The sequence below is a fragment of the Conger conger genome, chromosome 1, assembly GCF_963514075.1.
Source record: "Conger conger chromosome 1, fConCon1.1, whole genome shotgun sequence".
Lineage (NCBI taxonomy): Eukaryota > Metazoa > Chordata > Actinopteri > Anguilliformes > Congridae > Conger > Conger conger.
In genome coordinates, this window is record NC_083760.1 from 55770322 (window position 1) to 55914500 (window position 144179).

A 144179-nucleotide genomic window follows, 5' to 3' on the forward strand; every position below is an offset into this window, starting at 1 on the left:
CACTAATGTACAAGCATCACGGTCTTTCAGTGTGTGCTTTCGACCACAATTTCTGACCCTATTTACTGATGTTTTTCCACTACTAGACACTAGACAGCTGAGCAGTCTTTGTGACTCAAGCTCCTGCTGTCCATGCTCCAATAATGAACACGCTTTCAAAGTCACTCACTGTAGGTCTTTTCCTCTTGCCATCTTGATCCAAAATTGACTTAGCCTGCTCAACATTTTCATACATGCCACAGAGCATGAGTGGATGTTAATTACTTACTTGTGTCATGCAGTAAACCTGTATGGATGCATCTACATACATTTATTCAGGATTGTCCTTTAATTTGTCACCCGTCTGTCTGTAGTCATGGAAAAAAACGTTGTAGAACTTTTGGGCAATGCAAACTCATCCCACGTGTAAATGTTTTGCCTGTAAATTTGTTTTTGACCAGATAGCCTGAAACACCAAAACATGCCACTGAAAAAGACATACCATAAACATTGACTACAGACGTATTATGTTGATGACTAAACTGTAATGGCATTCAAATATACACTCACTGAGCACTTTATTAGGTATTTATTAGACTTATTATTTAGACTTATTAAGTCTTCTGCTGCTGTAGTTTATCCACTTAGAGATTTCACACGTTGTGTGTTCAGAGATGCTCTTCTGCATACCACTGCTGTAATACATGGTTATTTGCATTACTGTCACCTTCCTGTCAGTCCGGTCCTTCTCCTCTGACCTCTCTCATTAACAACACATTTCTGCCTCCAAAACTACTACTCACTGTTTTTAGTTTTTTTACACCATTCTCTGCAAACTCTAGAGACTGTTGTGCATGAAAATCCGAGATCAGCAGTTTCTGAGATACTCAAACCACTCTATCTGGCACTAACAACCATTCCATGGTCAAAGTCACTTAGACACTGGCAATGGGACAGTCAGGATTTGATATCAGACCTTGAGGCCCATCTATACACCACAACACTGCCTTAACCCATTATGGACTTAGGCGCCCTATAGAAAACTTATAGAAAGGCCTAGAAATCACAATGCATTTCAACAGTCATATGATGGAATACAACACTGGCATCGCATCCATCTGTTAAGGGGTTAAAGAGATACAGCATTAGAGTGGTTTTTAAATATTGTTTCAGCTTTAGTGTATGGTTTTGATAGGCTCAGACAGTTCCATGTATAATGAAAGGTATTTTACACGATTGCAGAAATTTCTGATGACCAGCTGCTTTTATAATGGTGGCTTTAGGGTATTGGTCTCAACCTGTAATCATTCATTTTCTTTGATTAATAAGCTTGCCAACAATCTAATCTGGCTTATCAATTTTCTCTTATTTCTCTGCGTCATAATGGCTTCACTAACTGTCATTTGCACAGCTCTGGTCCTCATGTTCACAAACACCAATAATAGGCTTTAAAGGCAATCAAAAGCCTAGAACCAAGAATAGATACTGGAAGATTTCTTATACCTGCATTAAGGAAGCAGTCGAATACATCTGATTAATCAGCTGAGAAGCCTACTGTCCAATTACTTTTGGTCCCTTAAAATGGGGGGGGAGAGAGTCTGTGTATAAAAAGGGATGTGATTCCTACACGGATCACCCAACACAGATATAAGTGCCCTCAAATTAAAGGTGACAGTCTGCACTTTAACCTCTTATTCATTGTTTGTACCACTGTCCAAATACTTATGTTAAATTTTCTAATGTTTTTAAAAGAACGTATGAATCAGATGTACATGACTGTAAATTAGATCCGTTGTTAAAATACATACAGTGAGCTCTAGAATTGGTGCCCCTGCACAAAAAATAAAAATGTGAAAAAACTTTACTTCATTAATGTGTCAATGGAACCAAACAAAATAAAACATAATAAAAAATACATTTTGCAATCAATAATCCATCATTATTGGCACCCCCGGTCTAGTACTTGGTGCATCCACCTTTGGCAAGGATAACAGCACAGAGTCTTCTCCTGTAATACTTTACATGGTTAAGAAGGGATTTTCTGCCCATTTCTCTATGCAGATCCTTGCAAGATCCGACATAAAAGCACTCTTAGGGACATGTTGCACGGAATAATAGGAATGGAGACCTTTGATACATGTGGGGATTTGTTGTTGTTTTACCTTGGGGGTACAGAATTAGATGTTTCCGGCAATAGAGCCAGCTGGGGCGTTTGTTGTTTGTGAAATAACACTCATCCCCTCCCTCAGGCTACTCACATCCTGTAGTTCTTTCACACCTTAGGATGAGCTCTTGGTGGATTTACTGTGGATATTACTGTAATGTATTCTTAGTATTTTCCGGTTCTAAGCATAAAACACAGTGCACATAAATATGTGTGACAAAGGCAGTTACAGTGCTGACTGCTACAGAGTTATGATGGAATTCTTGGGTTATCAACTGCCCTCTTCAGTTCAGCCCACAGGTTTTTGATTGGATTGAGGTCTGGTGCCTGACCAGTCAGGGGTGCCATTCTGGCCCACTGTACATGGCTAATGTGCACTTATTATTCTGTCACGAGTGGGGGATATATCGACACTGATACAGACCTGGACATAGTTACAGTTTTTAAAATGATCTAAATATTTATTGTCAAGAATATTATTATTATTATTATTATTATTATTATTATTATTATTTTGGCCCAGGTCCACCAGTTGAGTTACCTCTCTGTAAACTGTAGTCATGTACAGTGGTTTTCAAACTCGGCCCATGGGGGCCTCCTTTATATATTGGCTTTCATTCCTACCACTATTGTAATCTGAGATACATTTTTGCTCAAAACACAAAGTATAATAAAATAAGTTTGTAAAAATTCTGCGACTACAGTTCTGGTTGGAATAAAAGATAAACATATACCAGGGTCCCCTAGAACTGATTATGAAAACCACTGGTCCAGTGCACATACTGTGACTTACCATGAACACTTTACAGTGGTCCCTGGACTGAAGATGCACTCTGCTGTCGTTTTTCTTATCCACCTCTTTATGAATAGCAAAGTCCTGGTAAGCTTGTATGCTTTTGTGTGAAATTGATTTGTTTTCCCTTCACCTTGACTTATATGTCAACTGTAGTACGGTTTTGGAAGGGATAGACAGTCAAACACAATAGTTGGAGTTTCCATAATCACATCTGTTCAGTACCATCATAACTCTGCAGCAGCCAGCACTGTAACTGCCTTTGTCACACATATTTATGTGCACTTTTATGCTTAGAACTGGAAAATACTAAGAATACATTACTGTAATAGCCACAGTAAATCCACCAAGAGCTCATCCTAAGGTGTGAAGGAACTACAGGATGTGAGTAGCCTGAGGGAGGGGATGAGTGTTATTTCACAAACAACAAACGCCCCAGTTTGCTCTATTGCCGGAAACATCTAATTCTGTACCCCCAAGGTAAAACAACAACAAATCCCCACATGTATCAAAGGTCTCCATTCCTATTATACCGTGAAACACGTCCCTAAGAGTGCTTTTATGTCGGTGAAGGCTCTTGAAAGGCGCAGTGGATGACAGTGCTTCTTCTTGGTTTTGTCTTAATATGGCCATGTCTGCGGGACTTGCCTGCAAAATGGTTTCCTTGGCTGGCGCTGTAGTTTCCACACCTGTGCCTGCCAAGCTAAAGGCTGTCACTACTCCTGCTGACTCATACTCATTTTAACCTGCTCGCTCCTACACGTTTCAATCACTCTTCCATTGTGTTGAAAATAGATTCACGTCAAAACAGTACACTGCCATTGTCAGGGCCAGAATACCATGCATTTGAATATCTGTGATAAGATGGTAAATGGTTGGCATTTATATAGCGCCTTTATCCAAAGCGCTGTACAATTAATGCTTCTCATTCACCCATTCATACACACACTCACATACCAACGGTGATTGGCTGCCATGCAAGACGCCGACCAGCTCGTCAAGAGCATTTAGGGGTAAGGTGTCTTGCTCAGGGACACTTCGACACAGCCCAGGCGGGGGATCAAACTGGCAACCCTCCGACTGCCAGACAACTGCTCTTACTGCCTGAGCCATGTCGCCCCTATGTGTGTGATTGTGTTTCACGTGCTGAAATGAATTTTGTGATAGTCTTTCCAATTAATTTGATCATTTGTGTCCTATATATTTGCAAGGGTATTAAAAGCTGCCCAAGAGCACTCCTGAGCTGGAAGATTGCTGAGAGGTTGATGGAATGCAGAGGAGACTAAAATTGTTTAGGTGAACTATGTAATTTGCATGTATATAGAACCTCAGAGTGGTTTGCAAGTGTGCTATCTGCAGAATTCTGATGAGAGGTGGACATCACAGCAATGTGAAATTACTTTTTTTGCCTCAGTGAAATAAATGATACCATAATAAGGCGGAGCGACAAGCAAGATACATCCATTAAAATGACTGCATCAGTGTCATGAGAGACCAACAAAATTACAGAGAGCAGACTTGAAACCAACTTGGGAATTGGACAGTACATTATTGTTACATTGCTGGCTTGTTGCGATTAAGATGGTGACATTTAGCATTGCTGGAGAATAGGTATGAATACCTGCCACATAAAGGGATAATGGTATGGATAAATGGTTAATGGTCGTTCTTGACTAAAGAGAAAAGAACCCTCTAGATTTGAGGGGTCCATGCCTGTTGTCTGAGGAGTAAAACGACGGTATAACAATGTGAAACACCGCAGTTTTGCCATCTAGTGGCCACCTTTAGAAGATGCACACGGAATTACGCTGTGCCATTCAAGGTCGGCAGGCGTTATTCTCCAAAAACAAAAAAGAAGAAAAAAAGTACATCTACGTTTGTTGCCAAGATGGACACGTTTTATTGTGCATGGAAATACAAACTGGAACAGTTTTTTTTTATTTCAGTTTCATTATCTGTCAGTGATTAAGAGATACCAATATGACACTGTAGATGAAAATTACCAAAAGATGTGGACCAGAACATTCATTCATTCATTCATTCATTCATTCATTATCCTAACCTGCTTATCCTGAACAGGGTCACAGGGGGGGCTGGAGCCTATCCCAGCATACACTGGGCGAAAGGCAGGAATACACCCTGGACAGGTCGCCAGTCCATCGCTGGGCACACACACCATTCACTCACACACTCACACACTCATACCTACGGGCAATTTAGACTCTCCAATCAGCCTAACCTGCATGTCTTTGGACTGTGGGAGGAAACCGGAGTACCCGGAGGAAACCCACGCAAACACGGGGAGAACATGCAAACTCTGCACAGAGAGGCCCCGGTCGACCGGGATTCAATCCCAGGACCTCCTTGCTGTGAGGCGGCAGCGCTACCCACTGCACCATCCGTGCTGCCTGGACCAGAACAAAGGACACATAATGCCCACCTGTCATCAAGTTGTAATTAATGAGAGTACAATTTTTCAGCGCTAAAGTAAAGGTTTTGCTATTTCTGGTTATGCTGAAAGCTACCATTGTATTTAACGGGGTGGTATTTAGTATTTTTAGTTCTGACAATATGCGCAAATTCCATAACATAAATATGTGGCTGCCTCTTCTGAAATAAAATAGCCGTACCCGTACCAATGGCAGCAGGAGTAGACCTGCATTTATAGTTGGCATACTTTTGAATTTGAACCAAAAATGAGGGAGTTTAAATGTTCGTTGGAAAATATGTGACTAAAATTGGTGGGAGTCAATGATGGGGGCGGTTTAAAAGAAGGTGTGAGGTAGAGTTTTTACAATATGGGAGTCAACTGAATATTTTTGGGGGATAACACTAACACTGGCTGCTTTATGAAATGGAAGTGCTGTGCCATTGTAACTGAACCTAGGGAGGAAGAACCAGGCCTGCAGGTGAAGCCAGAACCTTTGCTCCATTTTTCAAATTGACCTTGTGCGTGAGGTTTCTTATTGTTTCAAAAACCATGATCTTTTTTCCTGTCTAATTCTACGGCTCTATGTAATGCAATTTGCTTGGCCCAGGGACGGCATTTTAGACATAACCATCAAATTAATTGGTGCCATTATTACCCACAAATGTAATGCCCAAAATATTTCTCACGCTTAGTAGCTGTCAAATAGATTTTTGGCCTCAGCAAGCCAAAGCTGATCTACCAGCTATTTTTATTCATGAGCAGTGGAGGAAATGATCGAACCTGGTTTTATTTCACAGACATATGTTTAAGCAACATGAATGAACATTTATTTTCTCTTACAGAGTAAATCACCCATCTGCACTGTCAACCTTGGCTCCTTGTTACAGGTCTGCATGATGTCAGCTATTGGCAGTTACTCAGAGCACAACATATGGCTCCGTTTTATTGACAACATTAATCACTCACCAAGCTGTTAACAGCCCAATTGCACAGCGTTCAATTCTTTCCCAGGATACGCCCCAGGTTAACCCACTACGCCAGGATGACCAGCTGATTTTCATTGCCACGGATGTTGCTGACCTTTTGCTGATTGATTACTCTCAAAGCAGAGAGAGAGAGAGAGAGAGAGAGAGAGAGAGAGAGAGAGAGAGAGAGAGAGAGAGAGAGAGAGAGAGAGAAGAGAGAGAGAGAGACATGGAGATATATAGAGAGAGAGAGAGGGTGAGAGAGGGAGAGAGAGTGAGAGAGATAGAGAGACAGGGAGAGACAGGGAGACATAGAGAGACATGGAGATATAGAGAGACAGGGAGAGAGAGCGAGAGAGAGAGACAGGGAGAGATAGAGAGAGAGGGAGAGAGAGGGAGAGAGAGAGACAGGTAGAGAGAGATAGAGAGACAGGGAGAGACAGGGAGAGACAGAGAGATGGGAGAGAGAGGGAGAGAGAGACAGGTAGAGAGAGGGAGAGAGAGACAAGGAGAGAGAGATAGAGATACAGGGAGAGACAGGGAGAAGGAGAGAGAGAGATAGAGGGAGAGAGGGAGAGCATTGGATAGAGAACAGGCTGTGCTAGTCTTCAGTCAGACTCCTACACATGCAGTAGACACCTTCTCATTGGACCTCAGGCAGTATGGCGGAGCAGTAGAGCGGCCTCCCCGATTGGCTGGTTGACATCACATCTTCGCTCCTTCTACAAGTCTTGAGCCTCTTAAAGGAGTAAAGATAAACTGGGAAGATTTCAAACTGAGTTAAGATCCATCTCATAGTGGACTGTGGTTATATATGCCACTACAGTTTTTTTAATACAGCATGTCACTCATACTTAAAGTACAAGGTTATCTGAGAAAAGTTACAATATCCTGTCAACATAGAACCAGCATAGAACACCATTCATTTGTCATAGTTTAAGGATGCTCCGAACATTATAGTTATTATCACATAGTTAGTCGGTGCCCTAATGTTATGAGTGCTCATTTTCTCATAACATATTTTCTTAGGTCAAGGTGAAGCCTTCACAGCTGAATGTACTATGCCAGATTACAGATCCAACACTAGTTTGAGGCAGAAACACGGAAAATCTTGCCAAGAAAACGTTGTATTCAAATGGCCTAGATTTTAAAAGCTGAGGTCCCACAACTGGAGTTCAGCAGCAGAATCTTCAACCACACTTCCTCTCTTTTTAGGTATGACAAGGGCTTGTTTTGGAACGCATATTCCATTCGGAATCGCCTGTCACCTTAATTATCCAAACACGGCATTGTTCCCCATTCATGTGTGGAGAAGCGCCTCAGATCCACTCTGAGCGCTGTTCCCTTCACCGTGCTACTCGAGCACAATAACTCTGTCATTCCAGCCGGAGCTGCTGAGATTGTCCCAGAATAGGCTGGATGATTGCCATCAAAGCAACAGCCAGCCTTTGAAATTCCAACCTGTCCCAGTTTACGGAATATTATTCACAGCGTTTCTGGCCTGGGGAAGTTTGAAAGGAAGCAAGCGGCTGTAATCTGAACTGGGGACAGGCGTGCAATTTCTAAAGAAACATTGATGAACATGTCTTGCTACAATACGGAATGCAATCAGTTTGAAATAAACTAAGCATGAACTAAGCATGCAATCAGTCAGCACTTGACTACATATTTTAATGGAATGGGAATGATAACACACAATCACATAAGTAGATACGTAAATCATTTTGTTTCAAGAAATGCCCTGATCAGAGTCTGACAATTACCCATAAAATGTGACCAGTTACAGATAATTATCTGGGAGAGACAATAACATTTCAATACAGATCACTGCTTGAAGTCATTTTTTACCTCTCTCACATATTGAGAGCCAACCGAACAGGTCCCTGCAACCAGAGAATGAAATACAGTGAGGTGCGTAAGTATTTGGACAATGGCACAATTCTACAGGGTCTGCAGATTTCCATTGTTACTTGCACTTAATCAATTTGAGCAGTTGATTACACAGTTAATCGGTTACCTGGGTCTCAACAGGGTGCTGATCTTAAGGTGAAAACAAAAACCAGCAGACCCAGTAGCTATCCGGAACCGGGTTTTAAATTAAACAATTAAAAATAGTGTCCCACTGTCCAAATACTTACAGACCTCACTGTAACTCCTTCCGGAAATGACTACAGACAACTTTCTCCATAGCCTTTCCCTAAGAGCACCTGAAGGGAGAAACACATCAGGGCTAAAGGGATTAAACCAAACCGTGTGTTTGTCTAAGTCCCTTTACAAAACCCTATGTTAATCTCAATTGAGCATGTATGCAATTCCTCAAGAGCAGTTTATTTGCACATGCTTTTGTGTTAACTCTCTTTCCCCGTTGTCAAGGTTACAATGAAGTTGCTTCAGAAGACTTGTGTTTGCGGAACCCTGACCTTGCCATGAGTTTTCTTTTACTCTGTGTTCAAGGGATGCAGCCGAGGACGCTCAATGGAACGCTATCTGTGTGAAGCATGTTAAAGCTGTTTACTTTATGTTCTGCCTCAAAGGTGGGAAACCTTGAAGCTGGGTGGTTAATATGAATGGCACCCAATCTGTGAACAACCTCTTTTGTACCTGTGGGAAATAAATTATTATTATTATTATTATTATTATTATTATTATTATTATTATTATTAATAATAATAATAATCATAATAATAATCATAATAATAATAATAATAATAATAATCATATAATAAGCTCAAAACCAACATAATTTATTTCCTCTTTTTTTTCTGCAATAGATGTGGTGCTCAACATTGAGTATGACTTTGGTTTTCGTAACTGCAGGGTTAAAAAAGACTTATACAATCTTTGCCAGCCTTTGTATTGCTGGTGTACCACTTTTATAAAAACATGAAAAAGGGCAATGTTAAACTTTCTGTAATTGCAGGGTCACTCCAGGGTTATGCTGAAAATTTTTAATTTTCAGTTTTTTTCACTGCTGTTAAACCTTTTTTTTAATTTTTTAACCAAGAGCAACACAAAGGGTAAGCACCAATCTGATATCTCTAAGCTGCTGTAGATTACCTTCTGTCTTCCAATTGGGGGCTATTAGTATGTACCAGGCCTTCTTGGAGTCATTGAATTGCAGGTGATAACATACCCTTGATCCCATGCTCTGTTGTGAATAACCATAATATATGTCAACAGCATCAGGGGTCCAACATTTCAAAAAATGAAACCTTCTACTGAGGCATATCAGTAACCACATAGGCATGGCCCCTTTAGTGTTACTGAAGCAAAAGGTATGGACAAAACACAACATTAATCAAAATATATATTAGAACAGTGTAAAACAATAAATTATTGCAGATTATTGTTTCAACCTCCCTGAAACCTGCTATGGCTTTGTACTCAGAGTGTACTTCATTGAGTTGTTGAGGAAGTGTTTTTTCGAGGAAGAAACTAAAATACTCTGAGGGGAGGGAGTGAGGGTGACAAACGTGTGTAAGACCAGTAGAAATAAGCGCTAGTCAGTGACATCACTCCTTTTGGATTTTGATGTTTGTGGTTGATCGCTTAGGAAAGCTAGCTGATGGCTAGCAGATAAAGCTAGTGATTATATGGTAAATGGATGACATTTATAGAGCACCTTTTTACCAAACGCTCAGGGACACTTTGATAAACCCAGGGCGGAATCAAACTGGCAACCCTCCAACTGCCAGACGACTGCTCTTACCACCTGAGCCAATGTCACCCCTAGAGAGCAACTTACTATCACAAAGAAAAAGACCAGTGGCCAGTGGCACTGAGCATGCATTAACAGAGGCAGTGGGGTTATCATAACCTTAGTCACCGGGGAGGTCTGTGTGGTACTGGCAGCCTGTGCAGGGTGTGTACTGTTGTTTGGCAGTATCGTTGTTCAGTGCATTGGTGGGTTGGATGATGAGTGTGTTGGCAGTGTATTGTTCTGGAGGTGGTTGGCAAGTAAGGTTATTTCGAAATCCACATGGGACTGGTGGCACTGAGAATGCATTGATGGTGCCAGTGGGCTTATCACAACATTAGTCACCAGGGAGGTCCATATGGTACCGTTGTTGTTCTGCGCATGAGGTGCACTAGTGGTAAGCCACAGGTACATGATGGGGGTATGGAGGGAGCCTTCACTGAGCCTTCTCAAGGTGTCGTGGGCCTAACTCAACGAAACAACGGTGAAGGAAGTTGCCCACTTGACAACCCCTGTGAAATGCTTGCATTAGCACCCTTTTGCCTGATGTATAATATTGTTGTTTGTTGCCTGGTTATTTGGTTGATAGGAACCATGCTAGTTTGGGCACATCTGAGCCTTAACGAATAGCCCCCTAATTATAAAGCACAAGGAAATTAACATAATATCCCGTGTAATGGAAGAAAAAAAAATTATCATGTGCAGTGTAATCTTGCAAGACCCTGGAAAGGATAACATCTCACAGTCGCAGTTCCTCATTATACGTAAAATTGTTACATCATTACGTTTCAGAAACTAAAGGACAGAAAATAATGGACATGAAACTGAAAAGATTTTAAATATTCGAATATTTTGTGAATTGCATTAATAGATATCACGTGAATAACAGAGTAATATAACAGGTGATATGGCTCAGGCAGTAAGAGCAGTCGTCTGGCAGTCGGAGGGTTGCCGGTTCGATCCCCCGCCCGGGCTGTGTCAAAGTGTCCCTAGGCAAGACACCTAACCCCCAAATGCTCCTGACGAGCTGGTCGGTGCCTTGCATGGCAGCCAATCGCCGTGAATGGGTGAATGAGAAGCATCAATTGTACAGTGCTTTGGATAAAGGCGCTATATAAATGCCAACCATTTACCATTTAAATATTAATAACGGAAGATACAGGTTAGTAGAATAATAATTTGTCATCAGAACGAGCACGTTTGTTTTCCGAATCCCATATATTACAATAATGATTACGCTACTTCAGGGAAATAAGTGTCTAGTACACCAAGTAAGACTAATCCCACTTAATTGGATAATTTAATGGTTTAATTAACCATTTATTGAGAGTTTAAATGCGTTGACTAATGTATAGGTTACTGTTCTCCACAGCTCGTTGATCCGCCCTGTGTCATTTAAAAAACTAACTGCATAGGAGAAAATAAGAAAATAAGTTAATCTGTCACAGTAGCATATAGGACGAATTCAAAGTCTCAATGTTCACAGAAAATAAACTTAGCCCCAAGTGTCACTAGCAGGCATTATTCGCATTAATAGATTTGAATGATTTTGTCATATCTCCTTTGCAACTGCATTCTCTGAAATGTTAAATAAGCTTCTTTGATGCATCATCTATTTATTTCGCATAAGGACGACAGAGGCTTGCCTTTGTCTGAGGAACTCGTTAAATTACAAGAATAAAAATAAAGTAAGAACAACATGGCTCATTTACGTTTATGTTGATTTATTGTTCGTGGGAACACGAACTATACATTTTAAAAAATATTTAAAAAAATATTTCCTTTAACCATAGTCATCTGTACTCTGTGTTAAAGGATGTTTACTCGTAACGCCTGAAGAAACGTTCGCGCTTTTCCTGTGCACTTATTATGGCATATGATATTACCGACTTTTGGCTGTCTCGGAGCTGTCCTTTCAGCACCAGGGAGGTGTTGAAATGATTTCGAAGGCAATATGTGTTGCTGCGCACCAATAGACTAAACCCCTTTTGGAGATACAAGGAACTCCCCTTGGAAGAAAGCATCGGGTGTGTGTTGCGCTGTTCAACTGTGTCTTTTTGATGGCGAACAGCATTTGATGACGTAAAATAGGAATAATCACTAGAGAATGGGGAAAAATATTCTGTCTGGAGAGAGGCATCGCACTGGCTGCCGGGAAACACCTTTATATGGACGGTAGCGCATCATCTTCACTCAAACCCGTACTGGAGTCACAGCAAGACACATCCACATATCCACAACTTTCACACCCTGTCCTTGTGGCTCAATGGAGTTGACAAGCTGGATACAGTACAAAAACGAGGACCGTGAAGAAAACGATTAATGCAGTAAGTGTCGATGTTTTCTCCTGAACTTGTTAATGGTACGTGAATAGATTTAGTGTGTGGTACATAGCCTACAGTATAGCTAAAGAGAAAGAACGGTTATATTAAATATTAAATAAACCGAATAACAATAAAGCCATTGCCTACAAATAACTTTGTCTTTGTTATTTCTCATCGATATCCCGAAGTCAGTGTTGCTGCCTACATGTTGCGAAATTGTGGACTTCGCAAAGTCTGTGTAGTTGATTTAAACTGAGGCTCAATTCTTTGTTGAAAGATTAAACAGGAATTCTTGGACAGGGAATTCCTGAACGGTCAAATTTGGCGAATCTATCATTCAAGTGGCGTTTAATTATAGGATTATAAGATTTATACTGGATTTATGATTCATATTCATGTATTATTCTGCTAAACTGATCAACACCACAATTAATCCTCTCCGGGGATAACAATGCGCTCATACTTTTCCTGATATAGGCTGAACGGTCAGTGTCTCAAAAGTGCTTCTGCCTTTCTTTCAGCAGGACCTGTTACCCGACGAGTCCGAATACCATACTCCAGACATGACAGGACAGAGTCTAGAGGAGCTGAACGGAGCTCATTTTGAAGACAATGCAATACGCATTAACGTCGGTGGTTTCAAGAAAAGACTTCTATCAGACATACTGTCTAGGTTCCCTGAAACCAGACTGGCTCGTTTACTACGCTGTCAGTCAAAGGAGTCCATCCTAGAATTGTGCGATGATTACGATGATAATGAAAAAGAGTTTTACTTCGACAGGAATCCTGCGCTGTTTCCCTACGTCTTAAATTTTTACAACACTGGCAGACTGCACGTCATGGCCGAACTGTGCATTTTCTCATTCAGCCAAGAGATAGAATACTGGGGCATCAATGAATTCTTCATTGACTCGTGCTGCAGCAACGCTTATCACTGCAGGAAAATGGAGCCCGACCGCGACGACTGGGACGATAAAAGCGAGGAGGGGAGCACCGCATCTTCATTCGATGAGCTTTTAGAGTTTTATAACGACGCGACAAAGTTCGACAAGCAGCCCCTGGGGAGTGTGAGGCGACGGGTCTGGCTAATGTTGGATAACCCTGGGTATTCCATTGCTAGTCGGATAATCAGTGTGCTTTCCATTCTGGTTGTGCTGGGTTCTATTGCCACAATGTGCATGAACAGTATGGTCGAGTTCACGTTGTATGACAGCGAGGGGCAGCCTCACGAGGATCCTCGCTTTGAAATTGTGGAGCACTTCGGAATCGGGTGGTTCACGTTTGAGCTGATCGCAAGGTTCTTGGTCGCTCCAGATCTCCTCCACTTCTTCGAACATCCTCTGAATGTCATTGACCTCGTGTCAATCTTGCCGTTCTACTTGACACTCATCATCAATCTGGTGGTGGAGAGCAGCCCAGCACTGGCCAATCTCGGGCGCGTGGCGCAGGTACTGAGGCTAATGAGGATCTTCCGCATCCTGAAACTAGCGCGCCACTCCACTGGACTCCGTTCCCTGGGTGCAACGCTGAAGAACAGTTACAAAGAGGTGGGCCTTTTGCTACTTTATCTGGCTGTGGGAGTCTCATTCTTCTCTGTGATGGCCTACACCATAGAGAAAGAGGAAAATGAATCATTGACTACCATCCCCGCGTGCTGGTGGTGGGCCACAGTCAGCATGACCACAGTTGGCTATGGGGACGTGGTGCCTGGATCTATAGCTGGGAAATTAACTGCGTCGGCGTGCATCCTTGCAGGAATTCTGGTGGTTGTGCTTCCTATCACGCTCATTTTCAACAAATTCTCCCTGTTCTACAAGAGACAGAAACAGCTGGAGATTGCAATGAGAAGCTGCGATTTTGACGAAGGCATAAAAGAGGTGCCATCAGTTAATTTGCGGAACTATTACGCACATAAGGTGAAATCACTGATGGCAAGCTTGTCTAATATGAGCCGGAGCTCACCAAGTGAACAGAGTCTAAATGAATCTATAAATTAGAGTATCTGACATGTATAACATGTGTTATAGAACAGGGTTATGGATTCACACCTTTTTGACAAAATAAATTAGCGACCAAATAATAAAACGGGTGTTCCTTAACTCTGTATGCCGTTTGAACCCTGCATGAAACTTTGTGTGGTGCTGGATCGGGAGCCACCAACTATCACAAGTTAGCTTTCACCATGGTGTAGCCATCTCCTGTTGCTTCTTCCGTAAGTGTTCGCTTACACATTTTGTGAGAAAATGTGGGTCAGTAACTTTCCACTCATTTTCTGTAGGACGAAATGTAATGTAATCAAAATACATTTGTACTGACATCAGAGGCCACGTATTTGGTCATGAAACCTTGACCTATTTTTTTAAACACAGGTGTTTTAACGCGGAAAACGGACAACATTAAAATAGACATTCGGCTACTATATAAGGCAAACAGATAATACTATTACAGAAATATACGCTCACTGAGCACTTTATTAGGAATACCTGGACACATACTTATTCATACGATTATCTAATCAGCCAATCGTGTGGGTGGATTGAGAATCTCAGAAACTGCTAATCTCCTGGGATTTTCTCTAAAGGTTGCAGAGAATGTTGCGAAAACAACAACAACAACAAAAAAAACACCCAGTGAGTAGAACTTCGGCGGGCAGAAACGCCTTGTTAATGAGAATATATATTTTTTTAAATAGTCGAATAAATACCTAATAAAGTGCTCACTGAGTGTATATTTGGATTTACCTGTAGTCTATTATTTTGTCAATATGATTTAGGCTAAGATAGAGTGCACTCCGCAAATTACACAAGAGTAAGCAACACATATTAGGTTTATAATAAAAAGTTCGAAATTATTCGAAAGTGTCAGTCTCATAGCAAAAAAAGTATAAATGTTGAAAAAAAGATGAGTACAAAACACAATCATCACTTTTCTTTTCAGTTCAGTTAAGATGACTTTTACATTAATTTAAATTAGTTTAGAACATCCTACAGGTTTTATATATTGTATTTTTATTATTTTTATGTAAACTGATAAAATAAGAAACAAAAAATGGGATAAGAGATATGTTCATGGCGTACATTTATGTGACCACGTCTAGTCAATCTCAAAATAAACATTTTAATGGATAATATCTGATGTGATTGTTCTTTAGATTATCATGAAAGAGTCATAAAACCAGGAATTAAGGGGCATTAATCCTATGTTTAATGAGCATATTAGTTGCAAAAACCGAGAGGTTTGCCATGGTTATGACAAAAGTAATGGTGAAAAAACAGTTGTTTTGACTATTCAGTATGATTTTGGGCGGGGTTAGCTGGCCACAGAATGGCGGTCAGCTAACCCTAAATAATTTGATGGTACCATGAATAATCTGGGCTCACATGAGGGCTTTCACACTAACAAGACGTTTGAGGATTTCAAATTCAGTGGACCTATATTGTAGATGAATAAATCTTTTTCTATTTATTGTGAAGACCAAAGGTTAGCAATGAGGAAATGCAAGGTGTTGGCTATCAATCGGACAAAGTTTCATAGGAAAATATAGCTCAGAAAATAGGTTTGAAGCTGCATACCTGTGGAACACTACAAATCAGAACATTCCAAAATCAAGCTTCAAATGAACCCATACTGTAGATAATATGTTGAACAAATCTGTTAAGAACAAAGACCATTGTTGTATGGTAAGTAACAACACTGCTCTCACATCTGCATGTACATGACCTTTTCAGAAAGCATACATTCTGCTCAATGGGAGACAGATGAAAGTGTTTGAGATGAGTAGTGTGCATGAATCTTCTGAAAAAAACCCCATCAAATTGCACAAATAAAACACACTCCGAGGTTGTTAAATAACCTACCCACAACCACAGAGAGCAAAGTGAGGACAGCACGAGACAACATGAAGCATAATGCGCTTTATAAATGACCCACAAAGCCTAAAGCTTTTCATTGAACATGATCCAGTTCTTCAATGGCAGCAGTGCCTCTTCATTTAGCCTGACATTTCCTTTTCTGTGGAAACTGGACTGTCACTGCTGAGCAGCGCCTATCAATTATGAAAAAGAATACTGCGTTTAAACATCGAGTAGACAGCAAAATTGGTTAGCAACAATGTAAAAAAAAAGAAGAGCTGATAAGCACTCCGTGACACAAACTGCTCTTCAACAAGATTCATGAAAGGACCGTGTGACAAGTGTCTCAAAAGAGAGGCTTTGTCATTACTTTTAATTGGAAGCTTTTCATTTAACATGCAGTTTGCTCTGCACTGTTTTACAGCGATCAACAGTAAAGCAATGTTGTCCTACGGCTCCCAGGAAACTGTGGGAAGGTACATCATACACTGCCTATGGATTCTGTTTATCAGACGCCCCCTCCCCACCCACGAACCTCCTGCCTGTTACACCATCTTCTCCACCAGCATATGTTAGCCCCTGCCATGCCTTCAATGTTTGAGAAATGAAGACAGTCATCGTAGCAGATCAATCACTGCAAGTGGTAGTACGTACATAACCTTTAACTAAAAGATGACAGTACCTGTAGTTAACATGGAGTATCGCTCTGGAGTACTCTTTTGTATGATGTGGCATGCTATCAAGTCAGAACACTACAATGGCTGTGTTCTGGATCACAAGCACAGTTCTCTCCAGACTATTTCAACATTCGGCAGGGGGGGCTTGTTGTCTGCCAGTTGTATTAACACAAGAGTAGGCCCAAGTATCTGCTGAAATAGACATTTTGATGAACATGTTCTCCTCTACGTATGTTTCGGACAATGTGTATCGTATTGTGTATTTAGTGTTACAACTGTACCAGTGGGAGATGGAGTCAGCCATCAGAGAAAGTCGGCCCGCCAGGCTTTTCTGCTCTTCATTCAGATGTTTAAAGAAGAAGCAGGCTGACACAAGCTCAAAACTGCCTTCACATAAAACACCTACACTAAAGAAATGAGTAATAATAAACAGACTCACACTCACAGAGATTCTCTTCTGCATACCACTGTATCTTGAGTTATTTGAGTTACTGTCGCCTTCCTGTCAGCTTGAACTGGTCATTCTCCTCTGACCTCACAAAATCTCACAGAAGACTATTTTGCATGAGCATCCCAGGAGATCAGCAGTTTCTGAGATCATGCCACAGTCAATGTGACTTTGATCACATTTCTTCACAGATGATTGGTCTGAACAACAACATCTTGACCATGTCTGCACGGTTTTCTGCATTGGGTTGTTGCCAAATGATTGGCTGATTAGATACTTGCATTAACAAGCTGGTGAACAGGTCTACCTAATAAATGATCATTGAGTAAAAGGCACTGAGATTTTACATATTTTTTCTTTAAGTCTGCATTCCAGTTTCATTGGACAAAACAAAAAACACAACAACTATATGAAATACAGAGCTTCTAAGTGTCAGCACTGTCGTGTAGCAACATGGGTACATGGCACCCACCCCCGGCCCAGTCTCATCTGCTACCAGCATGAAACATTTGACAATAGCGCCCATTAGCGAGTCTGAACTCCAGATACATATGAACATTTCACCACCAACAACATTTGTATTGGAAAGCTTTCACTCTGCAAGTTCTCTGTGCTACAAAGTACCAAATCTTTTGTTGCAAGGGGATTTCAACACTGAATTTCATTGTGAGTGGCATAAATTCTGACAAAGGATACCACAAAGGATTCTGGCTAACACTACCCTGGGTACGCGGAGAAAAATGTATATGCTTTATAATGGACAAAAAGCACTTCATTCATTTTCAAAGTGATTTTGGATAGGTGTTTGGACCCCCTAGATATTTCAAGACCCTATGCTGATGAGTTTGAGCCAAACAGGCGATCAGTAGTAAAATATATTATTATATTATGATTTACAGCAAGGGTGGCACAGATGGTGCAGTGGGTAGCACTGCCGCCTCACAGCAAGGAGGTCCTGGGTTTGAATCCCGGTCGGCCGGGACCTCTCTGTGCAGAGCTTGCATGTTCTCCCCGTGTTCGTGTGGGTTTCCTCCGGGTACTCCAGTTTCCTCCCACAGTCCAAAGACATGCAGGTTAGGCTGATTGAAGAGTCTAAATTGCCCATAGGTTTGAATGTATGAGTGGGTGAGTGTGTGAGTGAATGGTTTGTGGGCCCAGCGATGGACTGGCAACCTGTCCAGGGTGTATTGGACTGGCAACCTGTCCCCCCAATGTATGCTGGGATAGGCTTCAGCCCCCCTGCTACCCTGTTCAGGATAAGTGCGTTAGGATAATGAATGAACGAATGGAATGGCAATTTAGCCATTTTGGATAGATTTGGAGACAGTATGGGACATCATACACTGCTAAGATTTTGCCTCATTGAGCTTCATTAGTTGTACATATCACCCTCAGATTTTGCACACTTGTGGTTAAGGAGGTTATGATTCGGAAAATGTATACTTTATCTGTGACCTGTGTGTGACAAGCAAAGTAAAGGGGAACTTCATTTTTGCATTTTTGCCTACATTGTGTATTTGTAGTATACATAAATTATGAAAATAAATAAAGTTAAAGTATTTGTAAACTTAACTGTGTGTTTCAGTGCAAGCTAAAAAGGAAGTAAAATATCGAGGCAGAATGACATTTAAAGGAAACTATTTAGTATGGAAAACAAATGTTTGATGATTTATACGATACACTTAAATTTAAGGAGAAAAAGAAAACAGCGAAGCAGATATTTAATGTGATTTATGCAAACAGGCAATCAGGACATTTAAATGTTTCCTTCACATAACCCCAGAGTCCATTAAATCTGTATGTACAAGCCATGATTCACTGATGGGACCAATCCTAATATGTGGTGCAGTATATCCAAGATTTAATGTTGTCATAAATTCTACAATCATTTTGAGTATGTTTGTGCTAATAACAGTTCAATATCTTAACAACATATACAATTAAACAAAATTCATGAGCAGTGTCTCATATTCCACACAATTTTTTACAATCTTCAACTGCCAATTAAAAGGGAAGCACAAGTTATCTATAACACAGCAACCTTTTCAGCACTGTGAACATGACATCTCTAAATCATGATGAATGTCACAGTTAGATATTGCTCAGGGACTATTTGTGTTTTTTCTTCGGGTGACTTCAGTGGAAGGCTTGTGTGTTTGTTGGCTCAGATTGAGCCTCGAGAAAGCAGCTGTTTGTCAGTTCCTCCTGTTCTGGCAGCTCAGTATTACCCAGGCCATTTCAGTTATGTCCATTTTCCCTACTCATTTAAACATGCAGAAATATTAGCATTCACAGTAAGCATAAATTCCCATTAATGACATTTTCCATATCTAAAATTTATCCCAGAAACAGAAATATTATCAATGCTTATTACAATATACACTCAGTGAGCACTTTCTTAGGTAATTATTACTTATTTTTTAGACTTAAGTCTTCTGCTGCTGTAGCCTATCTACTTAAGAACTTACACTGAATTTAAAAGATGGAAAAAGCAGTTTAAAGTGTCTTACTGTACAGAAATCAGCTGTTAACTTAAAGTGGTTCTAAAGTATTCCAACTTCTTTCTGCCAAAATAATTGCATTTCCTGCCAAACCGCAGATTTTGTGTACTGTAGATCTGAGTCTGCCACACCACAAACCAATCATGCTCCCTTCCTGGGAGTATACTTTACAGCAGCCTACTGTGCTGGAACGACTTCAAACATAACCAAGGTAATACAAAATTAGAAATATGAGAAAATGACAGTGATGCTGAGTCAGAGAGGAGAGTTTTACAAAAATGCATTGCTGGTTATCAATAGCTGCACAAAAACAAACAAAAATGATCTTTAAAGAACAAACAAACCATAGAAGACATGCCTTTCTGCAAATGTAAATATGTTTATTTATAAACTCATATAAACAACCATGTATGGAATTTCCAGAAGTAGCACTTGAAACATCCTTGGTTGCCATTTTTCATTTTCCACTTGGTCCGCAAAGGGTACTCAGGAGTCAGAAATTAAATTATACCCCCCCCCCCCCCCCAACCCAAAACCTAAAATGTAACATTCCACATCCTAGAAGTTTCCTACATACACAGGGTTCTATCCCTTTAAATATCGTGAGTATAAAGCCAACATCTCCTGGACTTTAAACCTTTTTAAGGCACCCATATTCTTCCACTGCTGCTATAACAATAGGCTTCCCTCTCAAAGTTTCTTTGGTTTCAAACATTCTGGAGTCCTACACTTTCACACCTAATAAAAGTCAGTGAGGATTACACAGGATAAAAATTAAACAAAATAATAATGATAGGAAGATGAACAGCCAGGGCAAAATGATCCCCAAAACCCTTCATACTTTATATTCCTCTTTTAAATAATATTTAAGTATATTAGCATCATTATAACCAAGTATTTTTAAGTTTTAAGTTACTTTCTCCAAATTAGGACATACAGCAGACAATACAGAGGAGGGTGTAAGGGCAGGCTCATGGTGGACTCTTCCATGGGTGCGGCCAGGGTAGGGGTGGAAAGGAAAGAGTTTGGCCAACACTCTATAAGCTGCGTTCTGACAAATTCCCAACACCCCTTGCTGAATACCTGGGCCAATCAGAGTCAGATAAATTTGACAGAAAAAAGAGATGCCTCCAAAGTAGTAGCTGCTTTAGTGGGTGTAGTCTGGGAGGCAGTCTTCAGAGGGAGGGGGAGAAGGACAGGAACCCACTGAGAAAACAGGCACACCATTGGTGGATTTGGCCCGACGCTTACTGCTTACAAAACCTGGGCACGGGCAGCGGGGTTACACCCTCCAGAAAGGCGGAATGTGGTGAATGTAATCTGGAATGGGAAGGGGGAGAAGGGGGGATGGACCAACGGGCACCTCTGCGGTTGGGGGGGGTCGGGGCAGGCTCAGCCGGCGAGCGCACGGAGATTCGCTCAGCTCAGGTCGGGGGAGGGGGGGTCTTAAAGGGGCCCCTCCTCTCGCTGCGGCCAGGCCCCTGCAGTCTGCGGTCCCAGGGCGGGGGGGGGAAAGAGCCCCCTCCTCCCCCCTCAGAAGTTCTGCTGCCGGCGCTTCTTGGCGTCCATGGCGTCCAGGATGGGCTGGCGCTTGGCAGTGTAGCGCTGCCGCAGCTCCTCGATCTCGCGCTCCATCATGGGGTCCAGAGCGGTCAGCCGCATCTGGAGCTCCTCGAAGCTCAGGTTCTTCAGCTGCAGAGACAGAGACACGAGGGGAGGGGGTCAGTCAAACGCCCACCGTGCTGTATGTCACTCCGTACCGTCCTGCTGGATTTCACTCCAACCCTAACAAAACACACCCCATTCAACAGCTAGGGATCTCATTGAGCTGCTAATTAGCAGGTGTGCCAAATTAGGGTTGAAGGGAGAACCTCCAGGAATAGGGTTGGTGACCCCTGAGGGTAAAACCAGACATTGCTATAGTGGAGGAGAGCACAAGAGTAAAATTTGGTTAGGACGGCAGAGAATAGAAACGTGCGTTGATATGCACATCGACCGGCGTAGTTAGAGGTGAAGTAGAGCCTGCACACCAGAACTCAATATAAATCAACTCTAAAGTTGCCATATGGCAATCAATCAGCACACAATTGGGTGGTGCCAAGTTTCGGTTAGCAGGTACCTAACCAGCTAAATAAAGTTGTTTGAGCATGTTAGCCATCAAACAGTCCATGGGCATTTTTTTTTCAGCATTTAGTACTATGCTTTCATTACTATTTTAGAAATGTGAAATCGGCCTTCGTCTAATTAACTACATTAAAAAAGCGGATTAAATCTTCCTTGTCAACACTTAGCAACAGCAGTTATTAGCCATCAAGGTAATGAGCTCTACTTTTGGAAACCAGCAATATTATTTTATCTATTATAAGCCTATCACCTAGCAACATCACCATAGCAACATACACTCAGTGAGCACTTTATTAGGTATTTATCAGACTTATTTTTTAAACTTAAGTCTTCGGCTGCTGTAGCCTATCCACTTAGAGGTTTGATGCATCATGTATTCAGCGATGCTCTTCTGCATACCACTGTTGTAATGTGTGGTGATTTGTGTTACTGTCACCTTCCTGTCAGCTTTGACCAGGCTGGCCATTCTCCTCTGACCTCTCTCTTTAAGAACACATTTTTGCCCGCAGAACTACAGCTCACTGCATGCTTTTTGTTTTTTGCACAATTCTCTGCAAATTCTAGAGACTGTTGTGCATAAAAATCCCAGGAGATCAGCAGTTTCTGAGATACTCCAACCACCCTCTCTGGCACCAACAATCATCCCATGGTCAGTCACGTAGATCACATTTCTTCCCCATTCTGTTGGTTGATGTGAACATTAACTGAAGCTCCTGACCCGTATCTGCATGATTTTATGCATTGCACTGTTGCCACACGATTGTTTGATTAGATAATCGCATGCATAAGTACAGATGTTCCTAAAAAAGTGCTCAGCGTGTAACTGATTGGACATGGTTACTCTTCCTACTTCTGCTTGGACACATCTGTAGACACAAAGCAGTTCACAAAACAGGAACCATACACGGGCACACGCACAGACGCAGCAACTGGAAACGGTGCAAAAACTACAACCACCTTCCCTTTCCCTCCCCAAACTTTTAACTTTCAGTGTTCATGTTAGCATGGGCCCCACCAGGGTCCCACAGTGACAGCAGATGAAGAAGTCCCCCATTTACAGTACGTCAGTGTTCATAATGGCATCAGCTCCAGAGATAAATGAAAGCCAGTCCTCCCTCTGGCACATCGAGGCGTGGAGCAGATGGTTAGTGCCGTCATTGGCAGTGGCTAAAACAACATGTCTGTTGTCATTCAGAGCATTAACAAAACTTGTCGACATTGAATAAAGAAAAACAATCAGGGACACAGAGATGTATTAAACTTCTAGGTCGATAAAATCAGGACAAATTTTTCTTTTGGGTTTTTTTGTACAATGAAGTGCTTATCAAATCCCTTCGGCCTGGACAGAAAGTATAAGCGAAACACCCCGGAGGCTTTTGAGAAAATAAAAGTAAATTACACGAGGAAGAAAATCGTTCATCCATCCACACTCACAGCATCCTACCATCTCCAGGCTAATTTATGGTAACTGCACAAAGTCTGTTTCTAAGCAAGGAGTTCAGCATAATAGCGCATTACCATCTGTTACAATTTCCTTCTGAAATCAAGTGGGAAGAATTAATCTTCGTTTATGTCTTTTCTGCCTCCGCCCTCCCACGGTATTTGATCTGTGCAATTCCCACACGTCACCAGACCGTGTGGCGTAAACACAGTGTGATGGATTCAGGGGGAAAACGAAGTTAACCAACCTGGAGCCAATTACTTCCTGTTCCTCAAGTGTTAATGAGAGCCGTCCGTGCAAACGGAGAACGGGGCGGAATTCTGAGAGCCGTGAATGGATTAAAAACATACCTGGTCCAACTACAAATCCAATAAAACCCTTACTTTTTTTATACCGCATTTAGGTGTTATGCACGGTACACTATATCCATACGTGTCCATATGCTTAAACTGTACAACTGCTGTTCACACATTTAATTAGCATCACCGGTTTATTTATTTATTTTATTAACACAACATACTGAAAAACAGTGAAAAGATGCCAGTTCCCAGGTAAAATGTAAACCTCCACACAAACACAAGAGGGGCAGAATGAACCAAAGAATGGGTCAAATCAATTTTACTAACCGCAATTAGGCTCTATCAATTAAACTATTTGTTGTGCATCTCTGTGCTGGGATAGTGGAGGCAACGCACAGCAGTTACTCCTCTCATTAGAACAATAAACAGAAATTAAATCTACTGAATTTAAACATACTTTTTCATTGTTTTTTAAAGACAATCTTCTGCTCCTCATGGAGTCAAACCATCTTGTCAATTTTCCACATTAAGCCCACATGTGGGGAGCCTGAACAAGGCCTGCCAGTTCCAGTTCGTAAAGACATTCTGAAATTCTTCTGAGAGACTCGGAGTCTCAGAGCCAGACCTACATATGCTCATGGGTACAATACAGATCAAGAAGAGAGCTTGTTAAAATTACCTCACTGACGTTACAGCCCGCAGGTTTATGATTCAACACCACCAGTTAAGAACATAAAACATTTTATAATGAAGATAGTAAAAGCACTACTTGTTTTGTTACCATAGAGTTAATAGTATTACAGTATGTATAAGAACAGATAAATGCAAGTGTTTCATTTAATCTACACAAACAACAGTGAGATAAGACATTTTACCCTTATATAAAAATTTTTCCACTCCACTATACCCCTAAATCCCTTGTAATTTAGGACTTTTGAATTTGTATTTCTCGGTACTGGAATTTCTCAAATTGTAGTTGTCTTGGTATGGTAGTTACAGACTAAGGCCTATCTATCTTGTGTACTAGACATACTTACATAGCCTAATATGTCCTATATGAATTGTACCTTATCTGGCCAGTTTGGTTGTTTGTTGTATGACCTTGATATTCAAAATTGTGTACGTCACTTTGTACAAAAGCGTCAGCTAAATTAAATGTAATGTAATGTAATGAAATGATCAAAATCAACTTTTGGAAAAAAAAGAACCCTAACATTTTTTTGGAAATCACAACTAAGGACAATTAAATACTACGTTAACTGAATCCAGGTTCATATCTAAACTGACACTATAACAGCCCATGCCAATCTGGGTCCCATGTATAAGCACAGAGTGTGCTGTGAAAAAAGCTTTTTCCCCCTCCCTTATTTCATCCATTACTGCACATCTTTCACACTGAATGGTTTCAGACAACATGTAATATTAAGGGAAAATAAACGGAACCTGAGTAAACACAAAACACCTTTTTAAAACTCATATTTCATTGATTTAATTAAAAGAGTTATCGAACATTCTAATATTACATCTAATATTACAATTTCATAATATTAGAACGTCAAAAGATCTGAAACCATTCTGTGAGGAAAAAAAACAACAACTAAATAATGGAGGAAATCAGGAAATAATACTTTTTCCTGTCACTGCATTGAAAAGAATCAGAGTACAGGCACACAGTACAAAGCCACACGGCACATTGACTGAAAGAATGTCAGTTTTGTTATGTTAATGCAGTTGAAATTGTACTTCCCTCTAGGGTCTTTCAGCGAACTTATCCCTGGTTATGGGTATGCACTTTGTTGTACGTCGCTCTGGATATGAGCGTCTGCCAAATGCCAATAATGTAATGTAATGGCTTAAAATATCAGTAGTTCTAAAATTCGACAAAAATTTGTTAAACTACACATCAACAAAGGCACAACTGACAGAGAAAGGGCATTTTTGAACCTTTAAACTTCACTACATTTTCACAGACTGACGTGAGTGGTGCTTTGGGGCAGGCTCTTTGGACTGGAGCTAGGATTAAGGTTGTAGACAGGCAGCATAACAATGGTCTGAGCAGCTCTTTCAATGGGGATTCCTTGCTACAGAATCAGATACAACACTGCTTACCCTCCTTAATCCTCCAGGAGGTCCTAGATGGCCACTCAATTCACCTGCTTCTACATGTGCAGTCAAAAAAGAAACTGAAGATAATCCAAGATCTTCTGGAGTGCAGCACGAATATCTCTCAGCTGAAGAGAGAAAGAACCCACACACTTTCGTGCTCAGCACCACTCCTAAAAATAACCACAGGTCCTTTTCATTTTGGCATATGTTCCTGAAGTAAAATGGCAGCCCTTTTAAGATGCAGTGTTATGAGACGCCACCCACCACCAGAAGACCCTCTGCCAATACTTGGCACTCAGGCTTTTTCGAAGTAGAGTAAAAAAGGAAAGTGTCTACAGTCACTCTGTACATTTCTATTTCAAGCCATAAATGCTGGGGAAATGGTATACATTTGTATACATTTTCCCATTTCTTCATTGAATGGGAGGCAATATGGAAGGTTTGTGTGGGGGGGATAAAGCTGGATAGATTTGGAAAGCACAAGTACCACAGTACCTGGCCTAGTGGCTAAGGTGCTTGACTGGGACCTGGAAGGTTGGTGTGCTGACAGTAAGATCAGTGCAGCTGCTGGGCCCTTAACCCCACATTGGTCTGGGGGGGGTTAAATAAAAAAAACTATATCAAAGTCTGCTCACTCAATTCATTACTGCATTTTAGCAGTGTAGAATTCAAATGGGAATTCAGCTTTAGAAAGAATTGTAGTGGTAATAGTAATAAAATAGTAATAAAATGATATCACTAAATAGTAGAAATAAATGTTCTAAATGGTTAAATCTTTAAAAAAAGGAAATTTAATGAGGGTAATTGATGATGCATTTGTATTAAATGATGTGCCAACATGTTGCTTCATATCCATTCAGTCGAAACATCAAGTTTTGAAAAAATAAAAAATATATTTACCTGTATCCATTTTCAAAATAATACCCATAATGCAGAAATGTCAACTGCAAAGGGACAGATACAGACTAACTTTCAATTCAGATAAGAGAAGCAATTTCCAACAGTTATATGATAACAGAGCTAGTATGTATTCTTAGATGAGATCGGTTATGCCTTCTTCCACAAGCCTATAGCCCACTGAAAGCCCATGCCAAGGGGAGCATCAGGAGGAATTTAGCACATGTACTGTACATACAGCTAGCCTGTAAACAGCCAAAATATGAAAAATATCCATTCAAAATGAAGTAAATTTAACCTTAATTTTAAAGTGTTAGGTAAATTGGACAAATCTCTTCCTTCTAAGCCAAAAGGCTGTCTCGGAGTAGACAGAAACATCTTGGGCCATGGCGTAGTCTGGCATGCTGATCACAAGTGAGAGCACAGAACTGCAGCTCCAGGCTGAAGTGGAGTTAATTACACTACGGTGACAGCCAATGGCAGCCATCTGTCCTCGGATTCTCCCACAATAAATTTAAATATGGATTTGGAGTAATACGTGACCTGCGTCTCGTGCCTGACTCCACAAAATTAAAAAGTGCAAAAATGATTCAGTCAGCTGTCCTACGCAGCAAGAAATTTTAATTATATCCAACTACAGTCAGATCATGTCATCGATTCTGCTAATGTTCCGTTAATATTTAATATTCCCTAACTCTGAATGCAGGCATTACATATAACTAGCATGTAAATAGCCAAAAATTTTAATTCAGACAAAATGAAGTTAATTCAACATTCAATTAAAAGTGTTAGGTATACTGGCCGAATCCGAACCCAAAGGTAAGGCTGCCTCTGTGTAGACAGAAACATCTTTATATTTTGAGACTTTGGAGAAAACTCCACAGAGCTCCCCAGGACTGATGGGTTTTTTGTTTTGCATTCAGTCTCCAGGCTCTCCAACTCGATTAACTGCAGAAGTAGGCCTTGATACATGGTTCACCTTCCCACTGACACTGTGCTTGGCTCTCCGTGCTCCCACAGGTGGTGCAGACTGACTGATTGCCTCGGATCCTTCATTTCTCATACAGCGACAAAATCGGCGTCAAGGGGCGTTCAAAGTTTCGAGAGAGGAGCAGGAGGTTAACCATCCTTCCTCCACTGTCCTCCATTTTCGGAGAGGAGCGGGCGAGTTTTGGATGGCCCGGCCCTGCAACATGGTTGATTACAGCTCTTGAAAGTCAATTTCCCAGACCGCCGTATCAGGAGATCTTGCAGCCGGAGCGGCAGGCAGTGATTTGCCACCCGAGTAGCACGGCTGACTGCCAGCCTATTTTACCTCAAATGGGAATCCAGCAGAGCACGGCAATGATGGCATCCCTAATGCCACTCCTCATTATAAAGACCATCCTCACACATAACCTCTACGCACAACCTCTAAGTATTGTTCATGTATTCTTTATTTTCATTTATTTCTTTCAGGGGAAGGGGGCAGGTTGCACGTGTGACCAGCAGGTACTGTACCATTGATTATTTTCATCAAAAGATATGATGACAGATGTTACATTTAATAAACCAAGAGCTGTTGTGCTAATTGCAATATGGACCTTAAAGGCTTGATTAAGCCAGCCCATCTCCCACAGGGGTAACACTTCCCCCATAATCCACCTGGATATAAAGAGCTCACGAAAACCCAGTCCCTAATGCCTATCCTTCACCCCAAGCTGAAGCCCTGGGCTGATGCTTTGCTTGCTGGTCACTCGGGACCTGAGGTACCTTAATTTACATCATCTCCATGGCATGGAGTACTGCTAATCATTGGAGACACCGTTTCTAAAGGGATGAATGAACCTAACTTGAATTTCATCTCATTCAAATGTCTTTTTCCCTGGTGGATGCTTAGAATGATACCATACATACCACAAAATGGAACAGACATCTAGAAATGAAGCATCTTGAAGGAGGTGTACCTGTAAAATTAGCCAATCCTTCTAAAGATAGACACTTGCTGAAAGCCATGGCAAGAAAATGCTATTTAATGTGGAAATTATGAAAATGCTATAAAACGCTAAGTGGGGGAGTTCACATTATTCATTAAAGTCTTTATGTTGAGAACACAGAGTTCTCTCTATGACCTACATGAAATGAATCATTATTGCCGGCCTAAAATTATTTTGATACGCAGATACTAAATCTTTTCCAGTTTTATGATCATGGAAATAAAAACGGCCACTCTAGAGAGCCTTCATACCAGCTTCATGCCCAACCAGCTTAAGGCTACATTAGCATAACAAAACTGACATTCTTTCAGTCATGCCCAACTCCCAGAATGCAACAAGGTACAATGCTCTTTACAAAGAAAACTTTATAGGAACAGATTCAACCATCACCCATGATCTCTGGATGGTGCGAAGCAACCCTTTTTCCTTCCTGTGTGAATTCTACCCTGGGAATACTTAAACATCCTCTGCGACAGCACCCGCTGCAGTGGCTTAAACAGAATAAACAATAAGAAGAAACACATAAATGCCCTGGCCTGAGAGCTAGATGTTGACAGACAAACGCACGTATGGAAGCAGCGCTTTGAAAGCGCAACACTTTGAGCCGCTTTAGGTCTTTCTAGAAACCGGTGACCTGGAATGGCTCAAACTGCTGCACAATGGAAGTGCCGTTTTCTTAGAAGTGCTATTCAACTGCTCGATTCACACATCAGACAATTAATCTGCAGGTGTGACAGCTGGTGAGAAAAAGAAACAAGTCCTTGACACAGATGAAGGCTTTGAGATTGCACTCGGTTCCGCAAAGCCATGCAGTGAAAAGGGTGACTAAAGAGGAAACAAACCCTTACAAACAGGTGGCTCTGAAAGACAAGCTGAAATCAAAATCAACTTTTCCCTCAATTTGGTCTATTCTTCGTAACCATACAAACACGTCAATGTATATATCAAATTGGAATAGTTGTTTATTTTCACACCAAGGATTTTTTTTCCATCCACGTCCTGGAAAACAAGGTTTTTACGAGACTTGATATCATCTTGTACCAGTGGGCCTGCATGTCGAATTGTCAAATGTCTGTCATTTGCCATCTCCCACCTTCAAAAATTATTTTCAGAAACGTAATATCGCAGAAGCCAGTGCTGCTCTAAGTTCTGTTTCACCTTGTCTTTAAGGAAGTAACTAAAAAGGTCCACTAGCTCTACTGAAATGCTACTAGCCCTGTTTAAATCTCCATAACACATTTTATATTAATCCCTTCACATTCACAGCATGCATGGTACGGTGGAGTTCTACAAGCTGTTATCCATCAATAGTACTGTTCATAGAAAAAGATTTGTGCATTAAAATTAATGCACTGTATTTTCCCAGTCCTGCAATTTTGTCCTAAGAATGCCCTCTCAACATCGTATTCTAATTTCTGCATTTGGCATTTAGGAGAGGCAACAAAATACATTTTGATAGATCATTTACAACAGAGAAATTGCCAAACAGGAAGTGTCTGTATAGGTGTACCGATCTATCAAAATGAAGTTTGTTGCCTCTGCTGAATGCCAAATTAAAACCATTAAAAGAGGAGATTGAAAATGCATTCTAAATCGCAGTACTGGGAAACAACGATGCATGATGTGCTATTGTTCACTCTTCATAGCCTAACGGAGAGGATCTTGTACCTAAAGTTCAAGTTTATTTTGCTGTGAGAATGTGTTTATGTGGCTTCCGATGGGAGTTGCCATTCAAATATCTTTACCCTAACAAACAGGCAGGGGTTTGGGTTGACTGATCATCACTGATTACGATCTTCAGCCTTGTCACATTTTACACAATAAGCTCACCCGCCCAACTAGTGAACTTCAAATTGCACAAACTATTAAGTATTTAGCTCAAGTGGCAAGCTTGATTTCCAGCCCTGCTTGGAAATATGACTAGACGGCAGCATGGAACCAGTGAACTACTGAGAAGCAAATGACTAGTCTTTCTTATGAATGTAGAGCACAAAATAAAACAACAGGATGGCTTGAGACTGTTCCTGGTCTGCACTGTTCAGCAAGAAAAGAACAGGTGTGCAGCCTGTAGCCTAGTGGCTAAGGAGCATGACTGGGAGCCGGCAGGTTGGTGGTTCAAGCCCCAGTGTAGCCACAATAAGATCTGCTGTTGGCCCTTGAGCAAGGCCCTGAACCCTACATTGCTCCTGGGGGGGATTGTGCCCTGCTTAGGCTAATCAACTGTGAGTTTTTTTGGATAAAAGCGTCAGACAAAATAACTAATGTAAGTAAGAGGCAAGCTGCTTTCTGTCCAGATAAGCAGCCAATGCATTGAAAAGATGACTTTTCTTCAATGGTCTCTCACCCAGAAGCTAGGAGCTGATTAAAATATTAAATATTTAAATGCCAGCAGCTCAGGTGTGGAAGGTTCTAGTTTACGTTGAGACAGGCATTGCTGAGGAGAGCAGCTTACAGTGAAGACCCAGCTGAGATGGGCTTGTCAAAGCCACGCTGAAAAACATACTTCCACTGCTACGGACAGCCCAATTTCCCTCCAAAAAAAGGAATCCCGAGCAAATAAAGAAATCACAAGCCACATCTACATTTCCCTTCCCCAATCAGAGAGACTTGACTAAAAATAAGTCTTGCTGAGGCTGCCAAATATAATTGCATATACTTGGATCATAATTTTCTCTTTAGTCAAACATGTAATGTTCACATTTTCACCAACAATTACAGACCTACGGGTACGACTGGGCATTCAAAAAAGATTTAAAAAGATAAAATTTTTAGACCAAGTAGCCAACATCACAACAGAGCAGTGTTGGCTTTCCCTAGCACAGTAGGAGGCATCACGATAGCTCACATTTATACCTACATGCATAATTCATTGACAGTGCTTGATTTCTGCATAATTGAGGGTTATTGGAATGAATCATGCCCACAGCTATGCACTACTGAATACATTCCACCCGGAATGACAAGCCTCCTGTAGATGGGCTGTGTGGCCTCGTGGCCTCTGGCCTGAAATATCTCCACGATCTCCTCCATGAAAAACGCTGCTGTATCCAGCAACAGGATTTAAGAGGACTATAATGATGCGGTCTGCGGTAGCAATAAAAAAGGCAAAATCATCCAGCCGTCATGTCTTTAATGGGCAGGATAGCAACACACTTCTGTATTTAAAATGAGACAATTTTGTTTTATGAATATAGCTCAAATTCAGCAGACATGCAACTAATAAACGTAACTACCGACCGTAAAACCTTAAGTTTCAGCTCGTATAATTTACTTGACCCTGCCTTCGTTACCCATTCTGAAAACAAATCATCTCACTTCCTCCTACTCCACCACCTGCAGTGAACAGCGAATCAGGAGCAAGGGTTCTTCTAGCAGAACCATTTCTTCACTCCATACCCAGCTCATGCCAACCACAGCACATAGCCCAGGCAATAATTACCCACAATCCCTGAAGAGGTCACAGATGTGGCATTCTGTTTTCATTTGAATCATTTCGGCAGTCTTTTGTGGAAAATTGCTTTCTTGGCCACAACTTATGCCCGTCTTCCATAGGGATTCTGTGCAGCAACTACAGGAACTATGCAGGCAAGCCCCACCTCTTTTCACAATGGAGGAGCTCTTTCTAAAAAAATATCATAAATAGTACACCTGATGCAGGTCCTTGGGAGATGCCGCTTAAAGTGCACACCCAAAACAGAATAGCTCTAGACGGGAAATGTGCGACATTTTAGGAAGGTAGTCTGAAAAGTAGTCAATGCAATCATGTCATTCGGGGAAAACAAGACAAATGCCCCAACCCCCCATATGCAGTGGGAATTTATGGCAACTTAAGGAGGGACCAAATGAGACCATTACACTTACTTATAAAGGGAGCATACAAGTTATAAAACGATAGACCTATGCCATCACACTCTTATTTTAATAACTTCCAAATGACACAAGTTTGCCTCCATTTTACATTGCTTTCAGAATAAATGATACTGTGCTACACAGTACACTCTACAGATAAAATGTGAAAACTACTCCCACTGAGCAAATGCAGCAGAATCAAAGATCTCTGGTTACGGTGAGAACATTCAGCCTGAATTGGAGTTACTGAAATACGGAAATTGACATTTCCACACACATTCTTTCAGACTGCTTGTAACTCAAAAATTAACAGACAGGTTTTTGCAAAACTTGACACATAACATGAGCCCATCAGATAACAGAAATGATTCCAATATATAAACAGTCTGCAGCTGTTGACATCCTGCCTATACCTTTCTACACCCTATGGGGGGGTGACATGGCTCAGGCAGTAAGAGCAGTTGTCTGGCAGTCAGAGGGTTGCCGGTTCGATCCCCTGCCCAGGCTGTGTCGAAGTGTCCCTGAGCAAGACACCTAACCCCCAAATGCTCCTCACGAGCTGGAGCTGGCTCCTTGCATGGCAGCCAATCGCCGTTGGTGTGTGAGTGTGTGTATGAATGGGTGAATGTGAAGCATCAATTGTACAGCACTTTGGATAAAGGTGCTATATAAATGCCAACCATTTACCATTTCACGATTTTCTATTTAGAATTTACAGCTGCTTCTTGTCAAAAGCAGTACGAGTATGGAGGCAGCAGGTAAAAACCTATTTAGGGGGGCGAGTTGCCTGGAAAAAAAAAAGCTCATCCACTGTATATCACCAAACATATTCCAGATGGTCATTAAAGAAATCCCAGTGATTCAGCAACGCCGTGAAAAAGCACATGACAGATTTGTGGACAGGCATATCTGAACCTGCCCGGATATCCCAGTGGCCCCATGGGACCAGAAGGATCTGAAGGATTAGTCACACAAAAGACGCCTCTCCTTCAGTACAACATCGTTAGTAGCACTTCAAGAGCATGTGCCTGTGTGTGTGTGTGTGTGCGTGTGCGTGTGCGTGCAATTGTGAGTGTGCGTGCAATTGTGAGTGTGCGTGCAATTGTGAGTGTGCGTGCAATTGTGAGTGTGCGTGCAATTGTGAGTGTGTGTGCGAGTGTGAATGTGTGTGGGCATGTGTGGGCGTATGTATTTGTGGAGGGAGTTTGCCCATATCAGTACACAAGGATGCTTACAGGATTTCAAATATAGCGTCAGTGCCCAGAAATGTCAGTCAAGGTAAACAAACTGCGACAGAAGACCAAACAAACACTGCAGTGCCTGTTCTTCAATAATTGAATATTCACTGTAGTTCATTTAAACTACAGTTAAAATCAAAATAATTTTGTGGTCTTGGCTCTGTACTGTGTTACATTAGATTTGAAATAAAACAACAAATATAGGTTACAGTGCAGACTGTCCCCTTTAATTTGAGGGTATTGGTACATCCATATTAGGTGATACCTGTAGGAATTGTGAAGAAAATTCTCTCTCTGTTCCAATAATTTTGCGTTTAACTGTATCTGCAATGCAGAGGGCTTTATGTACACACACAAAAAATGTCTCCAGAGAAACTCCCAAATCGGCTTCTCGCTCTGAAAAACTGGCTAGTAAAACAGCAGAGCATTCCTCAGCTACGGCAACAGACAAGACAGTACATCAATAAATTATACTAAAATGTATTGGCTTATAAAAAGAAACGGTCGTCTTCGTATTTAAAAAAATAAACACAATGATCAATATCATAAATAATATTAAGAAGGTAGAGAAAGACCAAGCTAATCGATAAAAAATGATTTTGTTCGTGGCATTTACGTAGTTATTTTGACAGTGGAGGAAAATCAATTCGGCACAGATTGCCCGGATCCATACCTCTCTGAATACCACAAACAACAACTACCTGGCTCCCCTAGTTGGTGATGTGGAATCCCCTCAGACTAATCTAAACGCCATTCTCCTGAGTGGTGTCGCACTTCAGAGACCATGGTAGCAACACCACCAAACCAAACGACACTTGCGTCAGTCACTGCGAGACCGCTATCTGGGCCAAACGCTGGGAAGGATCCCACTCGGAGCCTGTTTACCATAATGTTTTCCCTCACACGGCCGAGATGGAGCTGAGAGCCGGCTCCAGGAGACAGATGGCGCGACAGCCTTGGAAAATGTCAGGCCGATAAGAGTGACATGGGCAGCTCTGCGAAAGAGCAGATTACTGCTATTCGCTAGGTATCACGTCGCAGATGTGTTTGTATTTCGCAGGGTCAAAACACGAGCAAATACTCTGTTCTATATTCATAAGTGGTACATTTTGTGGCTGAGCAAGCAAAGCTGGCAATTACCAAAACACCATACAGAAAACAGCCAAGCCAATGTAGTGAGTGAAGGGTTAAAGTGGAATTCATGTATAATTTGTGACTGATGTTGAAGAATTGTATAACTTGGATTGCTTTTGCTCAATACAAGAAGGAAAACTGATCATTGATATTTTGAGTTTGGCTCTTGGATCAGTTTTTCTTTTGGGTGGAAAACAGGAGCTTTGGATGGAGAATACGGCCTGCTGTCTTCCCACTGGACTCAATTTTCCCAGATGGACTATTCTTACAGTACCATATCTGGAGCTAACAGCAAAAAATGTTCAAATCAATTCTTCAAAGCTCTTGCTTCTCTGCTCCTTTTCAGAAAATATGAAATGACTCACTCTCATTCTAAGTGGTCTGCACCCAAATGCAGCGGGCATCATTTTGAGATGCGTCACAACAGGTCATTTCACGGTTTCACTGTTATCATGTAGTGACAGACCTGGTTTCTGCCTCCACCTGACTCTGATATGAGATCCACAAAGATTAAAGACCTCTCAAATTGCTGCAACAGTTACAATCCTTGCCCTGAACATGTTATTGTTGGGAAGTACCATTGAAATTGCTGTCGCAAGCAAGTACCAGAACTGTGGCAGACTTCCACTGGAACACATTTTAAAGCACATTTCCGAAAACACCAAGTAATATAACAAAGAAGAAACCTCTCAAAATTTGTGGGAAGTTATGAAGGTGACGCTAACAAAGATTCCTTCACCAAATGAATAAAATACAAGATACAAAATTCTCATTAAGCTTATCCTTATTCCACCACCCACCAAAGATTTTCAGCAGGCAATGAACATACAGGTCAGCCCTCTGGTTATCTTCAGATAGCAATTAGCATGAAAGCAAAACTAACAAATATGCAGCATTTTCTGTGATATTTGAGGTTAGCTGTAGCCCTGTGCTTAATTTCACTTTGCAGGGAGTGAACAACGACAAAATGCAAATTCACTAAGGCAGGAGATTTTTTCCATTTTCCTCCAACGTTCTGCTAAAATGTGTAGAATCGATGGCAAAAGGCCGCGGTGCCAGCTCCCTCTTCGGCAGATGGCGATGATCGAGAGCCGCCACTGTATCGACACAATCCGTCAACGTTATCTTGGGCCACGGACACCGCACCGCTCACGGCGGATGAATAATGATTCCCCGGGGAATACCGTCCGCCGCAGCCATGAGTGTCTGAGATTTCGCGCGGCTGCACGCATTCCTGGCCACTGCTCCCTGTCCGGCTATCGACACACTGCTCCGGCGCGAGAGGGATTGATGGAGCGCGGCACTCTAACAGGGCATGTGGGAACTGAGAAAGGCTCAACATCGATCTGCATGCACATGCCAGGTTCTTACTCGCGGCTTTGCCGATTCACCACGGGAGTAATCAATCAGTCCAAAACGTACAACACATTTGACAAGAAAACTCGCAGGAGATAAACGGCAGGATACTAATTTTGTACACTTTGTTATTCTTGAAGCTGTATGTTTAATACTTTTTTATTGCCGTGAAAACAACATACACTACCGTTCAAAAGTAAATTTGAATTTTCTGTTTTCACTGTCAATGTGTATGTTTTCAGAAGCTCTAGTGAAGCCATTTTGAATCTTGTTCCACTTGCATGTGGCTATTTACTCTTAGCTAAGGACAGCTGCGGTCAGCTTTACCTGTAAGGGAGCAGAACGTTAAATGCACCCAGAAGAGGAGCTCAGCAGAGGAAGTAAAATGCTGAAATACTAGGGCTAACCCACACAAAATGTAATAAAATAATAAAATGTAATAAATGGACCAAGGTGAACAGGACAGACATTGAGAATTCAGCACCCTTTGTGATACAGAAGCAACTGAGAATCATAGCGAGTACACTCACCAGGGACACCAAATGAGGTTTAGATGCAGAACACGACACGCTGTGATGTTTGGAAAATAAAAATACTCCGTGGCAACAAGGCTGGTATGAACTTCATGTTAAACTCAATGAAATGCAATGGGTGCCCGCAGGGCTTCTACATTATAAAATCTGAGGTTTAATATTGGAAAGCAAACCAAGTTTATACAGGTGCAAAGGGAATTTTCAGATAGCCAAAATATATGCCTAAATATGTCCATAAATTGTATCTTTTCAAAAATATATATTCTAGAGCATGTGTATAAGTACAGAGCTCGGATAACGAAAACGCAGTGGGAAAAACACTTCTGAAAGTATAAAATGAATGGAACCCCACAGAGGCTTGCACCTGTGTTTACAGAAAAAGGTCTTCTGATAAATGGCTTTGTCCCACTGCTCTTCGGATCCAGTCTGAGTGATGGGAGAAATTCAGCCCACTTGCCTGCACTCTACAAGTGCTCTGTGGGCACAGAGGCAGTGGTTCTCACGTACACCAGACTTCAGCTCTGTCTGAAGAGAAACGGCCAGAGCCAGCAGGCCTGATGGTCTGAGCAGTCTCAGCAAGGTGTGTGCAAAATATGCTAACTTCACTTAAACCGCTTTTCTTTGTTCTGACACACTTATCTTTTTGTTTGTATGAACAGATAAGTTAACGTGTGGTTCTGGGGAAGGTGGGAGGGTTGGTTAAATTATGAGGGGGAAGTATAAGTTGGGGACAGGGGGCTATGATATGAAATATATGCGGTGGTGCCGTGGGTAGCACGGTTGCCTCACACCAAGAAGGTCCTGGGTATGAGCCCCGCCCGGGGCTTTCTGTGTGCAGTTTGCATGTTCTTCCCGGGGTTTCCTCTGGGTACTCCGGTTTCCTCTCACAGTTCAAAAACATGCAGGTTCGGGACTACAGATTAAAATGGGCTCATTAGCTACTTCTGGCACAGTTACATTGTTGTAGAAACTCAAAATGTTGATGAATGTGAGTGTCCCTAGTAAAAGGAAAAAAAAAAATATATAGTATATATAGTCTGTACTTCATGTCGAAAGATTAGCCTCTAGATAAATGGACATATGGACATATATGCTGGGAGCAGCACCATACCCTTGGACTAACACAGATGCAACATACCATCTTACATGGATATCGCATGCAAGCAAAAGTGGCCTCCCGCAAGTGTGATCATAACCACGTACACATGCGTGCGCGCGCGCGCACACACACACACACACACACACACACACACACACATAATATTTGGCGTCTTTATTACACAAACATTCAACATGGGCTGCAATTCCAGAGCTAATTAGTACTGAGTGACTGGAGACTTGTGACAACATCACTGACAAGCTCTCAGAACACAGCACTCATTTCCACATCGACTCTAAACACCTTCACACTCAAAGGGACCCAGCATTACAGACACTACCCCCACCACATGCTGAAAATAAGAATTATCAAGTAAAATGATTATCCTTAACATCACTGCAAAGCATAGGAAACGCTTGAGGAAATGCAGAGAGAAAAGGATATTTTGCAGAACGTTAGCTACACTGATTTAAAATTCATGAGCACGAGATGAAATTCATGTACATTAAAACACAGGGGTGTAATGCAATTTGAGCGCTTGGATTTCATGCACTCTGGAAAGCCGGAGTGAAGGAGGATTGCTTTAATTACAGTGCGACTCTTTCTCCGGGACACATCTGAAGGGGCGACGGATTGAGAATCTCGTAGGTGCGGATTTCTTGGCGTTCGCGTGCCTGTGTGTAATTAGTCTACAATGTAACTTGAATTCCAAATGGGTATAGCTAATCAAACTGCGCGGGTTTTAATTACCGTAAAGTATTAAGCTTTGCTACAGACATGGCAGATGTGGGGAAAAAAGGTATCTGTTCACTCCCACCTGCACTATTATTGGGAAAGCTACCCCCACCTTCCACATCAAGCTGGACACCAACAGACCGAGGTGGCCTCTCTGCCAGCTTTGTTTATCTGTTCATTTCACAGCACTGACCTGCTAAGGGTCACACTGTAATATGACCCTGTGTACGCAAGAACACTATGCAGTTTGCTGTACAGGTATCATTTAACACCTGTATTGCAGCTGACAGAAGCTTTCTGGAGAGAAGAGAGAGCATTTTGCTCAGCATTATAACATGGATAAGATGATCAGTTTCTCAGTGTTTTATTTTCTCATGGAACAAACTCAAGTTGAATTTTAACGGTAAGGAATCTGTGCTACTGTCTTGTCTCCTTACATAGTGCCATATTTTTTTTCAAGACAAACCTGAAAATAAATGACATACCCAAAATGAAATGGTTACTGTTCTTGAACCCCCTTTGACTGGTATAATCCTGGCCTCTACTGAAAGCCATACGTTCTTATTGCAGTCGACATACTGTAAATGCTTGTGGCTGTGCCTAGACAGCATAGACACACATTGTAGCCACAGGCACAATGCTGAACAAATCCTAGTCCGAATTTGATAATAATACCACAAAAAATTTGTATTCTAAAATTCGTTTTTTCCAAGCTATGTTTGGTGGGTTTCCAAAAACACCATTTGGTGACTCCAAAAGGACACCCATTAACCAAACAACAGTATTCAGAGGAGTAAAATGCTACACTATATGCATGTGGACGTGGTGTGTGTGCTGAAATCTCCTTCTCTGAACAAGCCCTCTGCTGTGGTGTCAAAACCTCCACCAAAATCGCCATCATCCACAGAAATATTCGGGTGATTTCCCCAAGGACTCCAAAAGCAGAGTCTTCTGTTTGGACTTAGGCATTGCAAAACACGTTTATGTTTAACAACAACCTATACACCACTAGAAATGTAATTTTTCATTAGGTAAAATTCTTCTCAGTTCTCTCTATAATGGCTTGCCATTGGTTGGCCATGTACAGGGGAGAGGTTATGCAGCCAATGTTCACACAGCTCATTGGCTATTCAAAGGCACTGCTTTGCCAATACTGGTCAGAGAACCTTGTCATTTAATTCCAGAGTCTACCTAGATCGGTGATAGTAACATTTCCTAAGTACAGAGTATTCTAGCCGTGAATACAATGGCCAAACAGACAACAATGATAATTCATCCAGAGAATAGCCAAGTAACAATTGCATTGATGCATCTCCAAGTTACCATGTTTTAGGGACTAAAAACTACTATAGACTTGTGTGACTTAAGGGGTTAAAGGCTCCTTTTACACACTACTCTAATCAGCAGGCCAGACACAACGTGGACAAAAGGGACAGTAAAATGGGTTGAATTCTAAATCAGTTTTTCCAATTCGATTTTAATTTCAAAATAATGCTCAGGAAACAGCTTTAGAAGGTGCAAATGTGTAGGGATGCAATGTTTTATAATCTGATTTGGGCCATTTTTAAATAATTTATCTGAAAATATAGAGCACTGCTTTATACAGAGCTCCATTGTGGGTGTGTGGAACAAACGGAGAGCTTGGAGACCAGCTGAGTCATTTAGATCGCCCAACAAAGAAAAGAAAACAGGCACTAGAAACCCCGTTTGGTGAGGTTTGGGGTCAATACAGCAACTATTTTCATCCCATGTATCCAACAGAATTTCTGCCAGGTTAAGAACCCAAGTCTGCCCTTATCTGACAGGCAAGGCTGGTCAGCCTCTCTAGCCGTGTTTTGATCTAATGTCCCAGGCATTAGATTAGTTTCAGTATTATGGACAGGGTTGTCCGGACTGGAGTGAGTGATGTCAGATGAACAGGCATTCAGTGGACAGTTCTGTCGAGGCGAGTTGTGATTCATCTCACGCCTGCCATCACTGCTCTTCTGCATGTAGAGACTTGGTTAAACCGAACCCACACCGTTGCCACCAGTGGAATTATCTAGAAAAGTTAAAGCAGGGGTAAAGCACTCCGGGTGAAAGCCTCCCACCCATATACACACACACATACACACACAGACACAAACACCTTTCAAGAGAGGTCAGACGTGGAGCGGGCCAAACACACCGTATGAAAATGACATTTCAATCCCCGGGCCCTTGAAAACAAGCATATAAAAATCCTATCAAAAATTGTTGTGCTGTTCGAGATGCACTCCACAGATTCCGCCACACTACCCCGTGGGAAGGGAAGTCATTACGATATGCGCCGTTCCCTAGGTAACCAAGTTCCAATTCTGCTTCTCTGGGCTTTTTTTCCGCAGCTGGCTCTGCGTGCGGCACGAAATGAAGATGGGCTCACGCTTGTCACCCCTCATGTCACAAACTGCACACAGTTACGTGCTTCGGTATGCTGGAGTCAAACATTCACTGTATGCAATGCCCCTCTGGGACCGTGCAGCATGTAGCATAGCACGTCATAAAACCCTGAGCCCTGACCTACAACGGTGAATGGAGCACGCCACGGCTGAGCTGAGACATGAAAATATAATTATAAAATATAAGTAGTTGATTGTCTGATTAAGCATTGAAGGGCGGGCCTCGGTGTGCTTGTATGGGATTAGAGGGCCGTCTTTTTCGATAAACAAAGCACAAGGTAAAAGTTCCATTGTTCGCAATTTCAGCATGACCACTCTCCCAATTCTGATGTCAATTCAATCTGAATAGACGTGAAATGCTGATTGCAAAGGATTTATACACGGGTTAAATGTAAACAGCCAGACATGGAATTTGGCTTGAGAATGTGTCAAGAAATGTAAAAAGTTTAGATTTAGTTTGGAAAAAATCTTCCTTTTCTAGTCCCCCCCCCCCCATAAAAAAAGCAACAACAACAAAAAAAACTAGCATCACGCATATTCAACAATCATTGCCAGCTCAACATTAAATTTTTACTTCACTGTGTCACTGTTTTTCCCCTGAGTAGAAATCTGAGCTCTAAATTGCTGACATCCTGGTTTGAGACCATTTCAACACTTAACACATTTCTCCTTTGATTAGCTGAGCCCAGCCCATTCATGTTCTGAAAGACTCACAAAACCTACAAGACCTTGAGCATCAACCGAAACCACACAGTCCAATTCAAAGGCCAGCTTTTAAACAGGGCTATTACTCTCCAGCTCCAATTTACCACATCATCATTTTACACACCGCCACTCAAGAAAATTATGATCAGGTTAAATCTTAATCCAGTCTTAAAATGTGCAACATACACACACGGACACACACACGGACACCCACCCCCCCTGCTCCCCTCTTTCATACCTCAATAATATTTGGGCAGACAGGCCAGAAACAGAGGCACCTCTGATTGATTTCTTCCCAGTTAGCAGTAGAGTTCATGTCTCACATACACACAAAAAAACCACAAGTCCATAAATGATCAATAGCAGTGTTCCCAGCCGAAAAAGCTGTCGCTCGGTAAACAATCTTTCGCCAGGTGAGCACTTCTATTAGTCTGGTCTCGCATTAGCTCTCCCTGGTTACCATAAAACTATAATAATCAATACATCACACCGGGCAGAAGATGAGACATGGGGAAAAATCACTGTGGCTTAAATCGTCAGAGGGTCAGCTTTAATGCAGTACTGAATAACATAAAAACTTCTTATTCAGACCGTAACCTGGCAGTAAATGTTCTACTTTTCTTCTGTCCGAATCAGAATCGGGCATGAACGTGAAGACGCATGATAGGCGATAAATGGGCAAAACCAAAAATATCTTGAATACTCAGTTTAAATACCTAGCTCATAACTAAATGAAAAGGCCAGCAACACATCATCTCTAACCCTGCCCATGTTAGTTGCCACAATAGCATTGATTTTACGAGAGAAAAGAACATAGGTTCCCCTATATTTACCCCAACAGCTTGCTTGAACACAGGACTACAAAAGGCAGCACAGACCAAAGACTACATCCGGCGCATACTGGTTTAAATTCCCCTGAGCAAAGCACACAAGCTGCCGTCTGGGTTACCTTTTAGTAGCTATGGCAGCTGAAGCACTTTGCATTATGGCATCAAAAACCAAACAGAGATGAGTCTTGTGAACAAAGGGCACCTCTCGCTGTGGCTACATCACTGATGCATGGCTAATACTTTCTTAATCTAAGTTTTAACTTAAAGGGTTTGGACTCTGCTGAGTATGACCATGAATGTGTAACCCTTTGACCTTCATGGAGCAAATGGTGGGACAACTCCGTTTTGGCCCAACGTCTTAAATACACTAATTTCACACATGAACAGCTTTCTAAGCACTTAATAGGCTTAATGGGCCGATTTCATATTTTAAACTATTTTTCTGAGAAAAAGGATTTATTTCATGTCAAGTGCAGTGTTGGAGGCGGTCATCAGCATATCCCTCTCCCTCGTTCTCTCTCAGCAGAAATGATAAGGTTGATAATTAGGACATAAAGGAGCACAGGCAGATATGAGAGATGAGGGACACACTCAACAGTGGGATAATGAAGGGATCCCAGAAAGAGCACGCCAAACTGGTAGGGCGAGAATGTAAAAAATATGGGCTCACCAACAACTGACAAATCATTCAAAAGGAGGTGATTATATCTGGCCCACCAAGACAGGAGAGCAGTTCTCTCTTCCACCTGTTCAAACACCGGGCTTCCTCAGGTCCTGGAGTCACTCGCCAGCAAGAGGCCAGTGGTATGGGCAAATATGGGACAGGCAAGCTGCTTTCACATAATCAGCGTCAAACTCTCCAACGCCAAGCAAGGTGTTGGTTACACATGAGAAGAATCAAGTGCCGGCAATTGTTGAAACTTGTTCATCATTAAAGGCATTAGTTAGTTAAACTGTAACAAGCCACAACAATATGTGCTAGTACTAGGTTGTCTGCAGTTATATATGGATAAATTGTGTATTGCTTTATGAAAACATTGCAAAACATCAAGAAACAAACCGGGCTAACTTAGTTAGCCATGTAGCCTACGTGAAACAGCTCGGTCTGTGTTGCTAGGTAGCATATGCCTGCTTCATACAAAGCTGCTAGCTATGTGACTAGACATGCTAGGAAAGGTCAGCTTCAAACAAGGTCAAAGTTTGAACAGTTTGAACCCTGAGACGCTCAATTTGGCTCGATTTTGAACTGTGCGCTACGCCAGGCTTTGCGTTGCTTCAACATTCCCTAAGTAGGAATTGGCTGTGTCGAGCGTTCTGATGCTAATCATGTGAAAGCAGCTTAAGCCCCTGCATCTGTAAAAAACTAAAAGCATTCAGAACAAAATTATACATGAAGCTCTTGTCATTCTACTCTCTATAATTGTACTCTATTATGATATGAATACGGGTTTATCAATAATGGTCTGTAATCACCACTGGCAAAAGCAGTACTTTCTTCTTCACGACAGCAGTGGCTTCTGTCCATCCAACTGACACAACCTAGCAGAATTTCCAGCCACCGGCTAACCTAGGACCGAGACAAACTGATTGGCTAAATGAAGGGATTAACTAGCTTAATCAAGTGGTTAGGCAGGCAGAAGAAAAGGAAATGAAACCTTCCTGTGCTGACTTCTTGAGGAACGGGGTTGGACAGCCGCTCTCTGTAAAATCGAGCTGCCATCAGATGAATCAGAAACCGTTTCAGTCCGTTTCAGCAAAGAGCAACGCAGCAATCACAGCGCTCGAGACCTCCATTCACCCGCCGTGGCTCTGCTGATGCTTTTCACCGCGGTAATTACCACGGGACCTGGAGAAGCCCCGCTGGCCGCGGTGGTCTGAACCGTCACCGCCGTTTTGTGTGGAGACGGAGTCAGCTCGACGTGAGGCTTTAGCGGGGAGACGGGGACCTAGCCAGCGGGAACGAGCCAGGTGACGACGCAAATTACCGCTAATGCCAGCCAAGCTGACATGCTCGTTTGAGCACGCAGGCTAATGTGTTCAAAGTCTTTCTTAATTCATCATAATTAATATTTAATTACGTGAGCAGAATACGAAGGTTTAAAACTTACGACGAATCCAGAACACACACATAGGCCTAAAAACCCCATACAAGACAGGAAGCAGGAATCAACTTGCCAGAAGGTTTTTGTTGTAACCAGGAACTCACACACCTGATTTAATAACTGAAAGAATCAAACCACCAAAAGTGCCCTTGATTAGTTAAATCAGGTGTGTGAGTTCCTGGTAACAAAAACACCTTCTGGCAAGTTGGTCCCAAGGACAGGAGGTGAGAAACACTGAGAGGACATTTTCTGCCAACAGACAGAGAGACCTATGATCTAATAAAGCACGTTTTGGTCCTCTCCTCCAAATACAGTACACATAATTTTAATATATTGTCATATGTTATATAAACGTTTCTTCAATTGAAATTGAAGTATTGAAATAGCCACTCTCTACAATTAAAAAAAAAATCCAAAGTACACACTTTAAGGCCAGTAGCATGGCTCTGGGTGTTCCAACACCCAGCACGTCTACAATGGTTTCTGGTCCATCGTCACCAGTAGGATTTGAGCAGTATTGGTGAGAGAAGATTAAGAAACTGGCTCTTTCCTGACATTTAATAAAAGAGTTGGCTCCCTCTTCTCGAGGCTGCTGCAGGTGGGCCCGGATCAAACGCAGCCTCCGCTCCACGGAGGAAAAGCAAACAAACAGTAATTAATGAAGTGAAGAGGAAGGCAGGTGGGTCACACTCCCTCCCCAGCTCCAGACTCGGCTGATAAGATACAACAATATGCGCTTTGTGGTTCAGCCATCTAGGCCAACTCAATTCCATCCTGAGTAACTGAGCAAATACCGTATTATGCGATTCAGAAATTAAAAAATGCAAGCCAATATTGCCTTCCAAAAATAATGGGTCCACCCCCCCGGTTTTTCGGCCCAATTTATAATATCCTGCTGTGCATGCAGTTTTGGAGGAACTACAGAAATATACTGGTAACTGCAGCTGGGATCAATTACATTTCAAAGCAGTCAGTTAAGAGAATTCATTTGAAATCGATTCATTTATTGGAAAAATACTCATAGAAAATTACGGGTATTTTTAGAATCATGAATTGAATTCCAATTCATTTTTGAGACTGGCTGAACTGAAATGGAATTAACCCCAACTATGCTGGTAACTAAAGAAGCGTTGGTGAAAAGCCTGTGAACTACCCGTCAGTCAGCTAGCAACACACGCTAAGCTTGACTCTCAACCGCCACTGCCAAAGGGCCCAGTTTGCACGTGTGACAGGCATTTTCCCCATCTGAACCAATCTTTTCCACAAGCAAGAAGCCAGAGGGACTCGGCCGAAAGCACGGTGAGGGTTTACTCACAAAGTCGAAGTCCCCGTCCTGCGGAACCTTCCAGTTGTCAGGAAAGACGTTCTTGGCGATGAGGTAAGGCTCCTGCTTGTTCTGGTTGCAGTTGTCGTGGGCCTTGCTCTTGGAGTCCTGCTTGTCAAAGTAGTCCATGAAGGATGGGCGAGGAGGCTGCAGGGAGCTGGCGTTTCCTGAAGGACACAACGACAGAGCAGAAATAAGTATCAATATCCGCCAATATTCAATATTGCTGTAGCAAATGAGGACATACGGTCTTTACCATCTTGCGACAACTGAAATTTTTCAAGAATTTGTAACAGTTTGTAAGTGGTGGCTCTAGGGCCAGTGCAGTACCACCCTCGACCATGCAGGGGGCACTGCACTGTGCTCTCCTCTCCTGCAAGCCAGTGACTAGCTCCACACTGAACTTATTCTTTATAACAAAATGTGTTTATTTGTTATCAATTGTTATCATTGTCTTAGATAAAGTGGGGTCTTCTGAGATGCACATTAGTAATGATTTCCCATTTTATTTCAGGTATGAAAAGCACCATGTTGAAACAACAAAGCAAAAGAAGACACAAAATAACTGGACAAATGAGTCTACAACCAAAGTGATTGCGGGCAAGGTCTGGTTTTGATGCCTGCCACACACTAGTAATGCACCTCAACAGGATGGGCCAGCCAGATGAACGCCCCCAAAAATACTTTTGATGCTGGAACGAGTTACTCTGATGCAGCATAAAAGTCAAAGATGAAAGTTGGTAGAAAAACAGAATTTTTTCTGCATGAATAGAAGCAAGACAAGTGGTTTGGCAGTTTGGAAACCGGACTGCTATTTTCCCCTCAGTTCTATGTTGTGGGGAGGACTGCACTGTCAGTGTACTTTAGAGAGTCTGAAGATGCTATTCTGGATTTTCCACAATAAAAAACATTTGGAAATGATTAGCAGAACCATCTTCACGCAAGAACAATGCTGTAAATGAGGAAAGCGGGCCAACTACAGACTGCCCAACGAGCCAAATATACGCTTTTCATTATCACATATGTGTAATCCTGTCGGAGCTGCCTGCAGCTTCTGACACAGTAGACCACACACTGCTATTCTCCATCCTGAACACACCAGGGATGCCACTCAGACACAGCCCTGTTCATTTAGCAACTTTGGGGTGGCTGGCTATCCCCCTCCCTGCTTGGTCACTTCTCTCAGTCACAGTGCCTGTCTGTACTGACCCCCTGTGGTGGAATTAACTTCCCACATGGATCAGGACGGCAGAATCATCGGTCATCTTCTGATGCAGACCGAAACCCCACCTCTTCAGACTGCATCTCAACTCCTTCAAACCCCAGCCCTGAGCACTCCAATCTTTTGTTTAACTTGGGGTTATTTTAAGGCAGCCTGTAGCCTAGTGGCTAAAGTACATGACTGGAACCCGGAAGTTTGGTGGTTCAATCCTTGGTGTAGTCACGATAAAATCTGCACAGATTTTGAGCCCTTGAGCAAGGCACTTGGATTGTCCCCTGCTTAGTGTGATCAACTGTAAGTCGCTTTGGATAAAAGCATCAGCTAAATAACTCATTATTAGGATTATTATTTTATGGTGTCATGCTCTTCTATGTCCGGGGGCCTTGTTGTGGATGTGATCAGGATTGCATATAGGTATGCTTTCATGATTTTTATTTCTATTCTCAGTATGGTTCACTTGCTTCATCATTAATTATTAATTATTACTTGCTGCTTTGTGAAAGCCAGATCTGGCAGCGTTGCTCGGATGTGCCAGGTGAATGCACTAATTGTTTTTACAATATAACCTACCACGATTATAAGCATCAGCTAAATGAATGTAATGTAATTGAATGTTCTGCCAAGCGGTAAGATATTCTGAAACTGTGGTAATTGAACTAATGAAATGATGAAGTTGCGAATACTTCAATACTGATTGAATGATTCTGTATCATTCCTTCAGACTAAATGTGATCCCGGACATATTTTATTCCACAATGATTTTAGTCAATTCAATGTCACTTGGACTTTATTCAATCAAATGAACAGCTAATGGGACTTTCATTACAGGCTAGCAGCATAGTATTTAGTGTAAACAATACTGGTAAACAAAAAGCTGTATATCTGTAAGATTAGTCTTGTGTTCAGAATTCATCGAGATGACATATCGAAGAGAATGTCCAGTTGCACTTTTTGGTAACACTTTACTTGAACCCCTCGCCAGAAGGCTGGCATAACACTGTCATACACATGACATAACAGCTGTAACTAGACTGCATAATAGATGAGGTCACAGTAACAACCGCCATAACATTTACCAATAAAAGTATGACAGTTGTATATAATTTGACATCAACTGACATCAGCGATTATGCCTTGTGACAGTTGTTATGTCATGGGTATGTCAGTCTTATGTCAGCGAGGGGTTCAAGTAAAGTGTTGCCCACTTTTTTTTTTTTCTCTGTCCTGCCATTTTGCATTGTCAAATACTGTAGGTCTATAGGAGGTATTCAGGCATATCTCCTGTTTTCCCATGTTCAGGGCCTGAGATAGCTCTGTGCTGCTGCCCACACTCCACACCCACACAACTGTGCCCACTCGCCTTGCTGGAACAGGGTGGCCAAGGACAGCACAGAACATTCCCATCCCCAGTCTGTAGCCAAACTCCCGATTTGACCGCGTGGTGGTCGGCAAGTCAGTCTGCTAGTCGGTGACTGAACAAGGGGTGCCACGTCTGATTGGACGCTCAAATTATTCGGCATTCATTCTCCCTTCGGTCAGATGAACCAAACAGATTCTATAGGCCGACTGGGCACTCACCCTTGTGTCCGTAACCTTAAATGTTCGCCCTTCCTACTGCTTCAGCAAAAACACTCCAATTCGATTAGTCACTCGTCTTATGAATATTCATGAAGGAGCGTGACCCAGGACAATAGCGTTCAGTCCTAGGGAACACCTTTTCATGGAGCTTGCCATCTGCTGACCTAGGTGAAGATTTGTCACTCCAGCAGAATTTCGCAACGTACGACCGTAAGGGTCTGGCCAGGCTTCACTGTAGCTGTCCCAAAAGGAGATTCATATCTGCATGAGTACTAAAGAACTTTCAGCTCTACTTCATTTTTGTCTTCACACCTTCATGGCTCCTCATAGCACACTGTCCACATCGTGTGAATGGGTCGCAAGCCCCCACTACCTGTGTGACCTCATCCCCTGGGCTCAAGTATAATTGGTGCTGGAGCATCAGTGGCTTCCAAAGTCTTGTTACAGGAAACACCGCACTGCAAGGCACCCACTACCTCAACCCTCCACCCGTTGATTTAAAATGGCGCCCATCACGTTTTCCCCAGGTTCCAGAACAGACAATGTCCCGCCCCCACCACAAACCCTCCTCATATGGTCCTTCTTCCACTGGCTACTCATGTAAACGTCCTCCGTCCCAAACCGGAGTGCTTCTTCGTAACCAATCAACTTCCTCGCTTCTCATCTGGACCTCTCACACCTCCCAGCCTCGCGCACACACCCTCCCGGTCATTTCACCCCGACACCGCAAGCTTCGTGTGAACCCCTCTCCCCCCGACACAACTGGCAACTCAACATGACCTCACTCAAACGGCAGCAAGAAAGCAGTGCGGCGTTCTGGAAAAAAAAAAAAAAGACGGTTGGCCTTGGGCTCCGATTTAAAGCCTCTTTTATTGCTGCTTTTGCAGAATGAATTATCATCCCCCCTCTCCGCTTTCGTGCATTTAAAATGAAAATGCCAGACGATCCGAGCAGATAATGGCTTCTCCGATGCCCGCCTGGTGTTGGATTGGGAGTGTTGGGGGCTTGGCACAGCCATGGAGAGGGTGCTGCCAGGAAACACAACCTGGCACTGCAGGCATGGAGACTGGAGCCTCCTTGGTCCACAGCCAACACATAGAATTATAGTGGAAGTTAAAGGACTTCTGATTATTCTTTAATAGAGGAAGCCCTACTGCAGAAGAGCCAGTGGTGATATTTCAGGGCTCCTTCTGTCTGGGAAAAACTTCCCATTTCTGGCACACTTTGTAGTACTGACTCTCAGCACAGACTCTTCCACACTGATGCCACACTGACTCACAGCAGAGACTCTTCCACACCGACTTACAGTACAGACTCTTCCACACTGATACCTCACTGACTCACAGCAGACTCTTCCACACTGATACCACACTGACTGTACAAAACTGCTGAATACTTTTATAATTTTTCATATCCAATCTGGTCCTCTCCAAAACTTTTCTTATCTGGCTTGTTCAGAACTTTAAATTAAATTAACGAGCGTGAAAATGTTCCTTTCCTTAGAAATCAATAAGCCCTTGAAGATAAACCCAATTTAATATAAAAAATGCATAACGCCAAACTCGCTCACAGACCTTGAATGTCAAGGAAAAATTAAATAAAATGTAAAACTTAAAAATGCATACTAAATCCAATTAAAAACTTCCCAGGGTTTAATTTTCTTACAGAAACGGTCCATGTGCCTTAAGACCCAAAGCAAGGAGGAGAATGAGTGTAAAACTGTTCCTCACTTTGTGTGGGTAAAGGGCGGGGGGTAAGGGGATGCAGAACTGGCCAGAGAAGCCAAAACTAACAGGTCAGTACCATGCCCTGCCCTGGTCCCTGAGGTTAGCACGCTGACTCCCACCTTCCTCCAGAGTGTTATCTATTCCAATACTCTACACCTACAAACAAGTAATACAGCAAACTCAGCCATTCGTCAGCCTTACAAAAACAATATCATCATTCAAATATCAGCTTCTTTGAAAAACTGTATGTTTTGTGGGGGAAAATATGTGGGTGGCATTTTCTGGAAATTAAAAATAAAACTTATTTTCTTCAAGATAAGGGATTTTTTGTTGTTGTTATGTAATCCTTGTGGGTACATGCTAATTGCCAAACACTTTGAAGTACCATATTAATAGAGCTCTAAGCACAAGCAAAAAAAATACACCCACAGGCTGCATGGCAAACTGTACCACTTTATAGAAACAAAGAACAAAGGTGCTATGATTCCATCTGTCCGCTGTCTAAATGTTTTAAGTAACAGGCTTCTGCATCTGACATTTACAGGCTGCCACACCTGAATACTATAGTTAGACCAATTAAAGTCAATTCAGTTACAGATCAACTGAAGCCAGCCAAGATAACTGTGGATCCAGAGGGGAAACACTAGTGCAACACTCCCACCTAGTGGCGGACAAATTCATTACAGGGTAAAGGGAGTGAGTGCGCGCTGGATACAGACTGTCCCGGTTCTCTCAAACTGTTGCTGCTTTTAAGGCCTTTGCTCCGCCTTCAGCACCCTAGAACAGCTTCTTACTTCGGATGGTACAAATTCCCAGTTCAGTTATGCGTGGTTACTCCCTTTTATTGAAGGTCTGTGGCATCTGCATCATCTACAAAGACCACTAACCATCAGTCATAAAATTTCACCGACATTATAACTTCACAAACATATAAATTACAATAAAATTACATTTTACAATTTGTATTACATTTTAATGCTCTGCCATAAGCCCCTTTCTTGCATGGTACCATCAGTCCCTGTACTGTGATGCCGTCTAGATCCTGGTGCTACACCATATAATTTAAGTACTACCATTACCATATATGGCTTTTGATTGCCTTTGGAGTCATTAGCATTTGTCAGCATGAGGACCAGAGCTCTGCCAATGACAGTCAAATAAAATATTATGAGGCTGAGAATGAAGAAAAACAGAGACATACTGTAGGCCAAACAATACGCTTACCAAAATAAACTCTTTGGAACATTATTAAGAAGAAAGAGAGCACTGGGAGCTCAGGGGCTGGTAGGCCAAAGAAGACCTCTACAGTTGATGGCTGAAGAATTCTCACCATAATGAAGAAAAACCCCCAAACACTCGTCTGACAGATTAGAAACAGTCTTCAGGAGGCAGGCGTGGACGTGTCAGTGACTACTCTCCACAGAAGAGTTCACAAAATGCTCAATTGTTCTTTGTTTGTCTTTGTATATCTGCAGTAAGGAAGAAATTGAATACACCTACCTAATCAGAAACAGCTGAGAAGCCAACTGTCCAATACTTTCGGTCCCCTAAAATGGGGGGGCTATATATGAAAAGGGATGTGACTCCTATATGGGTCACCCAATATGGATGTAAATACACTCAAATTCAAGGTGATGGTCTGCAATCTAACCACATATTCATTGTTTTCACATCGAGTATGCTGGAGTACAGAACCAAAAGAACAGAAATTGTACCACTGTCCAAATATTTACGGACTGCACGGTAACTTCCCCATTACAAATCATTATTTGATGAATGATAGGGTAACAAATAATTATGTGACCACACAATCTGTAGATGCTAACAACCACAGTTCAGCAGTGCTGAATGAGCAGGTTCAGTGGTGCTGTGGTACAGTACTCACTCACAGTGCTGAATGAGCAGGTTCAGTGGTGCTGTGGTACTCACTCACAGTGCTGAATGAGCAGGTTCAGTGGTGCTGTGGTACTCACTCACAGTGCTGAATGAGCAGGTTCAGTGGTGCTGTGGTACAGTACTCACTCTTCATGGTGCCATCCTCCTCCTCTTCGTCGCTGTTGATGACCATGGTGCCCAGGTGGGACTCCAGCATGGTGCTGCCGTGCTCGATCATGGTCTGCGCCCCGTCGCTCATGGTGCCCGACGCCCGCATGGTGCCCGCACTCTCCGAGCTGCTCTTCACCATGGTGTGGGAGTCCACCTCCACTTCCTCTTCCTGTGGGGGGCGCAGGGTCAGAGAGGCAGCACATAAACACATACACACACATACACATACTAGCATGCATATGTTCACACATGCTCACTAACAGATACACACGCGTGAGCACACACAGAAACCCACTAATTTCACACGTGTACACACACACACGCACACACACCCATGAACAGATTGACACACACAAACACCCAATAACAGATACACATGCGTACATATGCACACATGTACACAAACTCACTAACAGATACACAATTGTGAGCGCACACACACATACCCACTAATATACTGTATACACACATATATATACACACACATAGCAGATGGACACACACCCACTGACGGATACACATATGTAGACACACACACACACACACACACACACGCACACACACACACACACGCACACACACGCGCGCGGACACACACACATACATCCACTAATAGACACAAATACATGTATACGTACACACGCGTGCACACACAGCCCACAACTACCAACATATGGACAGCAGACACATGCATATAATAGCATGTAATCAATGCGTTTCTTGTTCTTCCACTCTTGATCGCTCACACACAGTGCAATCAGAAACACACACTCCCTCTCACACCCGACCCAGTGCAGGAATCCCAGTCAACTGTGTAGTCAACTGTCATCTGTGAGAGCAGAGAAACTGAGCAACCTCAGGATGAAATGTTCCTCAAGAATCTTCAAGATTTTAGCGGTCAAACGTGCGCAAAAAAGACAGTACAGTACCCACTGAGCATGTGTGTGAAATTTACTGGCCATGTGTCGGAAAAAAACTGAAACACGGCATTAATGAAATTCATAAGGATATGAATAAGTAAAAAAACATTTTTTTAAAATATAATATCATTATACATACATATCATGCCGCCATGTTTCTAAAAGTGAATTAATAATCTACAGGGCATTTGCAGGAATCATTACATTAATGGCATTAGGCAGACGCTCTTATCCAGAGCGACGTACAGTTGATTAGACTAAGCAGGAGACAATCCTCCCTTGGAGCAATGCAGGGTTCAGGGCCAACGGCTGTGCAGATCTTATTGTGGCTACACCGGGGATCGAACCACCAACCTTGCGTGTCCCAGTCATGTACCTTAACCGTCCTATCTTATAATCAGTAATACTCTTGCAAACCAGCAATATAAATAATAAGCAATATCAATGTGGCAGTAACAAAATGCATTGTTTCACTGATAAGCTTGGAAGGATACTTTGATTGGTCATTGTCAAATAATGAAAAATGTAATCATATTTGCAGAGCCAAGGGATCCAAAAAATGGATATCTGCCATGAAGTAGACGACAATACAACACAGAAGGCACATTCTCCTGCACCTCTAGCGTCGCTCGGAGGACCTCAGGGCCAAAGAGAGTACAAGATACTAAACTTCCCCTCAGCTAGCACGCAGTTTGCATGTTAGCGGAGTGGAACTAGCATGTGAACTGCGTGCTGCGTGTTTTGTTTTCCAACCGCAATTAGCCACAGCCGAACCCGACACTCGGCGAAGCGTCGTTCAGCAACCGGGGAGGTTTTATTTAAGGGCTTTTGGGCCCGTCCTGACGAAGGCAGCCCTGAGCCCTGGCCCCGCCGGCCCCCACAGGGCTCTGCCCATTAAAGTCTATTTAATCCCGCTCTGCCGAGGCTTCTCGCCTTACGCCTCTTTCCACGCGCCGAGGAATTCGGGGCTCATTTCTCAAACGCGGCGCGCTGCCCGGGAGGTTAGCTTCCTGGGTAATAACGTGCGCAGTCCTCCCCCTCCCCCCACACCCCCCTTTCCCCCTAATTTGGAATGCGGAGCTCTCGTCCCGGTTCAACACTTGACTCAACTGTGCGGTGGCTCTGTGATTGATGACGCTCCCGCTCCCTGGCGATGGCGCTTTAATGTGCCGTGCCACTGGACGGGGCCCCTGGAGGGCCCATATGGAGAGGCCCCGTGGACTGCGCATCGAGCGCTCCTGTAGTCAGTTTGCGAATGTAGCGCTAATTTCTGCCCCCCTCAACGCACAGCAGAGCCTGCGGCCTAATCAAACGGTCTGGGCAGAGGACCCTGCAGATTAGTCTGTCCAATATGTGTAGCACGGCTGTTCGCGGTGGTTTGAGCAGCTTTGTCTGTTTAGGAAAAATGTTTTAAAGACATTAGGGGATCCGGATCAGGCTTCAAACGGAAAGTCAATTAAAGCAGGGAGAGCCCGGGTGAAAAACGAAACGCCCCGTGCGTTTTCTTGCGCCGATTTCTTGTTTGAAAACGAATGGCATGTCGAGCGTTCCAATCAGGCTAATGAACACAGATAATTTGCGGCAGCGGTTGGTGAGGTTAATATTGTCCACAAACAAAAGTCTCCAGACAAGCGCTCCTCCGACCTGACGTCATGGAACGTGAGGTTTGTGCCACCGTATTAAACGTGCTCGGGTTATGGGAAACCCGGCTATTTGTCAAATGTCTAACGTGTTCTTACTCATGGGGGTGCAGTAAAATCCCAAAGCCCTCAAAAAGGGGGATTTCTCTAAGGGCCAGCGATAGGGGTGAAAGGCTCCAGCCTCGGCTCATTTCCCCCCGCCCCCCCTGAGAGCGGATGGCTGCTGCGGGTCTCGCTCGCGTAACCGCGCAGGAAGATAGCAGCGGTGTGGGGAGGCGCGAGGCAACAGCGGCGTGCTGTGAGGTTTGTGCCGTAACAAACTTGAAACTCGACGCAGGGCCCAGCTCACGGCTGCTCGAGGTTCACCGGGCGTGAGCCCAGAGAGAGCCACACGTCCAGAAGTGGGCGGTGGACAAACAGACAAACTGTGGGGACAAACTGACCGTGCCTCATCCCAGAAGCTTCTGTCATTTCCCACCCTTGTAGCCATGGCTACAGCACCTTATCCCAGCCCATTCCGCAGTATTCCAGGAGCAACGATCTATAACAGCAGGCTAACACGTAGGAAAACCGACCGTCATTTTCCAGCGGTCTCGATTCAATTAGCGCTTAGCGGCACCGCGGTGATTACCTACACATCGTTTTCTTTTCTGTTACTATTTTCGGGGGGGCCGGGGAGGGGGGCAGAAAGAACGCCACTCCAAAACCACTTCCACGCATGTCACAGATCCAATCGCATTATAGCGCCGGGGCGCAAATTCGGCCTGGCACGGGGAGGAAACCAGGGCCACATTACCCCTAATTGGTCATTTCCAGAAAGAGGCTCGGTTTGCAAAAGAGCGAGGGGGCTCCTGGAAACAAGCGGACCTCAGATAGCGGACCCACATCTGGGGGGCAGGCGCTGATTGGCCGCCTCCACAGGCACGCACTGATTGCAGGAGGCCATGTGCCGGTTTGCACGGGCCGGGGTTGTGTTTGTTTCTGCTGGAGGGGGAGGGGAAGGGGGAAAGGGGGGGGGGGGGGGGAAGGTAAGAGCTTCAAAGCCGGCTCGCTGCGGGCCAATCCCCGTTCCGCAGCCGGCTTCCCCTGGACTGTGAAACCGCACGTCTCGCCCGTGCAGCCTGGAACGTCCTCCCCAGGATGGAGGCTCCGACCTTGGCCTCCTCTCCTCCTGCTCGGCTACGGGGGCCTCCCGAGGCCCCCTCCCACCTCTCGCCGTGCGGGGCCCAGATGCAGCTAATTGGGCGTCACCTGCTTGCCCTCTGTCTCGTTCGCCGGGTCTGTTTAAGTCATGAGCGTCAAAAAAAAAGAACTCTGGGATTCTACCTGACTGTGCGTTTGCCAGAGGCAATAACTCGTAGAGCTCTGGCCTTCACCCCAGCTGTGTAGAAAGACCGCTCTCGCCATCGCCTGATTTTTCAGAGAAAACGGCCGAGGCAAATATGCGCAAAATGACTTGCCTACGTCAATTTCTCCACAACACGATGACATCGCTGGGTGCTAGGGGACCGAATGATCCAAAACCAGCCGTACCGTTCTGGGTTTTAGTCACGATGAGCGGAAAACGGAGAGGGGATCAAACGCCACACGCACAGGACACGCACCGTACTCCAGAGACCCTCCGAGAGATTGAGTCACAGGGGCCCGGCGTTTCCACTCTAGATTATGTATAATTACGATGTACAATTTAATTCCAAAATCAAAGAAAGTGGAAACATGTGAAACGCGTGATTATAAACGCTACCTCTGCACACGCCCTGGAGCTGAACCCACTCCGTGTCATCAGCGAGGTTCTGGCAACCTCTCTCTGTCATCAGCGAGCGGCTCTGGCAACCTCTCTCCTCACGCACCTGCTGCTTTCACACCTCTCGCCCTCTCAGAAGGCTCTGCCGGGAGGCCCGGGACCGGCTGCCTGCTGCGGCCAGATTACGATCGCATCGGAGGTCGTCCGCTTTCCAGCTGCAGGTTCCGTGTGAGGCGCTCCTGCAGGTCTAATTTACGGCTTCTCAAACAGCCCCATAAAACAGGCCCGGCTGTGGACCAACCTCACTGAAACGTTTAACTGCAGAAAACCTTTAATCGAGCACCCAATACAGACTGCAACGTAGTGGTGCATGGAAGAATGTCTGAAACGGGATATTTTTATGAAATGTACATCGTATGACACAAATACGTAATACATCATAATGATCGCAATTAGGGCTACATGTAGGGGTTTGTCATAGGTGTCGGGGATTGTGTCTGGGGATTTTTTGGATTCCCGTTCTTGTCAGTTGTTGCAATTACAGTTGCGGTCAAAAGTTTACATACACTTGTAAAGAACAGGTATGTCATGGCAGTCTGGAGTGTCTAATAATTATTTTTATTTTTCTGTGATGGAATGATTGGAGCACTTACTGCAGCATAATACTCCCACCACCATGCATGACGGTAGGTATGGTATTCCTGGGGTTAAAGGCCTCACCTTGTCTCCTCCAAACATATTTCTGGTCATTGTGGCTAAATAGCTACATTTTCGTTTCATCTGACCACAGAACTTTCCTCCAGAAGGCCTTTTCTTTGTCCATGTGATCATCAGCAAACTTCAGTCAAGCTGTAAGCTGCAGTAAGGGCTTTCTTCTTGCATGGCAGCCCCTCAGCCCATGGCGATGTGAAACACGCTTGACTGTGGACACTGACCCCTGTGTTCCATCAGCTTCTAATTCAGCAGACCTGCTTTTTGGTGGTTCTTGGGTCAACTCTTGACCATCCTGACCAATTTTCTATCAGCAGCAGGAGATATCTTGCATTTTCTTCTTGATCATGGCAGTGACAACTATGCCATGTACTTTATACTTACAAACAATTGTTTGCACAGTTGACCTTGGGACCTGTAGCTGCTTTGAAATGGCTTCAAGTGACTTTCCTGACTTTTTCAGATCTCTGCTGAGCTCCACAGACTTTCCGATTGTTGCGTTTGTGGTGAGTCTAATGAGTGTATCAAAAGAGAAGTCACCTGCCGTAGTCACTTATAATCACTCTCAAGAAGTTAAGAGGCCATGCTACAAAGCAAATTTGATTGACACAACTTACTACATCACCAACATCGATAATTCAAGTTGCTGTATGTACATTTTTGACCCAGCAGATTCTGTCAAATTCCCAGAAGACTTATAAATAAATGTATAAAAACTTGGGTTTCTAAGTGTTCTGTTAAATCAAAGGCAAAAAAAATAAATACTCTTTCTTTCTTTCTGTGATGGAACCAGCCTATCGATGCATTTTACTCCTATTTGTTCCTAGTGGCGAACACTAGTCCAAGCACTCATTTCTGTTGCTACAGTTGCGCATGCCATTTCAATTGATTCCCGCTGCTGCGCATGAGACCGATTAATTTAATACATTTATGTTTTTCAAGATTTCTGCTGCTTTTTCCACTTCTCTGCAATTCTTCAACAAATTTGCTGTGACTGCTTTGTGACTTCAGCCAATATTTTCTGTGACAAACACCCATATATTTCCAATATTTCCGATGTGTAAACCAGACTTTATGTTATTTATTCATGGCTTATGTTGTTTAAAAGTGTAAGTGTGACTTCTGATATATGGAAATGCAAACAAAGAAAATATTTTCCCCTCATTTTCTTTGCAAAAGACCCCCTGGGGATACCCAAACGCCAGCTAAGCAACCGCTGATGCTAATTTGACTGTATACAGTAAGAGGAGAACAATCATACAAGATCATCAATCACTGGACCTGGACTAAGGGCTCATCCACATAAAGTATACTACAACTTCTATGGCTGAGAGTAACTGGGGGAAATGGGAGCAACAAATATACATCCCACTAATCACCTTTAGAAAGGCACATTCCTGTGTCCAAGAGCGCTATTGTAGCCCTTCACTGAGAATACTGGGGACCAACACAGGCATCAAACTCCAGTCCTGGTGGGCCGCAGTGTCTGCTAGTTTTCAGGGTTGTTATCAACACCATTTAAGTCAATGTTTGAATCCACATGCATTGTTCTCAAGGCCTTAATTGGCAGCTGATTGAAATGAAACCAGAAAAAACCTCCAGACACTGCGGCCCGTTGGGAATTTAGTTTAACACCATTGCTCTAGAAAGTACTAGTAAGTGGGTGGGGTCAAAGAAAAGCCTGCGCTGGGAAATGACGAGACCCTGAGGAAAGTGAGAAGGGTCGACGGGGAAGGTCAGGGGAGCCAGGAACAGCCTCTCGTCTTAATCAGAGTCTGCCTGGAAGTGGCACAGCGAAAACACCAGCAGGTGGCCGTTCGCCCCCGCCAATGGAAAGCAGGTGTCTGACCCCTGTCTGGGGACAGAATTAAATTAATGTGTGAAAACAAATGACCCCATCAGCATGTCTGGACAGTGACAAGCAGAGGTCTGGCGTTGGGCCGCGTCACCCGACACTGGCAGCAAACATGGCCGCACTTTACCCGGGAAGCAGAAGGAAACGGAGCCAGGCCAGGGGTCACATCAAAAACAGACTATTTCTGCACGGGGGTCACATCGAAAACAGAGCATTTCTGCAGCAACGCAGATCTAATTAAGCTGCGATTTCAAGCTCGACGTGATGAACCGAGACGGTTCAAGCGGGTTCAGTTTTAGAGTCGCGGGACGTGGTGGAAACGTTGCGTCAAAACGGAGACGACTGTTGTCAATACATATACAGGGTCTGCCCAGGCGAGCCAACTGCCGATTTTAGGATTACTCTGATAATAACAGAGACGTGTCCAAAATCCACAGTGCTTTGGCATCGAAGCCCAGGCTCGGCATGGCGAATGTCTAAAACCATTACCGTAAGGCTTAAAATAGAGTCTTTTGGCCGCAGAGCTGAGGACGACAGTCAGAGCGGGCTGTAAAAACGACAAAGTCAATATGTCAGAGGACTGTAATTACGCCATGGGGCTCAGACAGCAGCAGAGCGGTCTGTTGGTCTGTCCGTCCGTCTGCATGGACAGAGGGGAAGGGCCACAAGAATGCCACGCGGGACAGTACCTCCCGTCGAACCTCCCACGAATGAAAATAAAGGCAGGGGGAGAAGGGTGCGTGGGGGGTAATGAGACTTGACAGTTGCAGGAGGACAGAGCTCCACCCGCCCGACGCCCCCGGGGAAGGCATACTCATCACATGCCCGCTTCACCTCTCTCCCACTTCCCGGCACGTTACCGGGCGAAAATCTTTACAGAATGCCGTTTACATAAATAGCCGGCCGCCCGACTGCGAGAGGAGGTATGCCGAGCGGCTATATTTACAAATGTTTCTTGCGCGTTCCCCGGCAACAGAGGGCTTCCCCTCCACCTGCCCCTGGCCGACGTGGTCTCGCCCCCGCAGCAGCTGCTCAGCCCTGCAATCGACTCCCCGGCACACTCCGCATGCCGCCGGGCGGCCGGGGGCGGGCGGCCGTGTTCCGTAATGCCTAAACCAATAGCGACGCTTTGATATCCAGATTAACCTCCCCTTCAGCCGCGCGGACGGCAATTTCTCCGTTAATTCGAAAAATGTGAGGAATGGCCCGAGCAGCTATGCAAACAGCAGGATTCGGATCGGGGAAGCGGTGCGGTTGGCATCCGGGTAGAGGAGCCAGGGAGGGGAAAGGCAGCGACCCCTAACTCGCCCGCTGAATAGCCGATACCATCCGCCGATAGCACTATCTCCAAGCAAATAGGGAATGCGCTGGGTTGCAACATGCAGGGTTGAATTATAGCGGTGTGGCAGCACCTGTAATCTGTATTAGTGCACTGTGGGGTCCATGACCCTACTGTGTTGAATTTGTAATCCACGGTAACCAGTGCACTAGGCACGAGGTTACCACTCCCACTCTTATGGGAAAGCTGCCAGGACTGTACATCATATATGTCAGAACTCGTAAAGATATAAAATTAACTGACCTCAAAGTACACTCGCCCTCACCGCTCACTTCAAGTCAAGTGGGAGCTAATTGGGGTGGAAGTGTACGTAAATGACGGGAGCTTGGGTGTTAGGCGGCTGTGTGTGTGAGCACGTGTGTGGGGGGTGGCTGGCTGAATCCATTGTAGCTGGCCCAGCTTTGTATAAAATGGCCGCCTTCTCTGCCTCAGCCTCACATGCATTTAACAGACACAAATGGACTGGTGAATGAAAGCTTGCCCGTGTTGGGAGAGCTCATCCACTATCGCAGTTCCTGGGGTGTGGAACTGACCAATGTAAAAAATAAATACATCTGGTGTCTCAAAGGGCTCCTGATGCACCCCTGATGCACCCGTGATGCACCCCTGAAACGGTGCCATCAGGACAAAGTAGCCGCACGCACCGAGTTCTCGTCCTCCTCCTCCAGCTCCCTCTGCTGCTCCTGGTGCCGCTTGGCTTTGATTTCCATGGCCTCCGTGATCAGGTCCCGCAGGATGGACACAGGCTTGGCATTCTTGATGAAGGAATGCTGAAGAGGAAGGTGAGTGGGGAAGTGGAGAGAGACACACACAAACAAACACAGAGGGTCAGGTTTTCCAGTATGGTAAATGCACAGTGAAGCATGAACCGGGGCCAACAGTGTTGATTACAAGAACAGAGGTAGCAAAGTGGCTGGAAGGCCAGTGGTGCAGATAGAAGACATCAGCAGGGAAGCTACATCAAAGGCATTAAACTGTGACTGACTGAGCACAGCTTCTGGCCCTGTAGCCACTGTGCTGATTGAGCATGGCCTCATTACATTAGCACTGGTATCAAGCACAGTAGTGTGGGCTATGAGTGTTGACCCCAATAGCCTGCGGTGTCCTCAAACCCGAAGCATGCTCTTCAGAACAGAACCACACCCAATATACAGTGCAGTCCGTAAGTATTTGGACAGTGGTACAAAATCTTTTTTTTCTTTCTTTTTTGCCTCTGTACTCAGTACTCTGTACTGTTCTTTTTTGCCTCTGTACTGTACTCTGACATTGGATTTGAAATTAATCAATGAATATGAGGCTAAAATGCAGATGGTATTTGGGGTTTTTCCTTCATTATGGCCCTTGAGCAAGGCCATTAACCCTGCATTGCTTTAGGGGAGGATTGTCTCCTGCTTAGTCTAATCAACTGTACGTCGCTCTGGATAAGAGCGTCTGCCAAATGCCAATAATGTAATGTAATATTATGGTGAGAATTCTACAGTAGTCAACTGAGGTCTTCTTTGGCCTACGAGCCCCTTTGCATTTACTGAGCTCACCAGTCCTCTCTTTATTCTTAATTATGTTCCTCATGTTTGTTTCAGTAAGCCTTGTGTTTGGCCTAGGTCTCTGACAGACATTGGTACAACTCTGGTCTGTTGACAAATGACAATAACAGACTCAAAAAGGTAATCCAAAGCCTAGAATTAATACTTGATACTGAAAACTGTCCCAAGTAGGTTTTGTCCCCTGAATTGGAGGACTACACAGATCAGCATTATGACCACTCACAAATTAAGTGAATAACGTTGATTATCTCATAACAATGGTAGATGTCAAGGTCTGGGATATATTAGACAGTAAGTGAACAGTTTGCTCTAATAGACAATGTGTTGGATGTGGGAGAAATGGCCAGCCATAAAGACCCAAGTGACTTTGACAAGAGCCAAATGGCCAGACGACTGAGTCAGAGCATCTCTGAAATGGCAAGGCTTGTAGGGTGCTCCCAGCCACCAGTGGTGAGTATCTACCGACAGTGGTCCGAGGAGGGACAAACCACAAACCAGCGACAGGGTGTTGGGTACCCCAGGCCCATCGATGTGCGAGGGCAATGAAGGTTATCCTGTCTAAACTGACAGAAGGGCTACTACATCATTACAAGTCACAGAAAGTTGTAATGATGTTACGGGAGGAATGTGTCACAATCACACCCGACTGCGTATGGTGCTGTGTAGCTGCAGACCGGTCAGAGTGCTCATGCTGACCCCTGTCCACCATCAAAAGCACGCAAGCATCAGAACTGAACTTTGGAGCAATGGAAGAAGGATGCCTGGTCCAATGAGTCCCATTTTGTTTTACAGCATGTGGATGGCCGGGTATGTGTTCACTGTTTACCTGGGGAAGAGATGGCACCAGGATGCACTGTGGGAAGAAAACAAGCTGGTGGAGGGAGTGTGATGGGCAATGTTCTGCTGGGAAACCCTGGGTCCGGGTATTCATGTGGACATCAATTTGAAACGTACCACCTACCTAAACATAGTTCAAGACCAGGTACATACCTTCACGGCAAAGCTATCTCCCAGTGGCAATGGCCTCTTTCAGCAGGATAATGCACCCTGCCACCCTGCACTGCAATTGTTCAGGAATGGTTTGTGGAACATGACGAAGAGTTCAAGTTCGAGTTGCTCTGGCCTCCAAATCCGAACAAGCATCCGTGGGACGTGCTGGAACAACAGACCTGATCCATGGCGGCTTCACCTTGCAACTTACAGGACTTATAGGATCTGCTGCTAACGGCTTGGTGCCAGACACCACAGGGCACCTTCAGAGGTCCATGTCCATGCCTTGATGGGTCAGAGCTGTTTTGGCGGCACGCTGAGGACCATCAACATATCTGGCATATGTTTTGGCTCATCGTGTATCTATACTAAGGGATGTAATTCCTACAACGATCACCTGATGGATGTAAAAACACATCAATTAAAGGTGACAGTCGGCACTTTAACCTCATATATTTTTTTTATTTCAAATCCAATGTGCTGAAGTACAGAACCAAAAGAACAGAAATTGTACCACTAAAAATTGTCTAAATACTTACAGCCTGCACTGTATACAGTATCACATGATCTCAAACACAGGTGTCTGGAGTGTGAGCAAAAGCACTACTGACTCCAAGGACAGTGGAAGAAATGGCTGCACTCTAAGAACAGAAAAGGGCTTCATATCTGAACTGAGAAACTTCACTTCACCTCTGCCGAGGTGGAATTACTCCGTGTGGAGCACTGCGCCAAACCGGCCTGGCAAACACATTTTTTCCCTGTGTCCTTGGATGAGGAATTGGAGGGGATTTTTTTCGTTCATGTTTTATGGACCTTTAATGTCGAGCAACGAGGACCTCCTGATGAGACTGACTGAAATGTGAGGAAAACCTTCCATCGGAGAATGAGAGAAAATGCCTTCCATCTGAGAGGGAGCGAGTTTACAGTATCACCAGAGAAACGCATCGTTAAAAAGGCCGTTGCTGGGCCACCAAGGCCTACCTTTCGCAAAAATAAAAATCAACACCGCAAAACGACTTCCACACCAGGAGGGGGGGGGGGGGAGGGAGAGAAAGTCACCTTTATAAAGAAGTTCAGTCACCTCCCCATCCAGTTTTTAATCGGCATGTTTCATCAAAACGCTATATTAGCTTCAACTAACTAGGCAAAACAGAACAGGAATGCACACTCCAGATATGGATAGGGCCCAGACATGAAGAGCACAACGTACCAAGTGTCGAATTGAATCAGTTTTCTGGCACAAACTCAACCGCGATCATTTCACTTCGCACGAGTATCATAGAACAGCCCCCACTCGCTTGCACAAAGGCTAATTAATTTATTCAGGTAATCAGAACTATCAACAAACATTTCAAGCATTCTTTTGTAGCTATTCTTACACTAAAAACAATACCATCAGGTGGGAGACGGAGAAGATTATCATTTCCACCGTGACTTGCAACAGCATTTCTGCCTCATTTGCCCTTTGGCGAAAAATTTGCATCTGCTTTTCAGTCTTTTCTGAAACAGTGGCCAAATGCAACATTTAGTTTCATTTCACCCACTGAACAGAGTATGAGCATCGAGGCTGCTGGCCTGTATGTGCATGCGATTCAGATTTCAAACCAAACCCCTGGGCACCACAGTACTGCTGTAACTCAACAACTTATAAACTGGGAAAACATGTTAAAGACTCAAATGAACTTTTTCCATTATTATTATTCTAAACAGTAAAATTATACATGCGTTTATGATGCATGCTGTTAATCAATTTTCTCTATTCTGACAAGCAGTTTTTTTTGGCACTTCAGGGCAACACCGGCTAGTGTACCATGTGCTCTGAACTATATGCAGCCAGCCACCATTTTCTCAACCTCGCCCATACAAACACACACATACAGGCAGTTACATACTGTACATAAAGGCACACATACACGGATAGAAGCACATTCATTGCAGTCCATAAGTATTTGGACAGTGACACGTTATTTTTGCTCTGCAAACAAACAATTGAAATAAAACAATTTAAACACTATGTGTTGAACTACAGACATTCAGATTTCATTTGAGGATTTTTACATCCATTTTGGCTGAACCGTGTAGGAATTCAGCCTTTATTATACATAGCTCCCCCCCCCCCTCCAATTTTAGGGGACCAAAAGTTAATCAGACAAATTAACACAAACTGAAATATTTCATATTTTGTTGCAAATCCTTTGCAATCAATTACTGTCAGACGTCGACGACCTATAGACTTCACCAGATGCTGGGTATCTTCCCTGATGCTCGCACTGCTAACTTCTTCAGCTCCTGCTTGTGCTTGGGGGCAATTTCACTTCTGGTCTTCAGTAAGTGAAATGCATGCTCAGTTGGATTGAGGTTAGGTGATTGACTTGGCCAGTCAAGAGCATTACACTTTTTGGCCTGAAAACTCCTTGGTTGGCTGTATGTTTTTGATCATTGTCCTGCTGCATAATGAAGCATCATCCAATCAGTTTTGATGCATTTGCTGGGATTCAAGCAGACAAGATGTACTTTGGCATTCATCCTGCTGCTGCCGTCAGCAGTGACATCATCATTGAGAACAAGTAAGCCAATTCCCGTGGCAGCCATACATGCCCAAGCCATAACACTACCTCCACCATGTTTGACAGATGAGGTGGTATGCTTTAGATCATGGGCTGTTCTTTTTTTTTTCCTCCAGACTTTCCTCTTTCCATCACTCTGGTACAGGCTGATCGTCATCTCATCTGTTCATAACACGTAATGTACTGTAAACTGTTTGGCTGTCTCGGAATGATGAATCCTTATTTTCCAGCCTGATGATGGCCTGCTGTACTGGCATTGAAACGTCTTTGGTCCTCATGTTGAGAGACAACAACAGACTCCAACTGCAGATGGCACTCCTAGAATGAACTATAGACCTTTTCCTAGCTCTTTTATGTATGAACTAATGATGAACTTTACTCAACACACCTGTCCAAAAAACATTTGAGCAGCCAATTGACCAATTACTTTTGGTCCTCTAAAACTGGGGGCACAATGTATAAAAAATGCAACAATTCCTCCACTTTTTGCCCAATATGGATGCAAAAACCCTCAAATTAAGCTAAAAGTCTGCACTTTACTGAAAACATAAAAAGGGGGGGGGGGGTCCTTGTCCAAATACTTATGGACTGCACACACACAAACACAAAACACAGACCTGTAACAGCTGAGTAGCTGTGGCCCTCTGCTCTGGATTCTTCACCAGACACTTCTTCACAAAATCCGTGAACTCGTCTGTCCATAGCTCTGGCTTCCGGAAGGTCGGCGGAGGGTTCGTGGGAATCATGAAAATCGCCTACCGAAAAAAAACAAGACATGAGAGAAGAAAGAGGGCAATGCGGTTACAAAAAGAAGCAAGAATCAAGAGTTCTCTGCGCCTCAGGTCTAGCCAAATAAACACCCCCCCCAGCACCCCGATTCGGCATCTCTATCGGACTGTAAATCTGGTGAACAAATTTGAGGGGGTCTAGGATTTCTACCGTGACAGAGATCCAGGAAACTGGTCCATCTGCTACCAATGTAGTCATTTCCCATTAAATTTCCTCCCAGTAAAGGCAACTGCAGCAAGCCGATCGCCGTGTGGCTTTATTTCCGGCTGTTACTTGTCCCTGAAGGTGCTCCTCACCTCAGTGCCACTTGGTGCATTTTCACACAGCAGATAGGTGCGTTTACGTCACCACACACCCCTGCAGTGCTCTACTCTGCCCGCTACAGGCTCGGCTGGCTAACGCAATAATGCTGGAAGTTCTTGAGAGGAGGCATTTCCTTTATTGGGCACATAAGACCAAGAGCAGAAATGTGTTTTTTAAGACCAACAAATGTATGGAGGGAGCAGGTCTGAGAAGTCAGTGGAGGCAAAGTGAATTTGTGTGACCCTCTGAGTGGGTATCTATAATATTTAATAAAAAGAACAATGTGAAACAAGGTTGCTGTCAGTCTGAGCCAGTTTAATTTCCTTAAAAAACTGTGAAAGGATAAAAGATCCTGACTGCGCAAAAATTTTTGGCCTAACAATCAGGGTGAAACACTCTCACTCTCACTTTCACTGCTTGTCAGTAATAAGAGACCTGGCAGGTTGACATTGCATAAAATGGTCTCCTTGGAGATGAAGCCCTGTGCTGTGGTTCACAATTTAACCCAAGGGCGGGGGTTAGCACTGCACTTAACTCACATTTCGGTCAGGGCTGTCACAGACAATCCCCCGCCCCCCATTAATTGGGCTCACCATCTAATCCGAGCCCACCAACTGCCTCCGTCTCTGCCCATCTCCTCGGGCATAAAGAGAGGGGAGGGTATGTGGTTTAAAATAGACCTTCAGTCTCAGGAATAAATAACATTCTCCCTTACCACCCCGAAAGTCACCTCTCTCCTTCCAACAGGCACGGTTTGTCTTTTCACAGCATGGGCAAATAAACGTCTGTGCCATCTCCGCTAACCGAACAATCCCACGTCGACAAAAAAGCTGCCCTGACCCTCTTCTTCTCGCTTCCATGTCGGAAACTAAAACACAGTTCAATCCAGTGCAGGTGGCTTGGGATCAGAACAAACTCCTTTGCGCTCGGTAACAGTAACTCGGATGGAGCGCTCCGACATCTGGATGCAATTAGAAGGGAGGGGAGGGCGGGCATGTGGGGAAGAGCGAGGCTACAAGACACTGGTGAATCCTGGATCTCTTTCCAGTAGTCTCTGTACATCTCCAAAGAATTCCACTCATCCGGTGGATGCGCGAGACAAATGAGCACCGTGACAGAAATAGCCGGCCATCTAAATGAGTTAACTAATGAGCCACTCGTTATAGACGATGTCTAGCCAGAACACAAACACAAGATAATGGGGGCTCAGGGACCCGACACATTGCGACAACCGAGTGGGCCACGGCGCTACTGACACCAGGGGGTTTCGCCCGTGTCGACCTTTCATTTCAGGGAGCCAACGGCGCTTTTAAAAACGACACCCGTGCATTTTGACATTGTACTGGATTGACAGAGACTCATTTCGCACAGCATTTAATAACAGTTTCATCATCTTAAAAATAAAACATACTGTTTGATACCGTCTCACAATGGCAAAATTGATTCAATGTGTTTTTGTTCTTAAATTGTGCCACCATTTTCCATTTTCGACTGCAGGTGTCTGGGACAACATTCCTACCACGTAATCAAATTTGACGATTCACGCACAGAACGTTGCATGTGAATGCAAAAGAACAAGTGTCTAAAATCCAAAAAGCATCTTTAAAATTAAGTATAATATGTCGCTCAATACAATTGACTATATTTTTTGTTGTCTCTAGGCAGTCTTCTTTCTCAAAAATATGCACTACTGTTGGATTACCTTAAAAATAAGCACTATGTGCTCCTAGTTTTGAATGGTACTCTGGCATTTGGAGTATGAAAATGAAACAAATGTCAACATCAGAACTGAAAAAGTATGGATAGACACTTTAATGAATAATAATGTCCACCTTGTTTCATTAGAAAAGCAACCAAATCCTTTATCTATATAACTTGATATTAGACCAAATTCTATGAGGCCTGCATGTTGTACTGCACAACACCGTGCGTGTACTCTGAAATATGTACAGCCCGCCAAAAACTTGCAAGCTTTAAGTAACTGTTCACTTCATAGGCTAGCTAATGTGACTGTATTTCTGTAATGATACAGGCATGCATGCAGAGGCAAAAACTGATCTGGTTTTCTGTACAACATGGTGAGTATGGCTTCAAAACCAAGGTTTGGGACCTCAATGTAGATCAAACAGTTGCCTGCTCGTAAAAATTATCTTAGAATTTAATCAGAGTATCAATGCCCTCTCTGTAGTTAGTCAAAACACAATGTGACATGATGCGGTGGAGGTCAATGCCCCACTTCCAATACCCTTTGAGCCATGACACCGTCCTCTTATCTGCACAGATAATCTAGCAATACCCAACAAGGTGGTAGCTATTTGGACCGAGATAAAAACACAAGTAATGTCTTTATAATACTGCATTCTGCCACTTCAATTCAGCGTACAGACGGCACATACACGACCAGTGGATAATATCAACCATAAATGTAACCTTTGTCCTGGCAGCCAAGGTGAAACGATAAAACTTGTTGCCATTAGGCTGCTGCTGCATGCGTGGGCAGAAGCTGAAATGTGGCAGAAATAATAAATTGTACACGGAGTGGAACGTAATAACCCCCTGCGACAAAATAATAAATATTTAATCTTTTTAACGGAAAGTACGTGCATTTGTATTGCTCGCAGAATGCTGTCATTAATGCATTTCCGTATTCACACCGTCAGCGGGAAAGAGCCTATTGAAGGAAGCCCAGAGATTTGTCAGAATTCAAGGACAGATGTACTGAGGTTTTTATTTTTGTTTTTTTCCATTGTCAATGGAAACGTTACATCGCCACCGTCTTCTCTCACAAACATTCGAACATTCTGGGCGCACGCAACTCCTAGAGAAATTTAGGTGACGTCATGGCCTTCCAATAACAAAAGTCAGTCTCGATATACACAGCCCGAGAGAAACAAATGCTGACACACTACGGGTGAAAAAGCACGTGTCGCAGTCCATTTACATAAAAGCCCCTGCACTGCTCCACCGCACGTCAGCGGGAGAGGCGAACGGCGCTGTTTACCAGCCGACGCCAGCCCTCGTTGAGAGGCGATCTCTTGCGTCTTATCTTATCTGCAGCATCGCAGCTCGGAGAGGATCCTCCCGTGTGCATTCTGACAAGGCGCCGATTTATCCCCCTGCTTGCGCTCTTTGTCGTGCCGTAATTACTGCGCCGCCCATTGTACACAGGGGGAGGATAATACAGATAACGCACCACTGCCTAGCTGTCCTGCAGGACTCAGCATAGGGGAAGTTAAGAGGAGGAAAAAAAAAAACATACAATCTCCAACATGGAAACAACAGGGAAGGCCCTTTAGTGTTTGCCTTCAAACCGTAAAATCCACCTCTTTATCAGCTGGGAAATAAGAGCATGTAAACACCAAGTTTACTGCTGAGCAACCTTATACATTGTTAAATATGTTGCCTTTAGCCCTTGTTTAAGTTGATGAAGACAAAAAAATCTTCCCCAAAAATCTCACTGGCGGGAATGCAAAAGGCACAATACAATCAATGATTGGATAGCTTGAGACTGGAGGCAGAAAGAAAAATCCAGTACTTTCCAGGGAAAACATATTTTATTAATAATTTGTAATTCTATTAAATCATCCTGGAAATAGGGGTGCACACTAATATTTGATGCTGTATCGTTACTGACCACAAATTATGGCCAATAGGGAGGGTGGATATGATGAGGCAATATACATGCCCTGGAGGCCATGCAGCTGATGTGCTGTAGATTATGAGAAGATTTCATGCTCAAACGATAGCCAAATCACAGCTATCTAAACCTCTTTTCATTTATCATTTTTACCAGCCAATCTTACAGGAAAGCCAGCTCAGCAGCACAGTAGACTCATACTCATAATTACACAGATATAATATGCAATTCCTATTATGATATGTACATATCGCCCAATATGGTCAGGCAAATATTGGTACTTGACACTGGCCTCAGGATTTCCATTTCATGGAAATGCATTAGCTATTGCTTGAAGGGAACGTACTAGAGGGTAAATCAGTAGAGGGTACAAACTGCCAGGACTTTACTCCTCCCAAGTACACACACTCACACAGATACAGAAAAACACAGACAGAGAGACAGACACAGGCACGCATGCACACCTGTTACGCAGATAACCTAGGCTACCGAGACCGTATCTGTTGAAGCACAGTCCTTAGTCATTGTCACAATGTTTTAGAATGTACAAGGGAAATTTATTAACAACGCCAAAAAAAAGCTGGATAGTTATCCAAATACAAATTCCAATCAGTACTACCAACGACCATACTGTAGCCTCACTCCTACAAAACTACAATGATTTGCAGAATTTTAGGAATCTCCCGTCCTTAGCAGTCCGATAGTGAGACTTAAATGACTGACTGATTGATACTCCCACCTGGCCCCTGTGTCAGCCTGCGCGCTCCTCTGGCCTTCTGCTAATGTCCTTGTTCTCCTCAGCAAGCACACAGCTGCAGTCACTACCACAAACACACCACGGCCATAATCCTCATCCATCAACACACTGCAGCACCTTCAGCTGCAAAGCCAGGTGGCGCTATTTACTGGTGTCATTTCACGTCTTCTTAAAATTGAAAGGAAAGGCCACCTTAATAGCTGAAGAAGATATTTATATTTATTTATGAGGCACTTATGAGAGGGGGGCAGAAATGTTCAGCATCTGCTGTGATATGATGCAACCAACATGTTTCATTTAGAACCTGTGTGCAATATCTGTGAGCAAACTTTATAATGACATTTTTGAAGTAGCGTTCATCTGATGAAGCCTAAGGACTGATTGGAGCCCAGTTGATACTGTACAGCCTCAGGGCTGATTCTCATTGAAGCCCAGCTAATACTGTAGAGCCTCAGGGCTGATTCTCATTGAAGCCCGGTTGATGTAGGGTGTATTCTCAATGAAGCTCACCTGATGAAACCTTAGGGCTGATTCTCACTGAAGCCCAGCTGATACTGTACAGCCACAGGGATGATTCTCAGAGAAGCTAATTTGTTGAAACCTAAAGGCTGATTTAAAATTAGGCGATCTATGACCGGCCGATGGAAATCGCTACATTGTTACCAACATTCCATGATTGCTCGACTTCGATTTTGAACACTTTGTGAAAGATAATCACAGATGAGAAGGTTCAATAATAAGGTTGTCATAACAAATGAGCTAGTGCTGGGTTCAAAGTTCAATATAATTGGAGTCTCAGCAATGGGCACAACAATGATAGCAACGACATAAAATTGTCTGTCGCTGTAGCATAAACTAAAAGCCGACCATCAAACGTGATAATCGCCAGTGGCAACGGCCATATATCGCAGACTATAAACTGGGCTTAAGGGCGGATTCGCTGAGAAGCTAGTTCGATGAAGCATCAGACAATGCTCCAGTTGGTATATCATCTAAAAAAAAAAAAGTGGACACAGCCTATCTCACCTGTAACACTCCAACCTGGGCTTTCATTTGCTAACATTTTCCAAGTGACTCACAAACTCTCTAGTAAGGGGAGAGCACTAGGGAAACGAGGCCAACAAATCTTTTCAACAAGGTTTGCTGGCTCAAGGGCTGGCAGTAAACTTGATATTGTTGGGAAAAAGTCCGGACAGCCCTTCTCAAGAGGGAGCAAGAAGGCCATCACTTCTACAAAGCTACAAAAACAAAAACTGAAAAAACTCAGCCACTGTGCTGCTTTGGTCATTTCTATATTAAACAAATAATAATAAAAGCCTTGAAAGGTGGCAATGGTGAACTCATTGGAAAAGTTCAGCCAAAAAGATTGCTATTTCAGTAATGCTCTCTCTGCCTCGTTGAGCCTGACCTTCCCATCGATATGCCCCAAGGATGAGCTCCAAACAAAACAACCTCCCTGAGGCTGGAACCCATCTCACACTTTATTGTGAGCAAAGTACTGAGGCAGCTGGCACTAAGAGGTCCAGGGCTGGAATAATCTTATCTCCCATCAGCTATAAATATTTGACAGAGAAAAGAGAGGGAGGGAGAGAGAGAGAGGAGTTGAGAGAGACGGCGTGGAGTGGAGGTCATAAGCCTTCTTCTTTAACCCAATGACAACTGCAGCCCAGAGATATCCAAAATTAAAAACTAGCCATGTTTGCAGGCCATTCTGCAGTGTGATTCAAGATATGTTAAGCATAGGCATAACATGTTTCTGATCTCATCTCATATGAACCAGAATTGTGCGCAAAATGCCAACATTTGAATATATAATGAAATAGATTTTTGGTCTTCCACTGGTATTTTGCCACCCATGATGGGTGAGAAGATTGGGGTAAAATGATTAATGACACACCCTAGTAGAATATCCCTTTGGTCTCATGAACCATAATATTTTAATAACAATATGCACATCATGTGCTCATGCTTTCAAAACTTTTAAATAGGAAAACACTGGTAGCAAACTTTTACAAGGGCATCTTGTCGTTTAATCACCAATTAACTACTGTAAACTGTTATCTTTGGGAAGGTGCACCTTTGAACGCTATCACAGGTGAAGAGTCACACACAAAGAGTGGTAAAGCTATAAAAAAATAAGGGTAGCAATCGGGGCCAAAAAAAGAGATAGCAGTTTCCATATTGTAGAGGTGAAGGCCGACTGTTGACAGCCAGATAAGAGCAGGCAGCGGTGTCTCCACCCCCCACCTCCAACCACACGCTCACACCCCCAGAATTTAGGGTCTTAACATTTCCTAGGGGTCAGCACTAAAGTAGTAGAGATTAACTCCTAAATGGTGCGCTGTTATGCAACGTTCCAGTAGATTCCATACCATAAACTACTGTTTATGCTTCGCCATAAAAAGGTGCGGTCCACTACCCATTTTACGATGCCTCCGTATAGTCTTTCTGTCCTTACTCGGTCTTTTATAAGGCAGCCTGTTAAAATCAAATGCAAACGTTATTGAATAAAAAAGTAAACACAGGCCACTGTGTTTTTTGGAACATTCATTCAGCCATATAAAACAGGTGCCTATAGGCAATAAATCCTTTGGAATTGTTTTTAAAAAGATCCATTTCTTTTTTCTGATTGGTATATACTTTCACGTTGAAAGTTGTCGTTTTCAGGCCCTCAAAATACAAAATACATCATTTTTACCAAGATACTAATAGTAGACCTTCCTGATAGAGCACAGCTGCATCCTGCTAAGTATGACACCATGGGTAGCCAATCTTTGATACACAGGACTAATTATCCCAAACAATGATGTGGTCATGATATCCAGATATGCGCAATTTGTCTTTTGAAAATCTGCAGGACTTCAGCTCTGTTTGAAAACATGGTCCAGTGTGTAACCCAAGTGTGGTGTTTGACCGCAAAATCTGGCTTCTTGGTTTGCCCAGATTTTGTGGTAAAAGATCTGAGCTTTGTCATGAGTCCACTTCCTCCGCCCTTTGTCAGCCTCCTGACAAAGAACCTCTTTGATGTCCCCACTAACATTCAACTGAATCGCTCAGGCCACGTGAACCCGTCGCAAGAGGGTCGTCTGGGCCGTCTCCAGAACAGAAGAAGAAACGACGAGCCCTCTCACCGTGCAATTTTAAACGACTCCGGGTGCCACGCGGACCGGCTTCCCCTTTGATGGGAGACGACCGCACTCGGACGGAGCAGGTGTGACGGGGAAGTTGGCCGGGATGCAACGGAGAGTGCACGGGGGCATTTATTGGAGGCGATGCCGGGGCACTTTGTTCTCTCGCAAACGGGCGCCGTCTCTGCCGGAAGACGCGTAGCAAAAACGGAAAAAGCACTCCAAAACCAACAGAGGCGGCGTTTAAAGTGTCACGCCGTAATTAGGGCCACGTTAGGAAGGGCAGTGCGAACACGCCAGGAGCTTTGACAGCCGCGGCGGAGCGGAACGGGAACGTCCTCCGGCGAACGTTGGAAACGATGAAATGCCAAACAAAGACGTAGCCTATGATTTAATATAGGGCTCACATGAACAACAACAAAGCTCAGACAGATCCGCCAGTTGGATTCCGCTTCAAAGGGGCGCGCTAAATGCTTGCAGAGACATTCTTAGGTGCGAGGATCATTTTGGGAGGAAGAGAAGAAAGGGAAGAACATGCACAAGGGGGAAAAAAAAACAAAAAACGAGGGGACCTGCTCGAAATCGTGACATAAAAGGAGGCACGTTGTCCGGTTCAGAGGCTTCTCCCGGGTTTAACCGTTATCGAGCAAAGCGATCTCTCCGGCTCTCTCCCATTCTCCCGGACTCGGACCGAAGCTATGGGCTCCTCTGTTTATTCTAGAAATAGGGCTAATTCGACGCAGGATGCTAGCGTTTACCGGCTCCAGATGACACGAGCGGGAGTGCACAGCTGCCAACTGCCTGGGCCTGCTTGGTCTCCCGTCAGGAGGGTCATGGCATCTTCTGACCGCTGAACCCAGACCCACACAAATCAAGCCCCGCTCCTCTGGCTCCCAACTCCTCTGTCTTTGTGAGATGAGACAGGGCTGCCGGACAGACCCGGTACTGCAATCCTGGAGCTCAAAGGTCAGAAGACCTCGGTTTTACTGTTTACACTCCAGATGGTGCTTGAGAATTCCTTGAGTGGCTTAGCACACCGTCAGGATACACCAGGCAAATCCTGGAGAGAGGGTGCTAAGCTGCATCTTGATTGATTTGACACAACAAATCAACAGGAAGTGGAGAGTCAATAAAATACCATCACTGGAAAATGGAGAAATTGAGGAATTTACTTTGCTTTTGTATCGGTGGTTCCAAAACTGCACGAATAACGAAAAGTGGTCTTGAGGAGTCCAAGAATAACTCTTGATAGCATGCACTGCATTCAACAGTGTGCAAGTATAGAAATCAGTTAATGAAACCCCCATGTCAAAATACCTCACCTATCCCTTCAATGGATAAATAAAGATACATTTTTGAGGCCAATTAAAAAAACCCTGGCCGAGACATCCTGGCATAACAGGAGACCATGGGCTTATGCAGCACTTACGAAAATAAGTGTTTTGTACCACACAATTATAGACCCTATAATTTGTGTTGAAAAAAAAGCTCGCTCAGAGACAGTGTCCAATTATCTGAGATTTTCCTGCGATTAAAATATTTTCGCATATAAATCCAATTTGATTTTCTGTTTATTTTGCTGTTTATGCATGACTGCATAATATTGAATATATAAATGATCACGCTCGGTCTTTCACTGTCATCCATCATATTCCTTTAAGCAATAGATATTAAGGAATTGTGAAGCATGTGCCATTATTTATTTGCATGTCATAATGCATCAAGACAATGTGCAGGTGTAAAATAAATACAAACTGCTGCATTAATCAAGCGTAATTATATTGATAAAGGTCAGTAATCAGAACAGGAATGGCTGTGGTTCAGACCAAATGCCTTCACGGCACATCAAAGAAGATCAAGCATATTAAAGCATTTAAAAAATCACAGGTTTTGAAACGAAATGGTGTTTCACCCTGCAATCTGCAGGCCTTTAAAAGCATTACAGCCAGAGGGCTTGGAGTGTTTTTTGTTCTAATTATTTGACCAGTCCAGCTGCTTACTTTGAGGGTGATTAATCAAAGAAAGGAAAACTGACCAGCAACTGCAGTACATCTTGCATTTCCTCCTCGGCGATACTGTTGCCGAGAGGATGGGCTTCCTTCAAACAAATTTAGAAGGATGGTTGTTCTCACAGTTATCCCAATTAACATGTGGTGGATCCCTTTAAAGTGTGGAGGATCATGTGGCTGGTCCTGTGTGTCACTTGAAGTCCCTGAGGAACTCCCAACAGGTAGCCTGCAAACTCATGTAAAATGAATTCACACTGTTGTGGAGATGAAGGAAAAGAAATAGACTGTAGAGTTGCAGAAAGGATTGCAGAAAATAGCCAGATGGCACAGGAGAGAAAGCAGAAGCACCAAGACAATTAAGTTATCCACCTCATCCACTCGTACAAAAAAAAATAAAAAATTGGATGCAGCTCAATCGTCTTTAGCTAAACTGCAATAAATCTGAGATTATAGTGACTGGACCTATTGTAAGCAACATGTTCGTGAAAACACAAATTTCAGTCTCAACAATGTTGGCTGTCCCAGTACCCAAGTTTGCAACTTTGGGCTAATTTGTGACCAGGCTCACTGATTTGAGGCCCATGCCAGAGAATTACTCAGACGCGCCTCTTCCACCAGTGCAACGTCTCACAACGAAGGCCTCCCGGACTGTTCATGACACAACAGTACATGCATACATGCGTTAAGACTACAGAATGAGTTCTACTGCAGTCACAACGTACCCTTTACAGGTTTTCTCTAGGGAAATATCTACGGTTATGACTCTTTTAATCAGACTCTTTTTTATGCCTGTGAATGCAATGGCTACAGACAGTATATCAAACCAAACACTTTTCTACACTTACAAAAGTTGCCATTTTTCATAGTTACACATTTTTCAGTACTTTAGTGCAATTATAAATTACAATTCAGACCAAATGTAAAAAGAAAATGGTTCTGTCAACCAGCTCACAAATTTCTGTCAGGATTCTTGCCCCTAAAGCAGTCCGGACATGGAATCATTACACTAGATTCTATTCCAACCTCTGACGAGGACTGTCACTCTGAACATCAAAATTACAAACAGGAAGGAAACACTAAGGAAAGTTCCAGAACATCTTTGTATCAACATAATGCAGCTGAATAAATATTTCCCAGTTTAACACAGAAGGCCAAACACTATCCCTGTTCAAAAGAGTAACATAGACTAAAGGTATCTTCATGTCATACGAAAATCTGAGTTAATACATGAGGTGGTAAAAAAGAAGCAGCAGCAGCAAACCAGCAATATAAATTGCATAAGTATAAAGTACTTTTACAGCAATGAAAATTTCCCATGACTTAAATGTGACCCTTTTATGCATTTGCCCCTAAACCAGTTTGTTTTAGATTTTCCCCTTCACATCATTTTTATCATTGACTGTTTTTACTTTTTCAACAATTCCCACCATCAATGAAAAAATATGTTTTGTGTTCTCAGTTTAGATTTAATTAATTGGCTAATTATCCAATACACTACACAGATTGAATCCAACATAAGTGCCAATGGACATCAGCATTCTCATTTGCCTTATGCACCTAATTAAACAGCTCAATGATTACATAAAATGATTGCTGCAATTAACTGCATGATTGTTTGACTCCCGGCTCGAAATGGAGGCTCTACTGAGCCCTCAGTAGAAATATGTGCACGCTAACTGCAGAAGAATTCTCAGGGCACTAATAATTACTTATGTCTCCAACACTTAATAGCCAATTTGGCTTGGAAGGCATACAGTCTCTAGGTGTACCAACAAAGAATAAAAGACATAGAAACATAGATACAATTACGAAAAGATAATAGATGAAGTCGAGAGAGATTTAACGTTTCTGACTACTACCTTTTCTGTTTGTTTTTTCAACACTGGTCACTAAAACTGATCAACTCGCCGGGGGGAAAATCCTGTCACCATTAATGATAATTAATTCCATTGAGGCAGGATATTAACGGCAAATCAAAACATTCAGGACCACAGCCCTCCAGCAACTGTGCAGTAGGGTGAAACGTGTATGAGGGTGGGGGGGGGGCTTGCTGATTTCACAGCTTCCTAAGCACAAGCCCAATGTCATTAGCCGGGGAACAGAGTAGCCAGCGTGTCGAACAAGACCTTGCCTCTAGCAGTGCTTCCACTCTAAACACACAGATCACCGCACGAGGTTAAGAAAGCATGGACTGTGTATTTTGGCAAGTGGAACATAGTATGAAAAAGCAACAAATCTTCTATATTTAGTTTCAGGACAGGACTCCACAAGCTGAGAGAGAAGGATAAGGAGAGAGAAGGAGAGGGGTAAAAGAAGGAGTCTTTCTTTTATGCAGAGCGTAAACAAGGTGATGACACTACAGGTCACGAGTGCACTTGAAGAGGCTGCTGCTTCAATATCGAGTGAATAAAAAAAATTATTTCAAGTTAGGTCAATTCATGAAGATTTAAAAACAAAATTACAGTCAAAAAGTTTATACAACATGCAATTATACCACAAACATAGCAGAATAAATGCAGAGAAAGAAAATCTGCATACGTCGCGTCTATCTGATAAACCCGAAGGCAGAAAGAAACATTACAACACCACTTTCATGTTTTTTAAAGATTGTCTGCAATAACCTCTGATACCTGGTCAGAGAAAGTCTGACATCTCATGTGAAGGGTTTTTCGCTCTTTATCTCTCTCCCTCTTGCAGACTCAGCGATGGAGGGATTTACTGCCAAGTGCAAAGCGGCAGCTGGCTGCAGCACATACATGGGGAGGCTAATCTTGTTTACATTCAATCTGCCATTTCCTCCCCTCTGAAATCTTGCAGAGGGAAGTCATGTAATACTTCTATTAAAATGTAAGCGGACCAGGAAACTACCTACTGCCAACGTACTGCCTTTGAGTCAAGCCAACAGGGCCTGTGGCAAAAAAAAAGAAAAGAGGAGGACTACAAGAACAATATTCCTATATGCTACATACATGCATACAGCATACACACACATGTACTGTATATTACTAAAGAAAATAAATCTCTCTTTTTGGGCTAGTGCCACGATGCCTGAGCCAAACAAACACGCTCTCAAGACTGGTTTGACTGGAGTGAAAATGGCTGAAACCCAAGAACACACAATAGTAAAGGAGAGGAACAGCTGAATCTGAGGAAAGCATAGAATCAAATCATATATGTTAATCATCATTCATCATATTTTGTTGTTTTAGAATGTTGCACATTAACTTATTTATAACTCACAGGCACAAGACAATTGTGAAATATATGCCTTATTTTTTCATAACAGACCGTGGACAACGCGCAGATATAAATAAAAATTCTCTGCTTCAGTAATCAAGCATATTTGCTAAATAATGTTCAGCAGAAATAAAAAAATAAATGTAAAGACTGTTCACACTGCGCCCCTACAAACGCCAACAGACTCAAAAGACCTCCCTCGGTTTCTTTTAACCTACCAAAAGAAAAGTTCATAAAAAAATTTCCAAATTAGCATTCCTGGTGATGACATCTTGTCCTGATAATTGAGAATTTTGAAGGTTTGTTAAGCAGGAACAAGGGTTGCCCCTGGTTGTATTCAACCGGCAGTGCGTGAACTCTTTGAGTAGAGGGGGCCATGTTGGGGTACTGCCATTTTGGCTCCAAGCTCCCAGTTTCCACGTTTCCCCAGTTACCCTACTGACCGTGGCCACCCGCTCTCCTGCCCCAGCAGCTCCAGGAGCTCCAGGAGCTCGGATGTCGCTGCGGGAGACGGAGGGAGTACTGGAACCTGCCCATGACAAGCCAGAGAGCCAGGAACCACGAGACCACAACCACCATCAGACTCCAGGAGGGTCCCCCCTCACGCTAGTCGATAAGAATTACACCTCCCCCAGGTAACCCGGAGGCTTTCATTCTCCTTAGCGCGCTTACTTACTTTGCCAAGGTCCCCAATGGGCAAGACTTCACTACGCGATTGCCTTTGGGCCTCAGCCTTGACAGTTTTGTGGAGGATCGGGTAGCTCTGGACCTTTTTCCACATTACGGTCTGGCCAGCAATCAAACAGTCAAACACTTGAGTTACAGGCTGGACTATGAAAACTCCAACCGCCTTTTCATACGAGCGTTTCAAGGGAAACATTGAGAAACAAAGATATTACAACCGGTTAACATAAAGTTGCTTCGGTTATAAAACATCTGTGTTTCAATTTTATAAGGACACCTTTGAAAAGTAAACCTGATAAACTGAAAATGAACGCAGATGGAGCGCAAAAATTCTGCAAACGAAAAAATCATGTTGCTTTTTCTGGAGACTGCATTTCAGAATTAAACAACGCAATCACCACATTAAAGCGCACTCATACTTAAAACAACTGCCGGAATGTGGATGTCGTGCCAGGGCACTGTTTCTGATTAGAATTTTTTTTCCAGTTGATTTGGAAAATTAACTTACATTAGGCTGAGTGCAAGATGTTGCATGGAAAAGAGAAAACGGTAAACTGTATTCATCAAAAACACTCACCGGGATGTTTATTCCATGTGATTTAATAAAAACAGCGCACATCACAGGATTTTAATGATGGCATGAGGGAATACGAGAACAGTAAGCTAGCATTACCACAGAAGAGCCAAGAATTGCACAGCGCAGCCATCTTAACCACATGAAGCGGCCCCACTTTGAAACCCCATTATACTTACACAGCTCTCAAACCAAAGTTCTCCTGCAACAATGCACTTACTATAGCTGAGATTTTTCCCATTGTGATTAATGGAAAAGTAATTAATAGACTCGCACAATGCATGATTGTATGTGATGCAATGGCTGCAGTGATAATAGGCAAGTCATCTCGTGGAAAATTAATGAAGCTGGATGATCGCACTGCAAGGTACTAATGACATGCAGGCTCTGGACAAGGTGTGGAAATGCCATTAACTTCAAGAATTGTTTCAAGAATTTGTACATTTGCCTGCGGTCATGGTTCACTGTGGATTGTTTTTCAATCTACAGAATGACATAAAACAATGCAAGATTATTTGAATGCACCTTAAACCCCAAGGGACACAACACTTAGGAAAATCTTTAGTAGTATATTAACGATCTGCTATGCATCAAATATGATTAGATATGACTCATTCAGTCTGCCATAAAATCGGAGAAACAAAACAGTCGTTTGTGTTTTACATTGTTTTACATCCTGTTAATGCAATAAAAGCTATCATGTTATTGTGTTACATTGCAAGTTTCTCTGGAAAAGGGCTTCTTCTAAATACCATTAACAAGTTCTTTAGAATAATAAATACAAATATTTAAAAGGTGTTGACAATTTCTTTCATTACTCTGCAGGCTGTTTGCATTGATTATAAAGACAAGAAAGACAGGAAAGTCTCACCTCAAATGACTGTGTAGGAATGTATTTTTACCTGGCTAGTTCAACTGGGGAGAGAACTGTCAAGGCCTTAATGTAGTTTTGCTTGCTGGCTTCTACAATGGTATTCATAACCCCCTTGTAGCCAAAGAGCGAACATTTTTCTCTTGTCAATTACTTTGTCTTTTGTCTCCGCAATTGCTTGAGAATGTTTGTAGGCCATCCAGAGTTCATTTTCATCCTCAAAGGAGGATAATTATAAAATTGTGAGGCATCAGCACTGAATCTTGTACCTCCACCTGGACGCATGGGTCTGGGGGGGGGCGATATTACACTCACCCTCATTGGATGGATGTCTGCGTAGGGGGGCTTCCCCTCAGCCATCTCTATGGAGGTGATGCCCAGGGACCAAATGTCCGCCACGCAGTTGTACCCGATCTCCTGGATCACTTCAGGGGCCATCCAGAAAGGGGTTCCAATCACTGTGTTTCGCTTGGCCATTGTGTCCTTCAAAGAAAAGAGAGAGAGAGAGAAAAGAGAGGGAGAGAGAGACAGAGAGAAAAGAGGAGAGAGGAGCAAGAGAGAGAAAGAGAAAATAGGGAGGGAGATGGAGAGAGAGGGAGAGAGAGCCAAAATTGACAAATAAAGTGCACTGGAGACCTGGAGTATCAAAGAGCTAGACTAGCAAACTTTCTAAACAGTTTGAGTGATGGTTTGACTGTCCAATTTTTAAATGGTTTAGCAGGTTTCTTCAGACAGTAAGGTGGTGTGAGGAACTGGAGGGTGGGGGGGATGGGGGCAAGAGCGGTACATTTGTTGTTCTGTATGCATTGCCTCCGCAACATATGCGCAAAATTTCAGATGGAAAGCTGATCACAAAAAACAGAACGGGAGATGGTAAAGAGCAACGAGAATGGACGGATTACAAAACTCGTTCCATCGCCAAACCTGTGAAATGCATAACCATCGCCATTAAACACCGTCACTTCGGCCTTGAGAGCCTTGATTAGCTTTGCAGATCCTTTGGCTGCAACCTAACAAAAACCTTTTTCTTTCCCCCCTTTTAAATGATTCCTATGTTATGTTAAACTCAGGGCTGAAATGGTTTATTGTGCTACACTGTAGATATTCCAGCCCCTCTAAATTGAAAAGTCCCTATGCGGTCGCGCGGCCAGCCCTGGTTCCTAAGGGGCTATGGTCCCCGCCGTTTTTTTTATGGGCCACTTTAAATCATCAAGTGCTTAGCAAAATGGCTAAGTGTCCAAAAAGTAAAACAATGCAGCCAGGTAAGTAATGGGGAGCTTATGCTGCGTAAACCACAGACCACCCTGCAGGGTAACTGCAGCTGTTCGGCTCAAGCCTCCTCCTGGAGGCACACTTACCCTCTGATTAGAGAAAGCCTGGAAACCAAACGCTATGTGACCCAGAAGATTTGGGGTTTGCTTTGTTTTTGCCCTCCCCTCACCCCCGTTTTGCTCCATGTTTATAAAAGCCGTGGAACTGCCCCCACGACCCTCGACGTGTGGCCGGAGCGGTTCTTTGAGGACCCAGGACCAGGCACTGGGTGGACACGCAGCACCCCGCAACCAGCACAAACTCTCAGGGATCAAGGAGGTCAAGCTGCTTCGTAAAAGAGTAGCTTCAGATTTTCTTTCCTAGCCATATAATTTAAGTGTATTTGGAATGAAGGAAACGAGAATAATATGCACACTGAGGACAGATCCATTACAAGAGATGTGCTTTAAAATCTCCCCCCCCTCCAAAAAAAAAAGAAAAACAGAAAAATCTTTAGAGAAAAATGTTCATATCAACCCAAAAATGAAACTGATGCTTTGTCATATCTTCAGCTGTGTGGAAATCCTGACAAGCACTGAGGAAGTTACTGCCAGCAGAAGTGAAGCCTGCATGCAAAAAATCCACTAGTTCGGCGTGCCTGTTAGTTTGACAAAAAAAAAAAACAAGGGTGCCGCTGGGTGGCTTATCCTGTTAAGGCACTGTCTAGTGTGTGGATGGGCCCAATGGACTGGTATTGAATCTGGACCATGCCTATTTCTACTGCAGCCAGCAGTACAGCAGGACAACACAGTTGCCTCTCCCGTTGCCGCATTGTGCACCACCGACTCGCAAGTCCGCCGGCCCAGATGCTGATGACTATACTTCCTCCAACTCATGTCTGTGAGAACCGGACTAGTAAGCTGCGGTTTGATAATAAGTGGCAGCTGCTTCAGGAGAGCACGTTTGTCGGCACTCTCCTGAATCGATAGCGGCGATGAGCTCTGGTGAATAAGATTGGGCAATCCAAATTGGGAGAAAAAGGTTAAAAAAATAAAAACTTTCCCCTTCTGTCAGACCACACATCACTCAGTAAAGCCTCATTTCCGCCAACAAATGTTCCTCAGGGTGACTTGGAAAAGAGATCCCTCCATTTCATTTTTAAATATTATTAAAACCGGTCATTAGAAACAGAATCAATAATTCATTTTCAGCGTTAACAGACAGTTAGCCATATGCCATATTGCAGGCATCACAGGCCTAATGCAAAACTGGACCGGATCTGCGTACTTACACTTGCATTGGTTAGGAGACCCTAACTGTGCGGATTTCATTGGCTCCGGATTTTTGGGCAAAAGCGGTGGAATCCATGTGCCTGTTAATAGGAAACTTACCGTCAGTTGTCCCGCCACTCCGAAATCCGCCAGTTTCGCATGACCCTCTGTGTTCAGGAGGATGTTCCCAGCTTTAATGTCCCTGTGGATTTTCCTCATAAAATGCAGATACTCCAGGCCCTTCAGGGTTGACTTCAGGATCGTGGCGATCTCGTCCTCAGTGAGCTGCGCAAAACAAACACAGAGTTGGGGTTTTTCCTAGTCAATAATGAAGCTCCGTCAAATACTCAAGCTTGAAGAAACTCATTGTTTTCCATAAACTCTTTCCATTAAGTTCCAGCTTGTCATGGGTTCCCAGTGACAAATGCCCCATGTGAATTACAGAGGCAGACTGTAGGAGAGGTCTTTTCAAGGCTAAAAAGCATGTAGCTGACCCAAGGAATGCAACATTCTCCATTACAGAAAAACTGCTTTGTCATAGAGGTTCAAAGATGAGAGGCCATCACAAACCAATACACAGCACTCTGCCAAATAGTTTAACAGAATGTATTCTTTATGCATCCACACCCTCGAAAGAAAACACATTTGATACAGCAAGTATGACAAATTGAAAGTAGTCATTACGTTTTCCCCAATGCAGTGCCAAAAATGTCAAACAAAATAAAACCATCTGGGTGAAAAGTACAATATGGCATAGTCAGTAGGGCGCCCAACTCTCAAGACATACCTTGGGCTAGCCAACCTTGTACCTGGAGATCTATAGTCCTGGGGATTTTCACTCCAACCCGAACAAAGTAAACCTCGTTCAACAGCTAGAGAGCTCAGTGGCAAACTTATTTCTACCAATTAGGAGAAACAGGTGTGCCGAATTAGGGTTGAAAAGAAAAGCGACAGGATGATAGATTTCCAGAAACAGGGTTGGGCAGCCCTGCCATACATGAATTGCCCCACACAGGCTGGGGCTATCATGGCACGTTCTCAGCTATTCTCCTTTACCCTCTCTGCTTTCTAAAAGAAACATCCATCTAAATGGTTTGGTCCACAGCTAAACTGCGTCCACAGGACAGTTGATAAATGGGCAAGATGTGGCCATTAGGCACTGCACAACAAGCTCAATGCTCTACTCTGTAGCATGCAGTTCGTGACCCACTCTTTATCTCGCCCAGTAGCAACTAATGACTATTGAGCCTTCTTATCTAAATAACAAACAGGATATCAATGCCTGCAGTGTACTGTTTACATAGACCAGGGCCACTCAACTGGCTGGGCAGGCAGCAGAATTGTTGGCTTTTGTTATAGCTAACTGACGGTCTTTTGGATCGCATCATTCAACCCCCTCCACCTTCAATCCTGAGCAATGAGTGCCTCAGTGGTTTGAAGATGGCTGGAAAACCCATTGTGCTTCAATTCATCAAGGCCAAAGTGGAATCACCCCGGGTACAAGCCTCAAGACGCAGACCTTTTATAGGACACCTGGCTAACAGCTGAACACGAGATTCCCCGTGTGAACACGGACAGCGTGGGTTAGCGGATCAAACCTCTGCTGACCCGACAGCTCTGTCCAGTCCAGGACATGACTCACTGGAGAGTGGCAAACTCAATGCGTTTGGTGGGGTGGGACATTTCCCATTAAGAGACTGCCAAGGTGTGGGGCAAGCCAAGCACTCTGGCAAAATGTGCACTTCATTAGTAGGAAAGTACTGGGAAGAGCCAGGCCCAGCCAAGTGCTGCAAGGCTCAAGAAAGCCAATAAAAGCCCAAGCCAGAGAACAGCTTGGATTTGGGGGGGACTGAGCGTAGAAGAATGTTACTTCCGTGAATAAGGCTAGACGGTCCATTTACTGTATGCGTTTGCATGGTCAAACATTCCCATTACGGACTGGTCGTTCGATCCAAAGCCCTGAGGTAACCTGATGCCAGACTCACAGTACATGACAACTACAGTACAGTGCATTTTAGACTATGGCAGGAACACACTACTCTGTGACAGACAATACCGCAAGGGAACACCAGAATATACTGGAATGCAGGGAGGAAGGGAGTGGTTAAAATAAAATGATAGCTTAAGCTGAAAGAAGAGTAAGAAAAAAATAAGTATGCGGTCAGTAAAAACTTCATTTCTGAAGAGAGAAGAGGAGGATATGAAAGTAATTCAGGCCTCCAGTTCTGGTTTTCCCAGGCCAAAGAAGACACACATGTTAAGCAGCAGTCCCCATGGATCATTAACAGTTGCTGTTTTCCTTTCTATCGGGGTTCTCCACACACAGGCCCAATATTTACGGCCTTGATCCGCGCACACGAGAGATTGTGCCTGGCCAACGGGAAAACGGGGTTCTGAGCGTAGCAGCACCTGGCTGTTACAGATCCCCACAGCCCACTTCCACCAGCTTTCTGCAGCTCAGCCCACAGGGCCTCTTACCGTGCACTTTGGCTTGTTTATTTTCTCAAACAGAAACAAAGGCCGATACTACGGAGAACCATGCATTTTTACGAGTTAGTGACATCACCCATAAAATGTCGGAATAAATGAGCATTAAAGCTCCCGTTTTTTTTTTTGGTTCTTTTTAAGTTCATTTTTTTGTGGGGAGGTAGTGTAGCATCTCTGTACCTCTCCTGACACTGCACTACCTACTACCCTAGGTTCACAGACATTATTCAACTGGGTTACACAACTGTCATAGCATTAACGTAGTTCTTCCAGCTATCGTTCTCCCCATTGAGATATTTGACCCTCTTGGACATGTAGTTCCCATTTTTTCCCCACAATCTGGAAAAATCGATTGTGCCTCTCAAGCCACTTTTGTGCCACCCACACCCATGAAAGGATAGCCAAAGTTAAAGCACACACGTGTGACTCACTGACTCATGTGCCAATGGTAATTTAAAATTATACAAGCCACACAGTGCTTCAGGAGAGTGAGCATTGATTGGTGAACATGTCAGATTGATGACAACTGGAAGCCTGCTGACGTGCATCACTGGGAGGATTGGACCCAAAGAACACTGGCTGACATTAACCCTTCTGTCCCCTGGCATAATGAAGGAATTCCACTCTTGCCTGGACAGATAATGACAAATTCCAGGCTAAGGCATTCCTTGATTACACAATAAGGACCAGGCTGAGCCACTATGTTGGCATGTATAGCCTTGTAGAATCCGTCTCAAAGGTATTTTAAAGGTAGTTTCGGCATGTAAGATAAAAACATTGAGCATTGATCAATTTCTGGATGCAAAAGAAGCTTACAAAAAAAAAACCAGTCAATTGTGTACCCTTTCTTCAACTTGACTAAAATCAATTATTTAAAACATACCTGGTATTGACTTATGATGTGGTTGTACTATACATCCAACCAAACACATTCCTTGAGTTTAATTTTCAACTGCCTATGCCTTTTTTCCCCCAAAGCTTATTAGACTTTAGGTAAATATTTAAACTGAGATAGTGAAGTCAAGTGCTTACTGATTAGGTGCTCTTTAGACCCCAACCTGAAACCAATTCAACACAGAGTGAACAAGGCAGTCAGATTGCTTGTCGCTCTAAAACGGTAGGTTTCAGGTCAGTCTTGCCTGTTTGCTCAGTGGTGGGAAAGGTAAATGTCTTCATGGGGCTTCGCCACAATGCAGGGTTCAACGTCCCTCCAAAACTCCAGGGAGTGCTACACAATGCTTAGTTCCCACCACAGCTGGCATTCATACGACACACTGAGCTGGAGGACAGGCAGCAAGAGAGGTCCAGCCTTAAGCTGCACCGCTGGATAACTAAACAAGCCCAGCAGTAAGGCTTGATGACGCCAATTAGTGCCACCAGCCAGCAGTAATGAGGAGCACTTGTTTCAACTTCCTCCGACAATAACACGGCCATTGCCCATCCAAAATACACAGCAACAAATAAAAGCACAAATTAGGTACGAGTAGGAAAAATATTTCCAGCCACCCGGTTCACCGCATTGCCTGCAAAAATCGAGCCTTGATGAAACGATTCCATTGTCGTCCGGTTCAAACATTTCCCTGGGGGTTTCAAGCAGGGGTTTCAAGCAGGGGTTGAATTCTGCAATGCAAACTCCCAACTCTTTTCAGGGTTACCTTAGAGGACTCGGTGATGCATCAGAGATTTCGGTGCAAGGACATTGTTCGCACCACTTACAGTCTGAGCCTCAATCTGTTTAGCATTGACCCTGAGGGGTCAGGCAGAACTACCACGTCTACTGTGCCAGAATCTGTAAAAGTCTGTAAGCTCTTATTTATGAGTTCATTTACAATTATCAAGTGAGCCGTTAGAAGGAACCAGCAATCAATTTCTCAATTGAAACCAGTAATACATCTACCATAAGAATTAGAGGAGATTTATAAATCTTGATATATAAAAATTGTGGAAGTGGAGGTTTTATCGTGTTTTTTAACGGCTCCCAAATCCACTCTGTGCTCCTTAGAATCCCCAGCACATAATGACAGACAGAACCTTGCTGAGAAAACCCATTTCCACCAACTCCAGCTACTCGTCCATATGTGGAATCAATAGAGGCCACGTGGGATTCTTACTTGAACCATCAAATCTAAAGCATATTGGCAGAAATATTACATCTCTTTTATGATGTTGTTAGATTAAATATAGACAGTCGGAGTAAAATCATTTAACTGCCACTCAATAAAAGTGCCTTATACAGTTCAAATTTCAATTCAACTGACAGGTTCATTGTACTCAAATTATGAGCACCTGTACCTGATGCTAATGTAATGTGGATAAAACTAAGTATCAGCCTTTCCAGCCTACAAATTAACTGAAGCAAAGGAGAATTTCACCTAAGAGCCATAATTATGAATATACACAAGATGAGGAATAAGCGGTTATCCTCCTCTCACAGCTGTGCTTAAGAACACTTAAGAACAGAAGTTCTCAGTGATTTCTGCACCCATAAAATGATGTGTAACGATGCTTGCATGCAGAAATCTTCCTCCATATTTTTTGAACAAATACCCAAGCCATGACTTGACTTCCCCCGTTTTATGAGAGCACAGTGTTGGTGTAAAACAGGTCATTTGGACCTCCCTGAGACTGTTGAGGAGAAGCTCCTGGTTTGCCAACTGACTGACAGCCAAAAACCTCACTTCACCAATAATTTCTCTCTCACCCCCAAATTGTAAACAGCTTAAAACTCTATTAAACTACCCCAATACATTTTCAAACCAAAAGAACATTCATGAAGCATTATTTCCTGTCTGCAAGTTCAACGTAAATAAAAGTTCCAGAAGCGGGCGTTTGCCACTCACATCCGGTTTTAGAGTCACAAGCAAACAAAACACTTTCTAAAAAAAAAAAAGTCAGAAAGTTCAGACTCACCAAGAGTGAGTCGTTACCAGACAATGATTAGACAGTTTTCAGGTCCTGCAATGAGTGCTGACCTCCAGTGCAGTTTGCATTGTGTGCATGTGGCTTTTCTAGAACATCACTGTTCTGGTTCTGGTCAGTCCATTCATTCAGTGCTGGAACATTACGCTGTCAAGCAAGCACCAGAGTCCATTTACATGTACTACTTCAGTTCAAAGAGACACTGGAAAAAAAGACAAAACAGGAGAGAAGAGGTGACGGCAGCGGAATTTTGGCTAAAAAGCCAAGGTATTTCCATTTTGACTCGGACGGTGCACTCCAAGTCAAACATCCAATATTTCCGAAGAGTTTCGATATGAAATGTGTTTAGACTAGACAGATTTGCGAGAGAGCCATCAGGTGACTCGAGAAGCAAGAGGGCTGAAGAAAACTCCATCAGCACAGCTCGAGACTTTCTTCCTCTGGGCGTCCCTGGGGGTCTCTCACAGAGCAGGGCCTTTTCCTGTAACACTGTCAGGATCGGCTCTCATTCTTTAAGTAGAAAGCCATTTCCTGTCTGTATGTGTGCTCTTCTACATCTGGCGCACAAGAAAGAGAAAAACATGAAAAAAAAATTTAAGAAATTATGTTCAATCATATGGATGGCTTGGTGTGTTTTACTTATGAAAAATGTCATACCATTTCCACATTTATTCCTTACAGATGTCTACCCTGTAATCAGGAATGCGCAGTCATACTCCTGCCAGGGGCAGGGAGCCAGAGAGGAGCACTGCTGATCCTTTTCCCCCGCCAACGCCGTGACATTCACCCCCGGTCCCTCGCTCCTCCAGAGCGCTAACGCCATCACATTCAGCTCACGTTTCCTGCAATCCACTCCTGCGAGTGCAGAGAATCTGGCCATCTGCAGCAACTCAGTGGATTCAGTGGTCTGCTTGCACAGGTTTTTGGTACCCTTGACTGGTACCTTGATTTTTTTTGAAATCCTCCCTTATCTCACCCTCTACACCAGCACTACTCAACTCCAGGTGCTGCACCACCTGATTTCACTAATTATTTTAACAGGTAAACGGTTAAAGCAAATGTCAGAAGACACTGCGGCCCACCAGACATGGAGTTGAGTAGCACAGCTCTCCACAACTGTTGTTTTTAAAACTGTGAGAAATATGAACAACTCTACAGTACAGCGTTTCAGGTACTCATACACGACATATTCGTTGTGCCTACTTCGTGCAATTATACACAAGTCTTTTCAAACCAAGCAGCCTACAGCAGGGATATTTGTTCAGGTGCTGGTTGAAAAAGCCTTGGAAAGAAGGGGGCAGGAATCAATGTGCAGCAGCCCCAAACTGGCCACTGCCTTCAGACGTCTTAATGCCTCTCTCAGTGCCTCTCTCAGTGCCTGGTCAGAGCTCTGGCTCCAGGCTGGAGGTACCAGACAGAGGGGAGCGAGGGCCAAAGAGGGTAACTTGGGGATTTTAAAAATGTCAGTTCTGACTGAGTGCCCAGGACATTTTGTGCCTGCGGTGATTTATCTCCGAATACAAAGCAGTAACTTTATTTATGCCTCTCGTCAGCCTATTAACAACACTTGAGCGTGGCCGGTAGACAGGTGCCTGGGAGACAGAGGTTTACCATTTCCCCTTTCCTGCAGGAGCTGCAGTGCTCACAGGGGGAGGCTTGACTGGGTTACGGGTGGTTACTTCACAACTCCCGTCACTCTACCAATAAGTGGAGAGGCAGGACAAGTAATGTGCAGAGCATGGTTAATTGGAGAGCTCTGCCTCCTTCGTTACACGTTATTACATACTGTACAACCATGTGGGACAAATCTGCCAGAATCTGGAGACGTTATGCTCCTCTTGAGAGAGGGCAATTTGTGCAAATGTCCTTTAGATTTTATTTTAAAAAATGGTTCCTTTTCAAGAGTCCCTACTAGGGATGCAACGGTATGGTATTTTGACATTATGATAACCGTTCCAAAAACTGTCAATGTTATATTGCTGTTTTGCACTGATAGATTAATTTTATTGTCTCAATGTATTCTGTCCTGGAAAGACCGATTCCGATCCTAGCCATGGATCAGGGAGTTACATATCGCTACATTCAACAAACATTATTTACAGCAGGTCTAGGCACAACCGGTCTCTGAGACAGACCCCGCAGACAAACCCTCCATTCGACTTTCGTAAATCATAAAACAAAGAATGATGGAATGAACCGGAATGATATCACACTGTTCACAATAAATGATGTTTGGAAGCATTTGTTCAGAGAGCATGGAGAGATTCAGGTTCCCGGTGCTGTCCAGGACCAAATCAACAGAGTAGTCCTGGACTACCATGAAGATTCAATGGGATTTGAGGACCAAAAAGGAGGTGAATGTAAGCGATGTAGCAGCTCATATCAACAACTGCTATGAAATGCTTTTACCTTCATCAATGAGGTGAGGGCTATGCTTACAGAAGATGGCCCAAACATAGAACAGAGCTTTAACTGTGCTCATTTGTATGAAAAGGACATGTTGTTACAAGAGCTTTACCATGAAATTAAGAAGAAAACAATACAAGAACCTCTCCACAAAAAAACAGCTGAGAACCACAGTAACTGAGAAAATGCACACAGGAGCAACAGCAGATAAGGAAGCACATTGAGAAGTCACTGAAACAAAAACCCTCAATACCACCTTATGACATTTCCTTTTTGTTTCTTTAATTGTGCATCTATTGAAATGTTTAATGTTCCAAGTACAGCACAGGCTACTTAATGTCACATTAATATCTATGTAATATCTAGGCTGTGGCTACAGTTAGAGTGAAATGTTGTTGGTTGTAACAATGTATGATGTTAATGCCCGATTGGCATGATTTATTTAATTATGAGTTTTATTGCCCTGATGTTTTCACCCAATTGCATCTGTCCATCTGCTTGTCTTTCTACCTGACTGCTAGCAGGACATCTCCAAAAGTTAGGAACAGACTTTGCAGAAAGCTTGAGCACGGGGCAGGGAGGAACTAATATACTTTCACACTAATTGACCAAAAGAGGGCATGGCAGTGGGCATGGCTTCTAAGTTCTTACACAAAGGTATGCGACTTCTGAACAGGTTCATATAATACCACAAAACTTTGAGGAAAGCTTGCTCATTGGGCAAGGACAAAATGCTCAACTTTTTACACTGATTACCCTAACTGAGTCTCACAGGTAAATAACTTCCGAACAGATCATATAACAGCATAAAACTGTTGCATGCATTCTTGGCCCAGTCAGACAAACGGGGGTGTTGAAGAGCTCATTTCTGACCCCTGAACAAGCATAGTGCCGATTGGCCATGTGGCAGTGTAACAACCGGCTAAAAGGCTTAACAGTGGCAAGAATCGGAAAAGGCATAGCTCGTGCCCTGTTTGAGGTAGTCATGAAAACGCATAGATTCGTGCATCGTCTCCTCATGTGAAACAAGTTGGTAATGCGGCATGGAGGAATTTATTAACTTTGGCAAACATCCGGGATTGATCTGGCATATCTTGTTCTATTACTGATAAGTACTAGGGAGAAGATGGCAGTTGCGCTACAGGTTATTCAGTTTGTATTACTTTCAGTCCCTTTGCACATTAAATGCTGAATTGCTGCCACAAAAAGAGCTGGACAGGGGTTATGTTAATGGGCATTAGACAAATATAGCCATAATTAACCACATGATGGCGCTATAACCAGCTAAAATGTTTAACAGTGGCTAGAATTTAAATAGGCACGCATCATACCCTGTTTGAGCTACAGCCAGGAAAATGTGCACATCTCCTGATGTGAAGGGCATGGAAAACGATATTAACTTTTGGTGAATATCTGACATGTGGAACTGGCATATCTTGAAAATTGCATAGTGTTTGCAGAGGCATGCACTCTACTAAGTGCCAGCTCCTAGTTTCCCATATTTCAGACAGGGAGAACGCAAAGAGGGTCTGACAGCTCTGAAGATGTCATGGCAGGGATTAAACCTCCACCCAAGCAGGGGATGCAATTTTTCAGATCCATGTTAAAGTGCTAAACACTTTAGCCCTTTAAAATTTTTGTTTTACAAACAGTTTGTCAGGTGCATAACTCATTTGGGGTTTACAAGGGGTTTACTCGTACTTCGAATTAGTAAAATCTTTTATGTTTAGGTTGTTTTAATAAAGCAAACTTACTTAGACAGTAGCCTATTAACGTATTGGAAAAGGCTTTGTGCCTTAAAAATTCACAATTCACTCTACCGGAGACTTCTGGAAACTTAATTTGCTTGGGGAGCCCAAAGCAAGTGAACCAAAAACTCAAGGCCTCTCAAAACCCAGTGCTGCATTTATAGCGAGACCTTCACCTCAGCATATGCAGAACAACTTCACCCTCAAGGCATCCGTCCGACTACGTCATGCAAAACCGATTATCCGCAAAACAGTCTTTTAATTTATCCTTCATAACAGATGCTGTACGAAAAGACTAAATGTAGCAACGATAGTTAGGAGATGCATCTCATCTCCATCCCCACACAGAATAGCTTTGCCCATTCCTAAATGTAAGGTATAGTGAAAAGTAACTGTGTGCACTGTACATGGAGGTACTGTGGTATTTGAAGTCTAAACACTTGAACGGTCTAAATTGACCAACAAAAGCAATCTACATTGGTTGACCACAGAAATAGTTGTGGGGTCAAAAGTAAAACCATTTTAATATTTACCTTAACTATTGTACTATTTACCGTTTATTTACAATTCTTCAAAACACTCCCACTTGCTGACAATAAACAGTTATCAACAAAAATGGACATCATTTATTCACGCCAATGGCTGACATGGAATATAATGTATTTGTTGTGAATGGACTGATGTGAAATTAGTCTGTTCTAACCTTGGCCAAAACAGAAACATGGCTTAGGAGAAACTTGCAGCTTGCAACTGCTTTTAAACTGGACTCCCCCCCCATTAAAATCAGAACTACAATGAATATGACGGACTAAATCAGGCATCACTCACAGTTTTATTGCGCAATCTGATGATGTCAGAGACGGAACCAGCTCCACAGTACTCCATCACGATCCACAGGTCTGTGTTCTTGAAGTAACTGCCATAGTACTTCACTACGTAGGGACTTGGGAGATGAGGGAGAGAACAAAATGCTGAATGTCACAACTTTTAATGACATGGGAACATATGCAGTATTGCATTAAAAAGTTAGGACGCAGGGGGAAATTCCTGGCAAAAACATTTGAGGGCAATGTTGGAGATGGGATATATGAATAGATGTATATATGAATGAATATGTTATGTCATGATAGCTTTTCTTCATACCTGTCACACTGCTGCATGATGGATATCTCTTTGATGATCTCCTGGAGGTCTGACTCTACAGGCACCTGTTTGATGGCCACCACCTGGCCAGACTCCTTGTGTATGGCTTTGTATACACTGCCATAGGACCTGCATACGAGCAACAGCATGAAACAGTATTTTTCAAAAGGGCACGAAGACAACACCCAGCCTGCTGCAGTAAGCATGGTCTGAGAACACCATTCTTTTCATTGTACCTTAGGCATGGCCATTTCTACTCCAGAAACCAATGACTTATAAAAGGCAGCAGGGGCAAAACAAAATATGTCTTATATATCTTGCTGGAGGTACAGATTTTAGGTTCTTTTGAAAGTCTGAAAGCATCTGCCAATATATTTCTGGGAAAAGTGTTTAATTGGTTGTGTTGCACGTACACCATTCCAAGTCCAATTTAGTCCTGTACATTCAATGGAACCAAAAATACCAAAAAAGGGTTTAATTTCTTTCATAGAGCCCATAGCTGTCCTCAAAAAAAGGAATCTGGTTCTCATTTGATTTGAATTCAAAAAGATTTCCGAAACCGTAGTTACGTGGAAGATTTACTCTCCTTTCGAGATCTCTGAACTATGATGAGGCAACAAAGAAGACAAGAATGTCCAAGCTTGGCCTGTTGACAACAGCAGATGACCCAACAGAGAAAAGGGGAGGAAGCCATTTCCTGACCAGTAAGAGGGTTGAAAATACTTTACTGTGGGTTTTATTTGCTGAACAATATCATGGGGCTTTTATGCATCTTTGACAAAGTAATGAGATCATAAAAAGTGCAGCACTCAATCATGCAAGGTGCTGAATCTTATAAAACACACAGTGACCAGAGAGGTGTAGACGGTAAAAAAATGATTCATTAAAGTCTGGCACATTTGTTGAGATACAAGCTAAAATGTAACACAAAGGAGGCAAAAAAAAACACAAAAGTAAAAGAGCTAATGTATTTGATTCTTATAAAATGTGTCCAATGATGTATTTTGCCACTCCCATTTAGAAGAGAATAGCACATGCGTCATTTGGGTTCTTCAGAAAAAATATATACATTCTCTGAATTGTGCTTCTCTGATCTTTTGGCACTACGGTTTGGCCATTATACTCAAATCGACAGTCTCATACAGGCCACAAACACACATGGAAACCATACAACTTTGAAAACTGACCACCGTTTTGAAAAAGAAAGTGAATTCTGGTAGACAATTCTGACTTACACACCCACAGGGATACAAACACAAACATACAAGGTCATTACTGTCCTATGCCAATGGTTAATTAGGACTTCTGAACGCATCTACTGTAAACACAGTCAGATGTCATCTCTGCACACTCCAGCAGACCGGGAGCCTCACAGAAGCCGCAGGGTGGAGGACATGGGGTTCAGGGAAAAAAACAACCCAAACTTACCCTTCACCAAGTTTCTCCAGAACATCAAAAACTTCTTCTGGCTGCTTCGTCAAGCTGTCTTCACTCAGCTTTTTCAACTTGCTGTTGAAATGGAGAGACATTATTAATGAACAAAAATGATATTAAAGATCTGTTTGGAATCACTGACTTGCTCTGGGATGAAGCAGTAAAATGAGTTTTGAGGCATTTGATTGAACTTTGCAGAGAAGATATTTCTGTACACAATTAATTTTGTTGCTGTTATCCCATTATCAATGAAGCTAAGTGAGCCAGCACCGGTGGCAGCTATGCATGCCTAAACTATACAGTACCACCCCCCAACCGCCATGATTTTGATCTTGGGCACTTCCTTTTGGCCTAGATACTTTCTTTTTGCCATCACTCTGTTGCAAGTCATCTTGGTCTTATCTGTCCAAAATACCTTTTTACAGAACTCTGCAGGCTCTTTAAGGTACTTTGAAGGTACTGTTACCTAGCAATCCTGTTTTGGCAGCTTACTAGTTTTGCAGTGCAGCCTCTGTATTTCTATTTGTCTTCTGCAGTAGTCACCGACACACCCAAGCCTGCTTCCTAAATAGTGTTTCTGGTCTGTCAGACAGGTTAATAGATTTAGTTTTTTTTCTTCGTTATGGTGACAATGATTTTGGCATGAACTGTAAAGGTCTTCTTTGGCCTACGATCCCCTTGCCATTACTGAGCTCACCAGTGCTCTCTTCTTAATGATGTTCAAAATTGTTTATTTTGGTAAGCCTATTGTTTGGCCAATGCCCCTGACTGATTTATTTCTAATTTCTCAGCCTCATAATGGCTTCCTGGAGTATCACTGGCACAACTTTGGTCCTCATGTCGACAAATGCCAATAACAAAAAAAAACAAAAGCCTAGAATCAAGACTAGATACTGAAATATCTTATACTTGCACTAAGGAAGCGATTGGATACACCAGTCTAATTACAAGCAGCTGAGAAGACAACTGTCCGATTACTTTTCGTACCCTAAAATGGGCAGGGCATGTATAAACGGGTAGAGCCAAAAGAACAAAAACTGTACATTTGTCTACTGTCCAAATACTTATAGACTTCACTATGTATAAAAAGGGATTCCTACACAGATCGCCTGATTTGGATGTAAATACCCTGAAAAGAAAAGTTCCAGTCTGCACTATAACTGCATAGGCATAAATTCATTTCAAATCCAAGGAGCTGGAGTACAGAGCCAAAAGAACAGAAATTGTACCACGGTCTAAATACTTGGACTGTAAATGGCCTGCAGCTAAAAGTGCATACGCATCTACAGTATTTCATCAAAATTCACAAGGTCCTCTTATCTGACATACTAATTACTCCATGTCAACTGGAGGACTTTGTAGATTTCATCTAGGTTACAGAAACAGTTGGCTACCATAGATACTTTAAATGTCCCAAGAATAGTAAATGGGAGCACTACAACGATGTACCGGAGAAAGACTTTCAGAAAGGTGATCTTTGGGTGGCGGTTTTCAACTAAAGTACAATTACAACAAAGAGAATAAAGTTTTTTTTTTTGTTTGTTTGTTTTTTTTTTTTTAAATAAGAGTTCAAATGCCTTGAAACAAACAGGCACTTCAATTACCATTCTACTTCAACAAAGGCGTTTTACTTGCATTATAACGAGTGCTTTGGTTCTGACCGTGGTTTGTTTAAAACTACGCAGCAATTCGTAGTTTTGATTATAGTGGCGACTAAGCAAGCATCAAATAGGCTAGTTAATGTGAGCTACGATATTCATGCACCCATTTCAGTCGGTATTTAACTCATGATAATGTTAAAGGATTCGTCGCAGTTCATTTATATGCTTACAGTAGCTACAGTAGTATTCCTCCAATTGTACATTTTTAAAATTCTTTTACAAGCACTAGTTGTAGGCCTACGCTACGAATGGTGCATAGCGAAATTCTACGTTGGTTACATCAACAAGAGTTTAATTGTCACATTACTATTAAACATCTGTCTGGCAAATGTTATTGTTCCTGCGTTCAACTACAGGTCAGTTACAAATGAGTTGACCGCGACATTTCAACTGGGGTAATGTAGCCGCACGAGAAAGTAACCAATCAGAGGCAAGAGAGATAAGACTACAGATGAAACAATTTAAAACACGGCGGAGAAACGCAATCAAGATACAAACTAGCTATCGGCAGCCTAGCAGCAGGATAGCTAAAAGGCTTTCAAATGTATACAAATTACAGTCTTAAGCAATCCTCTCTACGGGCATGGCCTACAATGTCGGCCTGAGCAAGCATAAGCCAACGCAAAAAGCGAGACAAGGGAAGCAATCCATACCTACAATGAGCAACACAACATTTAAGGGATAACAAAGTTGAACTAAAGCATTTAGAAAACAAATTAGATTCTATTCGTAATCACAAACCTTTTTGGTGCTGATTGTTCCATTTTACTACAATCGGAAACGCTGGTATTCCCCAAGAATCAGATTTTGAAAGATATACTATTGCTTGCTAACTAATCAAGTTTCATATTCAGTTCTACAGCTGTCTTCTCTGTGACAATCCAGTGACGTCAATAAAGGGCGCTTTCTAACGTGCTGCTCCAAAAGGACGAACCTCCCAGCACAGCTTTTCCCTGGTTGGACAGAAATGTGAAGCAGGAGCCTCTGCAGTGGTCTTTTCCGATGTCAATATGAGTGCCTGCTGTCCGAACTGTCGCCTGTAGGAAGTAAACATGTGCGTCGTTGTGGGATTGTGGGAAAGAATGTTGTTCCCCCGTTGGTAGTCGAGACCCTAACAGATTTGAAAATGCTCTAGGAAGTGTATTCAGCCTAGCTCCACGTGTAATGTTTCCGTTTTGAACTATTTTAGCCTTGGGTGAAATTGGGCATTGGTTTGAAAGTGCTCTGTTTTTACGTGTGAAGAGTGAAATATGTTTAGACACTAATCTTTGGCTGTTCCATCATCAGCAGTTGATTTAGGTTAATTTGTTCCTCATCGAAAACCATGTGGATTCATCTGAATCAAATCTGCGTCCCGCTTGCGCAGATACATCGAGCTGTCTAGCCTCATATGTGGATCGGCTCGCTGGACTAATTGAGGCGTTCCAATTGTGACACATATGTGGACTGACACAAATGCGTATGAGACTTTCAGACATACAGTGCAGTCCGTAAGTATTTGGACAGTGGTACAATTTGTGTTCTTTTGCCAGCACATTGGATTTGAAATGGAACAGTGAATATGAGGTTACTGATGTAATTATATCAATAGCAGAACATAATATGTAAAAACACCAACCCATTTAGTGATCGTGCATTAATTGGCTTCCTGCATTATTTGTGTGGCTTGTGCAAGTGGGTAGCAGGCAGCAACATAGGCTACAATCTTTTACACTTTATCATTATTCTGTAATATATTTTCATTTAATCTATTGACCAGGTTAGGCCACACCTAGCCTCAATTTTGACAGCAATCCCACCCCCTTTTCAGCATTTCATTTAATTGTTTAGCATTTCTTTAGCTTCCCCTAGCACATGTGCATCATATCAAATGTGGAAGGTTTATCAGGCATGAAATGTGAATGTGTTCAGCTGACCCTTTCACTGCATTGGTAAACCTAATATGGTCAGTCAACTGAGACATAATAGATGCCTTGTGAATATTCAGAAAAAAATAATTCTTTAATATTGTATGATTGTTCATTAAAGTATATTCCCACAGCACATTTTCTGCATGGTATAAACTTTTCTTGTTTATGTAAGTACAAATAACATCCAGCAAGGTATGTGTTTTAAGGCACCTGAATAGGACATACACAAAAAGACAGAGAAGGTCTGTGTCTTTCCATCAGCTTTTTACACAGGTGCACATGCATTATTCATGCATGCCTCTGCTTTGCTTACCCTGACTGTACTTCCTGAATTTGGCTTGGATGTTGCTCATAAGACCTGCTCAAAATGGGCACCAAAATATATATATTTTGCAAAGTATGAGAGTATGACATTTCTGATTCTAGTAGGTTATTCCTCTCGTATTTGGAGCACATGTAAATTATTGTTTGAGTAACTGAATGTGCCTGGTGTGATTTTCTTGGCAGCTCTGTCTATAACATTTTTTTTTCATTATTTATGATGTTTAGTCATGATTTTAAATTCCTCTTTCCACATGTTTGTCATTCCGAATTGTGATTATAGACTAATCCCATCCATGTCCTCTGTCAGATATGGAGGGCACACATTAACACCTGTCCCCTGAAAGCACAAGTTGCAGTTTCACCGTTGCTATGCCAGCTAACTATGAATCTTTGGGTTTGAACTTGGTGTAGCATAAAAAAAGTGCACAGGATGTGTCAAACAGTGATGCTACCTTGAGTTTCACATGGCAAGTTAAACAGCACATTCTGTTTTGGAGTCACTCAATGGATGAGAAAAAATATATAGTGGTGGAGATAGCAATGCCCTTAAACCTAAAGATGTCTGTGGTGGGGCTGACAGTGCCACTACTGGATGAACTGTGGCAGGTTTGGGGAAACAGTCCAAAAGTAATGTGGATTTTATTTATGAAAACATTTGCTCAAACAGGAACAAACAAAATAAAAGAACAAATAAAGCATGAAACAAAATACAGGTGCAATAAATACAGCACAATATCTGCTCCCAACCTTACAGCAGGCAGTCCTCGCAGCAAGTAGAATAGTAAGCAGCTAATTTGTATTAAAGGTAGCTCCAACAAAAAAACAAAAACAAAGCATGAAACTAGATACAGATGCACTTAGTCAGCATCCAGCCATTCCAGAAGCCTGTCCTCCCAGCAAGATAAGAAGTAATCCTGGAGTATGAAAATGAGGTAAGCATGCAAAATCCTTTTGTCATCCATCAGCATGCGAAAAGCCAAAAAGCCTTGCCAGGATGCAAGTGCATGCTGTCCCCACACATTGTGGGGAAGATAGTGAGAGATGCTGTATAGAACCCAGGGATCACAGTTTAAGAGATTGGTTGCTTGGGGTCACAAAGTCTCAAAAAGAACCATAAAATACCTTACTGAGCATAATAAATGAAACAAAATATCTGCTTGCCGAACATCATTGGAATTCTGAGTGCTATGGAGAAAAGAAATTAACGTTTTGGCCATACCATCAAGATTCAGCAACTATATTGCTTATTTCGCGCCTGCAATGTTTTCAGAAACATAGGAGGAAAAAGAAAGTAAAACTTTTAAATTTATAACTTATAACAGACATCATCATTTAGAACAGTTTTCTGAAGTTGAGTGTGTTTGTTGAATCCGATATGATACACTCGTACGAGCCCTTCATACAAAAAAAGTAAGAGAGTTTTATGGTAAGAATAGGAAAACATTGCACGAGGCTCATTGACTCCAAAAAGGACTCCAAAAGAATCCACACATAAATGATTGATGAGTGAATACAACGTCCATGTTTTGCAATGGCCATCTCAGTCTTCAGACTTAAATCCCATCAAGTCTGGTGTCTAAACTGAAGAGGGTGGTCCATAAGCACAAACCAAGAGTATCAATGATTCTGAAAGGTTCTGCATGGAGCAATGGTCAAAATTTCTCCCAAGGTGTTCTTTTAGCTTATCACAAATCATTGGCAAAGACTTGTGCCTGTCATCTGTGCCAGGGGTGTTTACACTAAGTATTAAACCAGGGGTGCCAATAATTGTGAAACCTGCTTTTTGGGGAAATACATTTTTATTTGAAAAATGGTTGATTCCACTGCATCATTAATGAGACACAAAACTTTACACATGGTGGTAGATAAAGCTTACTGTATTTGAATAACTATTATTTTTTTATGTTTACAGTGTAAAAAAGTGCATTTTATTAAGGGTTCCAATAATTTCAGACCCCCCAATAGTAATAGCCTATTTATACATTTTTCATAGGAACTTTTGCCATGGAGTCAACTGAAACTTGACCTCTTATCAGGGGTCAATCCTGGAAGCCCTCCATTTAAAATGTTTCATTTCTGAAAGGTTGACAACGGAGTTGCACAGGGCCGCTTTCAACGAGTGTTTTAATGTCAGCCTTATTCGGAGTGTATACTTCAATTCAGAGCCCCCACCCTTCCTGGTTTTCTCCTGCCCCCAATGGGTTCTTCTTCTTCATTTTATTTCAATATCAAGTGTTAAAAAAACTTGTGAAATGATGTAATTAAATCGTTTGAAATGTGAGGAATGCATAATTTGCTATAAATGTTGTTGCATTATTTTATCAATATGTCTATTTTAAAAAGCCATTGTTTTTATCTACTAAAGCATGCATATACTGAGCAAAGAAGAGTCTCATATCTCTTGCAGCATCTGTTGAAAAGTCTAGAAAGCACTTTCATGGAAGAAAGACAGAGATAATGTGAAGCGAGGGTCTTTGCAAAACCAAAACAAAAAAAACGCACTCATCCTGAGAGAGAGCGGGGCGGAATGTGTGGAGGTGTAGGTGTAGAGAGGGGGGCTTTGGAACCACAACAGGTGACATTAACTTACCAACATTACCACTGAAGACCTAACATCCTGTCAGTGCTGCATGAAGAGAGAAGCAGGCAGCCCCTCGGTACCGTCAAACCTGGGTGACATCACAGAAAAAGCAGTCTTATTCTGTCGAAGATTCTGGAGACAGGGGCCACAAGCACCAGGGCAAGTGCGCTGCAGGTAAAATAATTCACTTTTTGTCTTGTTTTAAAGAGATGTAGTGTTGTTTGTACAGTAGTGGGCCTACCAACTCTGAGCACCTTCACTGCAGGAGTGTGGACCGAGTGCAGGTCTGAACATCGGAAGAAGGATGAGTTCTTTGTCTCATGGCTATGAGTAAGATTCCGACACCAACATTCAAGAAGTGCTGTTGTTTATCAAAATTACGGCGATGATGTTTATTTCTGCATGTGCTTCGGTATCCACCCAAATTATTAAATATTATTTTTCAAATAGGTGAGCATTATATCATTATATCTTGTATTCTTGTGTTCGTAGTCAGTCATGGTGATTGCAGCCCGGTTTCTTCCGCTTAGGTGTTGTTATACCGAAGACCAGACAACATCCTGTTGTGTTTTAATTAGTCCTATCCAGCTTATTTAAAACTCAAATCAGGAATATACACAATCCAAGTCCTGGACTTGGATATCATACTTTACAGTCATTTTGTCTCACAAACAAAATAGTTCTCATTAGCAGGAAAAACAGATCTGAATCACCACGGAAGAAGATGAAGGGAACGTCATCATAGGCTACCATCGTAGGAGTAGAAAGAACCTGCTAAGACTGTCTCAGGCAGGAACCGTGCACCGCTTAGTGCAGCAGATTGAATCATATCCAACCCGGGCGCTATTTATTTCTCTGTCTGCTCTGCTTTGCGAGGCTGTTTAATGAGTTTCATATTGAGGGGGTGTAATCTTTGTCAAATGCCAAAAAGGAATATCTTCTCTATCATCTCCGATGCGGCCCTCTAAATTTATTCAGCTGTCTGAACACAGCGTGCCCTTTTGGCGTGGAAGACTGACGCTTGTTAAGCGTCTTAAGGTTTCAGAACCACAGCCATTGCAGGGTTGACAGGAGAAGCGTGGCGCCACTGACACTCAGGGGAAGTTGCATTAGCACATAGTCACGTGGACCGGACCGAGGTGCATCTGGGGCAGGGAGAGATATGCCCACTCCTTTTTAGCTGCACCATTATATAATTAGTGGCATTATTGCTATCACTCCGCACAAAGATTTTCCCCTCGGTGTGGAGCACATGGTGAAAAAAAACTGAGCATCAAATATAAAGGCACTGCATGCTATGCTATTGGTACACTGCAGGATAGTGCTATATGGGGCATGTGAGAAAAAAAATAATATATATATATATATATATATATAAGTGTGGTTTTTATTCCAGGCCAGGAAAATGACTATTTGAAAAATGTTTAAATGTTATTGAAAAACATTCAGATCTGAGAATGTTAAAAGCGTATTTTGGAATTCATTATGAAATGAAATATGTTCTTTGTGATCCAATTCTGGGGCGGCCTGTAGCGTAGTGGTTAAGGTACATGACTGGGACCCGCAAGGTCAGCGGTTCGATTCCCGGTGTAGCCACAATAAGATCCGCACAGCCATTGGGCCCTTGAGCAAGGCCCTTAACCCTGCATTGCTCCAGGGGAGGATTGTCTCCTTAGTCTAATCAACTGTACGTCGCTCTGGATAAGAGCGTCTGCCAAATGCCATTAATGTAATGTAATGTTTCGTACTGTAATCAGCTGCAAATCTGGTTTAGTTCCAGTGTCCGATTCTTGTATCAACTCAATTCAGTGCTGTGTGCAAATCCAGATTAAATTATTTTCGACTTGAAAAATAGATCAATCGAAACACATAAATAAATAACTTGGTTTCTAGTTGTTTGATTTAATGTGAGAGGAAGACTACATTCACCCAAACATAATTCAGTCATTATTTATGATCTCAGTATATTGTACTTCTTCACTTTGATATGGTATGCACACATTGTGTGGAAGAAACACTGTGTGCTCTCTCTCTCAAACTAACAATTGAGATCATTTTGATGTACGATATGTGAGCCTCACGTGATACAGTAAAGGGCTCAGAAGTAATGCCTCTCTGACTGTTAGTTTATAGAAACCACACACCCCCTCCCCCTCCCCCTCTCCCTCCCCTTAGAATCATAATAATGAAACATAATAAGGAACAAACATCAAGTTTAATTATACACAAGGATTATGGTGGTTATTGTGTCTTGATCTTAAAGTTATTATGACATATTTTCAACTTCAGTTATGAATGTAAGCAATGACATGATACAATATTGCAAGAGATTTCAGACAAATGTAATGTAGTGCTTATTTCATTATAGACTTTCATGATCAAAACTATGAAAATAGAATGTAGTGGACATCAAATAAAAAGTATTTAAAGGAATTTAAATTAAAAGTCTAAACAGAAAGCAATTTCAATGTTTTCACTTTCAATTTCAGGAAACAAACGCCTCTTTTTCCATTGCTGTTGGGTAGTCAGGGGCTGTAGTGTTCCATGGTTTAATCCACTTAAATTATAAACCACTCAACTTTTCGTAACTGATCTAATAGTGGTGTGCTGTTTTAAGCATGGGTTGTGGTCATTAGAAATCATAGAAAGTGTTTCATTGGCCTCACCCTAAAAAAGGAAATTGATCAGGAAATTGATTATTTGATTGAGATGTGCAGTGATTAACATTTTGGAATGCTGCTTAGTGATATAGAGGTGCAGATGATCTTTACGATTAAGAAACATAATGCCTAATTAGTTGCCAGTGGCAACTTATTTTATTCCAAGGGTTTTACGAGGATTTTTCCTTTACTCGGTTAAAACAGCAAACACACGTCTTTTTCAACCCCAAATAACGAAGCAGACTGTCCAAAAGTAGGATTGTTACGGGAGAGTAATGTGATAAAGACTTAGGCTATACCTGCAATACTATACCAGCAAAATAAATGAATAAAATACCGGTAGTCCGTATTAGGAGGTAATACGAAATGTCAGGTGTTCATGCCGTCGTCGTTAACTGAGTAAACGCTTCAGTTTGATTTGATTTGGAGAACAAATCAAAAACCAAAATAGGTTATAATTAAAAAAACTAGTAGCATAATTCTAGTCTTATACCACATCTCGCCATAGCATTATATTTCTAAAGTCAAAGAGTTGGATAGAATACCTCGCCTGCTTAGTTCATTTGATGATTAACAGAGCAGTTTGTCAACAGAGAGAATGTAACACCTGACTATTCTATGTACTATAGACCTATAGTATTGGCTTACCTTGCTTGATGTTAACCGTCTATCCAATGAAAGAAGGAACGCTTTATTTACAATTTAGGGCGCCAGGGATGCCTGAAATGTATGCCAGCGATGCAACCGATTGTTTCTTATTGATCGATGGTCTGTGGGTAAACGATCCCTATTGTTTTATTTAATAAAGAGCCTAAAGAACATTCCATCCGCCAAACGGGTTTCAATTAAGTTGGTAATTTTAGTCTCAGGGACACGTACGCACGTCGCTACACACATGCACTCACGCAATTCTTATCTATTATCCCAAAGCAGAACCCACCTAATATTTCTCAACATACACGAAATTCGACCCAAATATGTTATCTCATATTTGACATAAGATAACATAAGATATTGTCCCATTATCTTATAATGTCAGGAAATAACACATAGCCCACAAATTATGGAAAACAGATTTACAAATCAGAATGCGCGCATATAAATATATGTTGCATTATAATGAAAAGTGCGAAAGCTCCCAGATTGAACCATTTTTTTTAACAAGAGGAGCCTTTTGGAAGCCTTTCCATATTACTACATTTTCATTATCATGCTTTCAGTCTTGTTCTGAAAAAATCTATAAAGGGATCAGGAGGAAAATGTGATTAATGCTCCTATTAGCATAGGTACACAGTAAAATGTCCAGTATTGTTTCATCTATAACAGGACAAGTATGATCATATGATCATAAGTACTTATTAGGCTATGTAAAAGTTGATTTAACACTGGACATTTTACTATTAACTTATTTGTTAGGCGCGCGATCCTGTCCAGAAAGACTCGACTTGTCTCATCAAAGTGACTAAGTGTCTTATCTCAATAGACACTTAGCCTACACCTGATATAGCCTGTAGTAGACCACATTATTGTAATTAATTATCTTAATGAGTCGAATTGAATTCTCTATCATGACCAAATACCGTAGTGACCCGAAAGTCACATTAGGTATGACTAATATGCCTTGATATATAGCTTTAAAAGTATACTAATTTGTATTGTGCATCTCTGCTGAAAGGATCCCTCCTTTTATATAGTACAATTCTTCACAAACTTACCTGCCAGGAATTGACCGCGGTTAGCATTTTTATGGAAAATTATTCTTTTTGGTATCTTCAGAAATTCACTCTTTGCAGTGTTATTCGATAGCCAATAGGTGGCGCTGCAGACTTGATGTAAGGCTGCATTAAATCACAGAACACTGTTGCTGCAGATGAGAGATCGCAGGTTGCTTCAGATTAATCAGTTGCAGTTAGATATTTATATTGAAGAATGTAGCTTTTACACACAAGTTACACATTAAACGTAGTCCGTAATTAAGAAGGGCTCTCATTTTCCAGAATATTAAGATACATTTACGGCCAATTATTAAAATAATATACATGGCTGATCGCCTGTCTATATTTAGGCTGTGATATTGAGCTTTTAAAAATAATCCCTTTGATATGCTTACGAATAATGTAAAAAAAAAAAAAAAAAAAATTTTTTTAAGGTTATCTTTTCCTTCTTTCTTTCGTGTTATAGTAGGCGTATTACAAACGAACCGTTTTTTTCTTCTTGCTTGTTTTTATACCATTCATCTTTGAGGCGTATTGATTGTAATAACTCAGCTCGAAGAAAGATACATTAAAGACTTCGTTTGTTTAATGTTTATCTTCGCGAAATAGCTAACCGAGTTTAAATGTATTGTTGAAGCATAAATGTTGATCAGTAGGCTACAGTAGCCTAAATAATTGATAATATATTATATTATATATAACTTTGGATTTGCCCCTTTAGACGTATTCTTGTTATAAATATACGATATTATAATTGTACAAAATATAGCCTAGAGGTTAAAAATGTAATTGTTTTTAAACACACCTGTTTCTTGTGCATTCATTCCTGCAATTAATGAAATACAATGGTATTGCGAGAAGGAAAACTTGTCAAACAAATGTAACAAATACAGTGCACTCCTGGATAAACCTGGATCAAAACGCATAGATCAATCAAAATATTAAAACTATAAACTATTAGTTTATAAAATGCCAATATACGCGAAAAAGGTTACAAATACAGTTTACGTGGCATCTTGGTCAATGTTAACAACCTTACAAAAACAGGTTCAAGGGTGATGAGGAAAGTATTCCGTTCAATAATTTCTATGTTAATTTAATTTGCCGTAGATGCGACAAACAACTAATTTAAGTTAACAAAAACGAATAGGCTATTTGTATTTATATTCAATAGGCCTTTTGTTGGGTGATAATATAAAATATAAAAAATAGAACAACCGGAAAATAGCCCATTAAAAATACAACTATCAAATTGTTAGATGCACACACAAACACGAAATGACTTTCTTAAATAATGTTGGTTAGAACAAGTTATAGATAATTCCATTCAATTTCAGTGAAAAACTATTTACAAATGTTTGGCTTATTTAAAAAAAGATATTCATCATTAGACATTTGAACTATTGCTATTTGCTTTATTTTGTGCAGAAGACGTCCAATAGTGTATAAATATTCGAGCCCAAAACAATGAATTAGAGTCACATGAAAATTAACGCGTTGATGGTTGCTATAAGCGCAGACTATGTATTCTCTCCAATTTATGGAAGCCTATATTTCATATATTTTCATATCACACAGTTGCTCGTTCACCAGAAAACAACTATGAGCGCTGTTACTATCACAGGACAATCGATATTTCGCTCAAAAAGTATACTCGGTATAACGATTGTCATGCAAGTGTATTATTTAAAGCAATACACCCGGTTTCAAAGCTCATTTAAGTATTTCTCTGAGTTATAAGATCACGTTTTTAGCGCGTGGGACGGAAATATAATAGCCACGTTTTTTCCCGGCTATATTTGTTTCTCCAAGAAAACTGAACCCCCAAAATGTTAAGGTTTAGATTTGAGGTGTCAGAGGCATGCTGAGCTGGACGATGTCCTCTTGAATCGTAGTTGCTATCCAAACACAAATAAACAGAGAAGAACATTGGAGTTAATCACTGGGAGAAGGCGTGTCGGAGGGCGGGCTTCGCTCGCCAGTGCCTGAAGCCCTGAAAAGTGAAGGACCTGCTACTCACTATTCGCATTCAAGTCTGACTCCACTGAGCATTGGACTCTGAGTGCTGGTCCTCCTTTAAACTCAGCAGCCAATGTATTTCATTTGTATGTAATTTGTTGCAATACATATACTTTGCAATAACGCGCAAAGTTGATTTTTTATAGGTTTTAAGTTCTACTGAAACAACAATGTACTCGTGGAAGAATTTAGAAGAGATTTGCTGACGCTTGATTGGGAGTTCCTCGCCGAACACTACACGTTGTGGATTACTGAAATATTGCTGAACACTTTTCAGCGACCTTTGGCATCCACCTATTAAAGGGTAAGAGTTTGGATCGCGAATTTAGTTAAACGTGTATAGATTAGGGTACATAATGCATGCTAACAGTTGACCCGTATTAACCTGTAATTAACTACAGACATCGTCGGTAACATTAAACTCTACTTTAACATTCCATCACCAAGAAGGCTGCATTAATAGGCCCGATATATTTTCAAAATAGTACAAGTAATAATACAATGGACACGATGCACCTAACCTCTGCGACTTAATACTTTTATGCGCACACATGAATGCTGTCTAAATGCATTTTATGTAAGCTCAAATTAAATATATAGCCTATATATCGAAGTTACACATATTCAATTTCAAATAAAGTAGCCTATACAACCTCAAACAACAGAACAGCCTAAGATTTAGATCTCAGAGTGACCACAAGCAATACATTCAAAACATCTGTCAAGTGTTTACAAAAAGCGACGTTATACCACCAGCTCTGGGCAAGCTGTCAATCACCATTATCGACACTAATTAATTCTGGTCGTCGGAGATTTTGAATATCACTTTTCTTTTCACCTGACCATTTGGTCATTCATAGAGGAATGTCTCAAGTCATGGAAATGTTATCTTCAGGCTTGAAGTGATATTACAACTGCAGGTATGAGGAATGTTTGAATACAGCATTTGTAATTAGCTTTTAGTAACAGGTGGGAGTCAATGTTGTAGGCCTATTGACTAAATTACCTATTTAAAAAATATATGAAGTAGAATATGCCATGAAGCTAGCCAGCCGTTGAATTTTATCAGCCATGAATATAAAATGTATACGGCTAATAGTAGGCTATTGTTGCTAATGAGAGCATATGCTAGGAGAAGGCTAGTGACGGTGCATTCATTTATCATAATCCGTATGGCTATGCGCCTGTTAACCTTTGGCAATGTGTTGAATTTAAATGTAAAACGAGGAATAGTCCATAGAAAACCTTGTCATGGACGGTCATTATTTCCGTGTTTTTGCAAACCCAATGGAATTACCGAAATCGTACAAAAACCATCTAAAAAGACTCATGAAGGCACTTAATGAGTAAAATAAGACACAAATAACGAAATGTACAGTAGCTCTCGCTTCTTTTCAAGCAAAACACTTAGGCCAAGCTGATCGATGAATTCCCCGCGGTGGAAATAGGCAAATGCTCAATTGAAAATGTGCAATGCTGCGTTCATACTGAATGCAGTCTAGTAACCTCGATAAAATAAAAGGCTACTGCAGATCAGTCTGGTGGGAAAACTTTACCTTTAAACTTGCAGTTCCGCTCTGCTGGTTCGCGGAAAGCCCGTTGCAGTCACACAATTCTCATTAACTCACTTCACCGGAATAACATGGACTAAATCCTTGAGACACCACGGGGTGATCTGGATGTTTTACAGATGGATCCTACAGTGCCATTCTTTAAACCATAACACTGTCATTTGTGTCATGGTGAAGCGGATGTAGAAAAGAGTGTGCCTATTCAGGCCTGCGCAGGTAGCTGCAATAAGTATAAAAGATGAATCGCAATACATGTACCTCCTCTCCTCGTACTTTTACTAATGGCAACAAGGGCCACTTAACATAAAACATCACATTGTTGTTGCGAACTTGGACATTTGAAGATAGGCTACATAATAGGCTATAATGATATGTTGCGTTTACCAGCGTGACACATAGACTATTAAACAAACAGATATGTGTTAAAAATAACATCGCTAATGGCTTAAGTAGCCTTAAAAATAAATTAAACCTTTGTGTAAATGCGACGGGCTGTTAGCCCGTTTTGTACGACTTGCAGATCTTCCTTTTACTGCTTTAATCCCACACTCAAGTAGGCTAGTGGATTTCAGTTAGTTTTTGATGGTGTTTGTTTTTTTTTCACCAAGCGATGGAGATTTCCAGCACAGTCGATAAAAAAAATAAAAAAAAAGAGTTACATTTCAATGGGTCATACAGATTAGGCCTAATACCTTTTGTTTTTAAAATTATGGTCGGCTATCCGTCAGAAAACATAGCGGTAAAATTGTTCTGGGATATAGGCCTACGTTAGCAGTTGTATACATGGACTCCAAATACAAAGCACAGTAATTAGACGAAGCCTATTTATGTATTTATTTTGAAACCACAATATAGGCCTAAGCTAGTCAAAGTTGAAATATTACATCATTCAACAGAAGCGTGCAATATGATTGTGCACCGCTGATTTGTAATTAACACTGCCCTTTATGATTAACAGAACCGTTCACCCAAAAGCTACTCTCGATATTTACAAAGTAAATGATCTATTACTGTCGTGTTTACCTTTTCCTACATTTTCTTGATATTTCATGACATGTAAAAAGTCACTTCATTGGTTATCGGGGGTGACATGTTAAAATAAAGAGTGCTTTTAAAGTAAATTTACATGAAAAGATATAGGCAGTTTGTTTTCCTTTTTAAGTCATTACACCCTCTTGACTATATTAATTGTATCAAATTAGCCCAATGTCTGTGATTGTTGTTCATATAAAGATGTTGAAAGTTATCCTTCGTTTCTCACGCAGGAACTTGAAGGGGTTACCGTGTGAAGCTATTCGCCAATATGGGGAGTAAAGCACTACCCGCGCCGATTCCGCTTCACCCATCCCTCCAGCTGACCAACTACTCCTTCCTCCAAGCTGTCAATACCTTCCCCGCGGCCGTTGATCACTTGCAGGGACTGTATGGTCTCAGCGCTGTGCAAACCATGCATATGAACCACTGGACTCTGGGTTATCCGCACATGCAAGGACTGAGGTCAACAATCACCGAAATGGCAGCTGCCCAAAGCTTAATGGATCCGAGATTTCCTTTCCCAGCTTTACCGTTTGCTGCGCACCTTTTCCACCCGAAGCAGGGTGCAATCACGCATGTCCTCCCCGCCCTGGCTAAAGATAGACCGAGGTTTGATTTTAGAAATCTCGCCATTGCTGCCACCCAGGAGGACCCACCGAAATCAGGGGATCTTTCCAAGTTGACAGCGGGCCTGGGGGGCGCGATCTCTGAGCTAAGTAAATTGTCCCCGGACAGAAAGCCAACGAGAGGACGGCTGCCTTCGAAGACGAAAAAGGAATTTATTTGCAAGTTCTGTGGCAGACATTTCACTAAGTCATACAACCTCCTCATCCACGAAAGAACCCATACAGACGAAAGGCCTTATACCTGTGATATTTGCCACAAGGCGTTTAGAAGACAGGATCACCTGAGAGACCACAGGTAAGCAGCCTAGAACTGACTGTTTGACTCTTTCCATTGCATAATGGCGCGCTGTACTGTGTGCAATATTATAAGGCCACTTAGGATAATGATGGTGATGATGATGGTGATGATGCTTAATAATGATAATAATAATAGTAATAACTTGTTGCTTTGGACACGGTGGAAGAGGTTAATTATGTTTTTGCATTATTTAATAATGATGTTATTATCTGCTCTGTTCAGCTTCCGTTCCTCCACAAAATGTCATAAATCGATTAAAGCTCTTTTTTCCATGACCGTGTGTTTCCTTGTTGTGTTCTGGGAGGGCGCTAAAGCATTACAATGCGCGAGCTGACTGAAGTTACTGTACTCATGTGCATATAATTCTCAAGCATTGTATGGAAGCAATTTTAACTACTACGCAAAAAAAAAAAAAAAAAATAGAATAGGAAAAGCGATACATAATTTCAACAAATATCCTTGTATTGATTTGCAGGTACATCCATTCCAAAGAGAAGCCTTTCAAATGTCAAGAATGTGGGAAGGGGTTTTGTCAATCGCGAACTTTAGCCGTGCACAAAACATTACATATGCAGGTAAGCCTTCATTTCACTTTACAGTATACTTTATTCCGTTTATTATACTTAAAGTATACTTTTTTACAGTATACTTTATTCCGTTATATAAAGTGTTTTCTAGGACAGCATTTGTTTAGAAAAACGAATGCCTAATTATTATCGCGAATTCATGGATATGTAATTTTGAGACGTTTTATTAGATTCATTGTAATTATAGAATTACATACATTTCCTGATTAAAATGGACAGTGGTCTTTCGCACTAATTTCAAGATGAATCCCCAATTAGTATAGACCAACCTGTCAATAGGCCTACGTTATGTTTATGGACAATATACGATTATAGCAGGCTGTGGACATTTATTTATATAATTCATTATAGACACATGTAACCTATACTATGTGTGCACAAAATAAATGATGCCATGAGTCTTGTACAGTGGCAATATGAAAAAGATAATATATAGAAAACACGTTTTAAAAAAAATATATATATATATATATATATTGAAAGGGAATAATCCTTTGCTTGCTTCAAATCTAAACAGGAATCGCCTCACAAATGCCCGACATGCGGAAGAACGTTTAACCAAAGAAGTAACCTGAAAACTCACCTTCTCACCCATACAGACATCAAGCCCTACAGCTGTGACCGCTGCGGAAAGGTGTTTCGGCGCAACTGTGACTTGCGACGGCACAGTTTGACTCATACCCCTCCTCAGGACTACTAGCCACGAAGGCTGGACATCTAAAAACTATTTTAAAGAACGGACAAAACAAAAACAACGGAAACAAAACATTTTCAGACAAACCATAGCTCTATCGGGACAGATAGGCTATAACACATCCCAGTGGACTGGTTGGATGACTCCATTAATAAAACAAGCAGGAACCAAGCCTGGTTGTTTCTTCTCAACGTGTAAATACCAAGGCTCTCTCAAAACCTATGTAAATAAAGTTTTTTTTCTATAATTACTGTCTTTTAATTAAAAAGTGTAAAAGAAAAAAAGTTTTCTAATTTTTGGAAGTATGTTAAATTGTATTTTAGAAATAAAGAAAGTTTAATATTCATCAGCGTTAATATGGTACTTGTTTTTTTCCAGGATTTATTGAGTAGCATACATTCTGAATACTTTATGAATATTTTATGTTTTCATATTTGGACTTGCATTATGACCATAATAAACTACCGAATAGGGATACTTCTTGATCATCCATTGCACCCATTGCATTTTTCAGAATTTATTTCGTCAATATATGCAACTGATAACTTCAACCTAACATTCCTGGAATTCTTGGCCGACACCGTGTCATTTCAAACCGTTTCCATTTAATATAGGCTTCAAACCTGTACTCTAAAGCTTACCATGTGGTTCTCAAAACCGCGGTTTTCGAAAAAAATAAAATAAATAACATTAACTCACCAAGCTCAAGTTTTTATTGAATTAAATCACATTTATATTTGACAGTGATTACCCAGAGTATTTAAATGACACAACATGTTTGTCATGCCGCCAAACGTTTGGATTCTGTTTCTTGTCTTTTTGATTCTTACATCTGCACGTGCATAATTCACCTGCAAATCATTCAAGATGTGTAAAAAGAGCGATATAACATGAATGTATCAATTATATATCAGTGTTTTAGTTATATTCGACAATATTATATTCCAAGGAAGCTGCAACTATTATTATAAATGGGGCGCAATAATACAAATATATAATGTCATAACCTTGCAGATAATTTTAGAATAACAGCTCTCTATTAGACGCGTGGCATTGCATAACACCTGCGACAAATAATGCGATGATAGGTACTAATACATATAATACATTATATTATACATATATATTTCGTATTATAGCCTATGTATTATATGTATTGTGGAATATTGGTTAATGTTTAAACCTAAACCAAATCGACTATTTACGTGTAAACTGCTACATCCCCTTTGGTATTTTAAGCTGAAGCTAAATAATTTCAGAATGTTCACCTTTGTCATTTTTAACGGGTAATGACAGCGTTTAAGGTAGCTATTTCAATTTAATGATTATTTGGTTGATATTTCAGCCTCGGCCTATATTATTATTATTATTATTATTATTATTATTATTAGTAGTAGTAGTAGTAGTAGTAGTAGTAGGCCTTGTAGTAGTAAAAGTATTATTATTGTTATTATGCATCAACCTATAAATTCACTGTGACTGAAAACGGGAGTTAGGCAATTCTTCAACAAATATAGGCTTAATCTCATATAAAACATTAATTAAAAAGAATTAGTAAATATTTAAGGCAAAGCATTTTCATTGAACAGGCCTATATCCTGAGCTATGGTGGCAGAAGGCTCGAGTAAGCAAGCCTAAAAAACGTAAGCTCGTTTTTAGCATGAAATTACAGGCCGCATATATAGCCTACCTATAGGTGTGCTGGGTGAATCTCTGAATAAATATTAACAGCAGCAATGGGTCAATGTCTGAAACATTCAAGGAAGTTAGCAGCAGTATGTTGATCAGAATGACAAACAGAACGATGAAACCTGGATTTTGGGCACTGTTTTGGATTTGTTTTCTACTGATTCGCAAACTGGGAGCTAAATATTTATTTAATATTCATCAAAGAGCATTCCTCTCATTATTTTCTTAGTACAACACTGGACCATCTTCAGATTAACTGCCTTTCCCATGCTCAAGTAATTGAAAATGTGAAAATATAGTTTTGGCTAGCTCTTGGCGGCATGGCGGCTATATTAGTCTAATGCAAGTTTAAACGCACATATCATTCATTTTCAATGTCCTATCCACTGTTTACTATCTGAGCCAGAACTCTTTATAGACGATTATTATTGGGTAAAATCACATCGTACACACAACTATGTTTCCGCCCTTCATTGGTAAAAAGGCCTATGAGCAAAATGGGTCTATTACGTATCGAATAATGAAACCTTTTGCGCGCATTTTTACCTCTGGATTTGAGCAGTGAAAGAATGGTCGACACGTATGAGCTAATTTCGTGCTGCTACACATTGCCATAGAGACGTTGGAAAATGAATCCTTAATGCCAATAAAAGAAGACCAAGGAGTGGGACAAAGGCAGATGGTTTAATTATTCACAAATCACGTCAAAGGCTTCATTAATTGACGTAGCAAAACACTCGGTCTATATTGGAAGTACTTTCATAACATTATATCAGGCTTTTGCTGATGTATATTTTAGTGTTTTATATTACAAGCCTAACATGTTGACAAATACGTTAACCGTTAAACCTACATGCAACGTAAAAAGCAAAGTAGAGTAAAAATGTATTGCATATTTTATAATCATTTGGACAATGATTATCTAGCACAGGGGGCATTTCACTCAGTTCAAGTATTAATTTCATTTTTCATTTGTCCTAATGAGTGCAGTTTCGTTTGAAACTGAAAGGCTTGAGCCTATGATTATTGCATAAAACTCTGTTGTGGCCACCTCACCAAATTATGGAAGGCCTTCATTTTCTGGTGGGAGAGTTGTGGTGGCAGGCCAATGTTTCAATGGCGGGATTAGGCCTACACCTTGTGGTTTTTGTTGTGATAAAGTGGACAATTTGAAGTGACCATAAAATTATATCGCTTTTACAATGTATTATATTTGTTAACCTTGAGACTATATATGTTGAAATTGTGCTCATGCACGTAATTAGTACGTTAATTGCGACAAACATAATGGTAAGTAACTGTGGGAGAAGTTCCATAGTATCTTAATGATTCAAGTATTATTTTTGTATTTGAACTGTATAAGACCTATCGCTAGACTATTCTTGGCCTACTAACCCAAGCTGCTGCTGCTATTTCGACTAGCCTACTGCTACTACTACTGCTACTGATTGATGTCGGTTTTTGTTGTTCAATTGGTATGGCCTACGTCAAGTCATTGTAACTGTTTACCTCTTTTCAAATAAGACCAAAATTCTAACCTGTAATATCTTCTTTCACGAATGGAGAGGAAACTAGCCTTGGTAGGCTATCTACCTTATATTTAAGCGTAGTCTGTCGGTACGTGGAAAGTGTCATGTCATGCATAGCCTATTATTTTGTAATATATTATGTATTTAGGTATGAAACATAAATAACCTAATTTCAAAGAATTATTTCGTGATGCACCGTCGTCGTTTCATATTAGCCGAGAGCAGTTCAGGTTCAGCTTGGTCCGTGCCATACAATGCAACACAACGCAACACAACGGTGCAACTGAGCCAAAACATAATAATAATAATAATAATAATAATAATAATAATAATAATAATAGTTGTTGTTGTTGTTATTATTGTCAAAAACAGCATTACTTATCATTCTTCATATGCCTTCAGTGCCTTTGGTTGCAGTTGATTATCTATTATTTTTTTAATAATGGTCAATTGTCTTTTTTCAAGTTGTGCCAGCATTGTCTTTATTAAATGGACAAAATCCACTAAAATATGTGATCAACTCCTACAAAAAATCCTACATAGAAATCTGTGAGAAAATATTTTTTAGACAATGACGTGCAAATTTAAAGTGGGAGCAGGTCGGTATGGATATGTTACCAGGCAAGAACCATCAACTGTCTTGACGAAAATAAATTTAAGCAATACTTCGGACGTCAAAATGATTTTGTGCATTTCAATTACGCAAGATGTTCAGTGTTAAATCAACTCTCATAGATAACATGTTACTCGGAATGAGTACAATACATTCGATCTCTGTTGGACCCCCGGAGAGCTGAAGTAACACAAATTATATTACTGTACTGTACTTGTGTTGGGTATGCTGTCTCAAACGACCACTGAAAGAGCGTTGTTCCAGCTGTCCCAGCCGAATAGATTATGAAAAGAGTAAATACCATTTCCCAAGAATGACAAAACACCGTCAGACATTCCAGATCAAGTTTATGGGGCCAAATTCGAAGCAAAGATGTCTTCTGTCCGCCATCTGAACACAGAGTAGGGGAACAATCAGAGAAAAAACGGAACCCTCTCTCCGTTTGATATTTAATCTGTCTGCAAATTAAAGCCACTTGTTTTAACCCCACCCCAAAGCATTCACACATATAGAAAGGAATATAACCTTTCCTACAAGGTTAAGCTGTAGCCTGAAATGCCATGGAGACCTCATCCATTTCACATTTTGGAGGAAATTCAAGGAAGTGGATTTTAAACATGGAACAACCATAGGAGCTGTCAAATTTCCTGCTTTTGACATGGGCATTTATATGTTTGACCTTTGTTGAACCAGTTTTCCTTGTTTGATGGTGACGGCAAGTTTGGTCCTGGGGCACTACAAAATTTGGTCTGTAGACTGTAATACAGCTGTTAAACAAGAATAATTCTGACAAGTAGAATGACTTCCAGTAAAAGGTGAAACTACAGGAACATACCACATTATTTTCTAATTTCGGGACAATATTACTAATGTGTACCAATGTCCCATTTGTGCACAGATCTAATGTGTTTCTACTCAAATACCCTGGCTAGATCATACTGCATTAGACTGGTATTTAAATCACATACATATCTGTGACTGCACAGCAGGTATATGCTGCTCACATTCATCTTTCTCCTTTCAAAATAAACCTATGAAATGAACCATGAAGTGGAGTAGCCAGCAGTGGGTGTCACCGCAGCTGCTAGTTTTGATGTCCAGAAAATGACATCAGCCCTTGTCAAGGGCAATGCAACAGGTTCAGCCTTTTTCAGACCTGTAAACTGTTAATCTGCAATTAAAGAGTTTTGAAACTTCTACATGTGTGTTGCAGGATTTTCCTAAGCAAGGAAATTGTTGTTATATAAACCATTTCAGAGCAATCAACATCAACACACACACTAACAGTAAGGTTAACAGATTTTATCCTTTACATAAAATCTGTGTTTCTGGGACATATGTAAGCATTGAACCTATGACTCCTCACATGCACTTCCAGAGATGTGAGTGGAAAGTATAATAGATATATATATTCACCAGTGAGTACATAAAAACTTAGGTTAAACCTTCTGTAACTATGTATACATGGGATGGGGCAATTTAAATTTGGCATGATGAATTAGCTAAACAACTTGCCTTGACTTTCACATGAAGGTGAAAAAAAATTAAGTGACATTTCTGAAAATTATGGGAAATATAATTAACGTAATTCTATAATTGTCCCAGTTGGTAATGTAACAACATCCAACACTAATTCTCAAATTCATAACCTCCTGAGACTCTGCATCCAGGACATTAACTTTTAGCTTCCCTGACCTCTGTGCAGTATTTCTTTTACATAAGGGGCATTCAATTAAAATGAAATGAAAATACATACGTTTATATTTTTAGTTGTCTAAGACAAAAAATGTAAAATACTTAAACTTTTTTTTTTGCTCCTGGGTCTCAGTAGGCTAAGTTGTATTGGAGAGGGAATGGGCAGCTAACTTTGTGTTAGCCACTGGACTATGACCAACCACTGGACTACGATGACTGTTTGAGGACCACTGTCATGCTAATGTCAGTGGCACATCTGGGACAGCCCTAATACAGTGGAAGGGCTTGTGAGAAATCAACAGTGAATGGTTGACTCTTGAGATTTCTTCAAACTACTTTGTACTGGCAGACCACACATTGAAGCCTGGCAGAGTATCAGAAACTAGATGAATTGCCTGTAGAATTGACCATTTAAATTTTGTAATTGGGTTGCATGACCACTGCCAAACATGAGGTGCCGGGTGGTTCACTTGAGGTCAGGAAAATGTATTTATGAAGGGATAATTGCAGACCTAGATCCAGTCACTGCACAGCCAGCAACATTTTAACTGTGTTTAATCCTTGAAATGTAAATATGTGGCTCATTAGTATTTGACAACTATGTGGGGAAACTAAATAATTTCAAATTAAAAAGAAAATATAGATTTTTTTCTAAATTCTTGAATTTTGTCACTTAAAAGGAAAGCAGTCAACATGCAACACAACACTTTGATAATTAGACATGCCTTCAGTTTTGTTGTAGTAGTAATTCCTTTTTGCCTTTTTAACTAAACCTGTTTGTCATGTGCAATTATTTTAATCAATATACTGCAGACTGAACATATTAGTTCTTTCCCATTGTAAACGCACAGGAGGTATCAGGCAAACACGCAATCAGGACATTCTTTAGTAGCTTTTGAAGATGTAATTTATAGCTTTGGCTGTCCCTAAATTTCATTTTAAAAGCAAGTAGCATAAAATGTGCATTATTTTGACAGGTATCATATCATATTTTAATCTTGCCTGGAGCATGTGCCAATAGACAAACTATCCTGTCCTCTTTGCTTATGTGTGTGATTCATAGACCATTAAGCCTGTATTGCAGTCTTCAACAATGTTTCGACATAGAGGCTAATACATTATATATAGCCTACTATAAAAAAAAGAATAAGATGTTCTAAATTACAGTTGATTGACTCGTTGGGTCACGTTTGCGATTTGAAGGTACGATGAATCGGGGTTCATGTACGATTTGGGTCGCATCTTTCTGAAATTGATTGGAGCTCACCCGCGCGGTCGTCTTGACACTCTCTTGTGGTCAGGCCACAAAATATCAGCGAGGTGGTTTAGCATACACAGCATGCCCACAGAGCGTAGTAGTAATAGGAAATGACATCAGCATCAATACCGGAAGTAGTTAGATGCGGAAGAGGTCGTCATGATGATGGTGGAAGGGTTGACTTGTCGCTGTTTATGTTTGGAAATTAGGGAATGAATCAATGCGGAATACAAGACACGACTCAGAATTGCACTAATCAAGTAAGAATGGGATGCAGGTTATGTGCACAGCACTTGGTTGCATTTTGGATTTTTATTTGGTTAGTTTTTCATCTCGTTAGAAGTTGAGTTCACAAGTGCTAGCTACCTAACAGCGAGATAGCTCGTTTATTAAACATACCAGTAGTTACAATAACTATATATTCCAGTATGTTCTTCATTTCGTATACATAATGGGTAGCTATGATCATCATGAATAAACAAATTGGTTGTCAACAGTTATTGTTTTATCTCTTGTTTATTATTGATAAAGAGGTCCCTTTCGCTGCTATTCACAGCTAGGAAAAAAGTTCCAGCTGTTACCCACAAGTCAAAGCAATGCTATCTTGCTAATTTTCGTATGGATTTGTCGTAACGTTAGCAAGCTGCTGTCTTGCTGGTGACAGGTATGACAGGTTCTTCAAGCTGATGGCGAACGTGCGGACGTTTTCAATGTCTTGTTGTTTGCTACTTGTCGGCATTTTTCAACTCAACGCTACTGCTGCATAGCTAGCTTTCTACATCTTGCAATAAATTACTATTCTTAGCATGACAGCCCAGTCAGCTAGCTATAACGTCTCGCATGCAATCAGGTAGCGTGTCAGGTCGAAACTGTGCAAAGCACTTTATAGTTGGGAAATGTTTAGTTGTCAGAAAAAACAGTAGGTAGCAATGTAGAATGGATTATAGTATTAGTTAACACGCATGGCAGAGTAATTAGTGTCTTTATCACAAAACAAAGTTGTCATATTATACATCTTACTGGAAACCTATATTGAACGTTTCATGAAGAATAGTGTTATTATTTCCACTTGTAAACGAGATACTTGCTTATTATTATGCGATATTAGGCACCCAATAAATTAAGGTTTTCAGTCATATTCAGAGAGAAGATGTTTTGTTGGAGTCTATCCAAGTAAAATTCACATTCCTCAAACAATACCCATCCTTCTTTTTTGCAGTTGAATATGATTGATGTCATAATCTATAAGCATTCTAACATGATTACTGTTAATGTGATCCTCTATTTCTTGTCTTTGACAGCACTGAGGGTGTTCGATATGTTGGAGTCTTACGTCACTCCCTTGTTGATGAGCTATGTGAATCGCTACATTAAGAACCTGAAGCCCTCAGACCTGCAGCTGTCTCTGTGGGGAGGAGATGTGGTCCTCAGCAAGCTGGACCTGAAGCTGGATGTCCTGGAACAGGTACCGCTTGTCTCCACCACACTTGTTTGTGACTAAAAGTGCACTTAGCTATTCACATGAAAATTAAGCTGTCTCTAGAAATATGATATAAATCTCCAATTTGATGGCATTTTAATATCTGCAGTGTCATACAATTTATAAGTGCACTTAGCTATTTTCATAGAAATTAATCTAAATAAGATTAAAATCTCCCATTTGAACTTCATTTTGCAGAGTCTGCAAATGAGTCATATAATTGATACAGTTGTATAGAATGTTAAACATGACACATTTCTTCAAATTTTAAAGCAAGATTACTTTTTATTTAAAATTTTAACAGTTTCTAAATATAAAAAAAGGCCCTGTGCAAAAGCCCTGTCAGTTTGTAACTCCTACTATGGCAACTGTAACCACATTTAAACACTTCCTGTAGCCAGCTAAGAGTTTTTCAATTCTCGATTTTGGAATTTTTCTCCATTCTTCCTGGCAGAACCCCTTCGGCCTTCTTGCATGTACGGTATGTTTGAGATCTCTCCACAAATATTCAATAATATTAAGGTCTGGGGACTGTGGTGGCCCTTCCAAAACCTTCATTCGTCTTTCCTGAAGGTACTTCATGGTTGATTTCGAAGTATGCTTTGGATCATTGACTTGCTGGAATACTCAACATTTCTTCAACCTCAATGTCTGTACTGACCTTCGGACATTAGCCTCTAGAATTTCTTGATATTTGGTGGAATCCATTCTTCCTTCCACTCGCACAATATTTCCTGTGCCCCCAGCTGCCACACAAACCCAAAGCACAATGGATCCAGTTGGCGAGGTGTTCTTCTCTACAAAGGCTTTTTCCTCCAAACATACCTTCTTTGGTGGAGGCAAAAAAGTTCAATTTTGGTTTTGTCAGTATGAAACACATTGTTCCAAAAGGCTTCGGGCTTCTCAATGTTTCCTTTTGTGAGTTCTCGCTGGGCCATTCTATCTGAAAGCTCTTCCAGACCTTGCCTTGACTTCGACTGTTCCATTTATCTTACATATTCTAATAATGTTTCTGACAGTGGAAATAGGTAGTTTGATATGTTGAGAGAGTTTTTGTAGCCTTCTCCTTTGTGGAAATTAGCCATCTTCATTCTGAAATCTTTAGAGAAACCCATGGTACCAGACTGAACAGCCACTGCAGTTGGATACTTTAGAAGGCATGGAGTTACTTAAGTTCAGTCCTGAAATTATACTCACTTGACTCACTCAGCCCCAAGGAGTGCAGGAAGGTCTCATAGTTAACCATTTAGACTACAGGTTTGCTCTCGTTCACATACAGATTGATTGTAACAGCTATTTAAACCAGGGGTGCCCACATTTTTGCACCCCACTGTAATTAGTTTTGCTTTTTATTGTGTAATGTAGGACTGTTATTCCAATGTAAAGCAGAAGTCTGGATAGATTTTTTTCCATGTTGAATCTGGAAGTCATGCATCCATAGATATGTACATATGCCTGAAGCTGGGATATTGCAGAAATATTTGTATGCAATGACTTTGAGGATGTCTGCATGATGCTGTAGTGCCCTGTCATTTGTACTGCCTGAACCTTGAATTTCACCATGTAGTGTTTCAATTCGCTGAAACCCTGACTCACATCAGTGTTAAAAATATAAACTGCAGTCTGGGGTTGGTTTGATTTGTCAAACCACTCTCCGTGTATTTGGATTGCTGGATTGTCTTGGAAGACTGGTCCAGTTTGCTGTGTTTTTTGGTACAGTTTGATTGTGCTTGTATAATCTGTAAAGGTTTAGGCTGCCATGCACTTGGAGTGTTTCTTCTTTCTACAGAGATTGTGCCATTCCAAAATAGCAGACAGAAAACAATACCTAACAGGCAATGTGATTAACATTTTTATGAAAGGCAGCTTATGTAAATGACACTGGGAATGTACTGTTCTTTTCAAGTGTAATGCTCTATTTAAAGGCTGACAGCATGTGTCTTTTTGGTAGTCCCTGTATTGAATTTGGCCCCAATGTCTAATCTGTAGAGAAATAATTTGAAATCATCCTTTAAGTGAAATTGTGTGATCTCTGCGACTGGCATGTGGAAATCCATGATGGCTCTTCCTCCATTACATTGAGCTAATTATTAGCCTTTGGCTGGAAATGAGATTGAAGCAAGCAACTGTAATAATATACCTTTTATTGAACCCCATGGGGTAATTTGGCCTCTGCATTTGACCCATCCTAGTTATTAGGAGCAGAGGGCAGCCACAGTGCACGGCCCGGGGAGCAATGTGGGGTTAAGGGCCTTGCTCAAGGGCCCAACGGCTGTGTGAATCATTTATTGTGGCTAGACCGGGATTGGAACCACCAACGTTGTGGCTCCAGTCATGTACCTTAACCGCTATGCTACAAGCTGCCCCCGCCGCACTGTATGATTCCATGGGATAATTTTTAGCTCAAGAACAGATACTGATGCTTAACATGTACACTCATTCTACATTAATAAGTCTTTGTATTCCCTTTATGATAACACAAGGTGGGTGGTTTGAAGAACTCCTTTCCTTTTTGATCTGTACCGTGGCAGGCAAATTAATATGGCAGACGTGATTTTTATTTTTACAATCTCCTTATTGTTTTGCCTAATTTCTGTCTGGGGAAGGTGTCTGTCTTTACTGGTATGTGTGGTACTAGTTTTTTGTGCCTTTTCCACCATGAGAGTGAAGTGAAGTTGGACTGGCTTTTGACGAAAGGTTGTGCTGTTTCTCCCCACCCATAGGAGCTGAAGCTGCCTTTCACCTTCCTCAGTGGCCACATCCATGAGCTGCGCATCCACGTGCCATGGACCAAACTGGGCTCAGAGGCTGTGGTCATCACCATCAACACCATGGAGTGCATCTTAAAGCTGAAGGATGGAGCTCAGGTCAGTGTTTTCATCTTCTCACCCAGCAAAGAACCTTACGGCACTATTATAACCTGACCAATTCCAAACCTCTGGTGGTATTGGTTCATTTCTTCTTCTGGTGATCTTGTGGGTTGGGGCAGAGATTCAAACCAAGGCAACCAGTGACACTTGGCAAAACTTGCCACCAGTGCACCAGCTTCGCAATATTTGTCTCGCCTACCTTGACATTCTAGAGATAAGATTGTTTGTGGTCCAGTGAAGAGTTTTGATATTTTGTGGCAGTCTTGCTGTCTGACAGTAATTGTGTTGACCCCATGAATATGTGGCAAAAAGCTAAGTTACGTATTCCCCCAATGGGCATTCAGCCTGATGATGCGTCTTTTAGCCAACATTGAAGTCCTCCAGCTGAGCTATGCAGCTTAACCACGCATCCCCCTAATGCTGAAATCTCAAAATATAGACTCTCCAAGAAAAGAAAAGAAGAACATTTAACAAAGAATTAATAACAGCAGTGGTGTCGCCATTCTTATTTCACTCCAACGTTCTGACCCAAGAGGGTTCAGAAGTTGTTAATTTGACATTGCTTAGTAACGCTCTTTCTGATCGTGCTTCTCGGTGCTTCTCGACGAACCCGGACTAATAGCGATCCAAAAATAAAAGCAAACAAAGGGGCGAGAGACCAAAAGTAAATAAATCACGGCCGCTTTGGAGGAGGATGATGTCATGCCCGCACGCCGCGCCTCGTATTTTGAGCCACGTTTTCAAACGCTGGCGGAGAGAGAAGAAGACAGACGCTGGCGTTGGCTTTAAAGGAGCCTTCAACAAAGAGCACATTTGGGGACCTCTGGATGAAAGGGTGTCGTCATTCACGCTACCAGAATTAAACATTTGCAAATGCTCTTTTAATTCCTTTGGTAAAATGAGGCCTTTATGTGAACCAGACAGGCTTTGGTACGAGGCCAAGATCAGAAATGTATTAACCGTTTATTAAACTGTTGATATGTACGTATTGAAAGGATGGTGTATTTGTAGTCAGTCTTAATATTTTTCTGTTCCCATGACAGTCGTGTTAGTCATGTCTGAGTGTATTTTCTAGTTTAATGCGGTTATGATAAAATTGTGCTTGAAATAGAACAGTAGTATCTTGCTTGAAAGACAAACTTAACATCAGATAAATGCAAGAATTGAGCAGTACAGTAGATCACGTTTTAAATGACAAGTCCTTTTACTCTTAAAAAGATGGCTAGTTGGCAAAAAGTGTTGATTTCACACTGGAAAAAACATATTCTTATGGTGAGGGACTCGTTGGTTGGCATATAATTTATTTATGCAAACATTTATCAGTTTATCATATCATCAGATTTGTAATATTGCTGTGTGAATGGCTTTGCTCCGGACTGATGGCATTTTTTATGGCGGGATTGACCTTTTTAGTTGTGGGTCTACAAGAGTTTGGGAATGCCCTGCTGTCTGTCTCCCTTAGGTGGAGCTATGGACAGTTATGCACTGCTCTCTGGTACTGCCAGCAGCAGTTGGCAGAAGTATAATCAGCATTTTATGCCAGACAAGATGGTCCTGCTCGCACGCTGGAACCCAGCATTTTAACAGAATGAAACACCCAGCTGCCAAATAGTGAATTTTAATGCACATTTGAACAAATTTGAATGAAGATGACCCACAACCCTGCAGATTTTGTCAAACAGCTCTTGTGTGAATTAAAGAGTTCAACTTTAACGAGGGTATAAATGTGCATTCTCGCCACATTTAGTGATCTGGCAGAGGACTTGTGTGTGCCTCTCTGCTTCCTTTCATGAACTCAGACCCTGCAGAAGGAGGAGTAATGTGTCTGTGGCTTTGCATCTCTGAAATAAAGTGTTTTCATTAAACTTTTGGAAACCAAAATATTTTAATCACATTTGTTGGAAAGTGAATTTACAGGCCAGTACTGGAAACAAATTATTTTTCCATTTTGGGGCAAATTATTTTTCATGTTTTTGATGTGTGGGTCCCCGGTCCGGATGGTGTTTTATGGACGGTTGTTGTGGTATTTTCCTTGATGTTTCAAGTGATGTACATGCTGCACCCTGGTCAGTTATGCAGTTTGGGGTTAATGTGCTAAACTCCCATTTTCTTGGCTTTAAAGAATGTCTGCAACAGATTGCTCTGCCTAAGGTATGCAGAGTCATGTGGAAAGTTGGAGCAGATGTGATGGATGTTGAATCCTTAATATATTTTTCAGGTGAGGCCTTTGCACTAATGACACCAGACATGAAATTCATGTTGGAAGGCTGCCTGGAAGTTGAGATGACCGTTAGATGACCAAAAGTCATACTGTCCATCAGTTTGTTTCAATGCACGAGAGCTACTGTAGTTTTAACATCCAGATTAACACTGTCAGAACAGCTTGCTTCTCTTCTTTTCAGTGTGCCGTCATCTCTGCATAGCATCCTAAATAATGTCATAATTAACAGTAGTGTTGGTGAGGGCCGGAGGGTTATATATGTTACACAGTTCTTGGCAGCATATTCCCCCACACCCAAAATAAACCAACTCTTTCAGCCCCAGGGTCACCAGTCTGACGCAAGTCTAGAGGCAGTTTTATTTTGGTAACTGCCATTCTCCTGGCTGTGCTACAGGGGGGATTTAATCCAGGCTTTAGTTAGATAAGTGTTGATGGTTTGTTGGGCCCCATGACACTACCAGCACAGGTTTCAATGCCTGTGTGATTATATCAGGCACGCTACATGTTAATTTAGAGGTTGCGCCATCCTTCTTGGCACATGTTGGTATAGCCTTCACTTGTCTGTCTGTAGAAAGAAGAGACTATTAACTCCAGCTGAGCACGTGACTCCAGAAAGCAAGCGTCTGCCATCTATCAGTGGGACGACGTCGACGCATCTACCGAGACCTACAATCTGAAAGCGATTACGGGAAGATAAATATGTATATTATTTTATTTAGGTTGGATTTGAAATATTTTCGTAATGGGAAATGAGGTACGAAGGACATTTTTGGGAGATTTATTTTCGCAGAAGAGCCTGGGCTTACCTGTGCCACCCATGCAGTCGCCGAATTCAAAGGCAGCCGTGTTGCAGGAAGGTGGACGTTTCAAGGCCAGATGTCCCATAAGAAACACATTTCAAGAGAAGTCAATTACAGCTAATTATACAGACTGCCGCATTAGATGTGTAACACATGATCCCTCCGAGGCCAGGGCTAATGGTAAATATCGTACCACGCTGGTGGCTACCGCTGGAACGATCACATTTCCGCCATTATGGAAATCCAAAGTTGTTTTTCTGCTCAGGTCCGTGCAACTTTTTGAGACCAGAAGGCTCCAGCGTGACGTACGCTCACGTGCTCTGAAAACAAGTATTTGTTACAGATGTTTTCTCGAATTCTCGGGTCGAGAAAGGATTTTTTGGAAGATTGCGGATGACATTTGGACAAATTATTTGATGGTATGCGCACCCCGGGAGACAAGGTCTGGAGCGCTGCCAGACTCCCCAACAGAAGCTCCGGTCGGTGGAATTCAAACGAGCGGCTCTGGCCTCTCGCTATCTGACAGGGAGGTAGCAAGTCTCGGCTGTCCTGCCACTCTGACATCCAAGAATGCCAAACGGGCAGTCTTCTCATTTGATTAAGAAAACCTGCATGTCATAAGTTATATTTATGTTTTCTTAAAAGGTATTAAACTACTTTACATCAAAGGTTGTCACTGACTTCAGAAATCTTCAGTGTAGGGTAAATCCTACCAGTCATTTGTTCTGTGATAGCACTTTTCTTTTAAATTGAGGAGGGATAAATGATCCTGTAAATGTGTCTTATTTGTCCTCATTACAGCCTGTCAAGGAGATTTTCAAGGGCAATGAAGGGATTCATCAAGGAATGGAAACACAATATAAACATTAAAATAGTTTAATATACATAAATCTAATTTCAGCTTTTAACCTTCAAGTTTCTGTCATTTCTTTTGTCAAACTTATAAGGCGGTTAAGCCTGAACTTTGTGCACTCAAACCCAAACGTTACCAAAATTTAATCTTGAAAGGCTTACAAATAGTATTTTCAGATAACCTTCAGTGCACTTCAAAATCAAATGCTGAAATGGTGTGAAGATCATTTTAATGTCTTTACAGGAAAGTATATTTTAATTTAGAAGGTTGTATTTATGGTGCATTAGATCTTCATTGACACAGGGACTCTCATTTCAATTGCTGTTGTTATAGGTTCTTTCCCTTTTATTTTAAAACATTACTAAATACCTTTAGTTTATAATTAATCTCAGGGAACTCTAACCAGCATGGAAATGATAACGTAATTAACACAATGTGCAGTTATTATTTGAAGAACCTGAAATTCTGCCCTGAAAAAACATCCGCAGAACTGAAAGTTCAGCAAGGGCCCTGTAATTTAAGAGACGTTTTTTGAGAGCGTTCTCATCGTACTAATTCCTCTTCAGGATTAGGATATTGGAATCTCTTTAGTGCCCATCGGCAGGGAACCAAGAATGCAATTTTAGCTCCCAGCAAAACTGGAAATAGTTCCACTTATAGTTGCACTTGGAGATTACAGCTCCTGCTGACAGAGTAATTACCTAAAATGATATATAATGAGGACTTTTTCAGCTTAGATATTTGTGAAAAATGTGCTCAGATGTTACACATTAATTTTGCGTATTCTTTCAAAGTGCACCATCCTATTTCTGCACTGCTTCAGAATATTTAATTTCCTGTCATTCTTATTAATGATTTGCTGCCATTTGCCTTTGAAGTTCGCAAGGCTGTGAACGTTCATACTTTCAACCTGGGGTTTGCAGTTTGTTGAGATGCAGGTTCTCTTATTTTAAGTTTAGTCTTATGAACATTCCATAAGTTGCATAAAATAAAACCATGTGGTTGTAATCTTCTTTTAATTCGGGCCTCAAATCTTTCTACGGAGGGCCATTTCCAGTCCTGGGGGGCTGTGGGCTAGTATTGTCGAGCCGCTGCTTGTGATAGGTTTGACGTGAATAGGAAGTCCAGGAGTAAATGGGGTTTTTGGTTGGACTAACCCCATCGCCTGAGGTCTGGCTTTTCGCGCACCCGATCCAGAAAACGGATTTCGATTCGTAATTAAGGGACATCCTTCACGTCACGTCCGTACGGGGACCTGAGGGGCCTCACCTCCTGCCTGACCTCGAGCTCGGTGCCCTCGCTGCGTCGGGGTGATCCGTCTGCGAGCGAACTCTTCCAAACCGCGTTCTACAAAGCCGACTCATACTGCAGCGCTACGTCAGAGACCACACACGCCTCACATCAGATACTCTCATCTGCACCCTTCTTAAAAAAAGAACACTTGGAACGGTCCGAGGAATTAGGGAAGGCCTTGAATTTGGCACAGCTTAGCAGGCTAACTGTCATCGCGATTTCTACGCCGTTCTCCGCAAACCGCGGGTATTAATAGCTCCTAACGAGAACCCCCCCCCCCCCAGCCTGCTTCGTTTCTCTGATGAGAGCGTGTGCAGCATTTGGAGTTACCGTCACAAGCTTTGCAAAGGCCAGGTTACTTTTGCTTTTTCCTTTTTTAGTGGGGACATATTGGGGTTACCAGAAAGGGGGGTGGGCGGTTTTCTAACAGTTTTCTAAAATAAATATTTTTTTGTTTTTCATGAGGTGGGGGGGGGGGTGGATCTCCATAATTAGTACTGTATTATTTTGTGATGTAGGCTTCAAGCCTTGGACAGGGGAACGCATTCCGCTCCTACGCACACAACCTCCACTTTGCCATATTTATGTATGCTCTGAGAAGTGGTTGACGGCCGTGTTCCGTAGCGCAGCGCACAACCAGGTCGTTTACTGTACCAACACCAGGCCTCTATAAAACTTGAAAAGGCGTCTAGCCCACATCAGTTCACTGTCATCTGTATTCTAGCGTAACACTTTCTAGAGTTAAATTGCTTTAAAAAAACAAAATTAGACTTGGGGGTAAGGAAAAAAATAAAAAAATAAAAGCCCTCATCTGTTCTCTAGACTTGTGGTGTCTGTAAAATTCCTTGGCTATATTTAGCTGGTTGTTGCGCTGAAACGGTACCAGGGCTCCCCGGTCTGCTGTGTTAAAGAGATAATTGCTAACATCGATGGAGCAGAGCGGTGTGAGGACATCCTAATTTCTCAGGACAACCACCAATGAGCCCTGAGGAAAGACTCGGGGTCCTGAAGACAAAACAGGGCCGGAAATGGATATAACAGATACTGCTGCAGCTATATATAACAACGTAACTGTCACAGCTACATGGTAAATGTAGCGTGTTTTCCAGCAACTGGGCCTACACAAAACACTTAACAATTAATGCCTCTCATTCACCCTTTCACACACTTGCTCACCAGTAGAGAAAGGCTGCCAAGCAAGGCGCCAACCAGCTCGTCGGGAGCAATTTGGGGTTATGCGTCTTGCTCAAGGACACGTCAACACTTCTGCCCAGAGGGCCTGGGATCGAACCGGGAACTCTCTGATTGCCAGGCGACCGCTCTACCTCCTGGGCTGTAGTTATATACACTATAACTATAACCGCCATGAATAATTCAGGCGCAGGTTTTTATTTGATGAAACCAGATAGGGGTCTGTATGGAGGTCACTCTGTTTTGGACAGGATATGCGGCAGGACGGGACTTTGGCTGCTCCTGATGTGGATGATCTGATTGGAGCAGTGTTCTGTAATGAGTAGGGGGAGGGGCCTTCAACTCTTGTGTTGGTTTGGCCTCCATTCAGCGACCACTTTTTTTATAGTTTCCTTGCAGACTATTTTTAGTTCCCCCGCAACCTTACGCGGTATAATAGCGTTATTTTGGTGAAATAAAATATCCTTTCTCTATTAAACTGTTAACCATGCCCCTGTACCACAAAGATTTTATTTTATGTATTTATTTTTTAATGTTCTTGCTTTGGCAAACACAGGTATTTTTTTTTTTTACTAATGGCAGTATAGTATACAGTATAGTATATAGTATACACTAGTGATACAGTACAGTTTACTTTCTCTGCTCTTCTGCCAATTGAAGATGGTAATTTGGTCTTTTAAAATCTGATTTCTGATTCCTGTTGTAAGGATAACCTTTTTGTTTGTTGTGAGTTCCTGTAGGAATGTCTACTCTACTCTCAGTGAGGTCTGGTCTGCCAGCAGTGTCAGCAGTGCTCGTGTTTCTGGGTACATGGAAAAAAAAAAAAAGAAACTGGACCCTGACCCTCGAGCTCGTTCCTTGTTTGGAGATAAAACCGTAAGGAAAGAACGGAACACTGAAAAGAAAACAGCCCTTGGAAGTTTGTAATCAGATAATCTCAGACCAACGCTGTCCGGAAATCTTCACTTTGATTCCCCCGGCTCAGGGAGAGCGAATGGCTTACGGAGATTGGCTCGTAAATCCGCACGATCAGCGCCACGCCGCGTACGCCGCGTACGCGTCTGCCCGTCTGCGCGTCACCCATCTCCTCCTGAGCTTCAAGCGCGAATCGCCACCCCGCACCCCCCCCACCCCCCCTTCACCCCCGTTCCAGAAACATTTCTCCTGTTCACAGAGCACGTGCTATCCGCCGGAGGCTGGAGAAAGCAGGCCATTGTTAGCAAGGACTCAGACAATCCCAGTATGTTTCTAATATCAGGAATGGCATTGAAATGCACTCCACTGTGATTCTGTTCCCCTCAGGCTCAGTGTCTGAGAATTTCGCCTCGCGTTACCGCTGACCGGAGCCTCTTGGCTCGCTCTGTGACGTCTCGATGCCGTTTAAGTTAAAAGTTTTTCTGCTTGTTTTTAGGATTTTGGAGGATAAACGGCTTCTCACAGAAAGAGAAGGTGGAATAAGGGTTGGGGAACGGAACGTGTCGTCATGCGGTGAAACGAACGAGGACTGAAGGAACAGCGGTGGGAAAAGAGAGCTATATGAGCGAGGGATGAGGGGAGGAAGGTGTATCCGCGTTAAGGAGCGGTGTGAAACGGCAGCGCCGCAGGAGGGGGGGCGGACATCCCAGATGCGGGGTGTTTACATTGGGCCCGACTGGGTCGGCCTGTCAGAAACACCCCAGTGCCCCCCCTCCGGACTCTCTCTCCCCTGCCAGCCAGCTTTTGTGTCATCACACCTCTCCCCCCACTCGCTCCTGAGACCTACTCCTTTCATTCCCCAAACCTGACACACGCAGGCTTGTATATTTATACAGGCAGTCCCTCAAAGTGCTGAGAAGTTATTGCTCCTTAAAGCCCAGGTTTCAGTTTGAGTTGCTGGCTTCTCCCGTTTACGGGTTTTGTTTGTTTGTCGTGTAGCCTAATCTGCACTGCGTCTCATTCCGTGAGTTAGCTTCGGGTTTTAGCGTTTTAGCGTTTTAGTGCGGGCAAATGCTCTGCCCTTCTCAGCAGGCATTAGGTTGATAACGTGCTGTTTGATTATGGAAGCTGTTGGCTGGCAGAATCCAGGTGGGCTGTAAGAGTACCTGTTTATTTCTGTTAGTCAGCGGTTAGAAGCAGTGAGGTCTGCAGGCTGCTGTTCTGGCTCACATCTGTAAGTCTTTTTGGTGTTAAACTATAGGGACTAATTGGCTAACCTTTCCCTGTTTTTGGTCTCTGCTTTTCAGGTCCAACAATAATCAATAAACCATCTCAACATAAGCTGACCGTGGGGGGTCCTCATTTTATTTTTCATAAGTGATTTTAGTGAAAGCACCAACTGTGAATCAGGCACTGGTAAAATAAGTATGTGAAATGTGTTAGCACTTCAGACACCGGGAAAATACCTCTGAATTCTGATACCTTATACTCCATCTAATATTTACAATAAAATCATTCTTTGAGTCTTTGAATTTCTAACATTTTGTTTCAAATTGTCAGGCATCCGCAGAATGCATGTTCAAATTTTACTGTGATTGATAAGGTTTTCAAGATTGAAAGTACTGCAAATATCCATTTGACCCAGGCCTGCAGTGTATCTATTTGTCAGTGTTATTTTTATTTAAACAACAATTATTTTTGGACATTTTAATTGCGTTATGCAGAGAACCGCCTATTCCTATTTTTATCCTGGCTCAAATTTAGTTGTTTTTAGCATGAGAACCCAGCCAAGGTTGATGACCTCAGGGGGTCAGCCAGGCGTTGTTTTGTTTAGGGTCAGTGTCCATGTGCTGGGATGCTGCTCTGTCAGCCCCGGTGTCAGCTTTGCACCGTCTCCGCTGAGCCAAGTGCTGCACACACAGCTGCACGAGCGTGTCTCTTCCTCTTTCGTCCCAGCGCAGACAAAGCTGGACTCGGGCCTCCATTCTCCCCCGCTGCCTTCGTCTTGTGTAACCCCGAACAGTCCAGACCACTGTGCAGTGATCCAGCAGGCCTTAAAGGAAGACTTCTTCCCCTGGTCTTACTCCGGTGACTCACTCTCGGTTTCCCCAAAGTGCATTCCTGCCAGTAGCAGCTGGGAGCTGAGGTTGTTCCGCGCTTCTGTCAGTTCCGCGCTCACAGGAAGTGTGCGGAGCGGATTAATCCCCTGGTCTTCCTGTGTGCACTGAGTCAGGCCGTGATCAATACGTACCGGAACGCTGTTCTCGCTGGAGGTCCCCAGCTGCGCCGCGAACAGGATGCGTTCCTCTTATCTTCTGCTAACCATTGTCCGTACCGTTAGCGGTGCTCTCTGCTGGGGTGCCGTTGTCACAGAAACGAGAGCAGAACTACTTGCTCGAAGCTTTGATATGTTACAGAAAAGCTTTTAAGTGTAGCACAGTAAGCGAGCATTCTTGATTTTGGTGAAATATTTGTGATTAATGTTGCTGTGCTATTAAATCGGCGTGGGAACGTGTGCCTGTGTGGCTCGACATTAAACGAAAATGTGGGTGGTCCGTTTTCCACTTGTGCGGGTGCAGATGCTCCAAGACCCTCAACCCACAACACAATAATTCTGACAGTGTAATACAGTCGATATACCCGATAAAGAGAAGACCATTTGAAGTTCTGGTACTGAAAGTGTAATTGGAATGTGATGAAACATTTGAGCAGACCAAAAGAACTTCACACAGCTAGGCATCGGTAATGTGCCCTTGTACAGTACATCACTTGTGCAGAATTCACACGTGATCTGTAACTGAATCACCGGCTAACTGCGTGCCTTATTTTGTTTTAGCATTTTTAAGTATGTTTTGGGAAAGCTCTGTATTCGTTCAAACACTTTGTGATGATTATAACAATTACACAAAGAACTAATTGCAGTAGAAGGATTTGCATGTAAAATATAGATTACTCGTAGCGGTTTATTTGGGTTTTGGGCCGTTTAGTTTGTTGTCTTTGTTTGGCGGCTGAGTTTGAATGAAACGGCACACCCAGCGCACACGGACTGTGTGTCCGCACCGAACAGCGCTCTGTGATCTGGGCTTGAGAAAGGAAGAATGTAGTTTGAATAATTGCTCAACATGTCACTCTTCATGCAGGGGAGAAAAAAGGATTTTGAAGGCATATGGTTAGCCCGAAAAATAATAAACAATGCGTGTCTCGAGAAGTGTATCGCCCACTTGACACAGACCACATTGCTTCTTAAAATGACCAACATGATAAGAATTTACATGTGTTATAATTATCTTGTAATTGCTTAAATCTTTTGCAAAACGTGGGAGACAGTTATAATTTCCAGCTGGGGGGTTGTGGGTTAGGGGTGGGTGGGGGTTCTCCGCTTTGTTGTATTGTTGAGAGCAACATTGGGGGGAAGTGTGTTGGCTCTGGGCCCACATGAGACCTTGTGGTGCATATATGGAATATAAGTCATGTTAAAATAATTAAAGAGTTATGAATTATTGTTGCAAGCTCGAGCTGTGCATTTCCGTGTTGCTACAAGAAGTTGCTACAGGTGCTCGGTGGTTAACACCAGACACGATAACGTTCCTGATCCTCAAAGAGAGTGTGGAGGCGCACCCTGAACCCAGCACTTTTCAGAGTTCTCTGCCGTGTGAGGTCTCAGGGTGCGCTTCCTGTTATCTTCTGAGCCATCTAAGAAGGCTTAGAGATGTCAAGACTGCTAAGGTGGAGGAGCAGGTGCAGGAGTGTGCGGGTTGATGGAATGATTGATGGGTGGGGTGGAGTCAGCAGTTTTCATGCTGTTGGTCTGACCCAAATATGTTTTGGTAAACATTGGAAAGTCTAGAAAACTATTCCCCTTCACGCTTTGCCTCTTTCAACATCGATGGTGTGGATGCGGTGGACAGAGAACAGAAGTCTGAGCTCTTTATGAAGCACTGAATTCAATTTAAGAACTTTATCTTTGGCACAACCTTGCCCTCCTGCTTGTCCCAACCATCACCTTCCTTCTCATCCAGTGACATATCTTCCCTACCCCATTGCATAGCTGTCACTGAGGCTCAGTTTAGAAAGGAATTGTCTAGTCTGAACCCCAGGAAGCCAGCAGGGCAAGATGACCTGGACCCCTTTTTCCTTAAAATGGCTGCCTCTGTTATGGCAGGACCCCTGTCTCACATTTCACCCTTTCTTTCCTCTCAGCCAATACCTCTGTCCTAGAAATGTGCCACATGTCATCCTTTGTTTGAAGGTGGGGATCAGGCTGACCCAAACTGTTATAGACCCATTTCAATTCTGCAATATGTATTCAAAAAACTTGTATTCATGTATTAGAAAAACTTGTCAACAAACAACTGATTATTATTTATTTTTAATGTCATGGGATTTTGTCTGGCGTGTAATCTGGTTTTCATTCTTGTCATAGCTATGTCACTGCAGCTCTCCCACTTTTCAATTATATCATCAATGCGCTTGAGCTGAAGCAATACTGTGCAGCGATTTCCATTGATTGTACAAAACCTTTGGTACTGTTGACCTCTATGGCAGATTAAGTGTAAGAGTATTGGTGTGGCTGAGCAGTCATTGTCCTGCTTCATTCACTACTGATCTGGCAGAACCAGAGCTGTTCTCAAAGCCAATACCAGTCACAAAGGGAGTGCCCCAGGGATCAGTCCTGGGCCCCCCACGATTCTCCATTTACCTCAGCAACATTTCCAGAGTAGCTGGTAGGGCCCATCTGTACGCTGATGACAAAACACTATTTGCAGTAGGCCTTTCCTCCCAATCTGTACTTGACAATCTTCAGGACAGTTTCACTTTACCTTTACCAACACTTTAAATGAACCAAGGTCATTTGGTTTGGGAAACGTCCTCAGAGGAACAGATATCAAGACAGTCATGTCCTATAAATACTGGGGTATTTGGCTTCATATCACCTCATCCTTCGTGCACCACATTTCTAAGATGCAGACAAAAATAAAATCCAGACTATGTTGCAATCACTCATCGTTCACTTCATTTGCCAAATTACTCTCATCCAGCTGACCATTCTGCCAATACTAGTTTGGTGATGTCATTTTTAAATCACAGCCTAAGGTTGCACTTGTGTGTGTTGCACTGTGATGTGCTCTACCATTTTTCCATCAGGTTTGCTGTGTGACCCTTACAGAACACAATGTAATTACACATCTCTTCACTCCCCATCCTGACAAACATTTGCACACAGGCTCACACTTATTTGTAAGACTCCGCTTGGTTTAAGCCTTTTTACCACCACCCGTCCCCGTGCCTCGTCATTAGCTCTTTTGACTTGCCAGGTCGTGGTTATACAATTCTTATCTTCATTGACCTACCTGGTGAAATAAAGGAATTGTTAAAAAAAGGAGAAAAGGTAGGAAGATGCTGCAGACGGTCACCTCTCTGTCCTTGCCGTACTGTAATGTAAACATAAACTGTATGTTTATGTGTGTGTGTTTATGGTTTCATGTTTGTGAACATCTTTGTAGGAGTGTGTGTGTTTGTCTGAGTGAGTTGCAGCATCTGTTTGTGTGTGTGTGTGTGTGTGTGTGCGTGTGCGTGTGTCTGAGAGAATGGGAGTGTGTATGTGTGTGTGTGTGTATGTGTGTGTGTCTGAGAGAATGGGAGTGTGTATGTGTGTGTGTGTATGTGTGTGTGTCTGAGAGAATGGGAGTGTGTATGTGTGTGTGTCTGAGAGAATGGGAGTGTGTATGTGTATGCTGTACACATTGCAGTTATTAGCATCAGGGGGTGTTGTCAGAATGCTTCACATGCTCAGCCTGGGTCTGTGGTTAGTTGATGGAGACATCTAAAGAACCATAACCTCTCTGATCTAAATCAGGAAGGCTTTCCCTCTCTCCGACTGTCTCACACACTCACTCTCCCTCCCTCTGTTCCCGTCTCATTCAGTCTCCATCTCTCTCTGTCTTGCTCTCTTTCCCCTCCCTCTCCCTTACTTTCTCTTTCAGTCTGCTCTCCAGTAGTAATCATCTGTTCTCCAATAGTAATCATCACTGCTTCTCTTCACTCTTACAGTGCGCCATTTTAGTAATTGTACAATGTTCTGGGGCTTTTTTGTGGGGTTAGGGCACTGGTTCTCAGTGACCTGATGTACCCCACTGCCAAGATCCGGATCTTGATCCATGCATTCTACAATACGACCCTGTAAAAAAGGCTTTAAAAACAAGTGAGATAAGACTTGGAAAAAAGTTATAATTGAACAAGTGAACATAGTGGTTAGCCTTTTCCAACTAACAGACACTTAAAATGGCGGAGCCAAACATTTGCACCTGTGTTCCATTTCAAACACCAACACCTGGGTTTCAAGTAAATAAATCAGCCAATTAATTCAATTAATTGACCAACTCTGGTGGCTGGTGAAGAGCCACTCCTTCACAGACCCATAACTTGTTCTTGTCATTAACGGAGAGTTTCCCCAGCTCCACCTGAAAAAGCATTTCCTGTGTGGCTAGCAGCTAGCGGGCAGGTACTTGCAGAAGAAGTGCAGTGGCGGCTGACTGCATTGCTTGCGCAGGACGGGCATTTTTGTGTGCTCCCTCCTGATTGGAGGGTAGTGCAGTGATGGCATTGGCTCACGGTTGTGATTGGGTGTTCAATTAAAAATGGTAGTTTATTTTTGTTTTAATGGCAGTTTTTGATTGATTTGGAAACCCGGGCTGTAAGGTTTTTGCAGAGGATATTGAGTAATTCCTTGCGTAATAATGATCTAATTAGTGATTTGAAATGCACACAAATCCCACAAAGATAAATTACGAAATTGAGTCCAAGGTACATTCATGTTCAGATTTTCTCTTGTTGGGAAAGGAAATTAGCTGTACATAATTTGCTTCCTTCAAAGTGGAACGGAAGAAGAAAATGAGTATGTGTTACGAATGAAAAATTTCACCATTAACTTTTTGAAATGAAACATTATTATCATTGATACAAAGGCCAGTGCTGACTGTTAGCCTGTCGTTTTGTCTGTGCTGTTGCTGTGAACGTGTTCCGGCTGATGACAGGGCACAAGCCCTGCATTGTGCTCTGAGTTAGGGCTTTCGCTGCAGACTGGAAGAAATCTTCATTTGGAGGACGGGCAGACATTTAGACAGCCCACGTGCCCCCCTAGGGGGAGAGGTCCTTTAGTCACTGAAGTCTGAAGTCACTCCCCAACAGATGAGGTTTTGGGATGATGTCATCTGCCAAGCATTTGGCGTTCTTTTGCCTCTTTTCTGTTTTTGGTCATGGGGAGCGCAAAGAGCTCCAGATATGAGAGCCACTGTGGATTCACACGGCTGAGTTTGCGGGCTGCGAATCCCAGTGGGATTGTTCTCATTCTTGCTGTCCTCCTGGTGGAGTCCTGGCCTTTGTGGAGCTCTGGGCATAGCTTGGCTTCCTGGGACTGGCCTCGGACATCGGGACTTTTTGCCAGGGCTGGATTATGTATCACCTGTCAGGAATTGTGATTTACTGAACGGCAGGCCAGGGGGGCGTGAGTCAGCAGCTGTGTGGCGGAGGGAGGGGCCGTGAGGAAGGGGGAGGAGCTGTGATGCAGAGGGAGGACCAATCACACGGTGAGGAAGGAGGGAATCTGCTGAGCTCTGAGGCCTCCCTTCGGCTCTCTTCAGGTCTTAGCCCTGATTGGTTGGCTTTGTTTTATAAGAAGTGGAAGGGATTTTTGATGCTCGAACACCCTTCAGACCATCAGCTTTATTCTAAATCAGATTTATTGCGCATTACGCGCAGTTCTGCCAGCACGGTGGCTACTGTACCCTACCGCGCATAACACAGCAAAACACCGTGTTTGCTGGAGCTTGTAAATTGTCTTACGGGTGATTATGAGCTTTGCCAAATTGTGTAATGCGCGGTGGCTTTCATGAGAACCATAGCGCGTGGTCCTCTCTGCAGCAGAAGCCTGGTCGAGCCGTCGACCGTTTGGCTTCAGTTTCCTTTTTCGGGGGCCTCCCGTCACGGTCCCCACGGGCGGGAACCGAACCCACACCATTGCGGTTTCCGCCGCACCTGTCCCACGTCCACACATCTGCGTGCCAACTGTGAGCAGTCTGCAAGCTCGTCTGAGAAGGAGCCATTGTTGCCTCTGGAAAAGCCAGAGCCAGGACCTCCAGTAAACAGTCTGGCCCCCGTGTTTGTGTTTAATGGTTATTCTGGGACTATAAGAGGCAGACATTAAAGCGCGCTAGCTCTGAGCTGGGTTTAGCGCGCAGGCGTTCTTGGCCGTGCCGTCTGAAGGTGACATCAGCACGACTGGGCGGTTTTTGGTGTGAAATACCTGGGTAATTATCCAGCCTTTGGCAAGCTGGCCTCGCAATGCTCACGTCGCGTTCATGACCAGGTTTTATTTCTGGACTTCTGAAATAGGGCACACGCTTGGAAAACTCGCCGAGAGCACTTTCCTCGTAACAGTGCGCGGAGGCCGAATGTGCTTCGCAAGACTTTTGGTATCGCGGGGCCCTGTAAACAGTTCTAACTTTAGAATGATAACAGAAAGAGCTTGGCACTCGGTGTTGCTTTGTAGTGGCCGAGGTAATTTTTTAGGTATGCCGTTTGTTAGGCTGCCAGTTCCCTAAACGACATTCGGTTGGGTATAAAGAAATAAATAAAAAGCCAGCTTCCCTGAATATTCGGTGGATTTTACAGGCGTGGTGTTTGAAGTTTGGGGGATGTTGTTTATTGGGGCCGAAACGCAAACATGTTTGGTATGTGCTGCGGTGTGCGGTTCCGTGAAAGAAATGAGGCTCTGAAAATGTTTTCGTGGAAGTATCCTAATTACAAGTCAGATGGTATTTTGTAATGAAGAAATTTGATGGATTTATTCCCGTCAGTGTTTGACTGCCCGTTTGCAGATGGCTTGCAGATGTGAATGTGGTAAACTGCCTACCTGTCGATTTTGGGGTGATGGCTATATTCGCATAAGTGAGGTTGCTCTCTTGATTGTATTAACTCAAGGAAATGAAGGACTTATCCCAGGGCATTCATTGTGAAAAATGAGGTGGTATTATTACAACATTTCCAACTGTCTGCTTGTCCATCGAATCAATTCCTACCTCTCCCAGCTGCTGCCTGTTAAAAATTCTGCTTCATAGAGGCTGGTGGAAATGATATACAGCATTCTGGTTCATGGAGGCTGGTGGAAATGATATACAGCATTCTGGTTCATGGAGGCTGGTGGAAATGATATACAGCATTCTGGTTCATGGAGGCTGGTGGAAATGATATACAGCATTCTGGTTCATGGAGGCTGGTGGAAATGATATACAGCATTCTGGTTCATGGAGGCTGGTGGAAATGATATACAGCATTCTGGTTCATGGAGGCTGGTGGAAATGATATACAGCATTCTGGTTCATAGAGGCTGGTGGAAATGATATACAGCATTCTGGTTCATGGAGGCTGGTGGAAATGATATACAGCATTCTGGTTCATGGAGGCTGATGTACTGATGCAGGTGACTTTCCCCATCCCTCACTGTGAAATTAGTTGAGATCCTGATGTGTACAGTATCTGGATTAGTTCCTTTATCACTTTCAAACTCCACGGCCACCACAGCTCCTGAATATTTCCAAAAATCTACAGACCATGGTAATGCTTATAGCACTTTAAAACCTGTTTTCATGACCACTCATTGACAGTGGTAAATCCTCTTTACCAGGATTTATAATACATAAACATACATTATTGTAGCTGGCATCACAGGTCATACAGCACACAGGGCATCACAACTAGGGTAGAACAACTGAATAACTCTCGACCCGTATACGGAACCCCCCCCACCTGGCAGCTGATTAGATTCCCGGCGCGTTTTTACTGTGATCCCATCTCTGTCTGTAACTGTGTTTTTCTTCTGTCTGAATAAAGATAAAAAGTGCATAAGGTGGGTGGACTGCCTGCTCTTCTTTTAAAAATAATAAATGAATAAAAATCACTTTCCATGTCAATTGTGTCAGTCCTGGCAGTCCCACAGGGAGTGTGTGTAATTGGCTGCAGTGTTGCCCTGTGATGGATGCCCTGTGAGCAGAGATATCAGTCGCCTCATCGCTCCTGAGTAACTGATCTGGCTGACTGGGTGTGTGCAGTCTGGCTGCTTCAGCTGCGCATGAAGTGTGACACTGACTGCGCAGCTCAGCCAAAGCCTGAAGGCAACGAGAGCGGCTTTAGAGTATAGTTGGGTGTTTCACGTTTACTGCAAAAAGTCTGGGACAAAAATTGGTTAAAGTGATTCACATTCTTTTATACAGAATGAGTTGCTTTGGATTTACATTAACCCCTTCCCCGGCGGAGACGAGTATATACGTTTTTAGCGGATGTGTTTTTTTCAGTCACAGACGAGTAAACACATCTAAAACATAACCTTCAAAAACCAGCTACAGACGAGTTTATCTGTTGATTCTGGGCGTTGTTGAGCCTTTCTAAGCATGAAACGAGTCTACTCGTCAAATCATACGTCTGGCAGAAGTGTTAGCTATCACTCAGGCATTTCAAGGGGCGCCTGTTTCGTAGGTTTCCTACAGTAGTCAATGCTCTCAGCGGCATTTCTTTTGATTCGTGCCATTCATTCGTTGTTTATTATTTTTTTCAACAAATTACACCCCAAATGTTCAGGGGAAGATGGTGAATATGAACCTTCGCTTAGAAGCTTGGATACTTCTGATGACAGATAATACCATTCATAAATTTGCTGACTGAATATTTGCAAATAAAGGTAATTTGTGCTATAAAATAATTCCAAATAATTTCATTCATAAGTAATTTCATTCATTTATATTTGCAGTATATATATTACATTTTAATTTCTGCAATATTTTTGCTAGTATATGTAATAAAAAACTAAAAAAAAATAGGTTTTTCATTCCACTTTACTTTTGGTAATAAAATACGGTTTATGGGAAGACACGTTTTTGCCGAAAAGGGTATTTTCAAAATAAAATTTCAACCACAAAAATGGGAAAAAATGAAATACAAGTTATTTTTCATAATCAGCATAAAGAATACTGTATTAAATATAATTTAAAAAAATTGTCTGAAAAAGACAGGTTTTTTCCAAAATAATTGGCGGGGAAGGGGGGGGGAGTGCATTTTTATTGATTTCCTTATGTTTGCTTTAACCGCCTTTTCCCCTCCTCTCTTTAAAATGATTATAATTACACACTAGTGTCTAATTTAAATGTCCGTTGTGGTTATAAGAACTTAAACCACACACCCCTTAATCATTCCCCCGAAAAACAGCCATTGTAAAGGCAGCAGGTTTTCAGAAACTTCTGTCAAGAACTAAAATATCCTTCACCGCCCGCAAAATTGTCCGGGCCAATCGAAAAGCGCGCGCTAGAAACTTGAATAATGTAAAGAAACACTGGGAAAGCGAGCTATCCCTTTCAAATAAAATGTGCTCAATCACGGCTTTTCAGCACTTTCTTTCAATTGGCAGTGACATAAGCGCCAGAGCCCCCAGCTCACTCGCAGTTCCCCCGTACGAATTTGCAAAGAGAGAGCTTTCAGCACAGAACGGCAGTGTTCTTGATGTGCAGAGGGACTCCG

At 42.2% G+C, this 144179-nt stretch overlaps 4 protein-coding genes across 8 annotated transcripts in view; 3 read left to right on the forward strand and 1 right to left on the reverse strand.

Moving 5' to 3' along the window:
- Positions 1-12168: 12168 nt before the first annotated feature.
- LOC133140331 (potassium voltage-gated channel subfamily S member 2-like) lies at positions 12169-15481 on the forward strand. Of its 2 annotated transcripts, none has more exons than XM_061260204.1 (2): positions 12169-12356; positions 12875-15481. In XM_061260204.1, exon 2 carries the CDS (start codon positions 12917-12919, stop codon positions 14348-14350), a length of 1434 nt encoding a protein of 477 aa, XP_061116188.1. In that variant the 5' UTR covers positions 12169-12356; positions 12875-12916; the 3' UTR covers positions 14351-15481. The 2 variants fall into 2 exon arrangements, with proteins under 2 accessions (XP_061116188.1, XP_061116196.1); XM_061260212.1 differs by having other exon boundaries at positions 12878-15481.
- Positions 15482-20358: 4877 nt separating this feature from the next.
- LOC133109309 (serine/threonine-protein kinase 3) lies at positions 20359-99084 on the reverse strand. The gene is made up of 11 exons (XM_061218586.1): positions 98929-99084; positions 96521-96601; positions 95093-95221; positions 94778-94892; positions 84510-84674; positions 82183-82350; positions 66496-66633; positions 61422-61547; positions 52545-52737; positions 45987-46162; positions 20359-21522 (listed from the first exon to the last, which is right to left on the reverse strand). Exons 1-11 carry the CDS (start codon positions 98949-98951, stop codon positions 21364-21366), a joined length of 1473 nt encoding a protein of 490 aa, XP_061074570.1. The 5' UTR covers positions 98952-99084; the 3' UTR covers positions 20359-21363.
- Positions 99085-103056: 3972 nt separating this feature from the next.
- On the forward strand, positions 103057-114407 carry osr2 (odd-skipped related transciption factor 2). 2 transcript variants are annotated; one of them, XM_061215691.1, is made up of 4 exons: positions 103057-103176; positions 112233-112923; positions 113402-113501; positions 114031-114407. In XM_061215691.1, exons 2-4 carry the CDS (start codon positions 112271-112273, stop codon positions 114211-114213), a joined length of 936 nt encoding a protein of 311 aa, XP_061071675.1. In that variant the 5' UTR covers positions 103057-103176; positions 112233-112270; the 3' UTR covers positions 114214-114407. The 2 variants fall into 2 exon arrangements, with proteins under 2 accessions (XP_061071675.1, XP_061071683.1); XM_061215699.1 differs by having other exon boundaries at positions 114113-114407.
- A 6720-nt stretch (positions 114408-121127) lies between these two features.
- Positions 121128-144179, forward strand: part of LOC133126743 (intermembrane lipid transfer protein VPS13B-like) — a 303636-nt gene continuing 280584 nt past the window's right edge. For 2 of the 3 annotated variants that reach the window (XM_061239080.1, XM_061239095.1), the window contains exons 1-3: positions 121128-121251; positions 122293-122456; positions 125195-125338. In XM_061239080.1, coding sequence (XP_061095064.1) covers positions 122310-122456; positions 125195-125338 — 291 coding nt within the window. In that variant the 5' untranslated portion in view covers positions 121128-121251; positions 122293-122309. Of the gene's footprint in view, positions 121252-122292; positions 122457-122925; positions 122953-125194; positions 125339-144179 lie in introns of all 3 variants that reach the window. The other variant, XM_061239088.1, reaches the window with a different exon arrangement.

Excerpts from the sequence above, each read along its gene's own strand:
- LOC133109309 (XM_061218586.1), bottom strand. The coding sequence starts at position 98,951 with ATGGAACAATCAGCACCAAAAAG. Across the intron at positions 96,602-98,928 it reads GAACAATCAGCACCAAAAAG|CAAGTTGAAAAAGCTGAGTG; the intron begins GTTTGTGATTAC and ends CCATTTCAACAG. Across the intron at positions 94,893-95,092 it reads ATCATGCAGCAGTGTGACAG|TCCCTACGTAGTGAAGTACT; the intron begins GTATGAAGAAAA and ends TCATCTCCCAAG.
- LOC133140331 (XM_061260204.1), top strand. The coding sequence starts at position 12,917 with ATGACAGGACAGAGTCTAGAGGAGCTGAACGGAGCTCATTTTGAAGAC.
- osr2 (XM_061215691.1), top strand. The coding sequence starts at position 112,271 with ATGGGGAGTAAAGCACTACCCGCGCCGATTCCGCTTCACCCATCCCTC. Across the intron at positions 112,924-113,401 it reads GATCACCTGAGAGACCACAG|GTACATCCATTCCAAAGAGA; the intron begins GTAAGCAGCCTA and ends ATTGATTTGCAG. Across the intron at positions 113,502-114,030 it reads ACAAAACATTACATATGCAG|GAATCGCCTCACAAATGCCC; the intron begins GTAAGCCTTCAT and ends AAATCTAAACAG.